At 39.7% G+C, this 142,283-nt stretch overlaps 10 protein-coding genes and 2 pseudogenes across 16 annotated transcripts in view; 4 read left to right on the top strand and 8 right to left on the bottom strand.

Moving 5' to 3' along the window:
• Positions 1-5,398, top strand: part of LOC124864971 (potassium channel subfamily T member 2-like) — a 102,337-nt gene extending 96,939 nt beyond the window's left edge. Inside the window, exons 34-37 of the mRNA XM_047359926.1 lie at positions 10-138; positions 4,450-4,795; positions 4,973-5,057; positions 5,173-5,398. Coding sequence (XP_047215882.1) covers positions 10-138; positions 4,450-4,795; positions 4,973-5,057; positions 5,173-5,215 — 603 coding nt within the window. The 3' untranslated portion in view covers positions 5,216-5,398. The remainder of the gene's footprint in view (positions 1-9; positions 139-4,449; positions 4,796-4,972; positions 5,058-5,172) is intronic.
• Positions 5,399-12,278: 6,880 nt separating this feature from the next.
• On the bottom strand, positions 12,279-21,272 carry LOC124864080 (E3 ubiquitin-protein ligase TRIM39-like). Its single transcript, XM_047358703.1, has 6 exons — positions 20,448-21,272; positions 20,182-20,277; positions 18,668-18,898; positions 18,554-18,576; positions 18,341-18,459; positions 12,279-13,973 (listed from the first exon to the last, which is right to left on the bottom strand). The coding sequence occupies exons 1-6, from the start codon at positions 20,991-20,993 to the stop codon at positions 13,414-13,416; spliced, it is 1,575 nt and encodes a 524-aa protein (XP_047214659.1). The 5' UTR covers positions 20,994-21,272; the 3' UTR covers positions 12,279-13,413.
• A 3,121-nt stretch (positions 21,273-24,393) lies between these two features.
• Positions 24,394-29,067, bottom strand: LOC124864446 (PDZ domain-containing protein GIPC1-like). Of its 2 annotated transcripts, none has more exons than XM_047359227.1 (7): positions 28,831-29,067; positions 27,912-28,410; positions 27,653-27,838; positions 27,338-27,518; positions 26,031-26,143; positions 25,864-25,945; positions 24,394-25,780 (listed from the first exon to the last, which is right to left on the bottom strand). In XM_047359227.1, exons 2-7 carry the CDS (start codon positions 28,203-28,205, stop codon positions 25,629-25,631), a joined length of 1,008 nt encoding a protein of 335 aa, XP_047215183.1. In that variant the 5' UTR covers positions 28,206-28,410; positions 28,831-29,067; the 3' UTR covers positions 24,394-25,628. The 2 variants fall into 2 exon arrangements, with proteins under 2 accessions (XP_047215183.1, XP_047215184.1); XM_047359228.1 differs by having other exon boundaries at positions 28,910-29,067.
• A 2,484-nt stretch (positions 29,068-31,551) lies between these two features.
• Positions 31,552-36,080, bottom strand: dnajb1a (DnaJ heat shock protein family (Hsp40) member B1a). Its single transcript, XM_047358225.1, has 3 exons — positions 35,629-36,080; positions 32,913-33,475; positions 31,552-32,819 (listed from the first exon to the last, which is right to left on the bottom strand). Exons 1-3 carry the CDS (start codon positions 35,837-35,839, stop codon positions 32,589-32,591), a joined length of 1,005 nt encoding a protein of 334 aa, XP_047214181.1. The 5' UTR covers positions 35,840-36,080; the 3' UTR covers positions 31,552-32,588.
• A 5,445-nt stretch (positions 36,081-41,525) lies between these two features.
• Positions 41,526-49,084, top strand: LOC124864986 (very-long-chain enoyl-CoA reductase-like). 2 transcript variants are annotated; one of them, XR_007037414.1, is made up of 12 exons: positions 41,527-42,346; positions 42,742-42,793; positions 42,906-42,950; positions 43,059-43,162; positions 44,996-45,111; positions 45,263-45,368; positions 46,412-46,484; positions 46,569-46,612; positions 46,704-46,761; positions 46,864-46,952; positions 47,319-47,551; positions 47,676-49,084. XR_007037414.1 is itself a non-coding variant. In XM_047359958.1 (11 exons), exons 1-11 carry the CDS (start codon positions 42,179-42,181, stop codon positions 47,490-47,492), a joined length of 1,029 nt encoding a protein of 342 aa, XP_047215914.1. In that variant the 5' UTR covers positions 41,526-42,178; the 3' UTR covers positions 47,493-49,084. The 2 variants fall into 2 exon arrangements, 1 of the variants encoding a protein (XP_047215914.1); XM_047359958.1 differs by having other exon boundaries at positions 41,526-42,346; positions 47,319-49,084.
• Positions 49,085-56,611, bottom strand: LOC124864985 (sterile alpha motif domain-containing protein 1-like). The gene is made up of 7 exons (XM_047359957.1): positions 56,087-56,611; positions 54,356-54,710; positions 53,848-53,984; positions 53,691-53,751; positions 52,751-52,826; positions 50,413-50,527; positions 49,085-50,275 (listed from the first exon to the last, which is right to left on the bottom strand). The coding sequence occupies exons 1-7, from the start codon at positions 56,447-56,449 to the stop codon at positions 50,129-50,131; spliced, it is 1,254 nt and encodes a 417-aa protein (XP_047215913.1). The 5' UTR covers positions 56,450-56,611; the 3' UTR covers positions 49,085-50,128.
• Positions 56,612-59,924: 3,313 nt separating this feature from the next.
• Positions 59,925-82,708, bottom strand: LOC124864749 (cAMP-dependent protein kinase catalytic subunit alpha). 3 transcript variants are annotated; one of them, XM_047359654.1, is made up of 10 exons: positions 81,922-82,708; positions 67,767-67,828; positions 67,100-67,228; positions 66,757-66,855; positions 66,583-66,665; positions 66,369-66,495; positions 66,164-66,259; positions 65,920-66,042; positions 65,116-65,280; positions 59,925-62,666 (listed from the first exon to the last, which is right to left on the bottom strand). In XM_047359654.1, the coding sequence occupies exons 1-10, from the start codon at positions 81,965-81,967 to the stop codon at positions 62,541-62,543; spliced, it is 1,056 nt and encodes a 351-aa protein (XP_047215610.1). In that variant the 5' UTR covers positions 81,968-82,708; the 3' UTR covers positions 59,925-62,540. The 3 variants fall into 3 exon arrangements, with proteins under 3 accessions (XP_047215610.1, XP_047215609.1, XP_047215608.1); XM_047359653.1 differs by lacking the exon at positions 81,922-82,708 and adding an exon at positions 79,919-80,206; XM_047359652.1 differs by lacking the exon at positions 81,922-82,708 and adding an exon at positions 69,596-69,900.
• A 491-nt stretch (positions 82,709-83,199) lies between these two features.
• On the bottom strand, positions 83,200-94,206 carry LOC124864500 (histone chaperone asf1b-B). 2 transcript variants are annotated; one of them, XM_047359305.1, is made up of 5 exons: positions 94,183-94,206; positions 93,960-94,093; positions 89,873-89,988; positions 89,620-89,796; positions 83,200-83,758 (listed from the first exon to the last, which is right to left on the bottom strand). In XM_047359305.1, exons 2-5 carry the CDS (start codon positions 94,066-94,068, stop codon positions 83,567-83,569), a joined length of 594 nt encoding a protein of 197 aa, XP_047215261.1. In that variant the 5' UTR covers positions 94,069-94,093; positions 94,183-94,206; the 3' UTR covers positions 83,200-83,566. The 2 variants fall into 2 exon arrangements, with proteins under 2 accessions (XP_047215261.1, XP_047215260.1); XM_047359304.1 differs by having other exon boundaries at positions 93,960-94,189.
• Positions 94,207-97,107: 2,901 nt separating this feature from the next.
• On the top strand, positions 97,108-102,889 carry LOC124864587 (protein crumbs homolog 3-like). 2 transcript variants are annotated; one of them, XM_047359423.1, is made up of 5 exons: positions 97,108-97,362; positions 97,555-97,651; positions 97,944-98,137; positions 101,034-101,080; positions 101,873-102,889. In XM_047359423.1, exons 3-5 carry the CDS (start codon positions 98,008-98,010, stop codon positions 102,080-102,082), a joined length of 387 nt encoding a protein of 128 aa, XP_047215379.1. In that variant the 5' UTR covers positions 97,108-97,362; positions 97,555-97,651; positions 97,944-98,007; the 3' UTR covers positions 102,083-102,889. The 2 variants fall into 2 exon arrangements, with proteins under 2 accessions (XP_047215379.1, XP_047215378.1); XM_047359422.1 differs by having other exon boundaries at positions 97,111-97,362; positions 97,555-97,645.
• A 5,238-nt stretch (positions 102,890-108,127) lies between these two features.
• On the bottom strand, positions 108,128-109,569 carry LOC124865016 (annotated as a pseudogene).
• A 5,296-nt stretch (positions 109,570-114,865) lies between these two features.
• LOC124865015 (zinc-binding protein A33) lies at positions 114,866-134,860 on the top strand. Its single transcript, XM_047360000.1, has 6 exons — positions 114,866-115,926; positions 116,073-116,168; positions 116,260-116,490; positions 132,449-132,471; positions 132,554-132,672; positions 132,770-134,860. Exons 1-6 carry the CDS (start codon positions 115,534-115,536, stop codon positions 133,306-133,308), a joined length of 1,401 nt encoding a protein of 466 aa, XP_047215956.1. The 5' UTR covers positions 114,866-115,533; the 3' UTR covers positions 133,309-134,860.
• A 1,042-nt stretch (positions 134,861-135,902) lies between these two features.
• LOC124864192 lies at positions 135,903-136,861 on the bottom strand (annotated as a pseudogene).
• Positions 136,862-142,283: the final 5,422 nt, after the last annotated feature.

Here is a 142,283-nt window from a genome sequence, read left to right as displayed (position 1 = left end):
TGTTTCCAGATGAAAATCACAGAGGACGATCTGTGGATTCGAACCTACAGGAGGCTCTTTCAGAAACTATGTTCCTCCACTGGAGACATTCCTATAGGCATCTACCGTACAGAGGCCCACAAGCTTCCAGTGTCTGAGGTAACCTGTTTTCATTTAGTAACTTTGCTGTTACACACATAAACAAACACCTGAAACACAGCTTCCCTTTAGGAATGTTTTTTGTTCAAAATATTCTCCACAATAATTTTGTGGACCGTAAAACATCCTGAGGTTCAGTCGCTCATCTGTTCAGGGTGAGTCCCTCCTTGTGGAGACACTAGTCAATCTAAAATTGATAGCATCAAAAAATATTTTATTTATTTAAAGGGAATAAGCTAACCTGGTCCCATGTGAAAAAGCTGCCACATTGGAGGGTTTTCAAGCATAAATGGCCAGGTCAAGGTCCTGCCACATCATTTCAAACTGATCTAAGTTTGGACTTTGACTAGATTGTTTCAAAACACTGTTTTAGAATAACACCAGCAAGTCCACCCATGCAATTGAGCCTAAGGTCATGAACTGATGGTCAGACATTCTCCTTCTGGACCTTTTGCTAGAGAGCAGAATTCATGGTTCTATCAATAACAGCAAGTCGACCAGGTCCTGAAGCAGCGAGACCATGCCAGCCTTAGACCATCACGCTACTACGTGTTATAGAACAGCAAAACTCTGCACACACATGGAATGAATTCACACAATTTCTTAAAATACAAGAATTTATTAACAAAAATAAGTCAACTCAAAGTCAAACATATTTCAATCAACAAACTCTTTACTATGCTAAAACAATCCAACTAAACTACCAAGCAGAATTAAAGAATAATGAAGATTAATGGGCTATGTACAATATAAACAGGTTGATTAAAGATGATTGAAATCATGACCAAAAGAGTGATGCAACATTACCATGCAATGTTTATGTTTGAGAACCAAGGATTATCTTGAAGAATCTGGAAATGAAGTTAAGTTAGTCTTGGAACTAACTTAGGCAATAATCAGCAACATTTAGACAACCATTCACAATGCAAGATCAGATAAAATATTATTTTAATAAAATAAAATTTTAAAGAATGATCTGCTGAATAAAACCAACCTTCAGGATGACCATTTCTCAATAGTGTTTAATTAGCTGCCTTTATTTATTAAAATAATATGTAAAGAAATATTATTTTGAATAAGAACCAAATCTTTGAGAAATGGGCTTAATTGTTCGTTCGTTCGTAGTCTTCCGCTTATCCAGGACCGGGTCGCGGGGGCAGCAGACTCAGCAGAGACGTCCAGACATCCCTCTCTCCAGACACCTCCTCCAGTTCCTCCAGCCCAAGGCGTTCCCAGGCCAGCCGAGAAACATAGTCCCTCCAGCGTGTCCTGGGCCGTCCCCTGGGCCTCCTCCCGGTGGGACGTGCCTGGAACACCTCCCGAGGAAGGCGTCCAGGAGGCATCCGATATAGATGCCCGAGCCACCTCAACTGGCTCCTCTCGATGTGGAGGAGCAGCGGCTCTACTCCGAGCCCCTCCCGGATGGCCGAACTCCTCACCCTATCTCTAAGGGAGTGCCCGGCCACCCTACGGAGGAAGCTCATTTCAGCCGCTTGTATCCGTGATCTCGGGCTTAATTGTGTTACTTAGTTATCAAGTTTAGTAAAAGAGTATTCAGGAAAATATTATTTTACTGGATTGAAAACTAACAACCTTTTTGGGTAAATGATCTTTAGCAGGCAAGCACGTGTTCTTAGCTGTTAGTGGTTAAAGCTAACAATAGAAGCTTAAACCTTATCATCCGAATCAAACACATACCTTTAAAATACCATTAAATGCATAAGAGTGGACGGAGCGTTATGGCCGATCTTCTGTGTTTAAAATCACCCTTCAAATAAAGTTTGTCTCATCTTTAAAAAAAACACAAACAGAGAACACATAAACTGAGCACATGTGCTGAGCAGATAATCTGCTAGCACTAAGATGGCTGAGTTTTCAACATAAACAAAACCAAACGTCATACAACAAAAAATGTTTAGATTATTTCATTCCAAACTACTTCTCTCTGCCCAAAACACAACCTCTTACGTGAACCGTGCTGAGGAAAAGTTGTCCGGGACGACAAAGTTGGAGGAAGCATCCACAGTGAACAAAGGGTTAACTTGCAGCTAACCTCCGTAGCTGTGGGGTGGGGTGGCTCGTTCTTTCGGCCGGCCGAACTGCACGTTACAGCTGTAACAACGGGGATACAGTCCCGTTGTCCTTCCTTCGGACCGGGAAAACTGCTCCACTCGGCGTTGTAGAGACAGGGTCTCTGCTGGGAATTCTCTGGAACACAGTTTGCTTCTGTAGACCTCAGAGAGAAAGGTCAAGCAACGCTTGTACTTTGATTATCCCGTTCATGAATGAATAACGGATATACAAATAGCAATTAATTCCTACTTAACTTAGTGCATATGATCGCGTGATCGTATGACACTCTTGGATCCAGTTAAAAAAGTTATGTCTGTTTGCCCACAAAGAGACATTAGCACGCTGCGTCCCTCCGTCCAGGTCCTCTGGGGACCCGTGTGGAAGAGGTCAGCTTGTTGCAAAAGCAGGGTTTTTATTCGGACAGTGACATCACGGAAGGTCCGCTGTTATTCCGTTTCTGGCTGTGCTGGAAGTAGGTTAATGTGATTTGTTTTGAAAGTTCCAGAAAAGCTCGTACTGGCCATTCATGTTGTCACCATGGCTGGGTCCCAACAGTTTGTTGGGAGCAGTGATGGTTATAAAGTCTAACAGCTGCTGGGAGGAAGGATCTGCGATAACACTCCATTGTGCACGAGGATGCAGTAGTCTGACACTGAAGGACCACTCCAGTTCTGCAACAGCTTCATAAAAGGGGAAGAGAAGTTGTCCACCAGTGTTGTTATTTTTGCTAGAGTCCTTCTTTCTCTCACCACCTACACTGGGTCGAGGGGGCATCCTAGGGCAGAGCTGGCCTTCCTAATGAACTAACCTCCTCCTCTCAGCTGTAGATAAGCTGCTGCTCCAACAAGCTACACCATAGAAGATGGATGTTGCCATCACAAAGTCAAAATAAGTCTCAAGTAGTGCCTCCTGCACTCCAAAGGATCTCAATCTCTTTAGTGGGTAGATTCTGGTTTAACCCTCCCTGTAAAGAGCATCAGTGTTGTGACTCCAGCCCAGTTTATTGTTCAGGTGTGCACCCAGGTGCTTATAAGAGAACATTATCTCAACATCAGTTCCCTGGATGTTCACCAGTGTCAGTGAGGTGGGCCTGCGGCTGTGGAGATCCACCACCAGCTTCTTAGTTTTCCTCATGTTGATCAGGAGGTGGTTCTGCTGGCACCAGTCTGTGAAATCCTCTGTCCACTATCTGTGTTAATAGTTGTCCTCACCTGTGATGAGCCCGAGTCATCAGAGAATTTTTGTCGATGGCAACCTAGGGAGTTGATGGAGAGGTCTGCAGTTTAGAGGGTGAATAGGAATGGCGCCAGCACAGTTCCTCGTACTGCAGACCAGCTTGTCAGAGATACATTCCCGTGTCCTCACATATTGCGGGTGGCCAGTGAGGTGGTCCAGTATCCACTTGGACTGATGGTGGTCCAATTCTGACAGCTCCAGCTTATCCCTTTGAAGTCCAGGCTGGATGGTATTAAAAGCACCTGGAGAAATCAAAGAACATGATCTTCACAGTGCTTTCAGGCTTCTCCAGGTGGGCCACACCTCAGTGCAGGAGGTCAATTATCATTTGGTCAAGCCTCTCCAGCACAACCACAGATATATTATGATCAACAAGTTCTTTAGTTTGATTAATGTGTTCAACAGCCTGTGAGATGCCTTTCCTAAGGTGGCAAGAGTTGTCATTGTCCCTGAGCTCCAAAGCTTCGATTTCCCTACTCAGCTGGTAATGGCAGTTGAAAACAAGCCTTTGTCGCTTGTTTTGACCTCCATAGTGATTGACCTCCATAGTGGGGTTTCCTCAAGAATCTAAGATATCTGTGGCATGGATCTTGACAGTAGGTGGTGCAATGCTGCAAACCTCGACCAAAGATAGGTTAAGAAGAGCTCCTCAGAAGAAATTGTTAAATAATGACTTAAAGCTCACTACGCTGCATGTCTCTCTGTTCATATTGCAAGCTTTTCAGCCCTGCACATTCATCAGTTGATGCGTGTAACTATTTTTCTTCTGTGAACATGTTTCTGCTTTGCTTATGTCTTTCCCAGTTATTCAACACTCATAAAAACAACATATAAAAGTAGAGTGTAATTTAAAAAAGGCTTCCAAATGCTTCTTAAAATGGGAGTATTTTCCCTGTAAAAGGTTATTTCTTTATATATATTTGAGTGTGAGATTATGCTATTGCAAAACAGATACATTTATTGAAAGGCTTTTTACACCAAACTTTTTTTTATGTTATTCAGTCCCAGGTATCCATCACAGTCGAAGACTACGAGGACACCAGAGAACCCAGAGAACTTCTCTTGTCCCGCACTGGCGCTCACCGTAACTCCACCTCCTCAGAGCCCATCTCCACCTCCTCCCACTCCTCTGACCACCCACTGCTCCGGAGGAAGAGCATGCAGTGGGCGAGGCGGCTGAGCAGGAAGGGAGGTCGGGGATTGAGTGGAGCCAAAGGTGGTCCAGGCAGTGCGGCAGAGAGGATCAGCCAGCAGAAACTGAATCTGTTCAGGCGCTCAGAAAGACAGGAGCTCAATTCACTGGTGCGAACGAGGATTAAACATTTGGGCCTTTCTCCAACTGGGTTTAGTAAGTTGTAGTTTGGAGCGTATTGTTTTTCTGTTATTGTTATTTTTGGACTTCAACTGGTGTCCATTTTTCTCAAAATTTACACTTCTGCTGTTTGAGCAGATGCAGCTTCTCCTGTTCTCTATCCTGTGCTGAGTTTATTTCCTGCTTCTTTAACCACTTTCCGTCCTGTGTCAGATGGGATGACAGACCAAGGCAACAGGCTGTCGTACATTCTCATCAACCCCTCTCCAGACACCAGGCTCGACCTGCATGACGTTGTGTGAGTGAGAAACTCCATTTATAAGTGATGGTGCTGTAATGTGAACCCAGCATGAAAGCCACAATTAGAACAGAATTCAATTCAATCAATTTCCCTGACTGTGTCCGATCCGCAGGTACCTGATAAGACCAGACCCCCTCTCTCTAGTGCCCAATTAAGGAAGCAGCAGAAAGTGCAGCGCTGGACTATCAGAGAGCCGCAGGTTTGATACACAGGATAGCACACACCTGTGAAGGAGATAAAAAGGACAAAACTCAGAACACTGCCAAGAGGACAGGACCAACATCAATACATTCATGAAGGAGAAATCCACAGAAGAAAGAGATGGCGCAGAGCCCCTGTATTTTAAGGATGGTTTTTGTGCCAGGCGTGCAAGGACCTTTTATGTACTGATAGGAAAGTTTTATTTATGCACCTTCCTATTTTCAGCTGAGAACTGCGGACACAGAAGTGCATTTAATGTAAAACTATATGTATTTATAACTGTTAATGCGCATGTTAAGTAATACATCATGTACTGTATCTGCAGTGTGTATATACAGGGCCAAAGGTTTTCACACCCCTTGAATTTTTTACTTACCCTGCCACATTACAACCATAAACATCAATGCATCGTATTGAGGAAGTGTTTTTTTTTTTTAAGTAATGTTCGGTTCACTTCCAGCCTTCAAAAGTCACCAAATAACAGCATTCACCTGTGTGTAGTTTAGTCTCAGTATAAATACAGCCTTTCGGTGAAAGCTTCAGATGTTCATTGGAGGATGTCAGGGAACAAACAGCAACAAGAGGACCAAGGAACATAGCAGAAAGGTCAGAGATGTTGTGTGAAAGTTGTGTGAAACCTGGAAATGAGGTTAGATTATAAAACAGTTTTCCAAGTTTTGAACATCTCATGGAGCACTGTTTAATCTATCATCTGAAAGTGGAAAGAATGTGGCTTAAACGCAGAGAAGAAGTCCGACAGCACATAGCAGCTATGGAGGAGCTACAGAGATTTATAGCTCAGGTAAGAGGATCAACATCTATTAATCCTGCTAACACAAATTTGGCCTTTATAGACTAGTGGCAAGAAGAACATGATTACTCAAAGAAAGCCGGTCTCATTTGTACTTCACTACAAGCCATGTAGGGGACCCAGCAAACATGTGGAAGAAGGTGTTCTAGTGAAAAAGGACCACAGACTGAACATAATGGCCTAAAATGTGCAAACGCAACATGTGGTGAAAAACTAGCAATGCAGATCACCCTTAACCCTCACTATTCCTACCTGAAACATGGTGGTGGAAGCATCATGCTATGGGGATGCTTTTCTTCAGCAAGAACGTGGAACCAGGTCAGAGTTGGCGGAGAGATGGATGGAGCTAAGTAGAAGGAAGTTGTTGAAGGGAATATTTTAGAGGCTGAAGTTATGTTTGCAAAAAATCTTCCACCCCCTTTATCTTTTCCCTTTATTATCCACTACTTTGTGCTGATCTGCCGGATAAAATCCCAATAAAATAAGAAAGTTTTTGGTGGTAATCTGAGAAAGTGTGGAGATTTTCATGGGATGTGAATTCCTTTGCAAGGCACTGTAAGTAGTGTGGCATGTAAAATTTTGGGAACAGACTTAAAATTTTTGTTTCTGTGAATAATTTCATGATGAGTTTTGATATCGGGTCTATAAGGACTAAGAGCAGATGATGGAAATTTCACATCTTTCTCAAAACTCCAGAATCTTTTCCTTTTGGCTTTAAAAGAAAGGTCAATAATTTCCAAAAAGAAGAAATATATCATTATCTTATTAGGATAACACCATCTGTGGTAATCGGGTTTTTTTTTCTATACTATTCTCAACTCTTCACAGTGACAAATTTCTACTTGAAGTGACCAGAATTTTGTGTATCATATGTATTTTATGTATGCTTAAGCGTGTGAATGAATATGTACATGTAGTCATAGAGCCTGAGAGAGACACTGCTGATTTTATGTGGACTGCCAAAGGAATCTGTTGCCAAATGAACATCAAGGAGATGTTTGTTGTGTCCTTTTTTGTGCTGTAGCTGTTTTGTCTTCCTTAGTGTCTTTTAGCATTTCCGAAAGTGACATCAAAGTCCAAAAGACCTCTGATTATTTTCTTTTCTCGTAAATGCTATTTGAGACTCTTTTAAACACGCAATCATTTAACGCTCACCAGCAGTGAGTGAATCCAAAGACCACCAGTCTCAGTTATGGAGAAGATTAGGCAAAGAGCTTCACTGTAGGACAGTTGTGTTAAAGTTCAGAATGTGTCTTTGCTTATACAAACTATCTGTCAGCAAGTCTGAGCTTCTCACTGACCTGTCACCAGCTTGTTTTTGTTGATGTGCAATGAACGGACTGAAGAACATGAACATACTTACACTGTAATATAAAAGCATTTATGCCAACAGCTCTGCAGTATATACCCCCTTTGTAAAGCTTTTGATGTATGTTAGAGATCATTTCAAAGGGGCATTCATGCAGCTTTCAGTTTAGAATTCTACATTTTGCAAATAAAGTTTTGATGTATTTATTGCTAAGGATTTCCACTTATATATTAAATTTTAGTTTTTTAATTTAGATTTTTTTTTAAATGTTAGAGTTGGTTTTCAGTCAGAAAGCCTTGTATTTCTCTGAAAAACAAAGAAAATTAACTATTGACAAGCCTCTCAGATCAAATGAATGCACAACTCAATCTATTTTGTCAAAGTAAATAACTTGTGAAGCTTTTTTGTTATTAAGGATGTTTGTGTTTGTGAAATGATACAGCAGTTTAGCAGGAATGCACACTGTCAACACAGCAACTGTAGATTCAATGCAATCATGAGAGAAAAAGTATGTAGATATTAAACACTTCATACTCGTGTGAATAAACTTATCTTTAACCTTTATGTAGTAACATTTTCAGTCTTAAAAGGAGCCAACAGTTTCTGCACATGTCATGTTTTCTGGGAATTTGTTCTAGACCTGAGGAGCATAGAAGCTAAATGCTGTCTCGACTTGTTTAGACCTGGTCTAGGGAACACAGAATAAGCCCGTCTTTGATGTCCTGATGGGTCTACATTGTTCATACTTGACCAGCAACTCTAACATACATTTAGGCCCCTCGCCATTTAGTGTCTTATAGACCAATAACAATATCTTACATAATATATTTTTACAAATACAAAGTCTGTGCAGTGATTAAAGGACTGTTGTGATATGGTCCAGTTCCCTGGTGTTGGACAGGACTCTGGCAGCAGCATTTTGGAGGACCTGGTTGATGTTTTTAAAGAGACCATGACAGCATTAAAATAATCTAACCTACTGAAAACAAAAGTCTGTCCTGGTTAATTGATTTAATCATAGACTTTCTGTGGATATTAGAATTTTGGTCGAATTCCATAAACACAACCAAGTTTCTCGCATTCTCTTCAGTTTTTAGGCTGATTCTAGTCAAGTACTAATTTCTAAACCTTCCATTGTTGGCCCAAAACCAATGATTTCTAAATTTTATGCATTAAGTGGGGAAGATTCAGATCCATCCATTCATTTGGACACACTGTCTGAGTGACTGGAAAAGACTGTTATTGTATGGTGAAACAGAAACTTAAATTGTGTGTCATCAGCACACCAATAGTAAGAGGCATTGTAATCTGTGGCAGCTTGTTGATAGGAGGCACTAGGGTGCCTCATGTGATCTCATGCTGGTCCATAATTGGTAACTTAAAGATTCTTCCCTAGGCACAACTTTTTGCTCCTGTGGCAAATCAGCACTTTTTGTGTCATTCGTCATCCAATATGACTAATTCATGATACCTGCTAATTAATGTACTTCTCCTGGCAGCTTAGAGGTCGCTCAAACATACGGACGTAAATCGAAGAGTCAGACAACAATGACAAGACAGGAGACAATTTTGGCAGCCAAACGATAATTTTATCCTTTATTAAATAATAATTTCAATACGTTTTCGCTGGAGGGAAAAGGAATCTGGACCTGATGGACCAGACTTAAAAATCCAGCAGTAGGCATGTGACATGTTCAAGTAGTTTATTGTTGTGTTGTAATTCCCAAACTCTAGTGTGCCACATCAAATTTTTTTTACCACCAGCCATCACTGATTGTAATGCCTTACAATCTGACTGTTGGGGTCATCCATTTTGGTCGCACATTTTGACACACGCAGCTCAACAGACATTGCAGCTCTGACGTCACTGGGAGTATAAACCGGCTGAGATGCAAAGTTTTGTTGCCATTTCCCGCCTGTCTCAAAGGACAGCGCAATGGAGGCGCATATCTAGAGAGACAAAAGCTTGCAGGCGAACTTTTGCTCCACAAGGCCATTCCCGGAAGAGCTTGAAAGCTGGAAATATGGCTGATACGAGAAGATCGGGAGATTTGTTTACTGATCGAAGGGCCACGCCGACACCCGGAGCAGGTGGAAACCCCTCCTGAGAAATTACCGTTTTTTCTTTAATTTGATCACGGATGCGTGATCCCCCCCTCCTCCTCCATTTTTCTTCAAACCTGATACCTCCTCAACCGGTGGAGAGCAGAAATCAACCTCAAAGAAATTTCGTTCTTTTCATATTAAAGCGGATAGGTGCATTTAGAAGTCTGGGCAGGATGAGGCAGTTAAGGTGATGTAGGATCATCAGTAGTTAATCTCAGGTATTAACTTGTTGCATGCAATACTGATTGAATTATGTTATGCTGAGCTGTTTTGATTTGCTGTGCAAGCGCTGCTGAATCGTGCTGGTTAATGTTTGTCCGGCTGATCTCAAATCAGCCAGGAGTTAGAAGTTGGACTTTTAAAAGTTTTTCATTCAAAGCAACTGTGGTCTGGGCCTTGCCCAACCACTCTTTGTTCCAGTTTTATTGCTGGAGATTTTCCACTGAGTTCCCACCTCAGAGTTTTATGACTCTTTATCGAGATTTGGAGCGATCAGCTGGTTGTGGCTAAAGGGGCGTGGCTCCACTGTTTTATCAGCTGATCGCTGCAATCGAGACATCAGCACCAGGAGGGTTTCTCTTTCCATTTAACCCAAATTACACATTTTATCCATAAAACTGCTGGTTTGATCTTCATACACACTAAATGCGCATATATGTTTTTCTTTTATTATCATGGTTAGGTAGTCATTTTTATTCCCTTTGTGTAGAATGGTGCTTGTTAGTTAGGTGATGGTTTTGGACCAGAATAATGGTACATCAGGATTATTTGGCTTCAATAAATCTTCATATATATTATGAAGAGAAGCGTTTGTGTTTATTTCGTGCAAGAGTGATTTATCTGTCAAAACCAGGTCTAAGTTCACCCATCTTCGGTGAAGTGGTTGGATAAACAGTGGCATTTTGTGGTTTGGTTAATAATTTGTAATTATTAAAGAGCTTTGAGCCCATAATCACAACACCAGAGGACATCTCTGATTTATATTCGTAAGTAATGATTTTTGGTTAAAAAATTTAAAACAAAATCAAATTATTATTTTAAATTATAATTCTTGATGAATATTAATTAATCAATAATCATAATCCTTACATAATGTAGGAAGAGCATATACAGTAGATATTGAATGAAAGTGGTCTCAGAATGGAGCCTTGAGGAACCCCGCATCTGATCTTTCTTGAAATGTTATGAGTCAGCAAAGGCCTTGAGATGGAGGAAACTGTCTGCAAGAAAAGCTGTAGCTAACCCACTGGAGTTAAACTTACCATCCAGCTCTTTTGTGTTGACACACACAAACCTCAGGTGGAATGGGTCCTTCAGCTTTGTGATGTTCAGTGAAAAACCATTTGTCCCATACCTGATTTCTTATATTCTCTCTTTCTGTGACGATTAAATGATTCAGATTATCATGCAAGTCTTTAGATCAGACAAATATAATCTGAGTAAATACAAAACACAGTTTTAAATGATGGTTTCATTTATGAAGGGGGTGTCTACGTTACTGTAGAGGAATTTTCTTTGCAGAATTCTGCCACTGTGAAGGGTTTTTGAGAATTAACGGTGTGTTAAAGGGCATGCTACAACATCTTAATTGCATTTAGGTCTGTACTTTGACTAGGCCACTCTAAAACCTTAATTGTTTTTGTTTTGAGCCATTCAAGGTGGACTTGCTGGTGTGCATCAGATCATTGTCCAGCTGCATAACATAGCGTGTTAGAGTTTAAGACCAGAAATTGTCCTTAAAGATTTTCTGCTAGAGAGCAAAACTGTCAGCTCCATGAATTGCCTCAAATCATGTAAGTCCTGAATCAGCAAAGAAAGACAAGACCATGACACCGTCACCACCATGTTCGACTTTCAGTATGGTGTTCTTTTTCTGAAATGCTGGCTTTCAACGCCTTTCCACACTAATGTCAATGACTTTGTTTCTCATCTGTTCTTAAATTTTGTTAGAGTGGGCATAAGTTCTTTTAACCTCCTTCATGTTCTCAGATAGGTTATTTTAACATGGTTTGTTGATTCTACAGGTCTGACAATAACCAGGCATGGGCATGACTAGTGAAACTGACCTAAGATTTATCTGGTCATTACAGTACATTAATAATTAACAAGGGAATCAATTACATTTTCATAAAGGACAAGGTTGGTTCCTTTTATAAGTTTCATAAGTGAAAACAGCTTTTTTCTATTTACTCAAGTTATTGTTGCCCAATATTAAAAAAGTGTTTGATGATCTGAAACATTTAAGTGTGAAAAAACAGAAGACATCTGTAAGGGGGGGAAACACTGTTCACAGAACCGTCTACATGTAATGTCTGCCTCTGCCTGCTGCGGATGCTCCTGCCTTTGTCAGACAGGTCTGACCTTTGTAGCATGAATAAATGCACTGCAGGAGGGCTCTCCTGTGAGGCCAGATGGTCTCAACTTGATAAACAATGCAGACTTTCTAGTCAAAAGGACTCACTACCAGTTCTGATGACACACAGGAAACAATGACGCAGGTATGCCATCAAGGAACAGGGTGGTATTAAAACACAGAACATTAATGTAACTTTAAATTCTTATTTCCTTTTATTGGCAAGTGACAACTTTCTAGGACCAGCTAAGTCTTCGAACATAATCCTTAATTGTTCTGTCCCTGGTCTTATTTCTTGTTTAAAATGACTGCATAATGAAAGCTCTACTCCCCTCCTGGCTTTGCCCAGTGGCAGGGGTGGAAACAAGGTTAGTGGAAAACTTTCTGCTGTCCTTCAGAATGAGTTCTTCTAAAAAGAAAAAAACGGATGCAATAAAACAATGTAGAGGAAACAGTTTATTCACTGACAAGCATATTGGACCCATCAAGATTTCACAGTTGAGTGAATTCTAGTGAAAGGAAATAAACTGTTATTGTTCTAAGTATTGTTTGGTCTTGAAAAACTGCAATTAAAAAAATGTCTAAAAACAAAGTAGAGCCTAAAATTATAAATACCCCTGACAGATTAAGGTTTAAGGTAATCTTTAAATTTGACCAACATGTTTCTTCTGTCCAGATGAAACATGATGAAAATACAGATGAAAATGTAACAAAAAGAAAAAGTAATTTGTTTTTTTAATCAAAATGGATACTCAAATTACTTGATCCTCCACCAGAAAGGTATCGACATAAACACTGCAATAACCTTTATGTTGTTTTATTATCTTTAAGAGATGTCTTGCTTATAAGAAACAAACGCCTTGGTTAAGTTTAATTCTAAATCTACCTGGGGTGTAAATAATTTTGGACTTAACTGTAGGTTTTATTTACATAGAAATAATTTGATTAACCTTTTTTCAGTTTCTACATTATAGTGTTTAGAATGTTAGCCCAAACAATGAACAGGCCAGTGAGGAAAAATATGCATACAAACAAAAACAATTAAAATTTAGCTACATTTTGTGACATTTTGATTTCACATTTTATTTAATTTTATATTTTTGATTTTTCATTAAATGTTAGTGATCTTCTCTTAGACAAAATGTGAGCATCTTTGTTATCTCCTCCTTCTGCTTTATGGGCCTGGCTGCTCTTATAAAATAGCTTTTTTGTCTTAAAGAAATGCATTTCAGTGACTGGGATCACATGTAACACATAGAAATGTTGATGTGATATAAGTAACCTCTCCTTCATTTAGGGGAATTGTAAAGTTAAAAGTTAAAAGTTAAATTGGTTGTAAAGTGAGGTATAAATCAAATAGGTGTGTTTTCACCACCGGAGCGGGATGATGCTCACCGTGCTGCTCCTCATGAAGAAGTAGAAAGGGTTAGCAGGGGAGTGTCTGGTTTCGTGAAACTGCTTTATTGTATTTTCTTTGTATCATTGCTCCATAGCTCCATTCACACCTTCACAAAACATCATCAAACCTGTGCAATATAAAACATGTCAGTGCTTTATGTGACGTAATCTCAGATCACCAGGTCGCACTGTTCCACACAGCCACCTTGGCAGGGCAGATTTTGAGAGGTTTGGGGTTGCTTCCGTTAATGTTGACACTGGGGCAGAAAAAGGGGTACATCTTTTCAGTGAAACAGTCAGGGAAGGTGTAGACCGGCTTCATGGTCACAGGGTTGGAGAAAGTAACCTCCCCAGCCTCACAGTCAAGCTGCACCCTGACCCGAGTCAGATCGCCCTCCAAGTGGAGCGGAGTGCTGGGCCTCGTCATTGCTGAGTACTTGCCCTCAGAGTACGATATCATCCAGAAGCCCCCCTCCGGACACCCAGAAATGTGCCCTTTCCTGTCAATGGACTCCTTGACCACACCGATCATCCAGTCCACCTTTCTGCCCACCTCCACCTCCCAGGCGTGGCGGCCTGAAGTGAAGCCTTCTGATCCCAGCACGAACACAAAGCGACCGAAACGCTCCGGATTGTCTGGGAGCTTTTGCAGGGATCCAGTGTTGGCCACGCTGGTCAAGTCTGCGGAAAGGGACAGCCAAGGGTAGGCAGTGTTGGGGTCCAGGGTTATGGGTGCTAAAATGGGCAGGAAAAATAGTCATTTAACAAAAAAACAAATAAGAATTCAAAGTACGTTCCTTTGTGTTAGAGCAAAACCTGTTGATAGAAAGAAGCCCAAAGATCCCTCACTGAAAATAGTACAAATGAAAGCAGAATGTATATTTGCAGTCATAATCTTAAATTCACAACATCATGATCACGAATATCATATTAATCTGGTGCTTTTATTCTTTTATTTAAATTAGTCTTTTTCTAGGATAGAGCAGCAGCAGTTTTCAAGCATAGTGGTGGTACCATCATGTTGTGGGGCTGTTTCGTTGCCAAAATAGATAGAAAAATAAAAAATAGGTCTACTATGTTGACAATGATGAGGGTGCTCACTAAAACAGAGGCTCCTGGTCTAAAATCAAATTTCAGCTGCACATGTGGAGAAGCCAAATGTCTTCAGAAGACATGTTTTATGGTTTGACAATACAAATACTGAGGTATTTGGCCACAATGACATAAAGTAAGTTACGAGGTTTTAAGGTAAGTCTTTCAAATGCAAGTATAACACTGGTAACACTGTACCAACTCTTAAGCATGATGATGGTTGCATCATGCTGTGGGACTGCCAGTAATACTGCTGCATTGCACAAAAAGGATTTAATACTGAAAATGGAGGAGAAATACCTCCAAAATGTGATCCCAATATTAGGTGTGCATAAGTTCCTTAAAAAAGCTCCAACCTCAGCATTATTGAAAGTTTGCAGACTATGTCTTAAAGGTGGATCCACATTGGGAAATCAACCAACTTCTACAAATTGTAATAAAAGTGATCAAATATCCAGCCAGAATTAGGCCAGAGGCTTGTTGGTGTATACAAAAAGTGGATGGTTGACGTGAAACTTTATAGGGTAAGGTAAGTTCATTTATATAGTGCTTTTCAGTAACGAGACACTCAAAGCGCTGTACATACAATTACAATACAATCACAAACCAAATAAACACAGATACCGACACAGAAAAACAAATCAAATGATAAAATCAAATAACAGAGGTAATTAAAAAAAGTAAAATAAAATAAAGAGAATAGAATGATGGGCAAGAAAATGAAAGGAAAATTGGACTGAAAACGCAACTAATCTTGCCTAGATGGCCCAGTCAAAGGCCACTCTAAACAAATAAGTTTTTAATCTTGATTTAAAGCAACTTAGGGTTTCGGCGCTTTTACAGTTTTCTGGCAGTTTATTCCAGATTAGTGGAGCATAAGAACTAAAGGCTGCTTCTCCATGTTTGGTTCTGGTTCTGGGTATGCAGAGTAGATTTGAGCCAGAAGACCTGAGAGGTCTGGGTGGTTGATCCACTGACAACAAGTCTGTAATGTATTTTGGTGCTAAGCCATTCAGTGATTTATAGACTAACAGAAGTATTTTAAAGTCTATTCTCTGAGCTACAGGGAACCAGTGTAGGGACTTTAGAACCGGGGTGATGTGCTCCACTTTCTTAGTTCTAGTGAGGACGCGGGCAGCAGCGTTCTGGATCAACTGCAGCTGTCTGATCAACTTTTTAGGCAGACCTGTGAAGACACCGTTGCAGTAATCAATTCTACTAAAGATGAACGCATTAATTAGTTTTTCAAGGTCCTGCTGAGACATTAGTGCTTTAATCCTGGAGATGTTCTTTGGGTGTTAGAAGGCCGACCTTGTTACTGTCTTTATGTGCCTCTGAAGGTTCATGTCTGAGTCCATCACTACACCCAGGTTTCGAGCCTGACTGGTGGTTTCTAGCTGTATTAACTGAAGCTGCGTGCTAACTTTTAAACGCTCTTCCTTTGGTCCAAAGATTATTACTTCAGTTTTGTTTTGATTCAGCTGAAGAAAATGTTGGCACATCCATGGATTGATTTTTTTCTAAGCATTTACCTAGCGCTTGAATGGGTTCATGGTCACCTGGTGACATTGTAACGTATAGCTGTGTGTCGTCTGCATAGTTATGATAACTGACGTTGTTGTTTATTAAAATCTGAGTTAGGGGGAGCATGTAGATATTGAATAGGAGGGGCCCTAAGATGGACCCTTGGGGAACACCACGTGATTTGTGTGCTCTCTGATGTAAAGTTACCTACTGACACAAAAACGTCCCTGTCCTTCAAGTAGGATTTAAACCAGTTGAGTGATGTACCAGAAAAGCCGACCCAGTTTTCCAGGCGCTCTAATAAAATGGAGTGATCAACAGTGTTGAATGTTGCACTAAGGTCCAATAATACCAGCACTATGGTTCTTTCACAGTCTGCATTTATATGGATGTCATTGAACACCTTGACAAGAGCAGTCTCTGTACTGTGGTGAGGAGGAAGCCTGACTGGAAGACATCGAAGTGGTTCGTCGTTATTAGGAAGTTGTTTAACTGCTGAAACACAGCTTTTTCAGTAATCTTACTAATGAAGGGGAGGTTTGATATAGGCCTGTAGTTCTGTAGTAGCTGCTTGTCCAAGTTGCTCTTTTTCGATGGAGGTTTGATAATTGCTGTTTTCAGGGCCTGGAGGAAAACACCTGACAAAAGGGACGTCTTTATTATTTGTGTTAAATCAGATGTTATTACAGACAAAGCTTTCTTAAGGAAAGCTGTGGGTAAAACATCGGGACAGCAGGAAGATGAGATTAGTTGCTGTACGATTCCTTCTAAGATTTTGTAGTTTATTTGGTGAAATTGGGAAATTTTGTCAAAATCAGTTCTAGTTGGAGACAACATTGGTACTGGAGTTGATGTGGATGTGCTGACTGCCTCTCTGATCTTTTGGGTTTTTTCAGTAAAGAATTTAGCAAATTCATTGCAGGCCCTGGTAGAGTGGAGTTCAGATGCTACAGTTACAGGAGGGTTTGTTAACCTGTCGACCGTGGCAAATAATGCACGAGCATTGTTAATGTTTTTGCTGATGATCTCAGAAAAGAAGGATTCCCCTGCATTTTTCAGTTGTAGGTTATATCTGTATAGTCTCTCTTTATAGATGATATAGTGAACCTGGAGTCAAGTCTTTCTCCACCTGCGTTCAGCTTTTCGACACTCTTTTTTTTTCACTTCTGACTGGTGGAGCACTTCTCCATGGAGACATTTTCTTCCCAGAAACAACTTTCACTTTAATTGGAGCAACTGAATCAATGATGTCTGAGATTTTAGAATGAAAGTTTTCTACCAGCTCATCTACAGTGTTAGAGGGCAAAGTGGAGGTAGAAGAGTAAATCTGGTTAAAGGTTTCAGCAGCACCGTCCTTAAAGATGCATTTTCTTATCATGTCTCTTTGGCAAACTGAGTCATTGCAGATGATGCTTTCAAAAATAACAGAAAAGTGGTCAGATAGGGCAACATCAGTTACAGACACCTTGGAAATGTTTAGACCCTTAGTGATGATCAAGTCCAAAATATGTCCCTGTTTGTGCGTTTGCTGCTTAACATGTTGAGTCAAACTAAAATTTCTAAGAGTGTCACATAGATCTATTGCACATCTGTCATCAGGATTGTCCATGTGAATGTTGAAGTCTCCCACAATAATTAAACAGTCATAATCAACACATATCACAGATAAAAACTCATTAAAATCACTGAAAAAGTTTGTTTTGGACTTAGGAGGCCTGTAAATATTCAAGAACATGGTTCAGACAGGGCTCTTTACCTGGAGAGCCAAATATTCAACAGTCAAATTTGCCCAGAAATACTTTTTTACACTCTAATAAATCTTTAAACAAAGTGGCCACCCCTCCACCTTTTCTTTGCTGTCTGCTCACACAAAGAAAATTGTAGTTCGGAGGCATCGACTCTATCAGAATGGGAGCTTCATTAAATTCATGTATCCATGTTTCTGTTAAAAACATAACATCAAGATCGTGGTCAGTAATGAAGTTATTGATTAAAAATGATTTTCCTGACAGAGATCTAATGTTCAGTAAAGCCAGTTTATATGACTTAGTTGTTGATATTAACTCTGTGTCTGGTTGTACCTGACAGTTTATGGCTTCTGTTGATTGTTTATTACTGTCTCATATCCTTTTGGCTTTGTTCTTTTTGTCATGTATAAGCACAGAGATTTTACAACTATCTCCTATTAGGGCGGTTTAATCAAATATCACTGGGCTTGTAGGATATATTTTAGCATGTATGTATAGTTCTGACTCCGTGCAGATAAGAGAAAGTCCTGCAAGCATTTTGTTTTTTATTATTGAAGCTATTTTTATTATTAAAAGCCCAAATTTAACATGGCATCCATCCTCATAAATATAAGTATCTATACCACATCTGGCCTCCAAGAACATATTGTTTAAAGCTCATCCCAAAACAACTAAACTGAGCTGGTATACAAATTGTCTGCAACATGCAGCCCATTCAAAGTCCAAACAGGTACTTACTGTACTGAACCAGTTCCATCATCTTTGCCCACACTTGGTATTTAAGGGAGCTCAGATGCTTGGCCACACCTATAAGGGCACCTGACAGTTTTTCCAGATCTTTCTGGGGTAGATGTGCTCTGTGATGACATGTAACAATAATTAATCAGTACTAAAACAAGCAGAAGTATTAATTCGATCTAATACTGCAGGGAATAAAAAAAGAAATTCTACCTTTTCTTTGTGTTGGTGTAATTCTGAAAAGATACCACAGACAATTAGGATACTTTGTGTTCTGCATGGAGCAAGACAAGTATTTTATTTATTTCTAGAAGAAAATCTACTCACCTGAAGGAACTGAGCATCACTGGACGCAATCTCATTCTCAATGGCGATGACAGCATGAGAGAAAGTGAGGATGTCTCTGGTTATGGTTTCGGACCTCTTCCTCACCAACTCCCTTTTCTCCTCATCCTCCTTTTGCAGGACGGCCAGTCTTGCATCTTCTTCCTGCTTGAGAAACCCCCGAAGCTCCTCAAACTCCTGCCTTATCTGCTTTTCTGTGGCCTGTGTCTGGCTCTACCACACATGAGAATATAGATCATCACTTGTTCTTAATGTTGCTATGCCATAACTAAATATTTAGGCTAAGCAACTATTATTTAAAGTGTGTGTTAAGGCTACGAAATTAAGACTAATATTAACTGCACAGTTTAATTGTCTCCATTAGACACTATAGTTGTGTCCGTGCACCCTGTTGAGCACTGAGAGAAACGGTGAACGTGGAACAAGTTAAGTGAGCATAGCTTTTGCTTGTCTGAAAGAAATGTATTTAAGTGTCTTTTCCAGAGAGGAGACTTTTAGTTTGAAATTTAGGGGAAATTACATGACTTTAATTCTAGTTCAGAGCTACAGAAGCAGCACTGTTTTCCTTCAAATTCACTAAATGATAGGTGGAAGTTTGTCCACCCAGCCTACATATGTTTAGGCCCTCTGACCACCAGAGAAAAGCCATGTTGTCTACTTCATTAGCCTAACTTAACTTGGCATACCAGAGCCTGAGACTTTTGTCTCAGACTTTGTTTGGCTAGCAGGAGGTTTACAACTGGATTAGAACATTGCTGTCATTTTTTTGTAACCGACCAAATAATGGACTTTGATCTGGCCTGAGGCATAAGCAAAGTAAGTGGCCGCTTGCGTTGGATTTGCAAACAATTAGGCAAGGTCTTCCCAATTCAAATTCTGGCTAGGCCCCCATTCAACCTTGGTCTGACCCCTTTAGTTTAAGATGTGTGGACTCTGCTGAATTTAAGAAAACAACAACTCAAAACTCATTTTTTTCATCATTTTTGATTAACAATTTGGATGTAGTTTTGCTGATGTACGGCACTTTGTAATCTATGTCTTGAAAGGTGCTATACAAGCAAAGCTGAACTTACTTTTCCAGCCTGCCATGGTGAACAGGGAGCTAAATACAAAGGTCAAGTTGTACATTTACAGTGAGTTTTAAATGTGTTCATGCCTCAATGTAAATACGCAAAGTAATCCATATTTATTTATAAGTGCAAAAAAAAGAGAAAAAAAAAGATGGAAAATTTAGATTTTTTTTTGTTTGTTTTGATTTAATTTTTAGTTTACAACTCCGGCCCAACCCATCCGTAGATGTTTTATAGATAAATCTGAGACAATGAATTACCCACCTACTGAGAACTTCAAAGCATTCCAAAAATCTAAAGTACTGTGTTTCTCCAACACTGCGGCTGGGGTGTTTACACGCCAACACTGCATGACTCAGCCTGCGTCAAAATTACATCCGCCCTCCCGTAGGTTGTCTAGTGTTTCTTGGATCTGTTTATTGATACCTTGATGTGCACAGTTGTGTCATCACACTCCTGCTTGGCTTCATACAGGTGGCGCAAGTTTTTCTTTAGGGGGATCAGCTCCTTCTTCAGTTCTGTCTGAGGGTAGAAAAACACCAGAAATCAGAGGAATTCCAGCCAATATATCTCCATCTGTAGAATCATTAAACAAATTACACTTTTTCCAGGATCTCAGTATTTCAGTGCAGTTAAAACAGGTATTTAAGCTTTAAAATGACAGATTATTAACTTTGAAGAGTCATTTTCACCTTCAGATCCTGAGCTCCTTCATCTAGAGGGCACATTTTATGTCCCTGGTGCTTCTTGGAAGTGTGACAGACACAGCACAAGACTTCAAAGTCATCCATACAAAAGAGTTTGAGAACCTCCCCATGTGTTTCACACTTTTCCTCCAGCACCACTGCATCCTCCCTTGCCACGCTGACCCCTGTCCCCAGTCTGGCTGTGGCCCCCCTCTTCCCTTGCTCCCTCAGGAAGGTGTCAGCCACATTCTTCAGGGCCAGGCTGACCGTCGGCTCCGTTAGAGAGCACTTCCTCCTGCAGATGGGACACTCTCGCTTAGCCTTCTTCTTACTCCAGAACTGCTGCAGGCAGACCCTGCAGAAGCTGTGGCTGCACTTGAGCACGACTGGCTCCTTGAAGATCTCACAGCAGATGGGACAAGACAACTCGTTCTCCAGCATGGAGCAAGAGCGATTGGAAACAGCTCGTGGACGAAGGGATGAGGTTCCCTTGATAATCTGAGGCAGGGAAAGTTTTCCTGGCTGGGAGGAAGCTCGGGGCCGCGAAGCCATGATACGTTCCTAAAGTGTGGGGAGAGTTCTGCTCTTACAGCTGCTGTTGTTGTATGCACAAAGAGGAAGAGCTCCAAGGTGGGTCCAAAGAGTAATCTGGGCAGACTTTAACAGCAACCTGAGTTATAGATCAACACAGACTTGCAGAACTGGTTTACATCACTCCTAGTAAATAATGTAAAGGTCACCACCCCTCATTTAGCAGCCACATTAACCTCTTCCTATAAAAAAGGATGGCTTTGTGTGATCATCTTGAAAACACATTTCAGAAAGTATTATTCTGTTTTACCCTGGGTGTCCAGTGGGTGAAATAATTATTTGACCCTCTGCCGATTCTGAGTTTTTTTATGCATTCCTTTAATATAGTTTAATATAGAGAGACAGAAGATGGACTAGAAACCCAAAACACGTAGAAGCTAAAAATCCATGTCATTAAATTAAAAAACTGTTCTGCCAAGAAGCCAGAACTCTGGTTCCCGCAAATTTGTTGTGCAGCAAAAAGATCACTCATTCTATAACAGAAACCTCTCCGCTTTATTGTGTGTATAAAGTAAATCTGTTCACAGCTTTAATTCTAGCCCTGCCTTCCCACCACCATGAGAAAGACCAAACAGTGTTCAAAGAATGTCAGTGACAAGATAGTTGATCTCCACAAGGCTGGATTGGGCTCCTAAAATATTAGTTGAAGATGTTTACAAAAGAGCAAATATAAAATGACCGTCATTGCTCCCAGTCTGGAGTTTAATGTAGAATCTCACCATATGATGTTAGGACGATCAAGTAAAATTATCTTTTGGCTGGTCTGAAGGCAGCTGGGATCACAGACAACATGCAATATGTAATAGCTTGCTGGCCCCTGCTATAGAAGGCATGTGAACAGGCTGTCCTAATTTTGCCAGTGATTCAGAGAAGGCTTGGGAAAAGGTGTTGAAATGCCAAAACTGAGCTCTATGGCATTCAGAGCCCGAAGGACCGAACCGTATTGCAAATTCTTGGGTGAGAACCTTCTTCTCTCTCCAGAACAAAGATTGGTTGTGGCTGGATCTTCCAGAACGACAAAATCACACTAAAGATGGCAAATTCATTAAAGAAACACATTTTAGGCCATGAAGTGACCTAACTAATATCCATAGCTGATTATGTGGAGCACGAACATTCAATATGGACATTCGTGCGCCGCAGATTTAGCGGGTTCTTCCTCCAGTTTGACCCGATGGAAGGAGTCTGATTGCGGGCTGTTGCTCTCTGCCTGCTTCCTCCTCCTGCAGACGGTGGTTTGCTTAAGGACCGGCAATACATTTTTGAACCAAACATTCTATTTCACGGTGGTGCTTTGTATGTTTCGGGGAAGTGTTTGTGTGTCTGAACAGATGATTATGTGTGATCAGCTGATTTAGGATGTTGTTAAACAAAGCGCCCTACCTGAGAAAGCTGATGTGTCCTTTTTTTCTTGAAGCTTTCAGGAATTGTTTATTTTTTGTAAATAGTAAATTATATTTCAATTTGCCCCGCTCCGGCCATTGTGGTCCTTAATATTATTGTAGTCATTCCGGAGTTTTATTAACTTTTCCCTACACTATTACTCTGAAAACCTCATTTCTCCTGGTCCCGTGGCCAATCAGTGAACGGCAGTCTGTTCATGTCACATGGAGTCCCTATTTAGTCCCGGTCGGACCTGCTCAGGAGCAGGGACCAAAAAAGTAGGTACGGAGAAAACGGCACACTCTCCATTTCTGCTACTTGTATGACCCCTTCTCTTTTCCAATGGTTATGGTCAATCTGACAGAGAGAGGTATCCCAATCGTGGTTTTTAGTATAACAACGACCATCAGTGGGCTCTAGATGGACAAGCTCTACTTTTAAGGCTAGGCTTAAAACTTTCCTTTTTGATAAAGCTTATAGTTAGAGTGGCTTAGGTTATCCTGAGCTATCTCTGTAGTTATGCTGCTATAGGCTTAGCCTTCTGGAGGACATAAAGACACTTTCACCCTCTTCGCTACATTCTCACACTACTCTCCAATTTTGCATTATTTGCTGTTATTTCAGCTTTTAACTTTGTTCTCCCTCTTTTCTCTTCCTAGAAGCTACACCTGGCCTGACTCTGTGTCTACCTGTGACACCTTTCTGGAGCGGGGCATCATCCAAGCTTCTGCTGTTAACAACTTAATGCTCACCCTCTACCGATGACCCACATAGCCCTGTCTTTCAGTGTTTAACCCTTTCTCTCTCCTAGACATAGCTACTGACTGAGCTTTTACTGTAACTAATTATATGTGCTCTCGTTCAGACTCTAACCTTGAAAACTGGCTCAAAGTTGATCTGTTCTTTATTTCTAGGTGAAACGACTAAAGGAGCTACATCCATTAACATTTACTTTTCCTTCCCATAGAAAGTACTCCTGGATCAGTGCTTCTTTGTTCTTTTTGTGTCTCTGCTCTGTTCTCTCAAACCCCCAGTCGGTCGTGGCAGATGGCCGCTCACACTGGTTCTGGTTCTGCTGGAGGTTTCTTCCTGTTAAAAGGGAGTTTTTCCTCTCCACTGTCGCTACATGCATGCTCAGTATGAGGGATTGCTGCAAAGTCAACGCCAGTGACTGTCCACTGTCTCTACATGCTCATCCGGGAGGAGGGAATGCTGCACGTCACTGACTGGATGCAATCTGTTCGGTTTCTTAAGACAGAAAAACATTTTATCCAATTTGAATAAATAACTGAATCTGACTGTACTGTTCAATGATTAGTATTAATTGGAATGTATGAACCTGACTTGTGAAGTCCCTTGAGACAACATGTGTTGTGAATTGGCGCTATATAAATAAAACTGAATTGAATTAATGGAAACGCTCACAAAGCGGGCCGAGTGGAGTAGAGCCAGGCTAAACAGAGCCAGCGAAAAAGGGGCAAATGTGTCTTAATGCTTTGCTTGCAAACAAACGTTCCTCCTCCAAGTTCCAGCGCATATTTAAGTGAGGGATTCGATTCATTTTTAACTTGTATGCAACTAATTTTTTTTCTGGACTCCTAATCATTTTCTAAAAAAAATTAATAGGAAACAAATTCAGCAGCGGGATTAAATGCCTATTCCCTCCACTATAACTCTCCAATTTACCACCTTCCTGACAAAGTCCTGTAAATGACCTCAATCAGTCTGACCAGCACTATCACGAGAGCCGAGGTCCATCTGATTACATCAGCCGACAGCCTGCTGACAGAGATTTCACAGTCTGAATAAACATCATGTATTTTTCAGAAGGACAAAGGAGGGGGAAGAGATACAAACCTGAGGCAGTTTCTGTGAAAGCTCGAAAAACATTTAAGATACTGAAGTGGGTAAAAGTGTTATCTGGTGTAATTTAAACCCTTTTAAAAGACGAAACAGTGCAGTGAAAGACTAAACAGAACATGCTTTGTAGGTGTTATTGCATTATATTTGAACATGGACAGTGTAACACAAAGCCATCAAAATAATTATTAGTGTCCAAGCATGAGTTAATTACATCACCCCTAAAGATTTATCATCAACTATGAGGATTGATACAAGACTACAAAACAACTTCATCACATTTGGATCATCTGGAAATGTTAGAACACCAAAAGCCTCTTTTTTCTTTTAAATCTGGTGTTTTGCAGGATGGATATATTGACAGGTTCTTTAACACCATGCATCTTAAAGTCTTCAAATATGACCGTTATCTAAAAATAAAATAAAAAAAAAAGGTGAAATGCAGATTTTGTTTTTTGCACAGGTACTCCGAACCATCACAGTTTCTTTAATAGTGCTCTCTCAATAATAAAGATGCACGACATGGTGAAAATTGTCTTTTTACACAATTCTTTTTAAAATAGACATCACATCACCTCATATAAAAACAGCTAGCTATAAAAAAATAAGCCGACACGGTCCACAAACCAACCTGCTGCCCGACCCTCAGTAACAGGACTTTAACACTGATTTTCTCTTGACACTGTAGTCTAGAAAAAACAGGTTCCTTCTCCTGTCTCCTTCGCTAGTAGTAAGCCATTTATCTTTTTAGTGTAATCTACGGTTTACCATCAACTCTTTGTAACCAGAGGTTTTATTTATAACATAAAACCACCAGCTGCTATGAAGAAATGTAAAAAAAAAAAAAATTGTAACAGCACATGCGTGTAAAACTGATCCATCACAGTAACATCAAGTGGTTCAGAACAGCGCTGTAATTCAGGGGAGACCTTGTGCTGTGCAATATCTAACAAGGTGAGGTAACGTGCAGCTCATCTTCTCCTCTGCTGTTGCAGAAAGAATCTGATTTTTTTTGTTAAAAGATCTTGTTTCTCCCATATCAGTAAACGGAGTCGGTGCTCATTCCACTACATTCAACTACAACATAAACATGCGGGAGGTCACGTGATGCGCTCAATGATGTCATTTCTGGAAAAACGCTGGAAGACAAAGTAAAGTACTGCAGTCACGTTCCTTTCCATGTAACTGGACGTTCTGCTCTGGCTCCCGAAGGGAATGGAAATGCACAAAAATACAAGGAGTGCTGCACGCTGGAATAAAAATAAACTCATGATGGTGGTGTTGTGGTTTTTTGTTAGTAGTGTTGAGTGCTGTGGGTGTTAATAAGGCGTTCTGCTCCACTTGCTCCTGCAGTTACACGCGTCCAACCTTTGCGTCTCCGATGGCGCCCCAGACGTCAAAAACAAACTCGTCGGGGAAAGCGAAATCTCCCAGAGTTTCATCTAAAGCTTCGGCAAACTCGTCTGGGTTCTTCTTGTCTTTGCCCAGCTCCACCATTGTGGCCGCTGAGGACAAACATGAGGTCATTTAAATCAACAAGAAACACAGAGTTGGACCACAAAAGTCTACGGAGACAAAATATTCTTACCAAGTTCGCTGTCTCTGATACCCATGTAGCTCTCTAGCAAATCATCCACCTTCTCAATCGCCTTTTCCTCAAATGCAGAAGGCTGAAAGAACAAAATGAAATGTGTATGAGCAGGCTAATAAACACAGATTGATTTAACAGCCCAAAGCCTTTTGTTATCAGCTCACCAGTTCCTCCACTGTGGCAGGACCTTTAGAGCGCAGACGAAGGGTCCCTCTGCCCGTCCCGAGCTGGACCCCCGATGCTGACCTGGAGCCTGAGGACCTCTGGCCGATCATATCTACGTAAACATTTGATATATTTAGTGTTAACTAGAGATGCACTGGGAAATAAACTGGACTCCCCCAATAAGCCTGTTTTCAGTTTGTTTGGCCAGTCCAAAACCCAAAAAGTCCGATTTTTTTTTTTTAAATCAGTAAATGCATATTCACCAGACACTAACGGGTCCCATTAAAAACACTGACTGTACAAGTGGTTAGTAAAGGACTTAATGTTAATTATTTTCAATACCAAAGACATGTTTGAAGATTAGAGGAAGAACAACTTTCAAGAACCTTCAAAAAAGGAAACTGTTTCTACAGCTGTTCAGTCAAGGTGTGCTACACCTCAGGAGATAAGGAAGGCTGTACATATTACAGAAAATTTGATTTTTTTATTTGAATCCCTTTGAGCTTTCAACCTCTGGATTTGGAAATGTTGCCAGCCTTTTGGAAATCCCTCAGTTAAGGGTAAGATCACACAGAGACCGATTGCTCTGGATTAAAAATGCTAACCATGCTAATCTAGTTAACTACGGTAATCACTAATATAACAATCTGAAGAAAGGCAACCTTGTTATTGTTTTCAAATAATCGTGAAATCTGGTTTTACTGAAGCGACGGGGCGGATGGCGTAGTAGTGGACCGGGGGCCTCCTATACGGAGGCTACTGGACCTCGACGAAGCAACATTGGGTCCTTTGGTTCCTGCCTTTCATCGTTTTATTTTATAATTGACCCTTTACTTGAATACAGTGACATTTTAAGCCACTACAGACAAAAGGAAAAAATGTGTTGAACGCATAATTATAAAAAGTAGAAATTCAACGCTTCACAAACTGCCTAACCTTTGAATCCCTAATATAAACCTTTTACACTAAACTCCAATTATAAAACCTTTCATCTCTGACAGTGGGAGACATCATCACCTACATCTAACAATTATCTCAGCTCCAGGACTGTAGCTTCGGTTATTTTGGTCTTATGTTTGCCTATTAGGATCATTTCATGAATGTTCTGTAACAATTTTATTAACTCGGGCTTTTGATGCATTTTATTTTGTAACAGGATGCTGAATATTAAACCAAAAGCCACTCAGTATTAGACATAAGGTCTATGCAGTATTGTTTGTTGCAGCTGATATCTTAAAGTAAATTCAGTACAGATCAAGAAATATGACAAGGAAGCTTGTTAGGATCACTGTTCTCTCTAACCTACCAAAAGCTTTGAGGGGCTCCACAAGCTTGATGGTGAACATTTTCCCCTTAGGAAGCTCCTTCAGCATTTTGGCAACTTCATAATGTCTACAGCCAATGAGGCGATGGCCATTAATGGACTCAATCATGTCACCTACGTTAATGACCTGAATTTGGTGGATGATGCTCCCCTCCCGGATCCTCTGCAAAGCGGCAAAAGTCAAAACATGTCACATTAAAAACAATCCAGCAGATAATTCTGCCATTATTGCATTAATAATTACACCCGATAGTCCGGGATCAGGCCTTTCACTGTAAATACAGGAGCTTTGCTCACCTTAATGAAAGCATAACCGGCTCCATTATCAGTGATTGTCAATCCTAAAGCATCTTCTCCTTTGAAGATTTCTATTTCCTTCTTCTGGCCTTTAATGTGGGCAAAAATGAAGTCCTCCAGCCCGATCTGTCCCCCTAAAAGTTTATCCATGTCCACTTTGTGAGTGTTCAGTGTGCAAAACATAACCTGTGCAGGGAAACATTTAAATTTAACCTTTATCCCAATCAAAAATGTCTAATGTATTCAAAGTCTGACTGACCTCAGATGCTGGGATGCCGAAGGCCTCTCCAATCTTGGCATAGAGCTCTCGCACATTGCTGAAGCCCTCAATGCGGCCTGTGGGGCTGCCATGAGCCAGTTGGGTGTGGAAGATCAGCCGGGGTCTCATGTTGTTTGGTGGGGGAGGAAGGCCGTCAGAGCCTACACCTTCCCCAACGACCCCTCCATCCAATCCCTCCATACCCGACACGTTGAGACAACCACGAATGGGCTCAGCTTCCTCATTCTCCACCAAAGGGGATGCCTTCTTCCTTCTTCCCAGTCCCAGAGGCATTGTGGACGCTGCTATAGGAAGTTACCCCACAATCCAGAGCAACATAAACTTCTGGTGCTGACTCAGCCGCAGATCAATCAGGGTTTACGTAAAAGTCCTCCAGACCAGTTTGAAAGCTGTATCAGCCAGGCACTGAATGGATGTGGGAGCACACACATTAGAGCAGCAGCTCACATAGCTGCAGGCTAAAGTTGAAGGTGATCAGCTGGAAAAGAGAAACAAAAACTTCAGTTATTTTCATACATTTAAAGAACCAGGGAGAACCTCAGGTACAATATACTGTAAAAGCTTCAATATCATGAGCTGCTCCACAAACAGGCAGTAAACTCAGTGTTAAATCTAAAGAAATGCGTTACATAAATTAAAGTTACTACTTATCTAGCACCACACTGCAGCTTGGACAATCAATACATGAGACAAGGCTAACATTAGCTGCTAACTGGCTTCCAGTTAAAGCAAAACACTTGACAGCCACCCAGCTACAGAACCAAGACCAAAATAACACAAATTAAACAGGTGCCTGTGACTCCTTGCCATATGGTTACTGAGAAGTGTTGAGGTTAATTAGCACGATCGTTAAACATAAACCGTGAAGCCGAAACATGGCAGGGCTCCTCATTCTCACCCAAACAAGACTTTTAGCTCTTCCTGTTAGCTGAGCAGCCTGCTAAACGCCTATCTGCTGTTTCTCGTCAGAAAATAACCTTATTCTAATGAAGCTAGATATCCTCGCTGCTCCGCGTCTTGCTGTGATGTTAGGCTATCCCGATCAGGTTGGTCGGAAATGACAGCGTGTGTTAGCCGCGGTGTGTTGTTGTACAATTAGCTTGGAGACAGCCAAGCTGGGTGGAACAATGCCGCCTTCACGTAGCCTCGTAAATAACAAGTTCTCGTCCAAGCCGGAGTGAATTATGTGAAATAACAATTTGGAGATAAAAAGAGATAAAACTATTGTTCTTTTATTAATAGGTATAGCAGGCAGGGATACGATTCACACACGTGTTAATTTGATTAACATTTAAATGATTAAGGCCTTTTTATGTGGTCACTAAAGGAGAGGAAAGGAGCATAAAGGTGAACAAATTAACACAAACTAACTAATTAACTAAATATATAAATTAAATAAACAAATAAAACTAGTTTTACCAACCCTGCTTATTTCCAATGTCTGCTTTTTTAAAACACATCCTGTTACATTTCTCCTTTCACAATGTAACTCTTTTCTGCCCTCTAGCGGTTACTAACTGGAATCGCCACCAGTCACACTAAAGTCTGAGTCCCTCCTCTAGCATTGACTACTGAGAGCTCATTAATTTAAAATGTTTATTTTATCTCTATATGTATTTATTATTATATAGATATTTAATTCCCAAGCTCTATTTACTGGACCCCCTGCAGTTTGCCTACAGAGCCAACAGGTCTGTAGATGATGCAGTCAACCTAGACCTTCACTTCATCCTCCGGCACCTGGACTCCACAGGAACCTATGCCAGGATCCTGTTTGTGGATTTCAGCTCTGCCTTCAACACCATCGTCCCAGTTCTGCTACAGGAGAAGCTCTCCCAGCTGAGTGTGCCCGACTCCACCTGCAGGTGGATCACTGACTTCCTGTCTGACAGGAAGCAGCGTGTGAGGCTGGGGAAGCATGTCTCTGACTCCCTGACCATCAGCACCGGTTCCCCCCAAGGCTGTGTTCTCTCTCCTCTGCTCTTCTCCCTGTACACCAACAGCTGCACCTCCAGTCACCAGTCTGTCAAGCTTCTGAAGTTTGCGGACGACACCACCCTGATCGGACTCATCTCTGATGGTGACGAGTCCGCGTACAGATGGGAGGTGGACCATCTGTTGGACTGGTGCAGCCAGAACAACCTTGAGTTCAACGCTGTAAAGACAGTGGAGATGGTTGTGAACTTCAGGCAGAACCCAGCCCCACCTGCCCCCATCACCCTCTGTGACTCCACAATTGACACTGTGGAATCTTTCCGCTTCCTGGGAACCATCATCTCCCAGGATCTCAAGTGGGAGCCAAACATCAGCTCCCTCATCAAGAAAGCCCAGCAGAGGATGTTCTTCCTGCGGCAGCTGAAGAAATTCAACCTGCCAAAGACTATGATGGTGCACTTCTACACAGCCATCATTGAGTCCATCCTCACCTCCTCCATCACCATCTGGTACGCCGCTGCTACAGCCAAGGATAAGGGCAGGCTGCAGCGTGTCATTCGGTCTGCTGAGAAGGTGATTGGCTGCAGTCTACTGTCGCTCCAGGAACTGTACACCTCCAGGACCCTGAAGCGGGCAGGGAAGATTCTGGCTGATCCCTCCCACCCCGGTCACAGACTCTTTGAGACTCTCCTCTCTGGCAGGAGGCTGCGGTCCATCCGGACCAAAACCTCACGCCACAAGCCACCAGCCACCAGCCCGGAAACCACCCTGACACCCCAAACCCCCCCCCCCCCCCCCTTATTTTTTTTACATTAACGCTCAGCTTGGACTCCTGCTTTACTTGCACAATGATCACCTGCACTGTTGTATTGCTCTTGCATCTTATACTGCTCTATATTTACTCTCACTCATTTAAAACTGTGCACATATATTTATATTATATTGTAGATATGTTTATACAGTTTAATTTGTATTGTATTGCACCGACTACGCCAAAACAAATTCCTTGTATGTCCAAAAACGTACTTGGCAATAAAGCTTTTCTGATTCTGATCATTAGGTCTAGTTTCTAAGTACTTCCTCTTGAGAATGCTATTGCCACAATATTGAGGTTATCCCATATCTTTTTCAACCGCACCTTTTCCTTTAACTCAACTTTCTATAAATATGCTTGGGCACAACACTGTCAACAGTTTTTTTATGAAATGAGAAGCATTAATCACAATTGTATTTTCAGAAAACATGTAAAAACCCTCCAATGTGATTTATTTTTCCTAACATTTTTGGGGAACGGATGCTGGGAACTTGTAATACTACTTTTAATCTCATGCTCATGCATTTGTCATATTTCTTTATGTGTGTTTCAACGGTGCTGTAGCTCACAGTTAAATAATTGTCATAGAAACGTTTTGTAAATGTTATAACACACAAATAAACAAGTATTAGTCGTGCTGCTATTAAGAAATGAAAAAAATCAGATGAAGGGGCTCCATCCTCTGAAGCAAACCTTCATCTCTGTAGGATCCTAAAAATAAAAAAAACATAGTCACAGATGATGTCATCAAGGGGTGCTTCTCAATTTCTTTAATGTGAAATCGAAAAGGATAAAAATATCCTGCGATAAAAGCATTCTTGTTAAAACCAAAGGACTTTGAAGCCCCAGCCACAGAAAGCACAGCATACACAACATTTTAATGCTCTTTATTTCCCTCTAAGAGAAACAAACAGGCTTTTTACATACAAAAAAACACCACAGAGATGAGACATCTCTTAGTTTAAATCATCTGTCTGTGTCTAAAACCTAACACTCAGAGTAACACTCCAGGAAAAGCAGAAAAAGCAGGAGGTAACATAAACACTGAAACGTCCAACAATCTCCCAGCGATCACTCGGACCTGAGGAACGACTCATTTCCAGGAAGTAGGCAGTCAGTGTGTTGAAGAGAAATTAAACCAAAAATGATTATACTGCAGTTTTTCAGATCAAGAACACAAATGTTTCTCACAGGTAAAAAAAGAAAACATGTAATAAATTTGTTTTATATTGTTTAACAGGATTAATTAAAGTAATCATCTATTAAGATATGACAGCAGGATTCAAACCTTTAGATGCACATGTAATTTAATTACACAGAGACCGCTGTTTGGCACAAACAATGTGCATAAGGAGTAATGTGTTTAAACAGCTTAAACATCTTTAACTTTTCATGATCAGACTTATCGATCTGGTAGAAATTTATTTTTCTCTCCAAAATTTCCTTCCGAGGCAGGAATCTGTTACTCCCCAGATTCATTTGCACGGGTTACATTTATAGCCTTCAGAAGACGTTCAGTGTATTTTCCTCTGCAGTTTGTGACATCGCGGGATTACAATCAAATGGCGACGTCTTGTGATTCGCTGAACTTTTTATTACAACGAAAAATAGGAAATACACACGAGCATGCATCGGTGCCCCTGAGGTTTGGTTAAGTAGCTGGCTGCACGCTACACACGTCTGCTCAGAAGCAAAATCCTCTGCCACAAAATTCACTTAGCCGTGCAAACTTTTCACACTTTTCACACTATGCTTGATTTTTCTTCCTTCACATGAAACCAGGTTTGGTTCTGAAACCCAACAGGAATAAAAACCCAAGCCTAAATCGTTTAGGCTGCAACATGGCGCTGAACAGCAGGGCGCCACTGGAAATGTTAGCTGGTTAAAATGTGGTGAAGGGACTTCGGTCACATGGGGAGAATCTCCTCGAGTGCATCTCGCGTGTTTTCGCCCAGTTTGTCGGGAAATTTAACGGAGAAGTCCAAGATCATGTCGCCTCTTTTTTCAGGATACTTGGACAGAGGAAGTCCCTCTCCGGTGATGCGCTTCTTCATCCCGGGTTTCACTACTTCCCTGGAAGTAACAGTGATTGTCCGGCCGTCCAGAGTGGGCGCCTTGACTGTGCATCCGCATAATGCCTGGAGACAAACACCAAAGGAAAATAATAGCAATTTATTTTAATTTGCAAGACTTTTATTTTTAAGTTGACGCAAAGACATCTGATTTTTTACCTCTCGAAGTGAGATTTTTGCAGGATAAACTATATCTGATCCATCTCTCCTGAACAAAGGGTGGGGTTTGTCCTTAACCACAAAAACCACGTCGGCAGGAATGTTGGTTGGAGTTTCATCGCCCTCCCTGGGAAAAGTGATTTTCGTGCCCTCTTTCCACCCACGTTTGATATTTACTGTTAAAATCTTGTCCTCTTTGCGCAGTGTGCAGCCATCAGGGTTCAGTCTCTTGCGGGAAATCTTCATCTTTTTCGTGCACCCGGTGAAAACCTCCTCGAGGCTCACCTTCAGCTCGTGCACCACAGGCGGATCCTGCCTCTTCTCGTGTGCCCTGTGGATGCCACCTGGGTGGACTTTAAAGGACCTGTGAAACCCGCCGATTCCTCCAATGCCGAACGCCGAGAAGGGATCGTCAATGTCGCCGTCGAAGGACGATGGGAAGAAGTGATCGAAAGGGCTGCGGCCGCCAAAGAACTCAGCAAATATGGCATGAGGGTCTCCGTTGAAGGTGTAGTTGAAAGTGGGGCCACAGTGTTCCCTGCCGTCACCCGAACCCTTTAATCCTGTTCAGCAAGAAGGCAACAAAGATCATGTTGAACCTTTAGCATCAATGGGAAGAACAAATGATGAAAAATGATTCTCCCTCATAATAATCTAAAGGTTTTCATGCAGCCCTCATTTTACTACTTGGATAATTTTCTCCAGGTTTTCTAAAAGCTATTTCAACCTCTTCTTTAAACATTTTGACAAACTAAGAAACTATTGAGTAAAAAATGTTATCAAATGAGGGTTGGATCAAAACTTTAGAGCAGTACTTTAGCTTTAAAAGAAACATTTGGCAGCTACTTACATGAAAATGAAAGCATTGACCAAAGTCTGCCCAAGATTTTATGGCAGAATTTGATTTGGCTCCCATTTAAGCCCATCACTCCCGTTACCACAGCAACACTAATTGGGGCCTGCCCAAGCATTGCATAGGAGAGCAGTGCATTGCGAAACACTTTTCACCCAGTGTTGTGTCTTTATTATTATATTTTCAAAAATAAAGGATGAATATTAATGTTCCCCTGTCCGTTCTGATAAAAACGGTCCAAGAATGACATCGATCGCCCCTACGGTTTCAGAGTTATGGCCAGTTGTTCGGGAGCATGCGCCTCCATGTTATAAAGCCTAGACCAGGGGAGACAGAGAGAGAGGTGCTGCGTGAGTGAGAAACAGCAGGTGTCAAGTTACACTGACGCTCTTTGCTGATTGGCTGATTCATTCCTCACTGTTCTATTTATAGCTCTGTGTATCTCCTACTGTATATGTCTGGATGGGATTCTGTCTTTCTTTCTGCCTCTCTGTGTCTCACACTGGGACACACACCCACACACACACAGACACACAGACACACACACACCCACACAGACACACACAGACACACACACTCACACACAGACACACACCCACACACACACACAGACACACACACACACACACACAGACACACACCCACACACACACAGACACACACCCACACACACACACAGACACACACACACCCACACACAGACACACACACCCACACACAGACACACACAGACACACACACTCACACACAGACACACACCCACACACACACAGACACACACCCACACACACACTCACACACTCACACACACCCACACACATACATGCATGGATTACTATCTTTCTGAGGACTTTGCATTGACTTTCATTGATATTCATTCATTTCTATGGCTTAAACCTGACCTGACACCTAACCCTTTGACCAGCTTCATAGGAGGCAACTACATGGCGGCCATGTTGTGTGGGGAACTTAAACAGCATGTACTGCTGTTCCAACACCCAGACAACAGTGATTGACCCTAAAGGTCAATTTCTTTCATACACCCTCCATGCTTATTAATGATTATTAAAAGCTGATAATGGCATACACAATGGTTTTAGAATAGCAAGCATGTTCTATATAACTAATAGAAATAACCCAGACCTGAAAGGACAACCATGCTTGATTTTCAAAATAAGACAAAATCTGCTCTATAAAATAAAAGCCTTTAAACAATAGATGATTGCAGGAGTGGGCTTCACACTACTGTTGGAGCTCCCCCAGTATTGGAAATAGGACCATGTTGGCCTTTTAAAATAAAGCCTACTGAAACTTTCAAAATAAAAGCCTCAAGCCCCCCATAGTTACTATGGATTTTGTGAGCTCACAAGAGCATAGAAAAGGATTTTGAAATAGCAAGCGGGTTCTATTTAACCAATGCAACTAACCCAGACCTGAAAGGACACCCATACTAGGTTTTCAAAATAAGACAAAACATGCTCTACAAAATAAAAGCCTTTACACTTTAAACAATAGATCATTGCAGAACTGGGCATTACACTACTGTTGGAGTTCACCCAGTGTTGGAAATGGGACTATGCTGCTCCTTTGAAATATGTGTTACTGAAACTTTCAAAATAAAAGCCTCAACCCCCCATAGTTACTATGGATTTGGAGAGCTGAAAAGAGCATAGAAAACGATTTTGAAATAGCAAACAGGTTCTGTATAACTAATAGAAATAACCCAGACCTGAAGGGACAACCATGCTGGACTTTCAAAATAAGACAAAACATGCTCTACAAAATAAAAGCCTTTGCATTTTAAACAATAGATCTTTTCACGACTGGGCTTCACACTATGTTGGAGTTACAGTGTTTGGGTACCTTCTTCTCCATAGCGATCGTAAATGTCTCTTTTCTTGATGTCACTGAGGACATCATAAGCTTCGGCGACCTCCTTGAATTTGTCTTCAGCTCCGGATGACTTGTTTTTGTCCGGATGGAAGCGCAGAGCCTGCTTTCTGTACGCCTTTTTGACCTCGTCGTCGGAAGCACCTCTGGCTATTCCCAGCACATTGTAATAATCTTTACCCATCACAATGACCGGTCAGGTCCGTTTTCCCGACCTCTGTTATGAAAGCACGGTCAGCGCGGACGTCCAGGTTGGGATGTTGTGCGGCTCAACTTGCATTGCCCACGCCGCAGCTGGTGTCACCTCCGCGGACAAAAACTGCCAAGGCGGTCTGAGGAAAACTTTCTGCTATGAGCGCAAAAGTCGTGGAAAAAGGTTCTGTTTGTTTAGTTAGTTTTTTTTTTAAATAAAAGAGTAAGGAACAAAGTGTACTTAGTGATGAGTTGCCGCTATGCGGATAGAAGCCGGGGCACAGAAACTTCTGGAAGAAGCTGACGAATGTAGGTCGAGAGGATTCCCTCCATACAACTTCCGGTTTCACCTGACCTACTTAAAGGTGCGTCATTGAACTTCGGTGTTTCTAAACCGAACCGAACAACCAGACGAACTCCCATCAATTAAACTAGTATTTTATACATTGAAACATAGTGATGAAACCATATCTTGTTTTGTCTTTATTATAAATTCAGAAAATACTTGCTGTGTCCACTGAAGAGGAAGGGTTCCGCTTTTATGCCCTTCAAAATAAATCAACCCGGTTTGCATAACTAAAAATATACTTTATTGTTGCTCAGTGGGGAAAGTCATGTTATAATTACACGGGCCTTTTTTCTGTTGTAGCTCCTAAACTGTGGAACCAGCTCCCCCTTCTTATCTGTCTTGTTGTTTCCAAGTCTCTTCCGGCGCTATGTTGCTGGCGCCGGCCGGAATAGTATTACCGTAACTCCATGCAAGTTCGCTCAATCTGAAAAATTACAGCGCTGACAGAGAGCTGAGAATCACTGCTTCCTGTCAATATATAACCTTGGGTGTATATTACGGTGATGTGAACACTACCGCGAAAACAGCAGCTTTGAAAAAAGACGAGAGAAAGACGTATGGAGTAAGCTAGCATTAGATAGCGTTATATAGTAGGGTTTCTGAGTGTTTCTGGTTGGGTCTACATTTTATAAGACACACGTATAATGTATGGAAGACCGGAAAGGACTATAAAACGGCTGCTACGGTTCATAGAGGAGAGTGATGTGGAGGATTCCTCTTCTGAACTGAAGTATGTTGTTTTTAGCAGAAATTGTTTGTAAGATTTAGAACAAATTTGTGTTTAGCTCAATTTTGTCGTTATAATTATTTGCCAGAGTGTTTATGTAACATAATGTGAGACACATCTATTATTTGTACATATTACAATGATAGAAATCATTGTGTTTGCTGCTACTGTAAAAATGAAAGATTTTCATTTGTTATCCATTTTACTTTCAGCACTTACCCCACTAATGAAGAGTCCTCCAGTGACAGGTACTGACATTGTGCATTGTATATAATTATTTATTTCTCATTATGTGTAAAATGAGGAAAAATGAAACACTTTTAATTGAAAAAAACAAAACAAAAAAACCTTTTCAGTTTGGAGAAATTCAAGCTACACTGCAAATGATTTTGAGTGTGGGACTTGACAATTTTTCCAATTTTCTTCCATCAGTGTTCTCTCTTCTGATGAGCAGCCATCCTGCAGTGGTCCCAGCCATGGTGACTACATCTCACCACAAGGCAGAGGGAGATGCAGGGTGATGCTCTCGTCCCATCCCACCAGTCACCCACCACTAACCTGACCCCACAAGCAGTGGAAATCCAGCTTCCCAGCGTTCGACCAAGGGACGGCGTATTTGCAAACTTTGCAAAAGGTGCACCAGCTGGATGTGCAAACTTTGTAATGCACCACTGTGTCTGCATATAGTTCCATATTGAACTACCAGCTGTGTAGATAGTAGCAATAGTACAAAGTTCTGTTGTTATAAATAAAGTATTGTTATATTGTTGTTTTTATTTTGACTTATGAATGTTAAAAATTCACTTTTTTCTCAGTGTGTGTATATAGTTATCTTTTGCACTGTTTTTTGCTCACATGTAAAGGTTCATATTTCAAGTTTCAAATCAAAAGTTCATGTGCAATATTAATATATGACTTGAGAATGTTCATAACACATTTTATATACCTTTTTAATGTAATTTGGCCTAATGTATATTGTTATGTTTTGCACAGCTTTTTGCACACCCAGAGTCCTAGACTCAAAAAATGACTTGTGATTGTTCAGAACATGTGTAGGCTCACATTTCAAATGCCAAATCAAAACTTCATTTACAATCAGAAAATTTATTCTATTTAAAGCCTTAAAAAACATTCGATTTTGCATTTTTCTTCTTTTAAAGAGCTGACAATGCTTTATAATATGCAATAGTCATTAACCAGGTGTTGGAAAGTCAAGTTCAAGTACCCCTGGCAGGAGGGGCCAAAGTTCTTAGACTTGGGGCATTCCCTGGCCATTTTACAACCATAATAGAAAAATATGTCAAAATCGACATTTTAACCTTGGTTCTTAAAGGGTTAAAACGCACTTCTATTCACTGGCTTTAAAAATAGAGGTGACTTTCAGTTTTATTTTGTAATATATATATATATATTTTTTTTTACTTTGAACTATTGCTGTACTTTGTTGTTTTGGTGTGCAGCACTTTGGCAAATGTCAGTTGTTTTTATATGTGCTATATAAATTCATTTTTATTTGATTTGATTTATAGACATTTATTCCCCAAATGCAAGAGTTGTAACTTCCAATATTTCTTCTTCAAAAAACATCCAAGAAACATTCACTAAAATAACCTTTAACGATGTAACTCAAATTATATCCTAAAGGTTAGATTTGCAGTGCACTGAAAAACATCTTTTTCTCTACATATTTCTTTGGTTTTATCTTTGGTGTAACATTTAAATATTTCAGATCCTCAAATATATTATCGGACAAAGATAGCTCGAGTAAATATAAAATATAACATATTCAATTCAAAACAAACGTGTCCCTATGTGAAAAAATAATTGCTCCCTTGTTAAATCATTAATTGACTATGATTAACCAAGTTTTTTGAAAGCAGAGTTAATTTTTACAAGCAGCACCAAGGTCCATTTACTGCCAAATCTTTAGAATCAAGAAATTACTTAAACAGAACCTATCTCACAATATAAAGGCTTAAAGATCTCAAAAAGCAACATAGCATCCTACGATCTAAAGATATTTAAGAACAGATGCCATCCACATCTATGAGTGAAAGGTTACTAAATAATTTTCAACCCATTGGCACTGAGAACCATCCTCTACAAGTTGAGAAACAAGGAACAGTGATAAACCTTTCCAGGAGGGGCTGGTGTACCAAAAAAGCTTCAAGAGCAATCAAGGAGTCATCCAGGAGGTCACAAAAAAGGCCATAACATCTAAAGCATCACCTCACTCACCTCAGTTCAGGCTGACAGAATGGCCTTTCTCACATCTGCCAAAAACTCTTGATGACCCGAAGACTTTTGGGAAAAGTGGTGATAATGCTAAAGTGGGATTTTTGGAAGGTGTATGTCTTGTTAAATCTAGCATCAAGCTAACAAAACATTTCAGAACAAAGAACCTCATATCTACAGTCAAACATGGTGGTGATGGTGTGATGATCTGGGACTGCTTTACTTCTTTGAAATTTGAAAAACATCCTGTAATGGAAAACCAACAAATCCTGAAGGAGAGTGTCAGGCCATCAGTTTGTGGCCTAAAGCTCAAGCGCACATAGGTTATGCAGCAGGACAATGATCCAGAGAACACCAGCAAGTCTACCGCTAAATGCCTCAAAAACAGTGACCAAGTGAAGGTGTTGGAGTGGCCTAGTCAAATAACACAGGGAAGGTGCATTATGACCTAAAACAGGCTATGCATGCTCAGAAATACTCCAATGTATCTGAATAAAACAATTCTGTTTCTTCCGCAACAATGTTAAAGGTCCATTGTCAGTTTCCTAAAACACTTGCTACTACCAAGGCTGGCACAAGCAGTTGTTGTGTTTACTGCTTCTTTTTCACAAAGGATCAGGTTGATTTTGATAGTTAATTAATGAAGTTAACATCTGAAAAATAAGTTTTTAATTTACTCAGGTTATCGCTGATATTAAAATTTCTTTAGTGATTTGAAACATCTAAGTGTGACAAAAACAGAAAAACAAAAGACCTCACAGTAGTAGAAAAAAGGAAGCTCAATTGCTTTCAATTCAACATTTATTTGAACTCAAACACTGAAATGTATTTTTAAATGTATGAAAACACAGATTACCCACTGTTATGATTTATAAAACAAAGGTGAACCCAAATGGAAGAAGGTGAAGCTAAATGTAAAAAAAAAGAAGAGTCTACAACCTTGCTGCTTTCATAGAATTCAAGAGGGAAAGTATTTGCCAGTGCTGCCAACCAAATGCATTTGTTAGATTGAATATAAGGAAGCGTGACCACCTTGAACAGGAGTGTTGGCAGCTTGGTGGTCTGGATCATCCATCTGGGGTGAGTGTTAACACAATGCCAAGAACAAAATACATCACCAATGACCTTACTGAAGCAATTGTCGCTGCCCATCAATCTGGGAAGGGTTGTCAGGCCCTTTCCAAACAATCTGAGGGACATCATTCCACAGTGATTATGCAAAACATTTAAGACAGTTGTTGGTGTTCCCTGGAATGAATGTCCCAGCAGTTTCACCCCATGATCAAACTATGCAATGCTCAGGGAAACTGCAATAAAGCCAACACTTCTAACAGACCTCAATTAGTGTAAAAATTAATGTTTCAGTAAAACTAGATAGAGCCTTACAACAGATTCAACATCCCTGACATCAAACAACTTCACATTGTTGTGTCACCACAACTACTGTCCCTTGAAGTCCCTCAGTGAGTGTACCCATAATATCAGGGGGTGGATGGGCCATTTTATTTAGCTTAATGCAGAAATACCAATATGCATTGTTTTTGGTTCCTTGTTTCTTGCTCAGTACCCAACTGCACTCAGCTGTGCTGTAGTGCATGCCAGAAACGTAGAACCACATAAAGTCTAAAAAAGAATCAGCTTACTAATGTCTTTAAAAAAAACATTGCCGGATTTCAGATTCCTGTCTAACGAGGACTCTGACAACTGCTTTTATTTTGCTTTAACTTGTAGTAGACACTCAGGGTTACTTTTATTTTGAAAACAACCTAAGGCTCTTTTTTGCCTGAACACTGAAAGCAAAAACGATTTTTAAAAAGTAACATAGTCGTGAATTTTTGCAAAAAAAAAAAGTCCTATATCTGGTGCTCTGCATTTTCAACTTTCTATTAGCAATTCTAAAAAAAATGCTTGAGACACACAATATTACATATGATAATGAATATTATTGGGATACCAACCAAAAAATAATTATAAAATGTAGCTTGCATCAAGTAGGTTTAGCTTTATTGTGATTGCTGCAAGAAGAGTGCTCTCATTATGTTCTTTGTTTTTATGCTACTTTTGAGATCAATGCACTAAAATGAATCACCTTAATCTGACATTTAGATTTATCATTCCTTTATGCGTTTCCTCATCATTAAGCGTGACACAGGAACGTCTTTAATCAGAGATTCAAAGTGAACCCATGGTACAACTGTTTACTGCCTGGTTGAACGACTCGAACCTGTTATAAATAGAGCGCAGAATACAGATATGCAGCTGGCTATGTGAGCTGATGCCCTGACCCTGTGTGATGAAAGGTATCTCGGATCTCCTCCCAATCAGCATTTTCTCCACTCTCCTCCCACCACAAAGCTTTCAGAGATGATTTAACACAGAGGTCCTGAGATGAACATGTTGTCTTTGAAAAAGAAGAGAATACCAGCTCAGCGGGTGGTCTCAGGGTGGGGGGTTACACACCAAGTGTTGGCATGTGGACATTTTTATTTTTTTTACCTGATGGATTAGCCTTTTAGTAGAGACTGTGATTGTGCAACCGAGTGTGCAGGAAAACAGACAGGATACGTGTTTTACAGCTCTGATGAGCTTCATGAGGTTACCAAGCTTTTGCTGAGCGAATCAGGCGACTTATATTTAGCCTCGCAAATGGTGAACTATGGATCATGTCTTGGTGTTCTCCAGTTTCGTCTTCAGTGCATTTTGTTGATTGCAAGAAGGGCTGCAGATGTCCATGAGGCTGCTTCATGGTCTCAGACCACCTCTCCTTTGACTTAAACTCCTTTTCCTTTCTACTGAACTCCATTCGCACACTCGTATACCCCTCCATCTCTGGATAAGACTTTTTTCGTCCAATCGTCTGTCTTCTCAGCTTTGAGATATCTTTAGTTTGTATCCAAAGGTTTTTCGAGCCAAACTGTACCTGTAGCTCAGTAGGTGTCTGCTGGTAGATTCTACTCATACCAACTTGGACACCACAGATTACTTCACCAGACTTTTGAAGTTTTTAATCAAACAGCGTCATGGATATTCTAGCCTTGGAGGCAAAGAGCCAAAATGGAGCAGAAGCTGAAAAGAAGCCTACACCAAAGCCAAAGCCAAAAGCGCCCAAGAAGGCTAAAAGGATAGTTTACTTTGAGGTGGAGATTTTGGACTTGAAGACTAAGGAGAAGCTGCTGTTGTTGGACAAGGTGAGTGTCATGTTTTGTGCTGTAGATAAGGATAGTGGTAATCTTTTTTAAGTTAAATTTTTGAATAGAAATGACAAAGTTTGAGCACATGTGTCATTTTACAAATAAATCCCCAATAATCCACTCATTACCTGACCGTGTCATTATCAGTTACATGTCTATTGAGCGAGCATTGCATTCAAGAGGTGAGAATTCCCGTTTTATCCCTGAAGAAGGATTTGTTCCAGCTACATGCCAGTGCAGCATGTCATGGAGATAGATGGACATGATAAGATGCTGCATAAACATGCAGTGGTGTACTGAAAACAAACTCCCACATAAATAAATATGCTGTAAATGCATGGTGAGGCAGCAATATTATATGAACATGCTTTATCTCCACAATTTGGTTCTAGGTGGAGCCAACTGCCACCGTTTTGGATATTAAAGCCTTGTTTCACAAATCATGTAAGTTTATTATTCAGACAATCTTGGTTATAGAAATTGTGGTTTTGGATAAATAAATCTATTTAATATTTAGAAGGTCAAGAGTGAAGCTCCCGGTGTATCTTTTTCTCAGATCCAAAGTGGCATCCAGCCAGGCAGTCTCTGCGTTTGGATCCAAGTACATCTGCATGCATCTCATCTTCTTCTCTCATTTATTCAGACCCACTGGTTGGATAATTTTAGCATAGTATAATAAGACATTGTCTGATTGTCATGTTTTTTTTAGAGGGCAAGAGTCTCAGGGATGAGGAAGTTCTCCAAACACTACCTGTGGGAACTACAGCCAGCTTTTATTTCAGTGACCTGGGACCCCAGCTCACATGGGGAACAGTGAGTCCACACAGTAACACTAAATGTCTTTGCCCATTTAGTAGGAAAATGTTCAATTTAGCCACCCTATGTTAAGCCATGTGGTTAAAAATTTTAACTTTCGACTGAAATATTTCTTCTTCACTTAATTTGATTGATTATTACTTTACTTTTCCATTTTTCAAGATCTTCATATCTGATACTCAATTAATAATAAAAAAATATATATTAAAAAAATAATAATTTATAGCTTTTTTCAAGTTGATGTCTACCTGTTAAGCTCTCACACATATCTAAAGGTCTAAACCCTAAATAGACTGATTTTCACCTAATTTTCTAAAGCGTCTAAACCGCTTCTGTAGTCCTCTAACATTCATGTGTTTTAAATATAATCCAACACCCTCAGTGCCTCCTGAACATAAATATCAGTCTGCAGTGACAGATAGGGATGATTTGCTGTCGTTCACTCCACCCCCACCTCCTGCACTGTGTGTCCTCTCCAGCAGGACATATAATCCCATGGCCCCATTTCTGCCGAAGGTGTTTATCCCTATGACCTCTCACTTGTCTTTTACTGTGCCTCATTATTCACCCTCATCCACACCGCCCATCCATCCAGCATCCTCACTAACGCGAACACAACCTCCCGGCACCTTCATAGGTGACAGTGTGGGTGGAGAACCATGACGTGTCCCAGCAGAGACCACCAGGAGCTACATGTCAGGCAACCTGAGCCGAGGCTTTCCTGGAGGTGCTGACTCAGGAATCTGTTTCACTGTCAGTTGAGATGCTCCACTTGATCATACAAGTGTTACAAGTTGTGTGGTTTGCTCTGTAGATGTATAATTTTGCATTAAATGTCATGGCTCAGAGAAAGTAGGGCAACTGTTCTTGCACTGAGGTGCCAAGGTAAAACGAGCTGTTGGAGAAGCCAGGGCCTTTACTGGTGTCAGTTACATGTTAGATCTTCTTTTAGCAGATATTTTACACTGCCAACGTTCCCTTCAGATATCCAGTATTAAAATTTTACTGGAAGATAGGTTTTATACAGTGCCATGCAGGTTTTCTGTAGGAGTTTGGGGACAGAGATGTCTATAAAATGAGGTTGAATTTTGTATGAACCATTGTGTTGATTCTGTCTGAGGTTTTGGATCCTTTTCCTTTAAAAATATCTTAAAATGACTTATTTTCATTTTAGTTTCAGAGTTCACAGTATTTTGTATTTACAAGTCCTGCTATTTCAAAATGCTTGATTTGATTTCAAAAAGTCTTGATTTGATTTAGTTGACTCAACAAGACTCCCAGTGCTTTTGGAAGAGAAACAGGCCCACAGCATCACAGATTTTCTACTATTTTTACCGGGGCAAAAAGGTGCTATTTCACATATTCATCCCGTTTTTGCTCGAAACCCAATGGACTGTGTATGATTGAATCTCCATCTTACTCTCATCTGACTTAAAAATTGGTCCAGTTGAAGTCCTTGTAGCATTTAGCAAACAGCAACTTAGGTTTTTGATGATAGGACAGATTTTTTTTTTTCTGTTATTCCTAATTAAAATTGTAAATCCACAAATTTAAAAACAAGCATTTCCTAGCAGGGGCTTTTTTCGCCTCTGAACAAATGTGCTAAAATTTAGGGTTTGTTTTTTTCAAATTTGTTTTTGTTAGATTATGCTCTTGCAAAAACATATGATTTATTTTGTCAGTATCTACACATTTTTTTCATTAGCACCGTGTGATAACGTGGCTGTAATTTATTGTCTTTTATGCTTTTTGTCTAACCCTTTGCACATTTTAACATCCCTTTCTACAAGTAGCAGAAAATAAAGTGTATCTCCTATTTTCTGATTTCAGGTGTTTTTAGCAGAATGTGTTGGGCCGCTGATTCTTTATTTAATGTTCTACTTCCGCCTTCCCTTCATTTACTCTCCAAAATATGACTTCACCACCAGCAAGCACTGGGTTGTACAGTAAGTTTCTTGTCTTATAGGTTCTTAAACACGGCACAAACATGACAAGCACTGACTCAGGTGCCAGTGTAATAGACCGGATCATTGAAATGTGAAAATCATGACTAAATATGCATCAGTGCATTATGTGTGTCTGTGTGTTCTGTTGCAGCTTGGCCTGCATGTGTCACTCCTTTCACTACATCAAGAGGATTTTGGAGACGCTGTTTGTTCATCGTATCTCCCATGGGACCATGCCTCTCAGAAACATATTTAAGGTGACTTCACGACTGTTTTTTGCTCTGCCCTGCTTGAAGCTTGATTGTTTTTACTTGTTTTTTGTCCTGCTTTCCCACAACCAGAGTTACGTTTTAAATTTGATCATTTCTGTAAGACTTGATATTACTTCTGACTGCATCCTTAAGTCTGGTGTTTCAGACCATTTGTTTTGCATTTTTTTAGTATCAATGTGGGGATCAAGCAGTTACCCAGTCAGAAATGTGTGACTGTTCTGAAACAGCCACTGAGTAAACCAGCTCTATGATAAAAACATTTTAAAAACACGTTTTATTCAGATTATTAAATTTTTATCTCTGTGTTTAGTATTAAAAGACACTGTTCTTCACTGGCTGTCTTCTGGTCTTACCTTTAGAAATGTTTCAGATTCTTCTGGTAATTTTGAATCTAATAAATTAAGCATTGCTTATGCAGTTCCTCAAGGATCAATTAACTGGTCCTCCATTTTGCTCCCACTTGGCTCGACAGTGCAGTATGTTTTCCTCATAATACACAGTTATACATGCCTGTTTCTGCTTACAACATTAACCTTTTGAATAACCTTACCAGTTTTCTGATCTCAAATGCTGGTCATCCTGTAACTTCCCACAGCTGAATTAAGACAAAACAGAGATTCTTCGTTTAGGTTCTTATAACCTGAAACATCTTATTTACCCTCTGTTAAGTCCGCTGCTGGACGGATCCTGTGAGCATATCAAAAAGCTATGCATGACTTTAGATTGTGATCTCAGTTTTTAGAAGCACATGCAGCACATATCACTGACCTTTATGGCATTCAGGTAAAGGACTTCGCCTCATACCTGGAATCAACTCAGCTTATGGTTCTTTCACTCATTATAATCCTGCTCTCTGGAACACTTATTACTGTGTCTTGCTTTAAAAGCAACCATCCATTTTCCCTAATTTTAGCTAGACTTGTGTATTTTATTTGAATATATTTAATTTCTGTTTTATTCTTGGGTTTATGCATTTGATGTCTTTGTTTTTAATGTGCTCTATAAATAACGTTGAATTTCTCTTCCAGAACTGTGGCTATTACTGTTGCACTGCAGCCTGGATGGCATATTACATCAACCATCCTCTCTACACTCCGCCCTGTAAGAGCTGATTACTGCAATACTCACTTTTCCACATTAAGTAGAGTTGATATCTTTGGTCATTTCTCTTTAAAACATTTCCAGATTACGGGCTGCAGCAGGTGAACACCGGGCTTTACATTTTCTTGGTAGGTTTTACATTTTATATCTTACAAATCCGAAACCAACTGAACTGAAGCTTTATTTTATTCTCATCGTTGGATTCTTTTATTCCAAAAGTTCTGCCAAGTAGGAAATTTTTCAATCCACATTGCACTGCGTAATCTAAAATCATCAGGTGAGTATTTTGTTTCAAGGCAAATATTTGTGAATACCCCCTTTTCTATTCTATTACTTTTGTTTTTTTCAAATTAACTAAAGGTTTTACTTATTATTTCAGGCTCAAAAGTCAAGAAAATACCTTACCCAACAAAAAATCCCTTCACGTGGATATTTTGGCTAGTCTCCTGTCCAAACTACACATATGAGGTAAGGATCTGCATGTATCTATAGTTTTACATTGTTTCTTTAAAAAATATGCATAGTAAATATATTTCTAATTAGTATCTAAATTATAGGGGAAAGCTTCAAAATGTAGTTGAATTTAAAGATGTGGTAAACCATTTTAAGAACAATTTGCTGCTCACCAAATACTTTTTTATTAAGATTTCAAATCTGGTAATTTGCACCATTTTAATAATAAAAGGAATAATGCAAAATGATGTACTTTATGTACAATGTGCTTTAAAAATGTGCAAACGAGCTAATCTGCGCTTTTGGTGCCACCTACTGGTAAAGTGCATATCATGCGCTGTAAGTAATGGTCCTTTTTGTGGTTGAACGTCATGCCCACAGCTGGGCTCCTGGATTGGCTTCACGGTGATGACACAATGTGTGCCTGTGGCGTTCTTCACCCTTGTGGCCTTCGTCCAGATGGCTGTGTGGGCTAAAGGCAAACATCGCAGCTACTTAAAGGAATTCAGAGATTATCCCACCCTCCGTTCATCCATACTGCCCTTCATCCTGTAGCAGAGTCTGGAAAGGAGAACAGTCATTCCTGCTCACATCCATGTGTGCTGAGGCTACAGGTGCATCTCCGTAAAATACAATACCATCAAAGTGCTCATGTATTTCAGTAATTCAACTTAAATAATGAAACTCATGTAATATTTCATTTCATGCTGTGCTGACTTTGGACTGTTTGAAAAACAGCGGACCAACACCAGCAGATGACAAATCATCACCAACTGTAGAAACTGCAAAGTGGACCTCAAGCAGCTTGGATTCTGTACATCTCCACTCTTCCTCTAAACTCTGGGACCCTTGATTTCCAAATGAAATGCAAAAGTTACTTTCATCTAAATAGAGGACTTTAGACGACTGAGCTACTGACCAGTTCTTTTTCTCCTTAACCCAAGTAAGACGCTTCTGACATTTCTTCTGGTTCAGGAGTTGCCCGTGTCTCATATACGTCTGTGTGTGGCGGTTCTGGCAGCTTTGACTCCAGCTGCAGCCCACACCTTGTAAATCTTCCCCATACTCTTAAATGGCCCAGAGTTTGGCCTCTCAAAGCTGTTGCTAATACTGTTCCTTGGGCACCTTTTGCCACCACACTTTTTCCTTCCACCCAACTTTCTAATCATATGCGTGGATACAGCACTATGTGAACAGTCAGCTACTTTTGCAATTATCTTGCAAGGCTCACCATCATTGTGCCAACAAATCGCCATATTCTAATTTTCTGAGGAAGTGAATTTTGGATTTTCAAACAAAACAAATGCCAAAATTATCAAAATTACCACTTGAAATCTCTCTCTCTATATATATATATATATACCAGTCAAAGGTTTGGACAGACCTTTGTTTCTTTATTTTTATTACTTCCTGCTTTGTAGGTACCTACTGAAGAGATCAAAACTTTCACCTTAGATTGTTCAAAATAACCCCCCTTTGCTTTGATTAACGGTTTGTACACTTTTGCACACCCTTCTTTCAATGAGCTTCATAAGGTAGTCACCTGAACTGGTTTTCCAACAGTCTTGAAGGAGTTCCCAGAGGTAGTAACGAAAACAAACAAAAAAACACTAAATGAGAAGGGTTTACCCAAACTTTTAAATAACTGTTCGATGATATTCTAATTTATTGAGATGCACTTATAAATGTATTTTAAACATTTTTGTCTGACTGTTGGACTGCCACAGGCAAATAACGACAGTAACTTGCTATAGTCTTACTATAATGTGTGTAATTTTGTGAAATGTGTCATTTTGTATTTTGCTACTTAAGTTTTAAGATATCCAATAAATCTTGCTCCAAAGATATATCTATATATACATTAGTCTAATCAGACACTTACTTCTAAGGTGGGAAATGAAGTGGCTTATTTGGTTTAACCCAGGACAGCCTGGAGCTGTTAACGCTGCTGTCATATGACTAATGGTGTTAAGCAGATATCATCCTGATGTGAGCATTACAAGATTGTTGGAAGAAACATGATAAGAAATATACTTCTCAGCGAAAGGTTTGTTTACAAAGTGCATTATATTTTCCCCATTGGTGCAATGGAATTCTGCTTTTTTTTCTGAGAGATTTTAAGCCAATAAAAATCCAAAAACAACTAATTGAGAGAGATGAGCTTTATTTTCCAACTCTGGAAGAATTGTTCATATTACAGATAAAAAGGGGAGAGGGTACACTTGAGATGAAGACTACATTATATGGAATGTAACACAGTTCAACTGGCAATCAAAACACAACGCCAGAACAGAGCAATTGTAAACAATCAACATAAAATATTGCATTTAATAAAGTTATCCGTAAACAGTTGCTTTGCAGCTGTGTTGAATTTCAAACTACATTTCTAGCAAGGGTAGCATTCCTTCCAACAATATTACTTTATTTTTCTTATATGTAAGAACACATTTGATTGGGCTGCATATTTTCTGGGAATTGTTTCCCAAATGAAACTGTATTGTTGGACCACAATCATTTATAAGTAAGACTGCACAGATGGATAGAAAAACACATGAAGGGTTATATCTCAGTGTAGCAAAGACACCGAGGCCATAATCCACAGGAGCAGCTACCGGTGGGATGATAGATCAGGAACGTGACTACATTTTGACGCAGATACATTGACTTTGACGCTTAAATCTCATCATATAGCAAAAAAGGAAGCACACTCGATGCGCTTAATGTTCTTTGTGATCTTCAGTTTTAAATCTTACAGAGAGTTGACGGGACGACACCCAACCCGTGGCTACAATGCCCCACTAATCAGTCGTGTCCATAGTGGTCCACTTGCAGGGCTCAGTTCTGTTTACTGACTTCACTACCCAAAGTTTCACTTATGCAGAAAGGTCAGCGCTGCTCCGCTTGAAAAGATTTTGCCTGCAGCTGTCTTTTGTCTCTGCAAAGGGACCACAGGGGTCAAATAAAAACCATTTGAAAAATCAAAGACCACAATGAGAGGTAGGATGACTGTCTATCAGTTTCTGGTCGATCTCACAGTGAAAGCGATCTCCACTGCAGCCTTTCCCACTGCAGCCATTCCCACTCCACGCACCCTCTAAGTATATGTATATATATGAAGGTGGGTGGAAGGATCCAGATGGTAGAGGGGCTGCATGCATGTTTGAATTCGTACAGCATTGCCGATCATCTCTTCAGATATCTTCACATTCCAGGAAGTGGGTCCTTTGCAGCACTTTAACGTGACGCTCGTAGATTTTGAGGGCAGGACCAAGTCGGATAGACAAGCCCGTCAGGACATCACTGCGCTGCATCAGGAGAAGAGACTTCCCATCAATTTCCTGTTGAGGAGAGAAAATTATTTACTGTAGCAGTTGATGAGAAGCTCAGTGCATTAAAATAGTCTTCCTCAATTGTACCAGATGATGGGAAGTTAATTTGGCTTTGGAATGTCTAAAAAGCACTGAACTCAGCTAACCTGTGTTCGAAAAGCCACAGCCTGCTCTGGAAATCCTGCTGCTGAAAAGTAACTGGCCACATCTGCCACAGTCCACTGCAACAAGTTATGGTTCATCTTCTCCATCTTCACTGAGCTGGAGAGAGATGGTACACAAAGAGTTAGAACCAAAGTTTCAAACAAATCTCTCTTCATGAGGTAACGCGTCACTTTGAGCTGCAATTTCAAGGTTCTTTTTTTGTTTGTGCAGATGACAAAGATAATTATTTAAAGTTATGAAAAAAAAACCTGAAAGTCTGAAGAATCTGTCAAAACCCAGAGTTGCAGGTGGAGTGAAAACAATGGGTCTTTAGGGGCTTAATTCTCATTAACACAAAGTTTCTATGTAGGGTGATGTCAGTGGGAGTAACCTGGGGTTCAATGTCTTGTCAAAAGATACATTAACACATGAAGGGGGCTGTGTGGAAAACTGTGTCCCCATTACTGGGAAACTAGCTTTACAGCATGAGGCACAGCCACTCATGACACCTGCAAAGCTGAATAAGCTTGAATATGTCCTCGTGTTCTCAGGTGGTAACTAAAATACCAAAACGGTGATGGCTAAAGCTTTAAACTCAAAGCCTTGTATGTCAGATAAAGCAAAACGTAAGATTATGGTTACTTTTCCCATTTTTCTAATACAGAGCTTAACAGAAGTATTCATACTTCTTCAACTTTTTAACATTTTGCCACAATAGAAGTACACACTATTGTATCGTGTTTTGTCAGGAATTCATGTAAAAGAGCAACACAAATTAGTACATAACTGGGATATATGCAAGGAAAATGATACATGGTTTTCCATTTTTTCACTAATTAAAAACTGTGGCATGCATTTGTATTCAGTATCCTTTTCTTCTTATATCCCCAAACAAACTCCCGTGCTACTTATTGCCCCAGAATGTGTGCCGTAATATGTTTATACATACTGCTCTGTGAAGGCCTCAAAGGTTTATTAGAGAACATACAGCATCATGAAAACCAAGGAACACAGCACATGCATTAGGGATAGAGCTGTAAAGAACTTCCCAGCAGGGTTGGGTAACAAAGCAAAATCCAAAGATTTGGAGATCTCCTGGAGCTCTGTTCAATCCAACTGAAAATAGCAGCAAAGAGGCCCATGGTAACTCAGGAGGATCTGCAAAGATCCACAGCTCAGGTGGGAGAATCTGTTTACATGACAACTAATATTTGTGCACTCAACAAATGGGGCCTTTACAGTAGAGTGGCAGGAAGAAAACCACTGTTGAAAATAGACCTCGTATGACGTCTGGTTTGCACCACAAGCCATGTAGAGATGATACAGAAACCTGTGGAAGAACAGGCACCTGTCAGATGAGACCAGACTTCAACTTTTTGGCACACATGCAAAATGTTAAGCGTGATGGAAAACTAACACCGCGCATTTGTCTAAACACACCATCCTATGGTGGTGGCAGCATCATGCTGTGGGTTGTATGTCTTTACCAAAAACTGGTCAAAGTGTATGGGAAGAGGAAAGGAGGTAAATACAGGGCAAATCTATGGGAAAACCTGTTAAGAGGCTGAAAAACACTAGATACTGAAGTGGAGATTCACCTTCCTGCAGGAGAACAACCTTACAGCCAAAACAGCTATGGCACTATTGAGATCAAAGCATATTCTTGTTGCTAGAATGGCCTTATCAAAGTTTTCACTTAAATCCCATAGAGTATCTGTGGTTAGATTTGACGATCCCACACACTTTCCAACTAATCTGAACCTATTTTATGAACAACAGGCAAAATGTTCAGTCTCTAGATGTGCAAAGCTGGTAGAGACACACCCTAGAAGACTTGCAGCTATAATTGCAGTGAAAAGAAGTTTAACAAAGCGCTGACTCATAGGGCTGAATAACAATACATGTCAAACTTTATGACTTTTTTTTTGTGAAGAACTGTGGTTAAACATGAACCATTTCATTCCACTTAACAACTATGCAATACTTGGTGTTGGTGTGTTACAAAAACTCTTTAATGTTTTTGGTAGTAACAAATGTGGAAAAGCCCCAAGGAAAATGAATACCTTTCCAAGGCACCGTATAATTAAAACCCACTCTCCATGTTTGAGCAACTTATTTTTGGAAATGTGGGTTTAATCTTTTAAATGCCAGAAGAGGAAATAGTGCAACACAAAGGCCTTTCCATATTCTGCTATTATTTTCCCTACTTATCCAAGCGTGGAAAATACTAAAAGTGAATTCCATACTTTTCCAGACAATTAGAGGCTGTATAGGAAGCCAGCTTATACTGAGACACTGAATAATGTATCTAAAGATTTAGATTAACAGCAAAGTACTCACACTTCATCACCCGCACTGCCATTAAGGAGACCGCCTTCAGCTGCTGTGAAGGGTGTATTGATCTTCTTAAATGTACCTGTGAATAAAAGCAAGCTTCATTATTTTAAGAAATAATAACTGCTTTGTCATTTTTTATGCATATATTTGCCTGTTTACTCACCTTAATACAAAGCATTTTGATAAGATATGAATATTTCCCAGGAGTCAGAAACTTTACAATATGTAAACATAGTTATTTGTGTGATGAAATATTTTTCTTGTATCCAGTTTTCTGCACAGAGGATTCTGCTGTCATGGTGTGATTTGTTTAGTCCTATTAGAGATGGTTCACGGTTCAGTACAGAGAGTGCTCGGTGAATGATGCAGCCTCTAACTAGACTTGTCTGCATTCAAACAAAACTAGCATGCTGTTTGGCATGCATGAAACACATGACAGGGACATAAGAACCTGTCAGAGGGATGTTCCTCCTGGGTAGAGAGCACCCAGGGCCACCAGAAGTATAGTACTCAGAGGTATGGTGTCTGGCGTGGCAAAACGGATTGGGTGTTTTGTATTTCTACTATGTCCTTCTTGCACAAATGTTCCAAACAACCCTAGTGAAAAGACTCACTGGCTTTGAATGATAAACAGACAACATTTCTTTACCAAAAAAATCTAAATAGCTATGCACTTGGCAGTACAGAAATGGTAGAGAAGAGAAAAATAACTTTGTCTAAATAGAAACCATCTGGACAAGCTCAAACAATCTTGAGAGCAAGCCTTCAGGAAAACAATAGCCAAATGACAACCAGAGACGGCTATTTCATGCAGACTATTATAAGTTAAATAAAAAAATTTGACCATATTTATTATGAAATCACTTTCCAAGTTAGAGAGCAGTTTAGGGATCATCCTCTTCTGTTGAAAACACATGCAGCAAAAGATGAAACTACTACTCACAGTTCTCAGGTGGCAAAGACACCTTGAGTAATCTTCCATCAGAGACATTCCTGACTTCATCCTGTTGGTTGAAATAAAAATTAATTCATCACGAATCTGTCAATTGACAACCCATAGTGATTCAAGAAGCTGCAGGCATGCAGATGCTGTTAGTTACCGGTCGTGCTATAGAGTCTGGTACCAACTGGTCAGGCGAGAGGCTGCTGTCCTCCACCCTGCTTTCAGCTTCTTTCTTTCCGATGGTTGAAGCACAGGGGCTTGTTGCTCCAGAGTGGTCTACTGGCTTCGATTCCACTGCAAACACAGGGTCAGCCAATTAGAAAACAACTGTTCACAATACAATCTATACTGACCAGCTCAGACTACAGTCCTGCTCAAATGTAGTCTAACAAGGACCACATTTACCCCGATTACCTGTAACATAAAGCAATCCTACCATAAGAGCACATTAAATGAAATCAGGAAAATATCACAAATGCATCCCTTTCTCCTGCAGCTTTGCATCTGCCTTTACTCCATTTCTGCTGTAAATATCCAACAATTAATCATCTAGCTGCTTGAAAGCTCCCATCACAGCTTTGAATCCACTGCAAAGCTTAGCATAAGCTCACACATAAAACAATATTAGAGTGCCCAATAATGCCGGCAGCACACATTATGGATACCTTTGTCCCTCTGCATTCCTGGGTGCTGGCTCTCCACTGGGCTGATAGCTGAATCATAAGCCAATTCATTGTGTGTAAGGGCCCTGGGGCTGGAGGGGGGCAAGGAGTTGGGCTTCTCGTCCGCCTTCTGGGAAGCGGCACAGTCCAGAACAGAGCCAGAGCTGCAGTTGGGGCCTGAGCTAGGCCGAGAGCCAGAAGGGGAGCAGGGTGCAGAGACAGCCTGTACAGGGGCACACTGCACAGTGGCATCTTCACATGCGGGGCTGGGAGATGGTCTGTCCTGCCCATCCCGGCTCTCCTCTGCCCCCTCCTCATCAGGGTTGCTGTCTGTGTCCATAGCCATTGAGGTGTCACCCTGCAACACACAATCAGGGGCACACAGTATAAGATTTCCCAATTCCATGTATTTAGAAACCTCAATTGTTAAATTAGTTATAGAATTATTCACACTAAACATGCAAACATGTTTGAAACCTAACCACTTCTTAAAACATGCAAGGTTACAAGACAGTTAAGTGGGCCTGGCTGCAGGCTGAAGGTGTCACATAAGCTCATACTGATGTTGGAATCTGGCAGGCTGTGAGGAAAAAATGCCTCTGAATGCTTCCATAGTGCTGTGTTCAACTGCGTCCTGCCGTTAGAAACAAGTTAAACGCGATTACATCGCTGTCTGGTGGAATATAACTAGTTTTTAACCATCTGGGCTCATCACTTGTACTCGGGCAAGGGGAGGTGTTCTCGACGGCGACCTGGGAGGAAATAAACTACCTTGTTGTGCGACTGCGTGTCCTATACCCAGCAGTCGTGCACAAGAGCGCATTAAAGTCCGCCCCGCTCCTGTAGGAAAGAGCCGCTTCTGTGGAATTCACCCACAGGACCGCATTTTGCACAACTTTCACTCAGAAGCACTGACAAAAGCGTCATGTTTTCGGGATCTGAACCGAGATCTTTTACACAAATCAGGCAGTTCGCTCGTCTGTAGCTAGTGTCTGAACTCGTTTCCAGACAGAATAAAAATCAACGACCAAATGTCCCGTCGTCCCCGATCAGGCTCCTTCATTCGCGGTGTTCGCCACTTTTTCCCCCACCTTTACCCACTCCCATATGATAAGCCCCAGACAATAAAAACAAGCTTTTCCCGCAGAAATATTTTTAAAATAAAAGCGTAATTAAAGAGAGCCCGTTGAAATGCTATTATTTTGAAGGCTATATCACTCTACTTCCGGTCTAACTGTCCTGCTTCTCCCCCTTTCGCTCAACGCCGAGTTTGTGGCTTGAAAAGCGCTTTTCTTCCCCCCCCCCCCACCGCCTGCTGTAAATGGAGGCTGGGGTTGTTGCGGGCGGACCGAACCGGAGAACTTTATGATTGTTATGCGTTTTTAAAACGTCTGCGCAGTTGTTTAAACGTGCTCTAACAACCGGCGCATCGTGAAATGTGGCACGCTCGCACAAGCTACACGCGCACCTTTTCTTCTCCACCTCGGCAGCGCTCGAGCGAGCTCCAACCGCCGCTCCCCGTCTGCGGCACTTTTTGGGTGCACTTGCAAATCACTCCCCTCACCACTCCCCTTCTACAAACAAAAAGAGGAGCTTTTTTCCACCATTTTTTCCATCCCCCAACTGCACAATGTGAGCTTTAACTTCCACCTGTACGTTTAGTGTGATGTGACATGACAATGACATGGAAACACGTTAACCGTAGCTTCCTCCTGCATCGGGTCTCTGCATTACCTCCAAATCCTCCTCGTCCTGGTCCACGGCACCGAAAGCGCTATCCCCGTTGCTCAGGTCGGAATGACTGGCTTCTTCCATCGCGCTCCGTCTCGCAGCCGTGGCTAACGAAACGTCGTCTTTCTTTCTGCTCCGCCGCTGAACCTTGGCGGCGTTCCGGTAGGAGATGGACCCCTTGTAGTTAACTTTGAGCACGGTTTGCTCTTGGATCAGTTTCTCCAGTTCCGCGCAGGTTCGTTCGGGCTCGGACCCGTGTCGCCTCCGGACCATTCGGCAAATCCTCTCCAAGTCTGGCCGGGCTTTTCGAGACCGCAGCGAGTCGATAGTATCCAAAATCCATTCGCGGTACTTGGATTCGGACATCTTTTTTCCTGGCTTTTTTTTTTCTCTTCTACCTAAGTGCGTCAAGCTTGAACGTTACACACGGTGATTTTCGTGAGCCGCGGTCCGAGCCCCACTGAGAAGCGGAAACCTCGCTCTACGCCTCCTGCGTTTGCGCTTAAGGTGGACTGACGGAGTTGGAGCGAAAAGTTTCACTCTAGAGGCCGCTTTTAAGGTGGAATTTGCTGTCCTGGACGGGAGCGAGCGCCCGCGCCAGGTTTCACACGCTCCTTTTCAGAGTGCTTAAGGAGACATTTTGTGTACAAGTAAAAAAATAATAATAAAAGCAGAGGTTGCTGTCGAATTTTTTTGTTAAACCAATATATTTAAACAAACAACAGGGGAAAAAACATTTGAAATAAGTCTACTCAGAGTCAGTTAGTTTGCGTTTACATGAATTGTGACTCCTGCAGACACAAGCAGCAGATTAAACATATGTTAATATACCTGTTAAGCTACATTTTTCTGCATGAATACAACTAGTAGCCCTACATTTGTCAGTTCATTTGAATAGTAAATAAATTTCCATTTAAATTCGTTTAAATGTAAATACAGATTTGACGTTTTGGGATGTAAATTTCTTCTGGACCCGTGCTAGCCCAGGGGCCATAAGCAGAAGTTTAATTCCCATTTCTCTTGGGCCAGAGCAAGTCTAATGAGGTTCCAGATTATGCAAACACGATATAACTGCCTATAAAGCTTTCTTATATATGTTAATAGATGTGATAACTACAGCTTTCACAAAGGCAATGTAAATCATTGTTTGATACCTGCCCTAGTTTTATGTCTATACCTTCAGTTCAATGCTTACCCCTCAGGCACATTTTGTGCTTATGAACAAATACTTTCCTCTTCTATTCAGGTTTTGTTCTTTTACTTCATTATTACCTTTAGGGCATGCTACTTGATTGTTCAACGGATTAAAATATTTGGACACCTTACAAAGTGCTGAAAAAATGTACTTTCCCTACAGATTTCCTTTGTTTTTGTCACAAATGTTTCTGATCATCAATGACCCACAACTCTGCAAAGAATCGTGGGCCATCAAACAGAAGGGGACAAATACTGTTTTCATGACACAGCCCACCGTAGTTCTCTTTCCTGCTTTTCCTTGAATGTGACCCCCCCTTTATGGTTCTCTTTACTGTTCAGGATGTTGTTATCTCATTTAAGATCCACTCACAGCTTTGTGTTTACCCAAGAAACATCTGCTACTATGTTCAGGGAGCAAACTAGTTTTAATAATGAAGATGTTGTATTGCTTAACTTAGTTGTTAAATGAAATGCTGCTTTAAGACTTTAATGTAGCAGGCATAACATTCCTTTAATAAAGAAGCTTCAATAACAAAATAATGATGAAAATGTCAAGTAGTCAAATGGAGGAGGCTACATCGGTGATTGATTTAGGAACCTGATGACAGCAAGATGTCAATTCATTTACCTGAGGTGTTGTTAGGATCCTGATCCTTTGGAAGCTTGGCTCCAACCAGGAGACCTTAATTTTCCTAAAAGGTTTATAATTTTTAAGCAAATTCATGTTAAAGTTTAACAAAACATGGGGTAGTAGTCCATGGCATATAGCCTGAATTTTCACATGAAAGTGAGTTAAATAAAACATGTACAATTCTTGAACTGCTTGTTTTTTTATTATCGTTAGCAGCCAGAGTAACCATCAATGTAGTTTTATCACCAGACTGAAACAGCACTGGTGAAAGTTACTGATCTTCTTGAAGCTTTAGATAATGGACCTGTGTCAGTACTTGTCCTGTTAGACCTCAGTGCTGTGTTTGAAAGTCAGTCCCAGTATTCTCTTACAAAGGCTTGAATATGGTGTAGGTATAAAGTAACAAGGTTTGTTTAGAACAGATTCCAGTTTGTTTATGCCAATGTTAAGTCTTTTTCACAGATCAGTGTTACTTGTTGTGTACTCCAGGGTTCACTGCTTGGGCCAGTTGTCTATTACAATGCTTCCAGACAGTATGAGGTAAATTTCCATTGTTATGCTGATGATACTCCACTGTATTTATTAATTAATCCCAATGGATTGAATCTATCTGGACTTTTTGTCTGCTTTTAAATCCAGACAATACAGCAGTTGTTTTGCACCTGAAAATTGGAAAAACAAATGTCCTAGTCCATACATGCAAATGCATCAGAAGTACTGTACACTCAATCCAAAGCAAACTATAAAGAAAAATAAATTAAATTTGCAATGATTCCAAAAAAATTAAGGCTTTAACAAACATTTACTGAACACAATGAAAGGGGCTAATGGTTTAGCTTTGCTGTGAAATACTTTGTTGTATAACTGTTTCTGCGAACTGCTTCCCATCTAAGATGCATAGAGTTGACAAGGGTCTTTTAACTGCAAACAGGTATTCCAGCCCAGGATGATTGGACCACATTCCATTGCTCCAGCTGCCTTTCTTGCTTTTGACTCAAACTGCATCATTGATGTTACCTTACAAGTTTCCAAATGGAAGAAAGTCCAGGGATTGTTGTCCACTTCATAGTTAATCTAGTTTCTATACATGAGCTCACACCATGATGCCTTAGCAACTATGTTTCAACATGACCTGTGGATTGAATTCAATGTCTAGAGTCCAAACGAGCAATCTCGCTTTCATCACACAATAAAACATTGTGGCATTTTTCTCTAGGCCAGTGAATGAGTTTTTTGGCAAATGTCTTTTTTTGCTTGGCATTATCCCAGGTTCTTTAATTGTTACAACACTCTCAGATAAGTATAGACCTCCTTTGATCACCCTGGAGCAGATGATTGGTTGAATCTTTGTTGGCAATTCTTCAATTTGTTTGAATTTTCTTCCATGTCTTCCTGGATTTAGTTTCTGAGCATTGGACATTTTTTATGCTGAGCTGCCTGTCGTTTGTGTTTTACTTCTCTTCAATCAACTATTTAATCAAATAACGCTGTTCTTCTGAACAGGGTAACAACCCATTTTACCAAGATTTTCAGAATGCACTACATTTGCTGCTCTCGTGCAACTGTCAAACACGTTTTTACACAGAATGACCTCACTGGTTTAACCCCAAGGCAGATTAAAGATTCAATTAAAGTCAACAGCAAGCATTTCACGACCGTAGAGTCTGTTGGGTTTTCTTTCACTATACATTTACAGGTAAATTATATGCGAAGAAAATGATTACCACCCAAAACCAGTGATGATTGGAGATGTTGGGCTTTGTAGCAGTTATGGGCCAGTCACCCAGGATGGCATTAAAAAAAGGGGGCACACGAGCTCCTGAAAATAAAATCTAACTCATCTCTCAGTTGCCCTGAGCAGGTTTTCTATTGCTTTATGCATGTGCATTGCAGTATACATCCCCTGCTGGCTGCTGATAATAGGCAAGCTAGGTTACATTCTCTCTGTGCAAAAAAAGTAAAATCACAACCTTTAATTTGTAAAATAGCACTGAATAAAGTGAAAGCAACCAACACGTTTAGTCTTAACAAGTAAAACTTTATTGGAATGATACATTTTGCAAAATATTACTTTATATATATTTTTAAACATACTCATTGTGTTCTAAGGGTATCTGTCAAGTTCTCCAGAGGGTAAGATAGTTAAGACTGTCAAAGGCAAAGATATACAGTATTGTTTCCCAAAAAGGTACAATAGACTACACAAGCACTGTACCCAGGTAATGAGAAAAAAAAAAAGATTGATGTTTTGTTTTTTTTCCCCCTTGTTTTTCTGAAAATACAATTAGAAAATATGAACGCAAAACTGCTCAGATGTAAAAAGTGTTATGTGTGGAAATAGAAGGCAAACAGGAGACAAAATTAATGGAGCACAGAGCAGTCAGTAGTGTCAAGCTGGGAGAAAAGAATGAGACAGCTGACAAAGTTTGAGTGAGAAAAAGTGTAACGAAAAGAAGTTTAATGTCTTTAATGTCTGGAGTGGACCAGGTCGATTAGCCTTCTATAACTCTGATTTTGCTGTTTGTCAGGAAAAAGATGAAACACTATTACATGTTCTTTCCTTAAAATACAAAAGGTATACAGAATAAGCACAAATTATTGAAACAGATTAGAAAACACGTGGCATGTGGTTCATTATCCAGACAAATCATGTTGATACGCGGCCTAATTTAGAGAAATGTCCAAAAAAAAAGGAATAAATAGGCTGTTAGAAACAATGATTTTTCTCAGAGATGTCTCAGGTCCAGGGAAGGTCTTGCCATCATCCTGCTTTATAACATGCAGGAGAAACCAAGCTCACCAAAGAAACGTGTTATAAAAAAAAATATATATACACATCAGGTTTCCAAACAGCACAGAAACAACTCCTTACCAAGACATTCAAAAGGTATCCTGTGTTTGATCTCAATTACATTAAGACACTGCCAAACAATTACTCTTGCCTACTTAAATCATGTAGTCATAAACATTCTAAAAATTTAATGTTACAAGACTCAGACAAATAGATCAATGCACATCAAACAACTCAAAGAAGCGTTTGCAGTGAGATGGACAAAGTCTAGCACCTCGGGCCTATGAAGGGTAGATTGGTGAAAGCTTACATCCTTCAAATCACAGCAATGAGTTCAGTCAACAAACCAGCACTAAGATTTGGTCTGCGATTGTCTTGCATCCACAGAAATAAACTTGGCAAAAAGGGGTAGTGCTCCAGATTTGCATCCCAAGTTAAATTTGTAACAAAGAAACCAAACAAGAACCTCAAAAGCCCCCCAAATTTGGCTGGGCATTAAAACCATGCGACAAGGTTGAAGGAAAAAAGCAGACAAAAAAAAAAAAAGTCATCATAAGGATATTAACATCAGTGACAATAATCTGCAAACGTCCGCCTTACGAGTGAAAGCTGAGCAAGGAGGCTGACACACCTAACTCTTCCATGTTCAATAAATCATTAAGCGTTCATTTTAATATTAAACATCTTATCCACAATATCAGGTACCTTAGCTCAGATAAAACCTCTGTTGTCTCTCTTTGAAAGTGATATTGTACAAAAATACCATGCACGCCTTGTTAAAAAGTTTTGCTACTTTGTTTTTGCGTATTTATATCCACCATCAGAGTTACAAGTAGACAACTGCAATCTACAGTTAACAAAAAATTGTATTTTATAATCGCCTTTACAGGTGTGTGAGACAATGTTGAAAAGATGGATTTTTCTAATAAAAATAAATCATCATCAGGAGTGTGACCACAATGTTAGCAGCTGCTAAACCACGGCTTGTTAACCCACCCTCGAGCACTAAATAACACACAAGCACAGAGATTGACATAAAAAAAAAAAAAAAGGACAAAATGATCACCAATAGTAGTTGTAAAATGCTCTAATAATTTCATCAAAGAGAAAGACAAACTGAATTGCAGACCTCATGTTTACTTCTCTCAGGTCCCCAGAGGATTAAGACGTAGATGAAGTTTACTGTGATAAATAATTTTCACTCTGATCAAAGAGGTCCCAACTGCTTCAAATGGAAGCAGCTGAGTGCATCATCCACCCAATAACCAAGCCACATTGAGCAGACAAAGGCAGGTGCAGACAGCTTTCAAGCTTTCAATCAAATGGCCACGAGGGTCGACATAACCATAGCCAAAACTAGAGAGTTTTTCCAAGCAGTTGGCATTATGATAGGCACATCTGTTGGACTTGGTATTGCTTGGACAGATTCAGGTTGAAGAGATGGATGGAAACTGGCTGACAGGATACAACAATCACTCTACGGTTGTTAGAGGCTGCTTGTAGAGGGGGCCCATTCAAAAAGGAGCTGAACAGACTTAGTACCTTACAAGGTACATTGTAGCTGAACGGCAACAGATCCAGATCCTGTCCCAAACACAGGAGGGAGAAATCAATGAATAGCAAACCATGAGAAACAATCAGAAAAGGCAAAACTGCTGGTTCTGTAGATCTTTCTCCACTTTACCTATCTTACTAATTGTTTTTTTTTGGGGGGGGGGTTACATTATTTTTCTCATTACAAATGAGCAAGTTGTCAGTCCAACCGAGTGTTTCCTGTATTCAGATCCCCTTTTATTCTCTAAATCTCTGTCCCTCACTTTGCTACTCGTGGTTGGAATCTAAAACTCTGCAAACTCTTTTGCACACTTCTCCGTGATGGAAACTCTGATTTCCTCTTCTTCGTAGTCATCGAAGTTGCTTGTGTCACCGGGGCCTTTGCACTTTGGGATGAAAGGAGCTTCCACCTGCAACACAAAAGGTGGCAAATATTACTATATTAATCCAATGCGGTCATACGATAAGGTATTCACCCTAACAGCTGAATCAAACTGGATAATTACTGAATTTACGTTAAATTCACAAACTTCATGTGTGACAGACCAACATGAGGCAGAAGAAAATAGACACATGGTTTTACAAATAAAAATCTTAAAAGTGTGGCCTGCATTTGTAATCAGCCCCTGTGAGTAAACACTTACCAGAAGCACCCTTTGCTATTGTGACTGCTGCAAGTTTTTTTGGGGTATGTTTCTACCAGCTTGGTAGTTTATAAGTTTATTTTTAAGGAAAATAGGATAACAGAAATAAATGAACATGAGTATGTGAAAGTCAGTAAGTTTCTAACAGACTTTCGTCCAGGATTGCCCTGAATTTAGCTCCGTCCATCTTCTCCTCAACTCTTTCCCTGCTAAAAAAAAAAATAGTCCTCTGACAGCATGATGCTACTACCAGCACAATTTACAATAGGGTTAGTGTGTTCAGGGTCATATACGGTGCCATTTTTCTGCCATACAGTGTTTTGCATATAGGTCAAAAGTGTAATACATCCAACCAGGGCAGCCGTTTCATATGTTTGCTGTGTCCCCTACATGTTTTCAACCCTGGTCCTCAAGGCAAACTGTCCTGCATATTTTAGATGTTTCCCTGCTTTAAACTACACCCCGATTCAGATGACTGCAGTTCACTAAAAGCCTGTTAAATCAGGTTGGTGCGTCTTCAGCAACGCGGCTGAAAAACACAACCCCTTCATTGCTTCTAAAAAACTTGAAAATGGGACTTATTATCAGTGCGTTCTTCCTACAACTCTTCCACAAAACACCAGCTTTGTGGAGTGCACAACTAATGGTTGTTCTGCCAACAGATTCTGCCACCTGAGCTGTGGATCTCTGCAGCTCTTCCCGAGTTACCACAGGCCTTTTGGCTGCTTCTCTGATCAATACCTGATTCATACCTTTGAAAAGTATTCATATCTATTGGACTTTCTCACATTTTGGAACAAACCTCAATGCATTTTAAATGATATACCATGAAGTAGTACATAAAAGGGAAGTGGAGGGAAAAATGCATGATTTTCAACATTTTCTAAACAAATCTAAAAACAGCTGCAACACTTTTATTGGGGTATCTTTGGTGCAAGTATGGCTTGACGTTTGAGCATCAACTAGGCTATTTTCACAGTGGACTAAGCAATAATTAGGTGACTTCTGAAAGCAATTGTTTACAACAGCTTTAATTTAGGGGCATCAGGATAGAGGAGGTTGAATACCAATTCACAACACTTTTAAGGTGTTAATTTGTACTTAAAGTTCTCCTTGTACAGATGATACACTTGGACCTGTCTTTCATGCTTAAGCACGTTTCTCTTGTAGATATAGCTACTGGCTGAGCTTTTACTGTAACTAACTGTATGTGCTCTCTTTCATGAAAACTGGCTCAGAGTTCATCTGCTTAGCTGTCTTTCTCTCCTAGATGAAGCCACTAAAGGAGCTACAACATTAATGTTTTATTTTTCCTTCCCATAGAAAGTACTCCTGGATCAGTGCTTCTTTGTTCTCTTTGTGTCTCTGCTCTGTTCTCTCAAACCTCCAGTTGGTCGTGGCAGATGGCTGCTCACACTGAGCCCGGTTCTGGTTCTGCTGGAGGTTTCTTCCTGTTAAAAGGGAGTTTTTCCTCTCCACTGTCGCTACATGCTCAGTATGAGGGATTGCTGCAAAGTCAACACCAGTGACTGTCCACTGACTGAATGCTGCAAGTCACTGACTGGATGCAATCTGCTGGGTTTCCTTAGAAAAAAAAACCTTTTAACCAATTTGAATAATAAACTTCATTGACTGCACTGTTTGAGACGACGTGTCGTGAAGCGGCCAACATAAATACATTGAATTGAATTGAAAATGTTTTGAAAGAAGTTTGAATCCCTTTCCATCTGCTTTACAATTATGCACTACTTACACTGGTCTGTTACGAAAAATCGCAGTAAACTCCAGTGAGGTTTTGGCTGTAACATGATGAAATGTGAAAAGGTTTACGTGGAATAATTCTAAAAACTAAGAACAATTCTCTGTATTGCTTTGCAACCAGTGTAGGCTGGGAAGTAATATTAATAAACACTAACAAGCTCAAGATGAGGAGATATGGTTTTCTTTATATTAGTCATGTTTAATTGGTATTTGTTTTGTCAGTGTGGCAATCACCACAACTTTTCTGATATTTCTAAGATGATATAAAGCTATTTCTTTGTAATTTCTTCATCGTTTAGTAATTCACAAATTCCAATTAAAAAGTACAGGCAGAAATATTTCCACTAATCAAAGCTTAATTTAAACCCATCTTGTTTGGTTTGAAAGCTTTTTCTGTCCCTGTAAGACGACACCTTTGCCACACAATGTTAGAATAAGAAAAAATTGGCCCCACCTTTCTCTGGTAGATGGCAATCCAATCTGTGGTGGCAAACCACTTGTGACCCTTGATATCATTGACTCCATTCCTGAGGTTGCCGAACCGCTTGGTCAGGTCCACCTGCAGCAAATTTCTCAACAGATCCTTCAGGTCTGAGCTGAAGTGGGAAGGGAAACGAACCTACAAACAGTAAAAGCAACATTCATGAAGAGGGTATTCCCAAACCCCAAGGGTTTATGCCTCCAATTTATGTTGAGTGGACTAAATCGTTTCTGAATGTGTGCCACAGCAGCATTTTCGGTTGTCTGGGTATTACATTTAAAGAAACAATTATGTAAAGAACAAAATCTGGATACTTTGCTAATTTTTCAGAATGCTAATTTAAATGCAAGTGATAGATTTTACCCAAGACAAGTCCTGTCCATAAACCAACACTGAAACGAGTAAATCATGAATGGGTGAAGAAGAAGTGGACCACAGTAGTGAAAATAACCTTATAGGAAACAACATCCAACCACTGCGATGAAAAAAGGAAGACTTTGCCACCCGGTAAACTGTTTTTGGGAAGTTTAAAAAAAACTTCCCAAAAGCGTTGATTGTAAAACAATCAACATAGAACAAGAACAAATGAAACAGAAAATTGCTTAGTCGGGGTTATTTCTGCCAAAACAATGGTGAAAATTAATTTAATTAAGAATTATGTGATGATGTGTAGCTGAAATATTTGCTCCTAACCAGTGAGAATTTTAATAATTCAAAACAAATGTTTACTGTCAAAAACAAGAAAGTGTGATCAGTGTGACTTTCCCTAAAACTCACCTTCCCCGATACAATCTTTTCATAAATCTGGATCGGCTGGTCTGCAAAGAAGGGAGGATAACCAGCAGCCATCTCGTATATCAGAACGCCCAGAGCCCACCAGTCCACTGCCTTATTGTAACCCTGAAAACAGGAAAAGACGGAGCATAACTTACACATTTAACAAACCTCAACGTAGAATACGATAGAGAAAAACTGCTGCTGAAGCTGCAGGACTATGAGATGGTCTGAGCTCAACGCTTACTTTACTGAGGATAATCTCTGGTGCCAGATACTCTGGAGTCCCACAAAGCGTCCAGGTTCGGCCTTTCACTCTTTTTGCAAATCCGAAATCTGTTACCTAAAGAGAGTACAGAGCAGACAGGTCAAAGCACTGACCACATGCTTTATAAAGACAAGATGGAAATTGGTATTGATCTTGGAAAAAAAAGCAATTGTGAAAATCTCACCTGTATGTAACCTTGCTGATCAATCAGGAGGTTCTCTGGCTTTAGGTCTCGATAGATGAGATCCAAGGAGTGAAGGTATTCAAAGGTCAGTACAATCTGGGCTGCGTAGAAGCGGGCGTGTGGTTCACTGTAAAACATACCAACCTCAATATTTACAATCAAACAAAGTGTGCATTAAACTACTTAGCCTGTGCGGATTCAGAAGTCAGCTTACCTAAATCTACCAATCCTCCTTAAATGTGAGAACATTTCCCCCCCAGGCACATACTCCATCACCATATACAGATTACTGTTATCCTGCAGCAAGACAACAAAAGTGTTACATTGGTGCAGAAAATGGTGCATATATACTTTAACAGACACAGAGACAAACGTTTAAAAGGCACACCTTAAACGAGTGTTCCAGTCGCACCAGAAAGGGAAAATTGACAGCTTGCAGGATACGTTTCTCGTTCAGTGTGTGTTCTATCTGCTTCAGTTTCACTACCTAGAAAAAAAATTCAGGTTTTAAGTGAAAGAGATGCATTGTCAAAGCAGATATTCATCTAAAAAGTTGCCATTTATTGGTGCAACAATCCAAGCTAGTTTATATTACTAGGAAAAGTACAATTTCTATAAAGAGGCATCACCTTCTTGAGAAACACAGCCTGATCCCGGCTAGTCAAACCAAGCCGTCATGTTTAATTAACACAATTTTATCTCTTGTAAGGTGTGCATCAAGCTCAATCTACCTTTTGTTTGTCAAGTATCTTCATGGCAAAATGCTGGCCTGTCTCTTTGTGTTTAACCAACATGACGCGGCCAAATGAGCCAGTGCCTAGGGTCTTTAAACGCTCAAAGTGATCCAACGCTGCAGTTTGCTGGAAGGGCAGAAGAAGATATCAATAAGAAAACACCTAGACAAAACGTGATAGATAAATAAGACGTATCATAAAAAGCATGGTTATTTAAATAAATATCAGTACACTGTGCTGTTTTTTTTTTATTATGGAAGCCCATTTCCCTCACTCTGATGAAAAAAGAAACAAAAATTGTATCTCATAATTATGAGATATAAATATGAGATGCTATCTCATAATAATAAGATAGCATCCCATTATCATAAGATAGCTAAGTCATAATTATGAGATACAAGAGTACAAGAATTTACGTGTTATTTCACAATTGTCCAGCAGAGGGCATCCTGCTCTTGTGAAATAAAAAGCCACCTAACTGACCAACAACAAAAGAATAAGTAAATCTTAACTCAAAAGCAAATAATGATTAAACATGTTTTTTGTTTTTTTTAAGCGTATTTAAGTAACATTTTCTGTGTAATATTATCCTGACTGTTAAAAAGAGAAAACATAGTGTAGACATTAACAGGAGACATCTAAAGGTAATCATTTACTCACTAACCTGTGCTGGATTCTCCCATTTTTTCAGGAAATCTTCTTTGGCTTTGGCAAGAAACTCCTTCACTGCAATCAGAAACAAAGTGCGTGTTAGGAGATTTTGAACCAATAAACACCCAGAGAAATAGCCCAGAGAAGAATACTTCAGTCCCTGCTATAAAGTCAGAGAGACAGTGCAAAGACTGAGAAAACATAAAAATAAAGCACACAAATGTAAATAATTTACAGAATCCAACTCAACCTGTGACTAACTAATGCTCAGCAAACCATTCGACTTAAATAAGACATCTGAAAGTCACTTCAGCAGGAAAACATTGTGCATGGTCATAGTCCACAGCCTGACATCAACCAATATGCAACGCCAGGCTGCAGAAGATGAGCTAGATGTCAGAGTAGGAAAAACAGGACTGGTAAGGCCTTGTTCCCATTTTCACCCCACGTCTGATTATTTACAGCTCCGCATGCCTTGAGTAGTTTTGCATAGCACTGCAATCCAAATGCAACAGTGTGTAACGTTTGGGGTCAGTTTCTGAGAAAGTTGGTTTTCAAGAGTTCTGAGTAACACCACCAGAAAAGAAAAAGGGGGATTAACTTAAGCCGGACCATTGAGATGCCATCACTGCGTGCTGATAAACAAACATACACTAAATAAGTAAATGAGGGCTAAGAATGTGTCGTTTAAGGAGGATGAGTACTCATGCCCTTTCTTGACTTTGTAGGTCAGTGGAAAGTAAACATGAAACAAAATTATTATCCGACAGTCATCTGGCGGTGGACATTTTAATTATGACTTGGCACACATGCTGTCATATGGAGAAGTTAATTTCTTTGGCCCTTATCTTTATGGGGCTTCTTACAGTGCTCTGTGGGAACATGCAGACAACTAGCCCTTCCTCATTCCTCCCCACCATGTGTGCACTGGCTACAGTAACTGAGGGAATACTGTCATTTCTGCCGTCAGACTTGGACATACACAGAAGAAAGTTAGTAACAAACATCTGCCGTCAGAAAAAGGACTATAAATTTCAGCTTATTTTGCTGCTAAATTACTTTAGCAAAAACAGGAAAATTGCAATTCTTTCAGAGGCTGACATTTGTGCACTTAACTGAACACATTTAAAAATAACAACAGAAAAGAATGATCACAGTATCATAAAACCAGCAGAACGATAACCCTGGTTAAACCTTTCATGATTATGCAAATTTTCTATCTAGCTAATCAATGCCAAACAGCTGCCTGGGGCACTTTAGATAAAGCCAGCCAGTGGTCAATAGAGTGCAAGTTGAGTTAGAGTGCTATAGAGGGCTATAAATGTTAACATAAATTATGTTTGAATTAGAAAACTTAAATTATGACAAAACCTTCTCAAATGAATCTATTGACATAAATTACTCAGGGTATTTAGACAAATACAAAATCTACATCCTTACTAAAGTCCGATTTCCTGCAAACTCTCTAAAGTTCAGCTCCAACAGTAGGATGGGTGAAGGCCAGCAAAAATGGCAAAGACTAAAGTTCACGTAAACATGTCAGGACGGTTGTGGCTCCCACAGAGAGCAATGAAAGCAGACCGGAGAAAACATTTTCCAAGAAAGTGGCTCAACTTCCACTTCCAAGCAGAAAGAGCCAAAAATGGAACAATCACTAGAATATGGTTGAGTGCTGAGGAGGAAAAACAGGGATATAGTGGATGTAGGATCAGCAGCTGTCCTAAAAGCTGCTGGCCTTCATCTAGTCAGCTTTTCTGTTAGATTTAGGAGCTTTTCCTGTCATGGCTACTCCGGAGCTGCAAGTGAACAAAACGCCTCACCATATACTCTAAAATTCCTTACCATCTGGGGGGACTATGGGTACCTCTGGTGCTGCAGCCTCTGCTGAGCGCGACCCAGATTCGCTTGAGCGCGAGGACGACTCCCTCTTGCTTGCATGCTTTCTGGAGCTCTTCCTGTCACACATTAGCCTTGCAAAGTCTCCCCTGTACTTCTTCCTTTGCCTCTTCCTCACAGCCACAGACTCATGACCTGTCCTCCCCCTTGAAGAGCTATCTGGCCAGACCAGCGACTAAAACCTTGACACAAACCAATTGGGTGTCCTTGGCAGCAGACAGTATTCAAGCTTTCCAAAGAATGTAACTTTGCCGGAGACCAGGTTTAAAAAGTTGCATCCACCTCCACCGTGCAGCAGTGCTCCCGTTAAAACTCCTACAGATCAATTGGACCCTTGCTTGGTTTGTATCAATATTTATTCTGTACATAAAGTGCTCTCTGCCGTTCCCTCTCATGTTAAACACACACAAACACATGACACACACCGACGCTATATATTGATCTAAACAGGGGCACAATCACCAGGAGGAGGGGCATAAAACACTAGCTGGTATAATAAACCAGCCCAGAGATGAAGTCCTATGGAAAACTAGGCCTAAGTAAAGGCCCCTGAGATGAAGCAGACACTAATAGATGCAGGGCAAACTTTCCCTAAATAGCCGAACCAATCAGATTTCACATCTTTGATGACAAACCTTTAGAGATGATCTGGGTGTTTTCCGAAAAACATAAAAAGTGGCACTCCAGGGAGAGGAGCAAAACAGTAACGGTCTGCCACACAAACCTTTTTTCTAAGCCTAAATGTACCAGAGCCTGCATAGTGCCAGTGCTGAATTGATCCTCCAAAAATCAATCCGACATCTCTCCCCTGGGCCTCGCTGGCCCACTCTGACGCAGAAACAGAAGGGTTATTTTAGGGCAGGCCGACCGACATTACACTGTAAAAGTGTGAATAATCAGGTCTTAGTTTACAGCCAGTCTTGTTCAGATGGACAATGTGGTGCAAAATAAAATGGTTAAGGAGGCAAACACAGTAGCATTTAGGCTAGAAATGTGCTTGCCAGTCTGCAAAGTTGAAAAATCAATTTCTGACATAAGCTGCCTATAGCCAGGGGGCACTTACTCAGAAACCCACCAATGGAAACTTGTTTTATAATCTAATGCCCTGAAACACAGTGGCCAGACAATTTACTAACAGTTCAGAAACACAGGAGCTCAAGAATTTCTCATCCATCTTCTGCTGGTTTCATAGAGTTTTCACTTAAATTCAGCCATGTGAGGACAGCCTTAGAGTTTCAGTCCAGAAAATATGTTTTTGTTAGAAAATGAATCTCACTTTGCTGTTTTTGTATAGCTGTGGATCATATAAACAGATCTATAGCTTGCCACAAACACAACCAAGCCTTTGCATGATAGTAAAACAGGCACAGCAATAAGCCATAGCTCTAACTGCTGTAAACACGGCTGTAGCAACAACACATTCATAGTTGTCTTTTTTTATTTCCTAAACTTTACAAAAATTACAGGTTTTTTCCTCCATAATGCTATGTGTAAAACAAGCCTCCGGATGCAGTATTCAGGGGTACTTCATACATCAGTCGGGTTTGTTTGGTTCCGTCTGAACTACAGTGTCAAATGATGACTAAAGCGTCTGCTTCATTGTCAAATGAGCCGGGTTAGAAAGGTTCTACAAAGTTCTCAAAGGCCAAAAAGGTCCAGATTATGAGAGTACTTCAAGTCAGGTAGCAATAAACAGGGGTTTGGTCACGAGCTTCATTTTAAACCACAACAACACAAGCAAAATACATGATGACTGTTAATATGCAGACTTTGTACAGCTGACCAAATAAATGTTAGCTCCTCCCTTATTATAAACCATACACAACACATACAGTAATTACATACAAGTAAGGTTGTCGTGATAATATATCAAACTCAATACTGATACTACTGATAATAAAAACACCCATTACCATTTTAGATAGTACAGGCATTTTTTTAAGACTTTCTTTTAACTGAATATCAGAAACATATAATCAAATAATCTAAATATTGAAATCACACTTTAACAGTGGAGATGGCAGTTACTAGAGTGTAGAAAGAGGGGATTTTTTAAGGAAAAATGATATTTAACTGGCCCTCACGGCCACAGATGTCGCTCTAAAGTCACAATTTTTGGTCAGATTGTAGAGCCGGGCCTCTGCTTTCACACGATAACTTCAAAATTGTTCCAAGTCTCATAGTTTTCTGTCAAACACCCCTTGATCGCCAAGAGTCAGTAGATTTCTGTAGGCCTTCTCCCATGTATTTTCAATGAGAGCTTGACCTGTAATCCACGAGTGACACTATTTATTTCCATAATCATATTTTATACTGTGAATGACATAGAGCTATGAAAATATCCATGATTGGGGACGAGGGACAGCTGTCGCCCACAGTTTAAAAAATTTTCAAATACCATGTACAGATTCCGAGATATTAGACTTTGTTCGGGAGCATATTCAGGCATTTTTGCCTTTTTCTCCATTTTCCCTCTTTTTTCACCCAGTGTTATGTCTATATTATTATATTTTCAACAAAAGTGTGTTAATATTCTCGATCCCCTGTCCGTTCTGATAAAAACGGTCCAAGAATGACATCGATCGCCCCTACGGTTTCAGAGTTATGGCCAGTTGTTCGGGAGCATGCGCCTCCATGTTATAAAGCCTAGACCAGGGGAGACAGAGAGAGAGGTGCTGCGTGACTGAGAAACAGCAGGTGTCAAGTTACACTGACGCTCTTTGCTGATTGGCTGATTCATTCCTCACTGTTCTATTTATAGCTCTGTGTATCTCCTACTGTATATGTCTGGATGTGATTCTGTCTTTCTTTCTGCCTCTCTGTGTCTCACACTGGGACACACACCCACACACACACACTCACACACACACTCACACACACCAACACAGACACACACACCCACACACAGACACACACACCCACACACACACACACACACCCACACACTCACACACTCACACACAGACACACACACACACACACACCCACACACTCACACACAGACACACACACACACACACACCCACACACTCACACACTCACACACAGACACACACCCACACACATACATGCATGGATTACTATCTTTCTGAGGACTTTGCATTGACTTTCATTGATATTCATTCATTTCTATGGCTTAAACCTGACCTGACACCTAACCCTTTCACCATCTTCATAGGAGGCAACTACATGGCGGCCATGTTGTGTGGGGAACTTAAACAGCATGTACTGCTGTTCCAACACCCAGACAACAGTGATTGACCCTAAAGGTCAATTTCTTTCATCAGCCCTCCATGCTTATTAATGATTATTTAAAGCTTATAAAAACATACACAATGGTTTTACAATAGCAAGCATGTTCTATATAACTATTAGAAATAACCCAGACCTGAAAGGACAACCATGCTTGATTTTCAAAATAAGACAAAACCTGCTCTACAAAATAAAAGCCTTTAAACAATAGATGATTGCAGGAGTGGGCTTCACACTACTGTTGGAGCTCCCCCAGTGATGGGAATGGGACTATGCTGGTCCTTTGAAACAGGCTTACTGAAACTTTCAAAATAAAAGCACACACCTTCCATACTTACTAATGATTTTTTAAAGCTGATAATGGCATACACAATGGTTTTAGAAGAGCAAGCAGATTCTATGTAACTAATGGAAGTAACCCAGACCTGAAAGGACACCCATACTAGGTTTTCAGAATAAGACAAAACATGCTCTACAAAATAAAAGCCTTTAAACAATAGATGATTGTAGGAGTGGGCTTCACACTACTGTTGGAGTTCACCCAGTGTTGGAAATAGGACTATGCTGCTCCTTTGAAATATGGGTTACAGAAACTTTCAAAATAAAAGCCTCAACCCCCCATAGTTACTATGGATTTTGAGAGCTGAAAAGAGTATAGAAAATGATTTTGAAATAGCAAACAGGTTCTGTATAACTAATGGAACTAACCCAGACCTGAAGGGACAACCATGCTGGACTTTCAAAATAAGACAAAACATGCTCTACAAAATAAAAGCCTTTGCATTTTAAACAATAGATCTTTTCAGGACTGGGCTTCACACTATGTTGGAGCTCACCCAGTGTTGGCCTTTTAAAATAAAGCCTACTGAAAATTTCAAAATAAAAGCATCAGTCTTCCAGAGTTACTAGTCATATTTTAAGTTGATAATAGCATAGAATATAGCATAGACAATAAAAAAATAGCAAGCTCTGGTCGGAGCAAAACGCACCAAGAGGCAGGCCCCGTCTAAATTTCTTCCGAAATTTTCTAGTTGGGGCCTGCCCAAGCATTGCATAGGAGAGCAGTGCATTGCGAAGCAATGCACTGCTCTCCTATGCAATGCTTGGGCAGGCACCTATTACTATTCACCTCTAAACTGGACTCTTTATTTATTTATTTTTCTTCCGTCAAAATTAATGCGGCCCGAACCGCTGCGTGCACCCCCACAATATATACATCAAAACGACCGGCTCGGTCCCGTGAGGTGTGCTATTACTTTTATTGGCGTTTCGAGTTACTATGGCGACGTAATTAACGAAAAACCGAGCCCAAAAATCCCATAGGAATGAATGGAGTCAGGGGCGAAGAAATCCTCAAAATTCACTGTTTTTGAGGCTCTACTGTATCGCCATACTTTCACCTAGAAAAACAGTTTGACTTTCAGTTTGTAGGAAAATCCGCCGGCTCTTCAGAAGTGAAAACGGTTTGTTGATAACTGCTACGGTTTCTCTAAAATTAGACTCCAAGCGACACAAAGTTTGCCAGAAAATCACACTCTTAACAGTGGAGATGGCAGTTACTAGAGTGTAAAAAGAGGGGATTTTTTTCAGGAAAAATGAGTTTCAACTGGCCCTCACGGCCACAAATTTCGCTCTACAGCCACAATTTTCGGTCAGATTGTAGGGCCGGGCCTCTGCTTTCACACAATAATTTCAAAATTGTTCTAAGTATCATAGATTTCTGTCAAACACCCCTCGATCGCCAAGAGTCAGTAGATTTCTGTAGGCCTTCTCCCATGTATTTTCAATGAGAGCTTGACCTGTAATCCATGAGTGACACCATTTCTTTCCATAATCATATTTTATACTGTGAATGACATAGAGCTATGAAAATATCCATGATTGGGGACGAGGGATAGCTGTCGCCCACAGTTTAAAAAAATTTCAAATACCATGTACGGATTCCCAGATATTAGACTTTGTTCGGGAGCATGTTCAGGCATTTTTGCCTTTTTCTCCATTTTCCCTTACTTTTCACCCAGTGTTGTGTCTTTATTATTATATTTTCACTAATAAAGGATGAATATTAATGTTCCCCTGTCCGTTCTGATAAAAACGGTCCAAGAATGACATCGATCGCCCCTACGGTTTCAGAGTTATAGCCGATTGTTCGGGAGCATGCGCCTCCATGTTATAAAGCCTAGACCAGGGGAGACAGAGAGAGAGGTGCTGCGTGAGTGAGAAACAGCAGGTGTCAAGTTACACTGACGCTCTTTGCTGATTGGCTGATTCATTCCTCACTGTTCTATTTATAGCTCTGTGTATCTCCTACTGTATATGTCTGGATGTGATTCTGTCTTTCTTTCTGCCTCTCTGTGTCTCACACTAAGACACACACCCACACACAGACACACCCACACACACACACACCCACACACACACCCACACACAGACACACCCACACACAGACACACCCACACACACACACACCCACACACACACATTCACACATGCATGGATTACTGTCTTTCTGAGGACTTTGCATTGACTTTCATTGATATTCATTCATTTCTATGGCTTAACCCTGACATGACACCTAACCCTTTGACCATCTTCATAGAAGGCAACTACATGGCGGCCATGTTGTGTGGGGAACTTAAACAGCATGTTCTGCTGTTCCAACACCCAGACAACAGTGATTGACCCTAAAGGTCAATTTCTTTCATCAGCCCTCCATGCTTATTAATGATTATTTAAAGCTTATAATAACATACACAATGGTTTTACAATAGCAAGCATGTTCTATATAACTATTAGAAATAACCCAGACCTGAAAGGACAACCATGCTTGATTTTCAAAATAAGACAAAACCTGCTCTACAAAATAAAAGCCTTAAAACAATAGATGATTGCAGGAGTGGGTTTCACACTACTGTTGGAGCTCCCCCAGTGATGGGAATGGGACTATGCTGGTCCTTTGAAACAGGCTTACTGAAACTTTCAAAATAAAAGCCTCAACCTTCCATACTTACTAATGATTTTTGAAACCTGATAATGGCATACACAATGGTTTTAGAAGAGCAAGCAGGTTCTATGTAACTAATGTAAGTAACCCAGACCTGAAAGGACACCCATACTAGGTTTTCAGAATAAGACAAAACATGCTCTACAAAATAAAAGCCTTTACACTTTAAACAATAGATCATTGCATAACTGGGCATTACACTACTGTTGGACTTCACCCAGTGTTGGAAATGGGACTATGCTGCTCCTTTGAAATATGGGTTACTGAAACTTTCAAAATAAAAGCCCACACCTTCCATAGTTACTATGGATTTTGAGAGCTGAAAAGAGAATAGAAAATGATTTTTAAATAGCAAACAGGTTCTATATAACTAATGGAACTAACCCAGACCTGAAGTGACAACCATGCTGGACTTTCAAAATAAGACAAAACATGCTCTACAAAATAAAAGCCTTTAAACAATAGATGATTGCAGGAGTGGGCTTCACACTACTCTTGGAGCTCACCCAGTATTGGAAATAGGACCATGTTGGCCTTTTAAAATAAAGCCTACTGAAAATTTCAAAATAAAAGCCTCAATCCCCCATAGTTACTATGGATTTTTTAAGGTGATTACTGCATACATAATGATTTTTAAATAGCTAAACCCAACGGCCAGAGAAACTTTGTGGTCCCAGAAGCACGCACCAAGAGGCAGGCCCCGTCTAAATTTCTTCCGAAATTTTCTAGTTTATCTTATACTCTGAGTTCCAGTGAAGGGATAGAGTTTAGAGAAGTAAATCACAAGCAGAAGCTCCAACAATTTATTAATGTTTCTTTAAACAACGCACAATGTTTGTGACTGGTTTACATTCCCGACCAGCTGATCTTTGATGAGTAATATGGTGGGAAAACAAAATATAAACAGTGTTTGGAACAGGATTTGTTAACAACATCTTCTGATATTAAAAGACACATGCTGCTGAAGTGGTTATAAGATATCATAATCAAAGTGTGGGTAAATTAGAGACAGTGAGCTCACGTTATTCCATCTCAAACCTGACATTTTATTAATGCTAAAGTTTTTCGCTTCATTTCGGTCTTGAATTAGGCAGAAAAAAAATATAAAATCCAACTCTGGAGTCTGAAACATGTTTTTGATTGGTTGTTGGTCTCCCTGGCACAACTCAAAGTTGGTACTGAGGTAGCACCAGTTTATTGGTGCCACAGCTTGCAGTGCTGAAAACACAACATTCTACCTATGGTGTAAATACCAATGGTACATGGTAAAAACAGTCGGAATTTTATTCTAACAATTTGCTGGCTTTCCTTTTTAGCTTCCTGCACCAACATGAATACATCTCCTTTTTTTTTTGACAAGCAACATTGTAACAGAAATTTCATAGTGACTTGCAAATAAGTGCATAAATACAGATTTAGTGCCATTAGATTTCATCTGAGGGAGCCACTGTTATAGCTCTCAGATTGAAAATGCTCTCCTCCAGTTTGTCCTTGATGCATAAAATTCAGGGCTCGGCATCTGTTAGTGTGAATGCATCTGCAGAGTGACAGCTTATTTTAAAATGCCTGTTATAGATGCATAAAGACACTAACAAATTTGGAGTTTTATGTCTTTAAAATGCTCTGCATCTGCAGTTTAGTTGAAAACACAGTCACTTTTAGGCAACTGGCTGAAAGAAGGCTACTAAACTTTTCCCTTGTTCAGAAAACAAAGTCGGTTGTTTGGACATATTTTTAGAGGAAAAAAAAAGGTACTTGTAGTGTAGAAACTCAAGAACCGTCACTCATCCGTCTTATTAAGGTAACCATTTTAAAACTAAAACCGGCACACTATGTGATGTCTTCTAACCAGCCAACTGTAGGCTCCACCTGAGCAGCTAGCCCAACTAACAGTGCTTTTACACCAACCTCTGGAACGCTTTTTACCGTGCTGGAGGCTGGTTTCTGGAATGGATGCCGCAGATATAAACCCATCCCGGACCCTAAAACGGGCCAGAGAACCATAACCTGGCACGGTTACAACTGCTGGTCTCAGTGCGGTTCATTCAGACCCTGGAGCAGTTTGCTTGACGGAAGAGATGATGTGTCACAAGAGCAAAGCATTTGAGTAGAAGAAGTAGTAGAGGGAAAACTACGTAAGAATGCGAATTAGAAGATGAAAGAGTTTGAAAATGTCTCGTGGGGCTACACAGAGAGGTCAAGAAGTGCAGGCACACAACTACATTTGAACACCAAAGTAGCAAAAGAAACCCTAACTAGACCCCTACTTTTTCTCAATCAGCTCAATACTGCCCCCAAACAATCTGTTGCAACTGCATGGCTTTGTTTGGTCCGATCTAAAAAACAAGAAATCTGTGTTTGTCAAAGAGAACGGGGCCAAAGATTATTAACTGAAGGTGTGAATTTTCTCATGTTTAGTGATCCATGGACTGGACCAACAGTGTGAATGTGCTTTAAGTGAACTGCTAATCAGTTTGTTATAATCCCAGCGAGATCTGCACTGTAGATTGCACCTATAGTTCACTATAATATAGTTCAACTGTTGGATTTAGTCTGATTCTGGTAGATGTACACAGCTGACACAGATGAAGGAACCCAAGACGCTAAACATATCAGTGAGTGTTGAAAGCATTGTAATAACAGATATGAAAACAAGGAGAGGAGAATTTGACAATCCTGTCATCACAATGAATAATACCCACATCCCAAAATGTTCTAATATCGTCCAACCTTACTCCAGGTTTTACTTTGAAACAAGGCAGACCGTCAAAAAATTATTTTCTGAGTAAGCCTTTAAAAATGATTAAATTCAAATGTTTTTTTTGTGTCAAAATCAAATTAGATTGTGTACAGTTTCGTGAGAATCTCACATAGGAACCTCATACTGACCTCTATCTAATCACCTGTCAAAGGAAGCGCCAAGTCTAACAGCCTAATAAATGTATTAATAGGTTCAAGGGTAAAATTACTGCCCTCCCCGCCCTGTCCTATCTCTTATGCTGCCATCTAAAGCTCGGACAGCAAGAATCAGAATAAACCAGAGAAGAATAATGCGGGTTAGCTGCAGGAGGAGCAAAACGGGTCACTCCCAGCATGCAACTGAATCCATAGTGGATTTTCTAGAACTTTTCTACAAGATCTTCAGCTTGACTGTGCATGCTCCTGGCTTGACTGCACCGCAGTATAATGATTACCTCCGTCACTTCACAGTAAGTTGAGTAATTTACTGGCTACAGAATCCGTACAGAAAATGAATGGATATAACGTGTTAAGCTTTGGGTCAGCTACCAAAGTTGCCATTGTCTGTTCTCCACGATGCCCGAAACAACTGACTGGCATATCAACACCATGTTCTGCTGCTAATCAGTGTAGGCTTATAACAAAGCACCTTTATGTAGAGACAGGAAGTGATGAGGGTGATCCAAACACAAACATGGCTGCTACACAAACCAGCTGTGTGCAGAGAAGAGGAAGGACATGAACAATGCAGATATTTATAGAAAGAAAGTTGCACTTTGACTGAGCGCCACCTTACTACATAATAAAACTGTGAAATCATGACTCAATGTATGACATAACTTGTACCAATGCTGCTCAAGTTATGCAGGACATAATTTTAACTAGTCCTAATATTACTACAGTGTGGAAGTACAACTTAATTTTGATGGCAATCAGAAATTTTGCAGTACAATGACACAAATTAGAAATATGTATGATTATAGCTTCAATGTAACACTGCTTTACAAAGAAACATGCGCAAACTTGCAGAAACCTGTCATAAATAATACACCAAGAGCAACTAATGTTTCCCAGAAAGGTCACTCCAAAGCCACTAAACACCCAACACTCCATTTAATGGATTTAGTAGCAAATCGTATTAAGAAAAAAAAACACAGAGGTTATGTATCAAACAAATGCTTTTCTGTTGTGACTGGCTAAACAAGTGGGACATGGCATGAACAACAGCTCCACCCATAACCCGTGCTCTGTCCAGCTCCAGCAAGACGACTCACCCGAGCTGCAGGCCTCTAGCTCCTCCTGTGGTCGGTGATGTGTGCCTTCGCCACTGCTCATGTCCCCCAGACACGGTCCAGTTCGGTGAAACAACCTTCCTGCCATCATGTGAATAACAGACATCCTATGAGGCTACAGAAGGCAAGCTACCAGCCTTTGTAGCTTTCAAGACTCAGCAGTATGTCCAGATCTTACACGAAACCAGAAATCCACAAAACGTGGAGTGTGTGCAGTCTACAGAACAGGAGAGGAGATGGCCGACTGTGAAAAGCCTGGGCAGGACCTTCGGTGCTCTTTCACTTCCTGCCACAGCTCACAGTCTGTCTGCCCTGCTTCTTCCTGTGAGCCAGAAATGAGCCCTTTACCAGCGCTGGAGCTCTCTACCTCTGTTCTCCTGTCTGCAACGACAGAGGCCGTGCACCTGAAACAGTCCCCCACAAACGCTTTCCTTTTTCGTAGAAACCAAAATGCCCTGCCATGTTATGTATCATCTCTGGCTGCTCTGTGGAAAAAATGACGCCTCTGGGTGTGGGGCTCTGAAATCCCTGATCTGCACCTGTCTCTGGAGATCAGGGTGGACCAACAGCGAACAGAATGACAAGAATGGGAAGCTTGAGACATGGTCAAACCTGACAGTAGAACTTTCTCCATCCCTTAATTCATTTATTCTATTTCTACAAAATAATGCATTTTTATTCTTCTCTAAAGCATTAAAAAAAACACCTTACAAACCATCCTATATGAAAGTTACAGAGACTGGGGTTCACACCTACCCTCTACCAGTAACAAGGAGCTGATGATGATTTCACAGTTCCATGTTCAGACTTTGCACACTTGGGCATTATTTATAGTGTTTTAAGTAAATACATAAAACATTGCCCTCCTGAGTATCCTGTAAGGCTGCTGAGATTGACTAAGAGGAAAGAAAAAGTCAGAAAACTTCCAAACAAAGTAGATATTTTAGATCACTCAGTTGTTAAAAACAAAGCGCATGTGGAAGACTTGCCATTTTTGAGGACTTGTAATAGCACAAAAACTAACACAAAACTAGTCCAGATCAGAGGAGACAATGTGCACTCACAAAAACTTTGCCACACATACAAATGCCCTTGTTCAAAACCTTGCTCATCACATGGCATTCAAGAGACTGTTCAACTCCCAACTTTCTGCCTGGAGTAGATCATCCTCATGTATCATATGACCACCCTGGTATCTTTATTTCTTTCTGCTGATAACAACAAGCTCAATTCTTCATTTTCTCTAAAATGCCACTCATTAAATGCAAACTACCTCTGAACACCAAGAGGGTTCTTGCCCTTGTGTACTTACATTTTGAAAATTAAATTGGGGCGAGATGGGTAGAAGGGTGGGCTTTAGACAAAGACTTGCAAATCTGTAAATTAAAAAAAAAAAACAAAAAAACTGCTAACCATAAGCCACAAGAAAACCAATGACTGTTTTAAAAGACCTTGCTGTTGTTGTAACGACTGGTCCTGCTGAATATAACCCTGGGCTTAGGATCACGAGCTTTCCCATAGGATGAGACTGAACAGCCGCTTCTGCTGACCATGATCCAACAGATTGGCTTGACATTTTGTGTATAAGTGAATGAAAACGTTTAACTAATTTGAAACGCTGCATTTAAAGGGTGGATAATTAGCTCTCTTGAAACACTGGAGAGATGATAGATTGCTGCCACAGTGGGAAGGTACAGCAGTAAATGGTTACACCCAAAACAGTCTATACTTATTTGAAGTTAGATACTGAGCTGCTGTATGTGATTGCATGTTTTGCTTTTGTAGCAGAAATTGAAACATACTTGTGTATACTTCCTCAAAAACACATCAACAGAAAATATTACCTTGGCCAACCCAATGAAAACAAAGCTAATCGAGTTATGTTTGGTCATTACAACGGATATTTTGTAATTTAGAGGAATTGTTTTATTTATTTACATGTTACATATACGGGAAGGAGCTGCTCTCAATACGGGGGTACTCACCACTTTCCATTTCATTGCCCTTCTTCGCGGTGGGCGTGTTGCCCATGATTGCAGCCTGATGGTAGTTTCTCTTGGCTCCGAATGACTTTTTCTTAGAAGTCGCTTAGTTATGCTACACAGATAACTTGGGCGTTGGACTCAATGAAGTTGACAGCTAGCTACTAACTGACAGCTATCATTATTAGAAAACGAATGTGATGAAATTTCATCCAACAGTTGTTCGTTGAATTGTGAGTTAGTGAAAACTCCAGCCAAGAGAACGTCTCCAAGCCTGCAGCTTAATCTGACTGCCGAGGTTAGCTATGCTAGCGCGTTAGCTCGCACAGATAGCCAGCGGATATCAGCTAACTGACGTTAGCTAACAAATTTCCAACAGCGCACCGACGAATCCTGCTGGTGTCACTCAGTTTCTCCTTTATTCCAGAGGTCGCTCACTTTTCTCCAATATCCGGTCCCGATGCAATTCGTCGAAGGGTGTTGTGTGTTTTTAACTAGCGAGGTAACGTTAGCACGTAGCGTTCCTTGCAGTCAGACCCTGGCCCGAACAAGCCAGGTGTTGTCTCAGGCCTTGTCAGTTGATATTTGGGTGACAGAATTTGTATCTGCTTGACCCGTATTCCCCGCGGTCGGTTATTTAATCTGATATGTTTCCATTCGTTCCTCGACCAGCCGTGAAGTGCAACAAAATCCGGGAATCGACCACCTGATAGTCGGTTCTTCAGATCAACAGACCTCTTCCATTAATCTTCAGACAGCAAGGGAAACTCCAGTCATCCATCCACCTGGTCCCGCCTCTTCTCGTATCTGATTGGCTTGGTGCTCAAACACTTACATGACGTTTCACACAGGAAGCTCGTATTGGATGAATAGTAATATACCTAAACATTGCATTGATGCGATTCGTCTGTTCAACACCACATCCCGCCTTCCAGACCTGTTAGTACCCAATGCGCGTGGACGTGCATTTTGTGGCTTCATAACATATTAGCGTTTATATTAATAAATTTAGTAAAGTACAGACATTCTACAATCTTCATCTCATTGACAGTTCAATTTTTTTCATTTATGCATACAGCTCGGCCCGTTTACCCGGCCAGTGTGTGACTGGGCGTGACGTTAACTCGGGCTATTTTTAGTAAAATGTGAAAATAGGAAGGGAAACAGCTGGCACTTTAGCTTAAATCAGTGGGAAATGGTACCTGTCAGGAAGGAATCCTGAATACAAAAAATAACTGTGCTTTCCAAACAACAATGAGGAAAACAGCCACGCACAAAAAATATAACAATGTTTCTTTATTTGTAACAAAACAGCAATCAGGACAAAAAAAAAAAAATAACTAGGACAAGTTTAAGTGCAATTTAACAAATATTAGATTATCAAACTCCTTAATACATATTGCTGTTTATGTCTAATACTTCAGTGCTGTAATGTCAAAAACAATTATAAATCCACTCCGCAACCAAAAAATGTGGGCAACTCAGAGAGCAGCATACAGTTAAATTTTGTTTAGTTGTATTGTTTTATAGCTGCTGTAGAAGTAGTAAGGCTGAGAGATCTGTAAATAATTTTACCCACACTAGAATGTCCATAGGCATCCTTTAAAAAGAAGGTAATTTGCTGTCAACCATCACCTTTTGGGTATCTCTATAAGCAATCCATAGAGTTATCTGGTGGTATGCCCACAGGTGGGGCCTTGCCTGGCAGACAGGACGGGGGCAGCATAGAGTTTGATGAAGGATCCACGTTTTCAGAGTCTTCCATTCTCTCTGCGCAGCCTTCCCAGTTTATGTGGAATCTTGTAACACGTGGGTTTGATGCTAGAATATTTCTCTGAAGCTAAAAAGAGAACATAAAGCAATGACTTAGTATGGTAGAACAGTAAGGTTTATCGTATAAATGACTAGGTTAAATGTGTAACCCTGACAGACATTTGAAATATTACAAATTTGAAATATTACAAATATTTTAAAGAGAAGAGAGGTACTGGAATGTTTAACTGAGGATGTTTAGACTGCCATTAACTGCTGATGTCACGTTAATTAAAACTGTGTCAAATAACTGGTAATTTACTGTTCTTACACCAGAACTTACTTTTGCAGTTTCAAAACAAAAAGAAAACATTTTATTGAGAAATTTAAAAACTTTATAATCCTTGACATGACAAGACATTTTAATATTAAACAAGCAAGTACATGAAGTGACCACTTTGCAATTTTAACCATCGGTTAGGTTTTATTTTGTACGTCCTATTGCCTAATTTGATTTTGACACAAAAATGAACAAAACATTTGAATCGAGTAATTTTTAAAGGTTTGCACCTTCAAGAAATTCTTTCTAGAATTGCGCCATTCAAGGTGGCAGCAGGTTGGAGTAGCTCTGTTACTTTTGATTCTGATTTATTCTTTTTTGGGAACTATTCCTCTTGTGGTGGATACAGTGGAATTTTTTTGGACTACTGTCCACTCCGGTGTTGGATGCTGTGCAGCTTGGAGGATTTTTCTTGATACTTTCTATTTTTGGACATTTGTTATGATGCATTGCCCTGGCAACGGGGTTGTTTCTTACAACCGAGAGCAGCTGATTAATATCTCAAAAGTTCAAATAATACTTCAACTACAACCCCAAATCCCTGATGAGTTGAAAAGGAGACGCCGTGGATGCAGAGCAGGAGCTAAGAGAAGAGAGAGGAGGAAGTTAAAACCATCTCTTCTATCTATTTTGATGGGCAATGTGAGATCGTTGGGAAACAAGTTGGATGAACTCCAAGCCCTACAAAGTACCCAGCCAGAGTACCGGGCATGCAGTATCATGTGTTTTACTGAGACATGGCTGCAGGATTATATCCCCGACTCCAGCGTCTCTCTGCCGGGCTTTCTAACCATACGAGCAGATAGAGATTTAAAGAGGAGCAGCAAATGTAAAGGAGGTGGACTGGCAGTACTTGTGAACAACAGATGGTGTAATCCAGGACATGTTACTGTGAAGTGTCATCTCTGCAGTCCAGATATTGAACTGTTGGCAGTAAGTTTTCGTCCATATTATTTACCCAGAGAGTTCACCAGTGTTATTTTGGTAACAGTTTACGTTCCACCTTCCGCTTTTGCTGACACTGCATGTGATGCCATCAGCTCAGTTGTTGCTAAGCTACAGACAAAAACCCCAATGCTTTTGTGGCAATTTCTGGTGATTTTAACCACACTTCACTCTCTGCTACACTTCCAATGTTTCAAGTTTGTCAGCTGCTCTACCAGAGAAAACAAAACATTGGATTTGTTTTATGCAAATGTCAAGGACTCATACATCTCTACAGCACAACCTCCTCTAGGCAAATCAGATCACAATCTTGTTTTTCTCTGCTCGAAATATAAGCCCCTTGTTCAGAGACAACCTGTAATAAAGAGGACTGTGAGAAAATGGTCACAGGAAGCTGAAGAAGCTCTGCAAGGTTGCTTTGAGGCTACAGACTGGGACGCACTGTGCCAGCCACATGGAGAAGACATCAATGCCATGACTGAGTGTGTAACCGACTATATAAACTTCTGTGTGGATAACATCATCCCCACCAGAACCGTGAGATGCTTCCCCAATAACAAACCTTGGATCACCAGTGACCTGAAGGACCTGCTTAACAAGAAAAAAAGAGCCTTCAGAGAGGGAGACAGAGAATTATTGAGGATTATACAGAAGCAACTTAAAGTCAAGATAAGAGACAGCAAGGAGGTGTACAAGAAGAAGCTGGAGAGCAAGCTCCAGCAAAACAATATCAGAGATGTGTGGACAGGGATGAAGAAGATCACAGGCTTCAAGCAGAAGGATGATCAGACCGATGAAGGTCTGGACAGAGCCAATGAACTGAACACATTCTTCAATAGGTTCAGTTCAGAAAGAAGCTCAGCATCCTCCTCTCCTGCTCACAGCCAAACAGACATCCCACCCTCCTTTGGCCCACAGGACCCACAGCTGTCCAGTAACACCTCACATTTTTTATCTTCCACCTCAGCCCTAGACCCTTCTGCTTCTACATGTTTGCCTTCAACCATATCAGAAGATGCTGATGCTTCCTTTGCTTCCCCCTTCCACCTGTATGTCTCAAGAAGTCAGGTGAAGAGACAACTGGAGAAACTGAATAGGAATAAGGCTGCAGGTCCAGATCATGTCAGCCCTAGAGTCCTGAAGGCCTGTGCAGAGCAGCTCTGTGGGATTCTGCAGCACCTCTTCAACCTTAGCCTGGTCCAGAAGAAGGTTCCGGTGTTGTGGAAGACCTCCTGTCTTGTTCCGGTACCAAAGAAAACTCACCCATCAGTCCTCAATGACTATAGACCTGTTGCCCTGACATCTCACATCATGAAAGTCCTAGAGAGACTCCTGTTGGCCCACCTGAGTAAGCAAACAGTAAACCATCAGGACCCCCTTCAGTTTGCTTATCGATGTGGAGTTGGAGTTGAAGATGCCATCATACACCTGCTTCAACAAACCCACTGTCATCTGGACAAAGCCAGTAGCACTGTGAGGATCATGTTCTTTGATTTCTCCAGTGCATTTAATACAATCCAACCTGATTTGCTTTGTCAGAAACTCCAGAAGACTCAGGTGGAGGCCTCAACAATCTCCTGGATCAAAGACTCCCTGACAAACAGACCACAGTTTGTGAGACTGAAGGGTTGTGAGTCTAACCAGGTAGTCAGCAGCACAGGAGCACCACAGGGGACTGTACTCTCACCATTCCTTTTCACTCTGTACACCTCAGACTTCCAGTACAAGACAGACTCCTGTCATCTGCAGAAATACTCGGATGATTCTGCAGTAGTGGGGTGGATCAGAGATGGACAAGAAGCTGAGTACAGGAAGGTGGTGGACCGCTTTGTGGCAAGGTGTGGAAACAATCATCTCATTTTGAACGTAACTAAAACAAAGGAGATGATTGTAGATTTTAAGAGAAACAGGAATAAGTCAAAAACTATTTCTTTCATGGGAGAAGAAGTGGAGGTGGTGGAGGAGTATAAATGTGGTGTTCACCTGGACAAAAGACTAAAGTGGAGATGCAACTGTGAAGCCATCTACAAGAAGGGACAGAGCAGACTGTACTTCTTGAGGAAGCTTAGGTCCTTTGGTGTTTGCAGCAAGATGCTGCATATCTTCTATAAGTCTGTTGTGGAAAGTGTGATCTCTTCTACCATCATCTGCTGAGGAAGCAGCATCAGAACCAGGGACTTAAAAAAGCTCAACAAGCTGATAAAGAAGGCTGGCTCTGTTCTGGGGACTCCTCTGGAACCTCTGGAGATCATTGTGGAAAGAAGGATTCTTCATAAAATGAAGAACATTATAGAGAAACCTGAGCATCCTCTTCATGAGACTGTCCTACAACAACAGAGTGTCTTCAGTCAGAGGCTTCTTCAGATCTGCTGTAAGACGGAGCGCTACAGGAGATCCTTCCTGCTCACAGCCATCAGCATCTACAACGGCTCTTTGAAGAAACCCTCATAATATGAGCTACAACATTTAATTTCCCTTTGGGATTAATAAAGTATTTTTGAATTGAATTGAAAACCATTTTGTTCCACATGTGAAATGTCATAAAAAATGTGACACCTACAATCGAAATCCTTTTCATTACAGCAAATCTCACAGCAAGTCACTACTGAAGCTACCCTCTGAATGCAGAATGGAAAAAAACAAATCTCACTAAGTAAATTACATGAGGAATAGGTTAATCAACATTTAGGCAAATACAGAAGATTTGTTACTATTGTTTACCCGAGGTATTTTTAAATAAACTTTGTGGTCTGAAAGAAAAAGCTCCAACACTTAAATGACTCCAGTTAATTCCAGTTGCCTAACACTGATGTTTAAATACGATCTACAGGTTTTCACCAAACAGATTTCTTCTATTTTTGCATTTGTTGTTCCATTTGCTTCAGATTATTAAACAAATGTTAACACCAGTCAAAGCTAACCTGAATAAAAACAAAATGCAGTTTCCAAATAATGGCTTTAATAAGAGAAGAAAAGCTATCCAGACCAACCTGACCCTATTTTAAGTAGCTGTGATGCACAACCAGTGTAAAAGAGTGCTTTCTTTGGCACCGTTTGTGCCACCCCTGCAGGACAACTACCACCATGTGTTTGGGGTAGCTGGTGATGAGTCTTTTATATCACAGTGGTGGAATTTTGGCCCAGTCCTCTTTGCAGAATTGATTTCATTCAGCCACACTGCAGAGTTCTCAAGCATGAATGGACTGTTTTAGGTCAAGCCACAGCACTACCAATTGTATTGAAGTTCTTACATTGAGTAGGTTACCCCAAAACCTTCGATTTTGTTTTTGGAGATATTGAGAAGTGGACTTGCTGCTGTGCTTTGCAATATTCCCCTGTTGCAAAACCCAAAGGAGCTTGAGGCCACAAACTGTTGGCCAGGCATTCTCCTGGATTTTCTGGTAGAAACCAGGATTCCTGGTTCTAATAATTACAGCAAGTTCTCCAGGTCCTGAAGGATCAAAGCGGGCCCAAACCATCACAAAACCACCACGCCATGTTTGACTCTTAGTATGATATTCATTTTCTGGAATGCTATTAGTTTTACACCAGATGTAACATGACGCACATTCTCCAAAAATGTTACCTTTGTCTCGTCAGTCCACAGTATGTTTTCCTACACGTTTGGGGGATTATTAGGATTGTTGTGTTCATTTTGGACAGCATGGGTTTTCACCCTGGAACTCTTTATGGGTCCCAGTTTTGGCCAGTCTCTTTTGTTATTGTTTAATTATGAACACCGACTTTACCTGACAAAAGTGAAACCTGCAATGCTTTAACGTTCTAAGTTCTTTTGTGACCTGCTGGATAAATCATCAATCGACTCTTGACCTAATTTTGGTAGGTTGCCCACTCCTGGGAAGGTTCACCACTTTTCCATGTCTTCCATCATTTGTGGATAATGGCTCTCACTTGCATTCACCGGCGTGCCAAAGTTTTAGAAATGGCTTTGTAAGCCTTCCAGACTGACAGATGTCAATGACATTGTTTGCTAAGTGTCTTCCAGGCTAACACATTGCTTTTTACAATCTTTTTGCCTACTTCATGTCTTCAGACAGGTTCTCTGGAAGTGATTTCTTGATTCTACTGGTCTGTCGGTTATTGAGCATCAGCAGGGCTTGTGAAATTGAACTCAGCTTTCCAAACACTTTGGGTTTATCACAGTTAATTCTTGATTTATCAAAAGGTGGACAGGTGCCATTTTATTTTTAGTCAGGGCTGAGTAGGTTTGGGTAGCATTTTTCCCATTATAAAAGAAGTGAATTTAAAAACTACATTCTATTTTTTCTTCAGGTTACCTTTGTCTGATATTAATTATATTTGTTTGATGACTTGAGTGTGACAAAAAAGTAAAAAACACAAGAAATCTGTTAGGAGACTTTTTAAGAGCATTCTGCATTGTTGGAGTGATGATAGGGAACCTTTACTTGTGAATTTAATAAACTTTACACTTGATATTTTATAAAAATGAAATACTTCATGTCATTAACATTTTTCCCCCCAATCACTTCTTTACTTTTATTTCTATCTAAAACCAAATAAAGAATTTTAATACCCACTATTCCCCTAAAGCGAATATTTCAAAATTGCTTTAAAACTCACAAAAGTTATTTTAAACATTATAAGACTGAACATTTATGTGATCATAAATCAGCCAGTCTGACCTGTGTGTAGTCCGGCTTGATTGGAGGATTTTCACGAAGCTCTGGGTCTGTGTATTCGTTGTTCACGTAGTAACCGATGCGTATAAACTCTTGGCCACGATAAGTGCATGTAATTAGAACTACGGTTACGCCAACAGCATCACTTTCAGGAATCAAACCAGTGTTTGGGGCATCAGCCTGTCAAAAGAAATGACTAACACATTAAAACTTGAAGCTGCATAGCAGTAGACAGTAACATTAAAACCAAACCCACCTGAAAAACAAACATGTGTCTCCCAGCAGGTACAGGACCAACCAAAACAGAGTCCAAGATTTGGTCATACTCCTCACTCTCTGCTGAACCAACATAGATGATCTTCCATTCTAGGTCTAATAAAAAATAAAATACTATGAATACACAGTTACAATGGAGGACTATTGTAACTTTCTTTAAACATTTTAAGTCCTTCTGGAAGTCTTATTTTTTTCAACTGAACAACTTTGAAGGTTGTTTCAGTTGTTCAGATTTAGGCATTCCAGAATTAGGAGTCCCAAAAATTACATCCACAGACTGATTGTAGGAGCATGAGGCGTAATTTCCACTGGCCACCAGAGATACCCGACCCTAACCTCGTGGAGATTCTCTGAGATGCTGAAGAACATTTAAGTTTTCTAAAAATCACAGCAACTCTGGGTGGAAATAAATGTTGAGTGAGCTTATTGAAACAAAGATTAATGATGAACGATGAATGAAAACCATAATTAAAGACAAATGTGGTCCAACCATAAATAAGCATATCACTTTATTTAGGCCTTTCTTAATTTAATTTTAGCTGTAAATATTTAGCAGAAAAGCTCAATTATTGTACTTGACCTGACTGCTGCTGCTTTCATAGTGCTAGATCATGCAGAGATCTCATCATAGTTGGAACACTGTGTAGTTATCGAAGGAACCGTTGATCTGTGGTGTAGGTCTTTATTCGACAGGTGCTTCTCAGTCTATGCAGCAAGGCTTACATGTGGAGTTTCTCAAGGTAATCAAAGAAAAAAACTAACAATTTTCTCTGTGCAATCACTTGTTGTACTACACAATCAGACGCATTTAGAATATCCAAATATTATTCGCTAGTATTTGATAAAACCAGTTTTGTTAAAAACGTTGGTGAAACTCAAAACAAGTCAGCTCAGTTGTTTTTTTTATTATCAAAGTAAACTCTTAATCCTCTTCAAAGCCTTTTACGAGGTTTTTCATATTTTTATAACATGTTTAGATCAGTGTAAATCACCATATGATGGTATTAATCTGTCATGTTTTTAATCCTCAAATGTGGTTCAGAATGCTTCAGCTTTACCACCCCACCAGCTTTTCTGTCTGTTAAAAGAAGTATTTTTTTAATAGTTTGGAGAAATCCTATTTAAAGATCCTTTATTTACATAATTATATGCAATCAGGAATGCTGCTGTCAAGCAACGAGGTGCTCTAAGATTTTCCAGAGTCCAAACAGAAAAGTACTGGTGATTGTGTCTGTGGAGCTGCTGAACCTAAGTTATGACATACTTTACTGATCCCTTTTTCGGGTATTGCGTTTTACGTAATGATTTTAACAGTCCGCATTTTGTTTGTATTGTGGAATAAGAGTTCAGGTTTAGTTTCTCCAGAAGGTTGTGTGAGATTTTAGCCAGTGCGTGATGTTTCCTTTGGAAGAGAAGAATTTTGTCTTGTATCCCTACTCATCAGAAGACATGAGTAGGAACACATACAGAAGATGTCGTCACAGCATGTAGAACCCAACCAGCACTTGTTGGAAATTCCTGCAGCTTTTTCGGTGTTGCAGTCAACATCCTGGCAGCATCCCAAGAGGATGACTCTTTCCAAACCCCTCTGCTGATGTTTTATGGTACTGATCTTCAGAATATTTAATGGATTGTATAATTACTGTTTTTACATTTGTTGTCAATGTACAGGTCCTTCTCAAAATATTAGCAAATTGTGATAAAGTTCATTATTTTCTATAATGTCATGATGAAAATTTAACATTCATATATTTTAGATTCATTGCACACTAACTGAAATATTTCAGGTCTTTTATTGTCTTAATACGGATGATTGTGGCATACAGCTCATGAAAACCCAAAATTCCTATCTCACAAAATTAGCATATTTCATCCGACCAATAAAAGAAAAGTGTTTTTAATACAAAAAACATCAACCTTCAAATAATCATGTACAGTTAAGCACTCAATACTTGGTCGGGAATCCTTTGGCAGAAATTACTGCTTCTGTGCGGCGTGGCATGGAGGCAATCAGCCTGTGGCACTGCTGAGGTCTTATGGAGGCCCAGGATGCTTTGATAGCGGCCTTTAGCTCATCCAGAGTGTTGGGTCTTGAGTCTCTCAACGTTCTCTTCACAATATCCCACAGATTCTCTATGGGGTTCAGGTCAGGAGAGTTGGCAGGCCAATTGAGCACAGTGATACCATGGTCAGTAAACCATTTACCAGTGGTTTTGGCACTGTGAGCAGGTGCCAGGTCATGCTGAAAAATTAAATCTTTATCTCCATAAAGCTTTTCAGCAGATGGAGGAATGAAGTGCTCCAAAATCTCCTGATAGCTAGCTGCATTGACCCTGCCCTTGATAAAACACAGTGGACCAACACCAGCAGCTGACACGTCACCCCAGACCATCACTGACTGTGGGTACTTGACACTGGACTTCTGGCATTTTGGCATTTCCTTCTCCCCAGTCTTCCTCCAGACTCTGGCACCTTGATTTCCGAATGACATGCAGAATTTGCTTTCATCCAAAAAAGTACTTTGGACCACTGAGCAACAGTCCAGTGCTGCTTCTCTGTAGCCCAGGTCAGGCGCTTCTGCCGCTGTTTCTGGTTCAAAAGTGGCTTGACCTGGGGAATGCGGCACCTGTAGCCCATTTCCTGCACACGCCTGTGCACAGTGGCTCTGGATGTTTCTACTCCAGACTCAGTCCACTGCTTCCGCAGGTCCCCCAAGGTCTGGAATCGGCCCTTCTCCACAATCTTCCTCAGGGTCCGGTCACCTCTTCTCGTTGTGCAGCATTTTCTGCCACACTTTTTCCTTCCCACAGACTTCCCACTGAGGTGCCTTGATACAGCACTCTGGGAACAGCCTATTCGTTCAGAAATTTCTTTCTGTGTCTTACCCTCTTGCTTGAGGGTGTCAATAGTGGCCTTCTGGACAGCAGTCAGGTTGGCAGTCTTACCCATGATTGGGGTTTTGAGTGATGAACCAGGCTGGGAGTTTTAAAGGCCTCAGGAATCTTTTGCAGGTGTTTAGAGTTAACTCATTGATTCAGATGATTAGGTTCATAGCTCGTTTAGAGACCCTTTTAATGATATGCTAATTTTGTGAGATAGGAATTTTGGGTTTTCATGAGCTGTATGCCAAAATCATCCGTATTAAGACAATAAAAGACCTGAAATATTTCAGTTAGTGTGCAATGAATCTAAAATATATGAATGTTAAATTTTCATCATGACATTATGGAAAATAATTAACTTTATCACAATATGATAATATTTTGAGAAGGACCTGTATGTAACAGGTCTCTCTTGTAAATGAGACCATGGGTCTTAAGAGACTCTCCTGTATAAATAAATAAAATACAAAAAAAACTTGACCAGATTAGGTTTCATCTTTTCATCAGCGGTTGGTGACTGTATAACGATCTCGCTAAAAGGCTTTGGAAAATATCTTCTAACCTTTTTCTGACTGATGTCTTTCTACAAATAAATATTTTTTGCTGCAAATGATCGGTTAATCAGATTCAATATTATTGATGGCAAGTGTGAAAGGATTTCAACAAGATGCGCACTATAGAAAAAGGTTATTTGTGCTTTTTTTTTTTACATAATGAGGGTTTTTATCTTCTTGTAAAATCAGCTTGTTTCTCTCATTAATTGTACATGATAAATGTCATTATTTGTGAGAAAGTTTGGAAATAACCCGTCAAAGTCAGCATTTTGTTTTTACATAGCAAGAACTTGACATTTCAGAAGTTGTACTACACTTTTAAGAAATGCTGTGATTTAACAGGATTGACATTGAAAGACATTTGTCCATATCCGTTTGTAGCCAAATCGAGATTGAACTCACAAAGATTTTGTTAAAACAAAACAGTTTGAGGTAAATTATCTTAATAGCGTGAAGCATTGTCTATCGTGAGGAATACTTAAGTCAAGCTGTATTGTTACATTAACACAGAGTTTGTGTACAGTTACCTCTGTCAACTTTATCGAACTGGTAGCAGTTAGCCTCGAACCAACAGTCTTTTGTTAGCTTCACACAAGCAGTTATACGAGAGATTTTCTTCGATGGTACCTACCTTCAGGGAGGTCTTCCATACACTCAAACGTGATTTCAAACTGAAAAGGGTTTCCAAAAGGACTCGGGTTGTCCAAGACGGCCACATTCAACACTTGTACCTTTGCCATTGTTGCTGGAGCGCTAAACTCGGGGCTAATAAAAAACAAACGTCCAGTTTCCCGGGGAAAGCTTTAACAGCCGCGCACTCACACGAATATTAGTAGCAGATCTACTAGTCACACCTCTGCGTTTACCGAGCGTGTACCTTAATCACACGACTGATATTTCACTACTCACAATGTCAAAGCTAAAAAAGAGAATGTATCTAAAAATCTGGCGATAAACTGCCGCCCTCCCGCCGCTTTGACCGTCCTACCCAGACGTCACCGCGAGTATGGCAAGTCGTAAGTACGTGAGCGGTTCGCCTGTTTGAAAACAGAGGCGGACTGTTTTTACTGACCCCTAGCGGTGAAAATACACAACATCAGCTGTGACAAAATCGGTGATTCAGACATTTATTTTAGCTAGTCCAAACAAAAGCCAACACATTAGTGAAATTCAATAAATTAATAATAAAAAGAAATAACAACCTAGAGCAATATTAGCCAAACTTATGGGGCTTGGCATATGCTCCTTTCGCAACTCTGAAAGCCTGCTTTCTCATTTCTTAACCAATTAAAAAGGCAATTTAAATGCTACAAACATTGGAGACTTAAACAAAATCGCCAACGTTTTATGTCACTTCTACTGCAATAATCAGAATATTCTTAAAGGGAATTTCACATTGTTGTTTTGTGCATAGGGCCAAAAAATGAATAATTTTGTATAGGTGCTATCTGTTTTTGACTGCAACCATTCACAAACTGTGTTCCAAAGAGATGTAACAATATTAAATGAATGGAAAAGATGTTCTTGAGTTTTTGTTTTGTTTTTTGACTAAATAGACATGCATAATAATTCAAATTAAGTCTTGGTCTCTGAATGATAAAATAACATTCATTGTTTTAAATTAACCTTTTTAATTTTAGGTTCAAAGAAAAACATAAATATCTGGTTTTGATGTTGATATTCCACACCTCTTTTAATTTTTCACAACTGGGCTAAGAAATATATTTGTACTTACTGATCTTACGTATTTTTAGGTTACAGTTTGTGCCCAAAAATTTACGTCAGCTGTACAGGAAACAGGAAAAACAGGTCTCGTGAAATATTACATAAATATCCCTGCAATAAATTTGTTAAGGCATGGCTTTAACAACTGAATTTCTTATTATAAACAATATATGTTAAATTACTATTTGAAATTAACACAATTTGGGATACATTCTTTATTGTTCATTGAATTAACTATGGACTAAATTCTGTTTTTAATCCACATTTTGTAAAATATGGATTTCCTCTCATGCAAAATAAATTTGTATTACCAAATTATAGTAATATCAGCAATTTTCAACATAATCTGACAACATAAAGGATACCTATATGGGCTTAACTGGAAACTGTTTAGTTAAGATTTTATTAAGTTCTTCTAGATGATCAGTTGAAAAACGTTCTCGTATGTCCAATTCTTCCTCTGAGATATTCAGGGTCCGATTAAATGAAAAACCCAAAAGGAAAACTGTCTTTGTTGTTTTTTAGTTTGTGCTGCATTGAGCACTAGTAGAAGAACTGAATGGCTCTGGAGGCCATTTTTTCACCTCTAAGACAACCCCCTCCCTCTGAACACTGAATCTCCATGGACTACTTTTAATGGCTATTTGAGATCAGCCAGTTCATGTCTTTTTTTTACCCCAGAAAACATTTTGAATTAGACATTCCTTTTACCCATAGATGTTAAATGTTTGTCTTAGCCTGTGTTATCAAATTCAGCTACCTTCAAATAACAATTTGACATTGAAAAGACCCTTGAGGCATTCCCCTATAAAACAAAACCCCTGCTATACACCTTTTTTATGATTGCTATGATTGTTGAAGTAAATCCCGTTTAAGCAATAGACTACACGGATCTCTACAGGGTAACTGAAAGACAGAGATCAGAAACTTCTGCCAGTAAAACTAAACGTTTACTGACCAACATGTAACAGATATTAATCCTTTCATTTTGTACCTGATACTAAAAATTTGCTCCTTTAAAGATTTACATATAAATATTATGTATCAAAATATTCACAGTTTTAAAAAGGCAGTTATTAACTTCAGTCTCCACCATCCACAAAAAAAACTATTTGTACATTTTGTACATTTTAAACCCCTTAAATGCAATTATTAACTATGAAAGTGTTTGAGTTTTTATTTGTTGAATTCTTTTAAAATAAACTTCACCATCTGTGACAGAAAATATACTCCCATAGAAATATGTAGGTATCATCATATTTCAGTCACTCTTTTATGTGTCAAAATCTCTTTCTTTTCACATAAGGGAATACAAATTTTAATTAAAAATCAAACTGCTACGGTCTTGCATTCAAAAAATATATATTTTAATGGGAGTCTACAGCACAAAAGATTCCTCTGTTTGGTTTAAAATGCAGGTGAAATTGTTTAAGAAAACATAATCAATGACATTTAAAGTTTACCCTCAAAATACACACCTTGCTCACATTTTATGCCCTTTGTGTCTACACAGCTAAAGTTATACAAAAAATAAAATTTAAAAACATGTTAAATGTTAAAGTTGGTTAAGATATGTGTTTTCCAGTCTCCAAACCCAGGAATACACCATGTTTCATGAGCTAAGCAGCGATACTAAGGACAAACACTTGTTGATTTCATAGACATATCTGAAAGTTGGCTTTCACTATTTTCATCCTCTAATATTTTCTAGTATATTAAATTATTTATAATCAAATTTAGTAAAAACACAAATCAATGCACTGGGAGCCTCCACTGGATGTTATTTCAAACAGAAGGAATTTTGCTTTTTTTTTAAAGTCCTCATTAAGAGTTCACCTAGATTCAGACCTGCAGAGATCAGGAATGAAGCAGGCAGCATTTTCTTTGCCCCCCACCCCTGAGTCTGAGAAGTGGAGATTACTGAAGGATTAGAGCCCACTGGACCAGCTGGCCTCCCAAATTCATCCTTAAAAAATATCCCAGGAATGCTGATATCCCTTCTCATGATGGGAACCTTTGAACCTGATGGAGGCGCTGTTTAAAGCCACCTCCTTGAGCAGGTTGCTAGGTAAGAGCTGGACAGGGAGTGTAGTTAAACATTGTTCTTGTGCAGACAGGGGCAAGTGACAGAAACCAGGCTTATTCACATCAGACTATAAGACATAACTTGGATTTAAGAGGCAGTTAAACCGATTGGGAGATTTTCTATTTTTTCCCTTCAGGGCTACAAGTGGAAGGAGCTGTTCTGCTTCACTAAACTACCTTTCTCCGACTTTGGTACAAAGGAGGATCTGTCCGCCTTGCTACAGGTAGATAACTGTGCGCAGGTAGTGTAACACGAAACTAAAGCATTTGACCAATGGGAATTTTTGGGAAAAACTGCTTTGCATAAAATATCTACGGAAAGAGCAGCCTTGGATTTAGTCTGGTGGTAAAGAACACTTTGACTCGATTTTAGGAGTTTTTCAACACTTTGTTTTCTTTTCGGCTATTTTATCCAGGTGATTATTTATGCGCGGAAGTGAGGCGGAAGGAGAAGAATCAAGCTGGTAAATGTTTACCGATTTGCTTCGACCATCCGGATCAAAGCAGGTAACTGTATGTTGATTTATTTATTCCAATCAACAGATCTTACTATAATAAGACTATAAAGCAAACATTTTTAAAGTTATTTTTACGTTATATTCTGATTGCAACATTATCTATTAATAGCTTTTTTTTCAAGCAGCCTGAGCAGGTTTGATGGTGATTCAACAACAGCATGAATGTGACTCAGTAGTTGTGGTATCAGCTGTCTGACTCAACCACACAATACATAGTGTCTAAGCGAACACACAAGGACATTTCCTCCACTTTAATAACAACAACAATAATAATACTGTCTTTACAGCAGTTAAAAGGAGGCCCGAAGTTCTACCAGTGAGTAGTGAAAGCAGTGAAATGGAACAGAGCTGATGCACAGTTACCCCAGCCTGCCCTCAGTTGGCCCCGCAGAGATGGCAGCCTGTCCAGAGGTGCTGCCCTTACCTGAAGCTGTGGTTGGGAGCGTTTTACTGCTGGTGCTGAGCAGTAATCTCGTGTGGGGTGAGTAAGCAACCATTCTCAACACTCCCATACAAATGAGCTACGTCACACCACACCTATACACACAATCGCACCTTTAAATCTTTCCAGAATAATTCCTTGGAAACAAAATCTGATACATGTAAAGGCTTGTCAGCGTTTTCTAAAAACATTAGGTTTAAAGAGACAGGTGTTTTTTTAAAAGCAAGATGCCTAAAGGGTATGCAGACCCACTTCAGTCCTATATACAGAAAAAGTGTGTTTTGCAGTCTGCCCTCTCTGGCCTCTGGTTGTTATCAAGTTGTACTTTCGTCCTTGAAAATCTCTCTTTCCCATTTAGTGAATGATTGACTTGGGATACCTTAGGTACAAGTCTCAGTTTTCAAAACAAGACTTTCTCTTTAACGTGACTCTTAGAATGCCCAACACAAACAAAATGGGCAAATTGATGTTTTGCCCCTTTTATTGTTCAAACCTGTGTGGCGTGTTGACTCTGCATTCCTATGTTTCTCATCTTGGCACTTATTTGCTCTACTGGTCAGGAAGTTACAATGAAGCTTCATAAGTAAATGAGCGGTCACATGGCTGGACGGGGATCAAATGGCTGATAAGCAGCACCTGACTGGAGGAGTATCTGGGAGGCTAGTTGCTTGAAAGTGTGCAGTGGTTAAAAAATAGCTTTTGCTGAGCTGCAGATTCTCAGTTTCATTGTCTCAATCTGGGAACTAGTTGCAAACATATAATTGTTAAATGAACTCAATTCAATTCAACTTTATTGTTGTTTTTAATTTTAGGTTTTTGAAAAAGACCAATTTATCAAGGAAGTACACTAGTGGTCAAATGTTTTAGAACCCCTTTCTCATTTAATGGCTGTCTTTATGTTTATGACTATTTACATTGTACATAGATTCTCACTGAAGGCATCAAAACTATGAATTGACACATTTGGAATTATGTAGCAACAAACATTGTAAAATAACTTTAATTATGTTTTATATTTTAGATTCCATAAAGTATCCTTCCTTTGCTGTGATGACTCAAATATTAACCTTTGGCTGTCTCTCAATGAACCTCTGGGAAGTTCTTTCAAGACTCTTTGGAAAACCATTTCAGGTGACCACCTCATGAAGCTCATGGAGAACATGGCAAGAGAGCAAAGCAGCCACCAAACCAAAGGGTGGCTATTTTGAAGAATCAAAAATATAAAAATGAGTTATTTTGCACATTTTGTTTACAATATAATTCCATTTGTGTTCTTTCATAGTTTTGATGCCTTTGGTAAGAATCTACAATGTAAACAGTCCTGAAAATAAAGAGACCCATTAAGTGAGAAAGTAGTGTAGTGTATATAATAGTGTATTGTAACAGGAACATCAAGTTAAGCTTCCATTAAGGAAAATCCAGTTTTTTGTCAACTTATAGATCTTACAACTACAGCTTTTATGTTTCATAAAATGTTTAAATCAAACTTCGCTTTTTATAGAAGCTGCAACACAAAATAGTTTATAGATTAAAAACAAAATAGACCCACATGACCTGCTAAAGTAAATGAAAAATATTTTTATTTAATAACAGAAACATAGCTGCTGAGGAGGAAACACTGTCTTTGCTATATGGGGAAACACTGATGAATAAAACGGATAGATTTGTGTGTTATGGTAAAAAGTAAAATAACATAAATTAGAAAATGTAATAAATAATCAAATCATTCAACTACAAGTATGGATTGAGTAGAAATTCAATAAAATGACAGGGTTACAAAGTTATATTACTCTTATGCCTTAGCTAAAATTAAAATAAAAGCACTATAGAAATTCAGCAAGACAAAAAATTTAAAATAAGTTAAGATAAAAGATCTTTGTACAAGCCACACTTATCAGGTTTTATGAGTCCTGCTAATGTAGGGTTACCTATGTAAATTATAGTTTCGGTTTTTGGTTTTTAGCTGAAAGGAGTGGCACAAGGTTTGGTCTTCTGCCCATCTGCTTGAAGGTTGGACATGTTGTCCATTCAGAGATGGTATTTCATGTATCTTGGCGACAACAAGTAGTAATTGGAGCTACTGCGGCCTTTCTATCTTCTCAAAGTAGTCTGCCCATAGTGCTTCCACCATAGGCGTAATTTGTGGAGGGGATAGGGGGGTTATGACCCCCCCCAATAGTCTGATCCAATCACTATATCCTCCCCAATGTTGGACCCAAAGTTACGTCCTTGGCTTCCGCTCACTGAATATTTTCTTGCTTTTGGACCATTCTCTGTAAACTCGAAAGATTGTCTTTTTTAATTGTCCTAGTACAGTAGTTTAGCAGTTTCTAAAGTGCTTTAAATATCCTTTCTTCCTCTTTCTCATGCTCAGTTTGAACTTGAGCGAGTCATCTTAACCACATTGCCTAAATGCATTGAGCTGATGCAATGTATTAGGCCAAATTATTCTTTGTGTTAGCAAGTATGTCAACAAGTATACTCAATAAAGGGGCTAGTGGGCATAATTTGACATTTTTACAGAATCTTGTTTTTTTCATTGTAGCGGATTGACAAATAAAAGTACACTGAACATTGAAACTGAACTAAAATGATAAACTTAACTTTGTCACATTGATCATTTACTGGACTTTTTATCCACAATGTCTTTGTCCTGTGAAAAATGGTCTTATCAATAGTAATTATATTGAACTCACAGGTGAAACTGTATCTTTAAACACATTACTCATTTAAGCAGATTACTAAACAAGAGAGCCTTAATAGACACAACTAGTTAACCCATCTTGTTCATTTGTTGGCTGAGTTTTTTGCTTAAATATGGAGGCTAGCTGCAGATTGAAAGATTGTGTGGGGGAAAAAAAAAATGTTTGACGATAATTTTGAATCTATTCCACAGAGACTGCCATAATGTTTTGGTTTGTATTTTCTTTTACAGGAAATTCCACAGCCGCTCCACCTGTAACCAGTAATAACAACAATACGGTAAGTGCAAATTTTAAAAAAGTTCTCCACAATTAATTTAATCCAAGGTAAAGAAAAACCCTAACATAAATACATTTTTTTTATTGCAGCAGGGTGATTTCAAGCAGAAATATTTAGCAAAATGCAACATATAATTGAGAAAGTTTAATCTGTGGGGACAAAAAGTAGAATTAAGACGTACGTTTTTGGTGTCACAGCTTGGGTTAGCACAAATGCAAATGCAACAGAAGTATTTGTTAAATGTATTATTTACTTTTATTAAGTTGTAAGGGAGTCTATGAACTTCCCATAAGTAATCGATGACTTCCTGTTTCCCTGGCTTATAAATATTATACACAGAGACCTTCAGTAAAAATACCAAAATGTCACGGTACTGACATAAATATTTCAAACAAAATGTTATAATATAGTCCAATCGGTTCAGTTTAAGAAAGCTAGGCTACCAGCTCCTCGTTTTATAAGAGTTACTTTAAGAAAACTGATGGATTCTCCTTTAGTTTCCAGACCCTGACTGTCAGACCAGCTAAATTTGTCTTTTCTGTAAGGATGACACAATAAAGTGGCCTTTCTTCAGCCAGCTATAGTGGACAGCAGCAAGTGGAGGATGGTTATTGCAGCTCACTCTATGCTTCATACAGCCAGGGAAAACTGCTAAAACCAGTTTATCGCAAGAGTTTTCAAACAGCTTTTCCAGGGTGCCATAAGTGTGGAGTGTGCTGTATCTTTAAGAAGTGTTAGTCACTTATGTTATTTATTAGCTACTGGTAACACTTTAACCTCATCTACTTTCAGGGACCAAACATTGCAGCTATCGTGGCCCCAACAGTCACCCTGGGCGTTCTGCTCATAGTTCTGGGTATTCTCGGCTGGTTGTTCTTCGTGGTGAAGAAGAAACGACAGACTGAAGGAACCTACAGACCCAGCGCTGAGGAACAATCTGGCACTCATAGCGTGGCTGCACCAGATGCCTTAAAGCTACCAAAGGAGGAAAGACTCATTTGAGACTTGTGCAAAATACCCAAAAGGGACAAAAAGCTGCAAACACTTATGTCAGTGTTGCTGAGTGACATGGCTTCAAGCAGATAAACTGAGGATGAACATCAGGTTCAAGAGAGGACAGGGAGTGAGTTTTTAAACTCCACTACATGATGCATGAACGTACTGCTTCGTTTTTAAACAAGCACCAAGTTGTCCCTGCCCAGCACACCGCATAGAAGTGCCTGACAATTTTATGGGGGGAATACAGAACAATTAAACATTTCAATAAACTCTGAATGTTAAATAAGCACATTTGATACTGCAGTATTTTATAGGCACTAATAATTGTAGTCTAGAGATGTTTTCTTTATTTCCCTTCGTATCTGAATCACAATGTAGCCTAACTTTATTTCAATTGATTCAGCCCATTATGAAATCATTTGTTCATCAATGCTGATCTATAACCTCAAACTCATTTTTTCCAGTTCATTTAATTTGAAAAGGACAAGGAAGTCTCCTTTTATTTGATGAATGCTATCAAATATAATTTCATGATAACGTGAACCTTCTGTGTAAATACAAAACAGTTTTGCCTTTTTCAAATCAACAGCATAAAGCTATCAGTTGTTTACATTTCAAAGTATTCTTTGAGCAATCGCTATTTAAAGTGGCCCGGTTTAAACATTTAATCGGATCAATTCATTATAACTGAGCAGAGATGTTTTAAAGTGCCTGTACATGTTTATTTAAGCTTTTACCAATTAAATGGTGAAATATTTGTATGGTATTTGTAATATTGAATGTTTCATTAAAGCCTTGAAGATAATGGAACATGTGGCTGGGGAAACAGATGTCTTAACTAATAATTAAATATCAAAAAGAACTGAACTCGTTAGAAATATCCTCATAGACAGGACGACAGAGGGAGAGACCATTTCGATGTATTTGTACAAAAAGTCTCAGAATGATAAAATAGCTATGTAGATAAGCCTTATCTGTTGAAAAACTAGCAGAAATAAGTGCTGTTCCTCTCTGCCATCCAGTATCGTAATTAAAAGGAAATAGACAGACTGAACTTTTATTGTTCCAGGCTTCAGATCACACCATGGACTTTTTGTGACTGATTGATAATTCAGACTGATTAAAGGCCATTACTGATAGCTCCAAGTAATTGTCAGCTTAGGTTTTAAAATATAAACAACAGTGTTGGCTTTAAATCTACAAAATGTTAATTGATGTATTGATTATTAATATCTTTTTCTTTTTACCTGCTCAAATTCTGGATGGCTTGGTTTATCAGTTAAAATATGTAAACAACATTGGACTGCGTAAGTAAGTAATGAGGTAATACAACCACTTTTTCACCTTTTTAGGAGAAAAGTGGGTTAGTCGTGGCAAATGTTTGCTCTATACAATATTTTCATGAGTCTGCACCAACCTACATATTTCTTTGCTGTGTCTAATGAATTTAAATTGAATTTAGTCTAAATTTGCATCTGGGTCATAGTTCTGCCATAAAAGAATTTGCCTCCCCCCTTTTTTATATAAATAATCAGAGTTTACATACAAGAAGCAGTTTTCACATGATGGTTTGATTTATTAAGGAAAACTATCCAAACCAAAACCTTGCCATTGGTCAAGAGGCAAAAGTCACCCTTATTAAATCATCAATTAACTATGATTAAGCCCATTTCTTTGCTTCAGATTCATTAGCTACATCCAGGCCTGATTACTGTCTGACCTAGAGAATCAGAAATGACCTAAATAGAACCTGTCTGACAACATGAAGTGGACACTTTATGCCAAGATTTAAAGATATTCAAAGACAGATGAGAAACAAGTCATTTACATCTGAAAGGGTTACAAAGGGCAAACAATAATGAGAATGTTTGTTTATCCATAAATTCAGAAAACCTGGAACAGTGGTGAACCTTTTCAGGCTGTTGGGACCCACAGCCATGGATTTCAACATTAAACTCCGGTACGAACTCTTCTGGAACTTTTCAAAATAAATTGCATTTAACTGACTTCCAGCAACTGAGGAAAGTGGGGTAGCAGCAGACTTCCCATGATGCCTCTGTCTGAATAAGAGCACCCCCTCTCCAACAAGCCGACCTCTTCCACACTGGTGTTCATCGGGATAGGAGGGGGACACAGAGCGCTAATGTCTTTTGCTGGCAAAAAGACAAAACTTTTCAAACTGGATCCAAGAGTGTCATACGATCATCGATCATATGCACAAGTTAAGAAAGAGTGAAGTACTGTTTGTGTACCCCGTGATTTCATTCATAAAGAGGGGAAATTAAGGTATAAGCATTGCTGACTTTCTCTCCGAGCCCTGCAGAAGCAAACAATGTTTGAGAGAAGCCCCTGAAAAGATGCGGTCTCCCAGTCTGGAAGGAAGACACTAGAGACCGCATCACTGTGTTAACCCGTGTGGTCAGCGGACAGGACGGGCCGCCCAGCTACAGCTCCGGAGCTAACGCTTTTGTTCACAGAGCGAACGCACCTTCAACCCCCCGCGAAGCCACCGAGCTAACCGCTTGTTGACTGGACGTTTCTTCAAACTTTACCCCTTGGACAACATTTCCTCACCATGGTCAGAGGTTAGGTTTGGGCAGATTAACAGTTAGGATGAAATGATCTGAACGTTTTCATTTTATGAAGTTTGGTTTTGTTTGTGTGAAACTCTGCTATCTTAATGCTAGCAGGCTATCTGCAGCACACGTGCCCTGTTTGTGTTCTGTTTTTAAAGTTAAGTCAAACTTTACTTGAAGGGTGATTTTAAACACAAAAGATGGCTCATAACGCGCCGTCCGCGCTTATGCATTTTAACTCTTTTATTAACGGTATTTTTAAAGGTGTGCGTTTGTTTCTGGTGCTAATCTATCCGCTTCTTTTGTTAGCTCAACGCTAACCGCTAAGAACACGTGCTTGCTGCTACAGAATATTTAACAGAAAGGTTGTTAGTTTCAAGCTAGTGAATAATAGTCCCTAAACATCATTTTACTAAATGTGATAACTAAGTAAACACCATTAAGCCCCATTTCTCCAGAAAGGTTTGGCTCTTTCCAAAATATTCCTTTAATATTTCTTCAAATATTATTTCAATAAATAAAGGCAGTTAATTAGACACCGTTGAGAATTAGTCATCCAGAAGGTTGGTTTCATTCAGCAGATCATTATTTAAAACATTATTTTATTAAAATAATATTTTATCTGATCTTGCATTGTGAAGAGTTGTCTAAATGTTTGCTGATTATTTTCTAAGTTAGTTCCAAAACTAACTTCACTTCACTTCCAGATTCTTCAAGATAATCCTTGGTTCTCAAACATAAACATTGCATGGTAATGTTGCATCACTCTTTCGGTCATGATTTCAATCATCTTTGATCAACTTGTTTATATTGTATATAGTCCATTAGTCTTCCTTATTCTTAATTCTGCTTGGTAGTTTAGTTGGATTGTTTTAGCATAGTAAAGAGTTTGTTGATTGAAATATGTTTGACTTTGAGTTGACTTATTTTTGTTAATAAATTCTTGTATTTTAAGAAATTGTGTGAATTCATTCCATATGTGTGCAGAGTTTATGCTGTTCAATAATGTCAGAGCACGTCTCACACCTTTCTATTTTCTCCTAATACCATCGTCTTACTGGGCTGGTATTCACAGGACAACCCTTAACAGACCGAAATATTATTTGATAAAATATTAAAATATTAATATTAAATAATATTCTCAGATTAATAATCACAACAAGGCTTATCAAAACATTAGCGTGCTGACAACTTATTCAGGAGTTCTGGGTGAAAACATGAACGGGAATGTTTTAAGGCCAAACCCCCTGCTGACAAGAAATTAAAGAAAGGCCTGTCTCACATTTCTAGAAAAATATCTTGATGATCCCATAGACCTTTGGGGAAATTATTCTGTGGACTGATGAGTAAAAAGTGCAACTTTTTGGATGCTGTGGGTCCTGTTACATCTGGCGTAAAACTAACAGTCTTTTAGAAAGCAAATCACAATGACAGTCTGAGGTGGTATTAGTGTGACAATATGGGCTGGTTCAGGACGTAGGTGACTTACCTTCACTGATGGGACCATGAATTTTGCTCTGTACTAGATTACCCTGAAGGAGAATGTCCAGCTGTAGGTTTGTGGTCGTGACCTCAGACAGGAAATCCATGCTGTTGTTGAATTTAAAACAATTCTGGGTAAGAGTGGGTTAAAGTTCCTCCACAGGTATTCCGGTTATTGCACAGTGCTTTTGAATCAGAGTGACTAATTACCCACTGTTATTGCAGTAACTATAAACATATTTGGAAAACTGAAAGAAGGCTTTACAAACTAATGAATAATCTTCATCGGTAAGTGACATACTTTTCAGTGCAATATTTTTTAGAGGTGCAATACTGCAGACGAAGACTTCTTGTGTAAAGCACAGAAAGGCAAGATTAACTAAGCAAACTGTCTGTTCTCAAGGACAGAGATAAATCAGAGCCAAGAAGGGAGGATTTATTATTCAAACTTGTAAAATTAGTGTTAGACTGAAAATGGATTTGACGGAACCGACATTCATCTGAATTTATAGTAATAACTTTATACCCAGATACTGTATTAATCAGACATGACATGTCTGACGGATTGTTGGGTGATTTGATTCAATGATTAACTAAGTCAAACCAAAATCTTGAGGTTACATTTACTTTATCAGGAGCAGAGGAATTCAAAGTTATACTTGTCAAATTAATTAAAGTATGAAAACTAAAAGCAGCATCTTTTTCATTTTGTGGTTGGTGGTGGTGTTGTTTATGCTGACACTGAACCTGTATACTGTGAAGTGACTGAGTTAACTAAGGTATTAATGTATAATTGTCAAATGTGTCCGTTTTTATGACTCAAACCAGCTCATCTACAGGAAAATAATCCAAAACACACAAGCACATCTACAACAGAACAGCTGAAGAAGAAAGAATCCATGGTGTTGCTATGCGCTGGTCAAAGTCCAGACTTAAACCCAAATTAAATGCTGTAGTGGGATAATAAGAGCTGTGAATAACTTAATTTACTTCTTAATACACAGCTTTACCACTTTGTTTTTTACCTTTGTTCACTAAATATTGATATTCTGGCATCAGCTGTTTTTGTGCCCTTGAGGTTAGATTTAAATAAATTTATAATCTGGTAAAGAGCAGGTAATTTTCTTATGTCCGCTAAGTAAAACCTTCCAATTAAAAGACGGTGTGATTTTTTTTTTTTTTACCTTGACTCTATGTCAATAAGGATCTTTAATAGGTTTTGCACATGCCATAGATGATTATGCAAAGGCTGGTGCTTATATACTAATTGTATCTACATTGTGTTTATTTTTTACACACCATATATATTAGATAGTACAGAAAAAAAGCTTTAGTTTTTTCTTCAGATTACATCATTTCAATAAGCTAGTTTTATTTAGTACATCACCTATCGAGTAAAAATGAATTGTAAGTGGATTTTAAATCCCATTCTATCGATCATCCTGAGTCATAGACTGATCAGATTTTAATATTTGACAACAAACAAATCTTTTCTAAATTGCGCTTATGTTTTTAATGGATTTCATTTCATATAAAGTACTCTGAAATATCTAAATAGTACTAAAATATCAAGTAGATCTTAATAATTGTCTATTGACTCCTTCTACAATTAACACTGACGGTCATGTAGAGGTGTGAGATTACACCCAATGAACTCAGAGGCATAAAACAGGCCTTTTAATGTGATTTTATTCAATTCTCCATTTTTGAGGCTTCACAGTTGAAATCACTTGCTTTTAGACATGGACGGCAATGACAGGACAAATGTATGGAGCTCAATAGTCCAGTGCTTTCACAATGTACAAAACATTGTAAACCAATCACATCACTAGTACCAGTTAACATCAACGACTAACACTCGAGCAACAACAATTTAGTTTGTTCAAAGTGAAGAACCTTTCCATTTCAGAAGAGAAGGGGTAACGAGGAAAAGGGTTGGGGGATGGGGTGCGTGAAATGAGGTATGGCAGCTGTATTCAATGAGGTTATTTTATGCGACTTCCTCCTCTCCCTCCTCCTCGAACTCGCCCTCCTCCTCGGTGGCGTCCTGGTACTGCTGGTATTCGGACACCAGATCGTTCATGTTGCTCTTGGCCTCTGTGAACTCCATTTCATCCATCCACTCATCCGGTGTACCAGTGGAGGAACGCCTTGCGGCGAAACATGGCGGTGAATTGCTCTGAGACGCGTTTGAACAGCTCCTGGATGGCGTTGCTGTTACCGATGAAAGTGGCGGCCATTTTAAGACCACGCGGTGGGATGTCACAGACAGCGGTCTTCACATTGTTGGGGATCCACTCCACGAAGTAGCTGCTGTTCTTGCTCTGCACGTTCAACATCTGCTCATCCACCTCCTTCATGGACATGCGGCCCCTGAAGACGGCGGCGACGGTGAGGTAGCGGCCGTGACGCGGGTCGCAGGCGGCCATCATATTCTTGGCATCAAACATCTGCTGGGTGAGCTCAGGCACTGACAGCGAACGGTACTGCTGGCTGCCCCTGCTGGTGAGGGGGGCAAACCCTGGCATGAAGAAGTGCAAACGAGGGAATGGCACCATGTTGACAGCAAGTTTACGGAGATCAGCATTGAGCTGGCCAGGGAAACGCAGGCAGGTGGTCACCCCGCTCATTGTGGCTGACACCAAGTAGTTGAGATCTCCGTAGGTAGGAGTGGTGAGTTTAAGTGTGCGGAAGCAGATGTCATATAGGGCTTGATTGTCAATGCAATATGTCTCATCTGTGTTCTCTACCAGCTGGTGGACGGAGAGAGTGGCGTTCTAGGGCTCCACCACCATGTCGGACATTTTGGGAGAAGGCGCCACGCTGAAGGTGTTCATGATGCGATCGTGGTACTCCTCACGAATCTTGCTGATGAGCAGGGTGCCCATCCCAGATCCAGTACCTCCACCCAGCGAGTGAGTGAGCTGGAAGCCCTGGAGGCAATCGCAGCTCTCTGCCTCTTTCCGAACCACATCCAGGACCGAATCCACCAGCTCGGCTCCCTCTGTGTAGTGACCCTTAGCCCAGTTGTTCCCAGCTCCACTTTGACCTGTAGGTCATAACGTTCCAGTTTATTAATGATCCACAAAGAAGATGAAAAACAGCTGATTCACATCAAATTAATGAAACATACCAAAAACGAAGTTGTCAGGCCTCAAGATTTGACCAAATGGACCAGATCTGACTGAATCCATTGTACCGGGCTCCAGATCCCCCAGGATGGCGCGGGGCACATATTTTCCACCTGAAAAGAGGCAAAAATGACTAAAACCCTGAAGTTGTTATAATATATCATTGTTGCAACTGGATCTGTAGCCTACCTGTTGCCTCATTGTAGTAAACGCTGATCCTGTCTAGCTGCAGGTCGCTGTCTCCATGGTAGGAACCAGTGGGATCAATGCCGTGCTCATCGCTGATCACCTCCCAGAACTGTTGAAAAAAACAGGTAGGGTGAGTCAATTCTGAGGTAAAAACAACAAGTAGACTTTATTTCAGACTTTTACCTATTGGTATGAAAAGTATACATAAACAAATATGTATTTGCAGAAATATAGGTTTATGAAAAGCACCTAAATTAGTAAAAACAGGTCAAAAGAGCAAAGCTTCACTCTGAAACGCTTTCTCATTAGTAAACAAGCAGATGGGAGCGACCTGATAAGAAACAGTTGCAGTGCATATTATATAAAAGAAATCCAATATATATTTAATCTAATGTTTAGACTTACAAAAGTCTGATTATAATTGGTCAAGCAGAAGACATTGGACAGAAATTGTTTTGATGAGAATAGGCCAGAGAAGAGGGGGGAGGGGAGGGTGCTCCTTCATCGACAATAAGGTCTCACTACCACACACGTATGGAAGCAAATCGTTACCATATTTCAAATGAAAAAACATTTTCAGAAATGCTTTTTCATTTTAAGAATGTGGCTGCATTGTTTGACTCATAAAGGAAATTAGTAATCAATAATCCTATTTGCATTTTAATTTTCTTCTTCAAGACTGCTCATTCTTTCACTTAATTAAAATCAAAAAGACATTTGAGATTTATTTTTCAAAATGTACCCCAGCAAATAGATACCAAAATTCAACTTGAAATGTAAAATTTGAAAATGAAAAAGCATTTCCAGAAAGAATGTGGCTGCATTATTTGACCCATAAATAAAATTAGTAATCAATCATCCTATTTGCATTTTTTTCTTCACAACTGCACATTTTATACCATAATCAAAAAGAAAACAAAGCAGACATTGCTTTTTCGTTTTCGTGGTCTGCCCGCAAAGTAGTGCCCAGAACTCAAAAACGAAAAAGCATTCCGAGCGGCGGGCGCAGCAGAGTGACGTCAGCAGCCGCTCTTCCTCAGCTCCCTGCTGACCGAGCTACCCATCTTGTTCGGTAGGAGGCGCTGTGCACGTCTGCATTGCATTACATTGCAAACGTACCGAGAAATTGATTGAATTGCAGCAGAGCCGAGCTCAATTTGTGGCAGTGGCAGACAGAACTGGTAGTTCCGCCACAGCTTGCCACCGGAACTGCCACAGTCTGCTGCAGGGTGGCACGGGATTCCGTGAGGATGCCAGAAGGTGCCAGACTGGCCGTAAAAGCTTGCCAATGCGGTTGCCGCTGTTTTTGTGGAAGCTGATGCTGATTATCGGCAAATGGGTTGTCATTGTTGTTATAGCCTGTTACCTTTAAATAATGATTTCATTATTGATTATTATTTAATAAACAGCTTTAGACCCATAACATAAGGTGATTGTATTTACTTGACATGGAAAATAAATAGCACTATGTGTTTGTGTTACGTGTTGAAAGGATGACGAAGATTTCTTGCACAAACAGCCGGTTTATTATAGAGCACGAGCGGCTATTCTGAATTGTCACTCACAGAAAATTATAAATAAATGCTTAAAAACACGCTGGAAGTTCCAGGCCATAAGGCTGCCACGAGGATGCCACAGCCTGCTACCGGAACTACCAGTTCTGCCTGCCACTGCCACAAATTGAGCTCGGCCCTGCTGCAATTCAATCAATTTCTCGGCACGTTTGCAATGTAATGCAATGCAGACGTGCACAGCGCCCCCTATCGAACAAGATGGGTAGCTCGGTCAGCAGAGAGCTGAGGAAGAGCGGCTGCTGACGTCACTCTTCTGCGCCCGCCGCTCAGAATGCTTTTTCGTTTTCAAGTTCTGGGCAGGACTTTGCGGGCAGACCACAAAAACGAAAAAGCAATGTCTGCTTTGTTTTCTTTTTGATTATGGCATAAAATGTGCAGTCATGAAGAAGAAAATGCAAATGCAAATAGGATGATTGATTACTAATTTTATTTATGGGTCAAATAACGCAGCCACATTCTTAAAATGAAAAAGCATTTCTGGAAATGCTTTTTCATTTTCAAATTTTACATTTCAAGTTGAATTTTGGTATCTATTTGCTGGGGCATATTTTAAAAAATAAATCTCAAATGTCTTTTTCTTTTTCATTTTAATTAAGTGAAAGAATGAGCAGTCTTGAAGAAGAAAATTAAAATGCAAATAGGATTATTGATAACTAATTTTATTTATGAGTCAAACAATGCAGCCACATTCTTAAAATGAAAAAGCATTCCTGAAAATGCTTTTTCATTTGAAATATGGTAACGATTTGCTTCCATACTACTGGCCTGAAACAGTGGTGCAACCTAACGTCATCGCCATGGCAACCAAAGACTGGAGGAGACACGGGGGGAGGAGCTAAAACCCCGTGGAAATGGCGGATACCATACGAGGAGCTGCATCACTCCTCTCTGTTAGATTCTCTCACGGCCCGGCTGACCCCATACCGGCGACACACAGACATGCACACACTGGGCATGCGCTGAGACTGTGGGAGTCATGATCGGCTACTCGTACTTGGCATGAAATGAGACAAAATGGGTAAACATAATTAAAACATGCATTTTTAACAGCATTGTTATTTCAAAGCATCAAGAGTTTCTTGGTGACATACAGGGTGCAACTTTGGCATGTTGATGTGCAACCACAGGAACCCATTCATCAGATGATATTGATGCAGAACATTTTCCTGTTGGTTCCCTTTCAGTCAGATCAAAACTACACTTTAATTGCTTTTAATTGCTTATTTTGCTTAGCAACTCAGTTACCAGATGACACAGAAAATATTTGACATTTGACTTGCACAAAAATTAAAGAAATGTTGCCTAAACAAGTTGATATGAGTATGACAATGATGCATTATGCTCAAAAGTACTTAAGAAGCTGTTGAAGTACCACACATGTGTTGTGTATATGGTTTTCAGGCCTGACAATTAGGCTGTCATGGTCTGGTACAAGAATTTTAATTATTATTAGGAAATTAGATGTTACACTCATGGCATTTAACACTAATTCAAGATACTGAATTTGGATTCAAAATTTAGCACCAGCCTATAAATTAACTCACTCTAAAATAAAACACAAAATTACTGAAAATGCATCCTCACTTCTAACAAACAGTTTCAAACTGAATGCTCAATGTCTTTAATCTATTTCTGGCTTCCACCAACCTTTCTTGAGTTGCAGTCTTAAAAAAGACTAAAGAAGGATCACCTAAAAAAAAAAAAGAACATCAGGACCAAGACTCCGACAAATGGTATCATTAAAATAAAATCTGCAATATAGTGGATCTCAAAAGTACATATTCTTGTTAAAATTCATAGCTTTTGTGATGTAAAAAAATAGATCACATAATTTGAAATCCTTTTCCACCTTTAATTTGAAGAAGAGATTCAAAGAAAACAATCAGGCTTGGCAAAAATATTCAAAAACTTTGTGGGGGAATATCTTATGGTCTGATGAAATTACACTTACATTTCTAGGCCACAATTCTAAAATTGTTTGCTTGATATGAAAACAGCAAATCAGCAAAACAACACCATATTGTGTAGTAAAACATAGTTTGAATTTGCTTTAGATGGAACTTTTTGTCATGGTAAATGAAAATATGCATCAATCTACATTCCAAAGAGCTGAAAAGAAGAAGATGGAAATCATTTCTCAGTTAAAGTTATGCCAAGTATACTTCCATATTCACAATATGTTTGGTCTTATCTTAAGAAAATTAAAATGGGGAAAATCAGGCCGGTTTCATATAAAATTGGCTTTACCACAGTTACATTCCAGATATCTGAAATTGATTTATAACTAGGCATATTAGGTAATTAAGATATTTCTAATTATATTTTGATGGCCAAATACCATTTTGAGATATCTCTAATTTCATTCTGACTAGTATAAATGACATCAAACTTAGCATGACATTTTATGCAGGCTCCAATTCAAGATATCTGCAATAGATTACTATCTGAGATGTATATTTCAGATATCAACACTTAAATTATGACGAGTCAAGTAGTCATAAGTCAAGTAAATATGAGTTATCTCACTTTATGTTCTGACTAGTCATAATTCCAATAAGGAATATCTTAAATGACCTCATTATTCAAGATATCTTAAATGTATTTTTAGATATCTGAAACTCAGATTCGACTAGTGCAAATTAAATTATCTTGAAAGCAAATAATGACTCTGCAAAACTAAGAGATATCCACAACTGTTTTTTTAACTAGTCAAAATTTCTTTGAAAATGTGGAGATATCTTGAACATTTTTTGTCTAGATGGCCTTTGTATTTTAGATTTCTTAAACTATCATATTACTTGAATATCTTGAATAATTACTCTGTCTAGTCAAAATGTCCCAGATTTACTTGTCATTTTGGTAGCAAGTTTATAAGACATTTTATAAGACAATGATTTTTAGTGCTGCAGCTGTTTGTTTTATTTTAACAGAACATGCAGGTTTTAACAGCAAAAGATACCTCAGTAAATAGACATTTCGTACATGTGAGTTATCTTTAAAGGCTGACTTTAAGATTTCATGGCCATTTTTTATCACCGCCAACTCCTCTAAAACATTAATAGTGTAACTTTTGGCATAACATCCTCTTTAAGGACATGTTCCTGTATGAAAAAGCTACAGTACCTCCTTCACTCGCAGTATACTGTAGTGACAGAAAGATATAATGTGTCTTCAAGTAGACAAAGTTCGTGTACTTCGCATATTGTCCCATATTTTTGGACATTTTTTTCCGAAACAGCCAGCGCCATTGCAACCATCTAAAATTCTGCAGGCAATAGTTTGGACAGCTGAGTGGCAGCACAAGGGATCTTACCCGTAATTCAGATGTCTAAAAACGTCACTTTGACTATTCATAATTAAGTATAAAATATCTTTAATTGTAATTATGGCTTTTTGACCCTTCAAATGATGAATCCACTCCATACCATTTTGGAATATCTTAAAAGGCATTTTGACCTGTCAAAATGTGATCGAAGATATCTTGAAATATTCCTACTAGTAAATGCAGATATCTTCAATTGGCATTCCATATGGTCAAAATGTACATGTGACTCGTCAAACCCCTTTTTTTTTAGATATCCTGAATGTAATTGCAGATAGTCAGACGGAGCCAAATTTTATGCTACAACAGCCTGCCATAGTTGACAAGACGTCCTCCCCTTTGATAGATTTGGAGAACCTTTCGACAAAACATGTTACACTGCTATAATCAAAAGCTGCTTCAAAATTCTATTTATTTTATGTTGTTTATTTAATATCAATGGTTTCCCCAAAATAAATAACTTTACTTTAAGTTGAATTATATAGGATATATTTTAAATTAAAGGTGGGAGACGTTTTATTTGTGGTTTCATTTTTTACATCACAAAAACCTGGGGTTTTACCAAGGGGTTGTACACTTTTGAGAGCCACTGTGTATCTTCGTGTTGTCAAGATTTCAAATTTCAGTTAGTTTCTGAGTTCACCTGCTAAATGAATGAGGCCACAGTCTGGGCCTGAGAGGGAGTTTGACAGCAATGCTACAGTCACTAAATTCACTGATACATTAAAATACTTGTGCTATTTATATCTCTCCCTGTCAAAGTAAATTATTAAGACTCTAGTTTTTTAAAGACACTTGTTGTTGTGCAGCTTTGAGCTGTCAACACAGCACCAATGAAATATTCTTGAAAGATGTCTTGAAAGATCACATTCCAGCCTCGTGGAGAGTCACCAACCAGTTTTAAGTTCCTTCCCAAGTGACCAATGAGGCTTTATTTCCTGTTTGTCAGCTATGCTACATTCGGGGCTTTTCTAGCACTGCTGCATGACTGATGTTACACCCACAGAAGCCATGCATAGGAAACTCAGGAGCATTTGCCTCTTCTCATTATGAACAATGGATCAGCTTGCAGTTACTGCACCCTGAGACTTTAACAGGAGATGTGTTGTTACCACTGACAGAGGAACCCACGCAGGAAGACTTTTCTTTTATGATCTGAGCGTTTATCATATACAAGGTAATGATCATGTCTCTCCCAGAGGAGGATCTGACATGTCCAGTGTGCTGTGACATCTTCAGGGACCCTGTTCTGCTGTCATGCAGCCACAGCTTCTGCAGGAGCTGTCTGAAGCAATGCTGGGACACTAGGATACGGGAATGTCCGGTTTGCAGAAGGAAAGGATCTAAATCCCCTCCTCCATCCAATTTGGCACTGAAAAATCTCTGTGAGGCTCTCCAGCAGGTGAGGAGGCTAAATTCCCTGGAGGAACAGGTGAGGTGCAACTTGCATGGGGAGAAGTTGAAGCTCTTTTGTCTGGCTGATGAACAGCCCATCTGTGTGGTGTGCCAGGCTTCCAAACTCCACAAAAACCACGACTGTTCCCCTGTTGAAGAGGCACTTCTTTATTGCAAGGTAAGAAAAGTAAACACCCTCTTTGAGAACCGAAGATGGCATGCGGTTCTACTAGTCAGTCTTGATTTTCAGCTATAGTGTCAGAGAAAGCGATGAGAGCGAAAACACCTCATAATTTCTACTGATTAGATATGTTTGACTTCTAGAAAAAACTTGAGTTTGCACTGAAAAGTTTGCAAAGCAAAATGGAAAACCTCAAAGGAATGTACAGAACCTCTGGTGACATGTTCACACACATTAAGGTAATGCATGGTACAACAGAAGCAATAATTATTGCTATAGAGAAGAAGAAAAAAAAACCATTAAAACATGTTTCTGATAATCTCCTGACAGAGTCAGTCACTGGAAACTCAAAGACGGATCAAAAGCCAGTTTGAACTGCTACATCGAGCCCTCTGTGATGAAGAATCTGCCAGAACTGAAGCTGTGAAGAAGGAGGAAGAAGAGAAGGTTGTAGCAATCAAAGAAACAATGAATAAACTTTCAACAGAAATGCTTTCTGTCACTGAAACCATGTCTGCCATTGAGACACAGCTAAAAGAAGATGACATAATTCTATTAAAGGTGCGAGCTGTAAGAGAGAATTTAAGTACACCCTTTCATCAAACTTTTTGACAGGTGGGTGGGACTTCCGGTGAGGGCGGGATTTCCGGTGGGGGCCATATGGGCGCCATGTGGGCAGGAGGTCACGTGGTCAAGCAGGTGGTGTGTCCAAGGGGGCGTAACAGTGGATGCTGATTGGTTGTCGTCATTAGGGGCAATACCTTAAATGAGTCAATTAAAACACAGGGGTGTGTTTGTTATAAATAGAACAAGACAAATATGGTATTATCGGAAACTGTTTGGCATCAGCACCAATTAAAAATAGAGGGGGTGTGTTTGTAAGCATCGTTAAACCTTGAATAACCCAATGAAAACAATAGGGCGTGCCTTAGTGTTTACTTTAAATACAGAGATAAAACTCTGCACTTTACATGCAGCATTCGTTGGAAAAAAAAGAACACCCGTTCAACAATGGCTAGAGTTAAGAGAGTTTATCGTCAAGCGGAGGAGAAACGCAACGCGTGCCAAGATGATGATGATGAACAAGCAACTGCATCATATACTTCCTCAACGGAGATACCTATCGGAATTCCCGTCGTGACATACTCTACCGATGATGAGGATCCAAAATCAACTTCAACAACCATGGTTGAAAATCAGACCTCGGTTCGGCCAAGAGGTATGTCAGTTCTGTGCGAAACCCCAGTGACCGTCTACCAGTATTCATCCCGTGAATTGAATGCTCCTAAGAAATCAACATACTACATCTGCAGGGTACAAAGACCCCCGTTCAAGACTCTGCAGGAAGAATGGTCTTTGGAGCCATATGGCCTGGTTGGCAGCTGGGGTTATATTTTCATGTATGAAATAGGAGAGCTTTGCCTGTATCAATTGGATCAAGATGAGGTATTTAATGGATCACTGGCTCTGTGTACACTCACCCACAGCGACTGGGCTGTGTTAAAGCTTGCAATCCCGCACCTTAATGATAGCCCTGAAACAGTCTCAAGGCAGGAGAGGGAGGAAGAAGAAGAAAATGAACTGTCTCCTCGACCTGTAAAACGGGCGAGAATGTTTCATATACCATCCGATGTTGAAATAGTTGAGAGAGAACCTCTCTTTAGCGCAGTGTGGGGGTCAAAAACCACAGCAAATGGCCGCTGGTCTTTTCGGGCAAGCAGACGCAGGAACAACCGGACGAGTCCCTCAGATCTGTTTGTGTTGGAGGCTTTCAATCAAGACTGCGGCGTATTCAAGACAATGCTGGCTCTGCCGTTTGAAGCTTGGGCAGAGAAGATGAGTGAAATTGGACATCGTCTTTCCGACCTTTTCCAAAAGTCACGAAGTTGGATCGATGTCATGTCAGTGAAAAAAACGCTGACGTTTCCTGTTTTACGTTTAGAACGAACCCTCTTCTGAGGACACGCCCCTTCCTATGATATATATACGGGGGGATAACTGCAAGCTCACAGACACTGAGAATCGTATCATGAGAATGAGTGGACCGACACCATACAGGGATCTCTACAACCACCGAGCAGAGATCCACTTCTCTCCTGAGCACGATGAAAGCTTCAACATTGGACCATACCATCCGCCTTCCCCTGACCTCTTCTCACCATCCACCTCAACATCCTCATTCTCAGAGAACCACTACAGTCCTGCATCACCTACAGGATACAACATGAAATATCTACCGCTTTCTCCAGACCTCTGCTCACCATCACCGCTATTCATGGCTGAGTCTGTAGACGCGAATGTCCTGCCTGAAGACATGAAGGTGGTCGTGGAGGAGGAGGTAGCCACCGGCTACTCACCCTCTACCGAAGCCCCTACACAAACCCTGGAACCGATGGAGGACCCTCAGCTTTCAGCAGAGGATGAGAGTAACCAGGAGGACGAAATTGACGGTTGGTTCTCAACCACCCTCATCAATACGGTGAAAACAGCGATACTTCATTTATTCAACATAACCTCTTTGAACTATCTCAGAGAAACCTGCTATGGATGTATAACGAACCACCCAAGCCAGCGTCAACACCATTGCCTGGAGGTACTGGGGGAGGATTATTACCAAGTCAACTTTCAACGCATCGTACGACGACTCGTAACCCCCAAACTCATTCCTGCTATTCAGAATCTTCTGGTACTTCGAAGCATACAAGCGGATGACTTCAGAGTGAAGACGATTGCCAAGACGGTTTTATATGAACTGAAATCGGTACAAGGCATCCACAGTGCAATAGCGCACGTTTATGATCGCATGGTCGATGAGAAACATCTCAAACAACTTAACTCTGTTTCAGAGTGCTATGGACTGACAAACTGATCTCACATGTTTGATGACTTGTTGTTGTATCATTTTTTTTTTTAGTATTCCAGTACTTTAGTTAATCTGCATTATATAATTTTTCTTCTTTTTTCTTTTTACTATTAAATACAATTAAAGTAGGAACATAGTAACCTTTCCCAAAAGTGTTGTTTAAAAAGCTAGTAGTGTTTGAATTCATCTGCATTTTATCTGATTTTGTTTTCTGGTTGTTTTTTGTTTATATTAAATAAATAAAATAAAAAAAAAAAAAAAAAAAAGGATAAATCTACCCTCCTGTGTGTTTTTTCTCATTATTTAACAAGTAATCGGCAGAGTGAGCATAAGGCAGAGATGGCAGGAAGACGGCTGATGAAGAAAGTATATTATAGCCCTTCAAATCCGGGAAGTTTTGGGGGTGTAGATAGGCTGAGGAGGGTTATGCAAGGTGAAACGGGAAAGAAGGTTGCGGTTGAAAAAGTTAAATATTTTTTATCAGGAGAAGACACCTATACTCTACATAAACCTGCAAGAATAAAGTTCCCGAGAAACAGAGTTTTTGTCACCAGACCATTGAGGCAGTTCCAGGCTGATCTCTGTGACATGCAAGCTCTGGCCATGGAAAATGATGGTTATAATTATTTATTAACAGTCATTGACATCTTTTCAAAAAGGGCGTATGTACGAGTTTTGAAGAGGAAAACAGCCGCTGAGGTGGTAAAGGCATTTGAATCAGTTTTTACAGAAAGTCAGATCCCCAAAAAACTTCAGACTGATGCCGGTAAATAATTTTTTAACAAGAAATTTAAAGTTTTAATGGAGAAACACGGTATTGAACATTTTGCCACAGCGAGTGAAGCAAAAGCTTCAGTGGTCGAGAGATTTAACCGCACATTAAAAACAAGGATGTGGAGATATTTTACAGCTAACAATACCCGGCGGTACGTCGATGTACTGCAAAACCTAGCTAGAAGCTACAACCATTCCTACCACTCCAGCATTAAAATGAGCCCTATGGAAGTGACCCCAGAAAATGCCTTTCAAGTGTTTCAGAATCTGTATGATGTCAAGTCCAACAGATATTGCAAGGACTCAGTGACAACGTTTAAACAAGGGGATCTTGTCAGAATATCCAAGGTCCGTGGAGTGTTTGACAAAAAATACGAACAGAGTTTTACGGATGAAGTGTTTACAGTCTATGACCGGATACCCCGATCTCCTCCTGTATACAAACTCAAAGATTTGGATGGAGAACCTATCGAGGGTTCCTTTTACCCTGAGGAACTTCAAAAAGTAAAAATATTTAACGACAAGATGTATCAAGTGGAAAAAATATTAAAACGACGTACGGTCAAGGGAGTCAAACAGGTTTTTGTAAGCTGGAAAAACTGGCCTGAGAAATTCAACAGTTGGATCAAGTTTGATGAACTTCGAAATGTATAAAAAAGGTTTGCACTAAACCTCACAGTTGACACAGCATCATGAACCGTCAGGTAGAGGATGATGGCTTTTACGTTACTCTTCCATCTAATGCTAGCATGGAAGTGTTTAAAAATAATACCAGTTCAAGTTTCCGTGTAAATTTAGCTCAACATATTGATTTAGAAGGCCAATGGATGGTTGCATTAGCCGAGATTTCATACCCTCATACATGGCATAATTTACCGGATTATGATGCCTACTTTGAATGGAGGAAGGTTGGTGATGTGGAGATCAATACGCAAAGGATCAGAAGTGGCTACTATAACAGCGTTGTTCAACTCGAGACAGAGATGGAAATGTTTTTCAAAAAATTGAAATCGGGTTTACGCATTAAATTCAGCAAAGTTCAAAAGAGATTTGCATTTCAAGCAAATAGTCCGTATGAAATACGCTTCTTCAGCACTCTAGCTTATATGATGGGCGTGAAACCAGGGGAATGGATTCATGTTTCTGAACCAAAACTGGCTCCTTTTCCGGCGGATATAAAGGCTGGTTTCTATCACCTATACTGTTACAGCGACGTGGTCAGCCCACAAATAGTAGGCGACACTTTTGCACCTTTACTGCGGACCGTCAAAGTACAAGGCACATTCAGTGATATGATTACTCAGACGTTTAACCCCGCCCACTACCTTCCAGTCTCCAGAAGACATATTGAAAATATCAATATAGAAATTAAATCGGACCAAAACGTTCCTGTAAATTTCGTGTATGGAAAGACCATCATAAGACTACACTTCAGACCGGTGATATCACAACGTAGCCTGAGATAAATTTTATTTGTATAAACTATTCCAGAGATATGTATATAACCTCTAAGATTGATTGGTTATCATTCATATTACGCTGGTCATTCAACACTGCATCAAGCAGGCAAGAGAGAACATGGCACATCTAAGTCTGAGACGTGATCCAAATCGCTTTGTAAATTACTATGTAAGTCAATCAGGCGGTAATCTGCCAGGGTTTTATGGGGCCCCGGTCATATACGGACGTGGAATTGGATCATTATTTTCAAAATTATTCCGCTTCGTATCCCCTCTGGTTAAAAAAGGATTTGCAATTGCAAAACCCCATCTTAAAACGGCTGCATCAAATATCGCTTCGGATGTCATCGGTAGAGCCGTGAGTAAAATGAGTGGTTCCACACACACCGACGGTCAAGAAGGTTCAGGAATTATGGTTTTATCCAAAAGACCCAGAACAAGACCCCCTGGTGATCGTTTAAGGACGGTTAAAAAACAACGACAAACCCGAAAAAGGAGATCAGTCGCAGCTGACAAACGAAGAGGAAGGAAGTCATCCGCAAGTTTTGATATATTTAAATAATGGCTCTTTTACATAACAAATCATCAGAGTGCACGCTGGCAGAGTTGGACTTATTTTCTGCCCCGATGCTATCGATCGAAGATAAAATTTACACCGAGATCCAGCCTTTATCAGCAATCACTGATGGAGGGCCGATCGAGTTTTTCATTCCGGGAGACGGAGAAAAGTATCTGGATCTCAACGATACGCTGTTGCATCTCAGAGTGAAAATTACTAACGAGAATGGAACAAACCTGCCAGATGATGCACCTGTAGGGCTCATCAACTACCCGTTAAACACCATCTTCAGTCAGTGTGACGTCACTCTCGGAGATCGAATGATTTCACAATCCAGCGCTACACATCCATATAGAGCCATGATTGAGACATTGTTAAACTTTTCTCAGGATTCTTTATAAACCCAGTTTAGCTCCGGTCTTTTTTATAAAGACACTGCAGGTGCTCTGAACTCTATTGTTACAACTAACGGCCCTAACCAAGGTCTTAACAGCAGAGCAGGCTTTACGGCAAATTCCAGGGAGGTACATCTCCTAGGCCCCCTGCATGCAGACATATTTTTCTGCGAGAGACTTCTTTTAAACTCTGTTGACCTTAAAATTAAACTTACAAGAGCCAACGATGCCTTTTGTCTCATGGCCGCAAGAGACTCCACTTACAAACTCAGGATATTAGGAGCATCTCTTTTTATCAAAAAAGTTACTGTCTCTCCAGCTGTACGACTGGGGCACGCTTCAGCTTTAATGAAGGCAAATGCTCTGTATCCACTTTCACGTGTGAATGTAAAAACATATTCCATCCCTGAAAATTCAAGGGTATGCAACCAAGAGAATCTTTTCTTAGGCATCTTTCCCAAGTATGTGGTGATTGCCTTACTGGATCATGACGCTTTTACAGGAACACGCAATCTCAATCCGTTTGACTTTAATCATTTTGATATGGAATATTTAGCTTTGTGTAAGGATGGCAGACAAATTCCTGCTAAAGCCTTCCAGCCAAATTTTAACCAAGGTCATTCAGTGAGAGAGTATTACAACTTGTTTACGGCTACAGGACGACATCTAAAAGATCTTCCACTGAGTATAACACGTCAGGAATTTAATCAAGGATACTCTCTATTCACATTTAATCTTAACCCGGGTGAGGACACAGATGCTCTATCTCCAGTTTCCAGTGGGAATTTAAGATTGGAAATGCGCTTCAGAAACCCGTTGCCATATACCACCACGCTGATCATCTACGCTTGTTATGACTCTATTTTAGAGATTGATTCAAAGAGGCGTGTGCTGGTGGATTATTATTAATCTAATCAGGCATGAATTATCATGAAATTGAGAGCCTGATGCGTCATCTGCTGGGAGATTTGTTTTGCGGTGTGTGGCCGTGCGACCAGCTGCCGCTGCTAGCTGACAAATTCCCAGGGCCGGCCTACTTTATCGTGAATACACATCCTTCACACATGCCTGGAGAACACTGGCTAGCTCTGACTTTGGATGAGAATGGTCAATCCAGCTTTTTTGACTCTTATGGATTCTCTCCGGATTTCGAGTTCTACCCGTCAAGCATCGTAACATTTTTAGAAGACAGATCCTCAAAAATATTGTATCATAATAATCAGCTTCAAAACACTCTGTCCACTGTGTGCGGTCACCATTGCATTTTTTATCTATGTCATAGAGCGTGCGGATTATCAATGCAGCAAGTGTTGTCGAAATACACCGGAGATGTGATTAAGAATGATTTAATGGTATCTAACTTTGTGAAAAAATATCAGAAATGTGTCATTAATCAAAGTTGTACATTTTATACTCACGGAACATGCTCTTTGGAGATGTTTCTGGATTGTTATGGAATTTAAAATGTCTTATTTTTTTTTTCATTGTTTGTTTTTTTTTTTTTTTCTTCTTATGATTTAATATTTGTGTAATAATATCATATGTTAGTGTGTGAAGTAGAGAACGAAGTTAGACTTGAAAAATATAATCAATAAATATTTTATTGAATAAAAGAAATAGACTACATGTTTCATTTTTCTTATAACGGTTTATGGTGAAAATGTAATCCATCGGGGTGGTAGTGTCGTCTTACGAAGAGACCTTTTTGATCTCCCATCAGCATGTTTTGGATCTTCCAGCTCAGATCTCGACCAGTAGGGAGAATGAGTTATCTGCCTTCTTCTTCTTTTTCTTTGCTTAATGCTGGGGGGTGTATCCCCATTTTCAATCGATGTACCCTCTGTTTTGAAACGTCTATATTCTTCACGAGCATAAGGGTTAATGACTGAAGATATAGGTATGTTTACTTCTGACATGGAGTGTAGAAAATCAGACCATCCTCGGGTTTGTGATGCTCCAGATTTTTTAAACGGAAGCATGAGATTTTTCAACAAATCAATCATGTGGGACCCTTTTATAACATTTCCTTTAAATACAAATTCACCTCGCGAAGTCCAACTCTCACTTCTTTCGGATAATTTCTTCAAAATGTTCTCGTCATTTTTACGATTGTGTTTAGGAAGGCTTTTCAGTACTTCCGTAAGAACCTGATCCTTAGGGGCCTCGTCCTGCCCTGGGCCTTGTTTTTCTTGGGACCGCTCATGTTCAGGAACCTCTGTGTCACGCTGCAGTGTTAAACTGACCCGCTGTTTTTCTTCTTTGACACCTTGCTTAAGTAAAGTCAGATACCACTGGAGAAGAGCATCGTATCTCTTGATTTTTTCATAAGAAGTCAAACCCGGCTCGTTTAATATCGCTCTCATTTCAGCATCCAAATTCTCCTCCGCCGTCTGTCTGATGGACGTGTCTGACTGGGTCAGACGCTTGAATTGATGAGGTGAAATGAGAAACATCTTCTGCGATGTTCTGAGAGACATTATCTCCTGATGATTCCACCCACTAGATCACCGATCAAGGGTGCAAGAGCCGTTAAGATGGGCAGAATAAAACCACCTCGTTGCTTTTTGAGAGCCAACTGTTTAGTTTTTATCCCGGTTCTTTTATCACCCAACAATCTGATGATATTTCTTTGTTTCTTCAATTGTCGGTGTTGAGAGGGTGATAGTTTAATGTTACCTTTTAGGATATTCAGTGCAATCTCGCACAGAGCCTGAATAAAGCCGGGAGAGCAGTGTGCGAGAATATCTTTACGTTTCTGTGGACAGGCCTGGTACAAAGCTCTGAATAATGGTAAATTCCTTTTTATACGCGCTGACATGATGACTTACTTTGTTCTGGGTACGTACACAGCAGGCCACTGCTGAGGAAGTATCCCCGTTCTCAGTCTGAAATGTTCTGGGCAGGTAGGCGTAAAATCGATGATTAAATATCCATGAGCTTCTCTCGTTGTGTCTTCAAAACTCTCCAAGAAGAGACCCTTTTGAGATGGAAACATTTGGCGGGCCAGTATATTCAGCTGCAGCTTATCTCTCGGGTTCTTAAACAACACCATATAATTACAGTTCAAACTAATAGTGCGACTGAACTTCCCCTGATGAAAAACATTCTGAGTCAACATCATAACACTCATATTACGATGGTGACGAAACTGGGTAAAGACCTTCATCACGTTTTCATCATCTGAGGCTTGAGCAATAACATCGTCTAGAATAATCAGATGATTCTGATCAGGAGGAAACAGGTTTTCATCTTCAAAAGAATGAGGCAATCCTTCCACAAAGGTAATATTTTTATTCATCTTCTGCAATTCAGCATACATGGGTTGAAAAGATGTGTAAATCCATACAATATTTTCTGGAACAATATCCATGACATGATTACAGTTTTGTAAAATACTTTTTACAAAGAAAGTTTTCCCGCAGCCGCTGGGTCCAACTATCATACATGAGAAAGGGACTCTAAATCTAGGATCAAAATCAATCTCCTGTAAATCCATGTGACTTTTTATTTTATTTCTTCTTCAACTCTAATAACCGAAAGGCAGAGTTGTCCCGTCAGAAAAAAGACGTCTCTTATCATACACCAGTCGAAACTTTTTAAGAAATGTCGCGTTTGTCAAACGGAATCTCTTTTTATCCCTCCTGATCGTGTGCTGGGGGATTTCAATGACACCCTCACTTGACCCCTGTAAGTAGCCCTCGACCAGCCCTTTGATGCTGTCAAAATTGACCCTCTCGCTGCATTCATGCGTCTGAGTGATGCCTTTAGCACGTATCATTACATTTTTACAGTTTTTGGTCTGGTATGCATAACTCTTGGGTCCTGTCAATGCAAACTCCGAAATGCTGTCACCATCTAACTCGTCAGTAAGATCACCCAGATAATTCCCCAATTCCAGAGGAGTTTCACCACTTTTTGTCACATAAATCAAACTGTCCGTGTCAATATAAATCAATCTGTCCTGTAACTTCTCCATGCTGCTGAGAAGTTTTAAACGTGCATAAGCGGTGGTGAATGCTGCTATAAACACATTATTTGTCTTACTTGGTGGATATATGACACGTTTGCTGTAGTTCCACTGCACTACACACATTTCAGGGTTGAAAAAATGAAAATAGTTAACCCTGTATTTACTCGAGAACATGAAGCTGAAAAAGTCTTCAGGATTAGTGATGACTGTGGTCTGAGACAGATCACTTATTTGCGCAAATTTCCCCCAAAAACTGTTTAAACACAATTTTGCAACCTGCCTTTTGGCAGGATTCATCTCGATTTTCTCAGGGTCTAATTGGATGCCCTGATGCAGTTTGTAGTCGCTTATATACTTTGACTTACTCTCCTGATCCACTGCTTCAGACAGATAGCCTGAAGCCTCCTGCTTACCCTTTAAAAAGCAATGAATGTAACCTTTAAAGATTGTATCACTTCTCTTTTCAAAATGCCACACCTCTGTGATTTTAGCAAGACGATAACTACACTCCAACGCTTTACAGAGTTCTACACTCGTCCAAACTCCCGTCAGAGCTCTGTACTGATCATTATGCATGCAGGGACCTGACTGGTAATTTAATTCAGCGCATGTGCGGCAGAGAGTGAACACAAGTTTACCTTGGGATGTTCTGTAAGGTAAAACAGGGAACAACAGGTTACGTGGTGGGTAGACCACAGCTTTGATTATACCGAAGTAGCTGCTGGGGTCATCAAAATCTTTGTAAATGATGGTGGGGTGTCCGAGGGGGAAAACGCAGTTGGCGTTTACATAAGGGTACAGAGATGTGTAATCCACATAGTGTACAGTTTCATCCGGTTCCGCTGTGTACCTCAACTTCATAGGACAGGTGCGTCCACCATACAGCGCATCCCGGGGGGATAGCGGTTCGGGTGCATTAACTTTCTCAAGAAAGCTGATCACCCCTGGGTCTGATTTTTTCATTTCAATCCACTCATGCTCCCATATGACTTCGAGACGAAGGCCGTACATAGTTTGTAACACCTTGCTTCTCTCAACAGTGGCTGCGTAAAACTGTTCAAATGCGACCCCTCTCAACGGACACTTGTCATGAGGCATGTAACACTTTTTACAGCCGTGGAAAAAACAGCCGTGAAATTCAAACGCAACTTTGACACCGTTAATCTCTGCATACCCATCCACTGAATATGGCCCGATTTTCTTTTCACCCCTATTTAATGCATGCTCGATAAATATGGCTCTGCTGTCTGCAATCCAGCCGAGCCATTGAATGGACGCGCTGGAGAACGTTTTACTGCTACGTCTGTAGTCCAGAGGTGATGGAATGGCTAAGGTTTGAGGAGGAAGGAAATTGGTTACAAAAACCTTCATGCAGGCTGATGCTATTGTGATACTTTTAAACGGATCCACACTTGTCTCCTTAAAGAACTCGTCTCTGAATTTTAAGCATCCTTGAAAAAGAATTTCAACGTCATTTTTACAATAACGAATAGCTTCTTTCTTAAAGTCAAAGACCTCTTTGCTTGCTTCTCTGTACCAGCTGCTAAACACCTGTTGTTCTTGAAGACTCATGCGTTCTACAGCGTAGCAGGATGGAGGAGGAAAAGCCCCTACATACTGGAGATGTTGTTCAGAGGAAAATAGGTGGGGAAAAAAACCCTTGCTTTGATCGGTAAAGCCTAACGCTTTCGGCATGGCACTAAGCTTCATGCACATGAAGGACAGGCTATCAATGTATTTTAACCTGTAATCAGGGTCGGTTAAACAGAGAAGTTTACTCCCTACCATGACGATATGTGGTTTAATCCCTAACTGCAGCATTGCTGTGAGAATCAGGTAACCATCGTACCCCCGCGCATTGTGCGCTATTAAGGTGTAACCTTTGTACATTGGCCTCCTGAAATGCAGGAGAAATTTTTGGGTGCAATTCAGTCCATAAGCGTACCATTCATCACCTTTCAACGTTTTAGCACAGACCAGAAAGGGGGTATGCACGCCGCTCTCATTGACGAGGCATTCGAAATCATAAAAAATCAGTTTATCATCAAGCTGATTAATTGCACTGCAAGGCAGAATGTAACACTTATGATCATCGCATGTAATGTCTAGGCTGGGGGGTACATTTTCACCGCAAATACTGCATTTTACATTACACACGTGTGGTTTATTCGGTTTACTGATTGGAATAACGTATATCCGTTTGCATACTTTACACAGTTTTACCAACTCACAGTCACTCATAGGCCTTTCAGCACTATTTCTGATGCGCGGTTCCCTGTGTCTGCTGAAACATGAAGAATTACGACAGATTCTTTGACAGCCTGCACAGCTTACAGGATTGCTAATCTCTTGCATACATTTATATGTTTGACACACTGGACAATAACCTTCACAATGGTGTGTATTTGCATTCTGATAGCTGGCGTAACAGTAATTACAAATATATCTGCACCCCATAAAACCTTTGAGATTTTTTATCCCGTAGTAATGACCTTGAAATAACAGCAAAAACAGAGGGTTTGAACGATCAGGGAAACTGGTCTCAAATTTACACAGAGCAGTAGAGCCTGTGGTTCTGTGAAACACTACAATTTTTCTCTTCAGAATGGTTTCAAATTTACCAATATCACTAAAAGTAACTGCTGTTTGCTCGTCAAGGCCTGCCTGATGCTGCCATCTCCTCCCCAGTTCTACAGCACGGTGATCCGTGAGCTCAGGATCAGAGACGTGTGCGAGGCTGATTGCAAAACATAACTGATTACCGGTATTGTTTATAATATACAAATGACGCATTTTCTTATTAAACAGTTCACAGTCTAACGTTCCTGCAGCTTTACGCTTAGAACCTCCTGCTGGGTCATTAACAACCTGAAGAACAAATTCCATGTTATTATCTACAGGCATATTTGCATTCGATTGTACTAAATCGTCGAGGAAGTTTTCGAAAGCAGGCAGGATCATATTTCCATCATCTGTAACAGTAAATGTGATGTGACGATTGAGATTTTCACCCACTAATTCCAGCTGCACAACGTCGTTACGTCTGGTTAACGATCTCGCAGCGTGGGCTAATTCAATGATAATACGCATGATGTCTGTATAGAATGCTGCTAAATCTGGAACGTTACTTGGACAGGGCGGCGGTATGGTAAAAGGTCTCCTTCTTTCATGGTTATTAAAATGTTCACGTTCAACCACAGCTGGAGGATCTCGCTCTATTTGATCAGAACTAACTGCTACGTCCGTATTGAAATTACCCCCGTGATGATCTGCGGAGTGTGACGTAGAAGGATTCTGATGACTGTCAGGTGGATCATTTTCCTCAATGCTGCTGTGTGGAGACGGTGCGCTGTTCAAAACGGAAAGAGCCTGATTGATTACGTTTAAAACGTCACCGTGCTGATGTTCATTTATTAAATTTTCACTGTTAGCAGGAGATGCATTTAAAACGATGTTATCTGTTACTTCTGCATTAACGGGGATTTTGTTAAGTTCATTAACTAAATTTCTTATTTCATCCAGGGCAAGTCTGATTATTTGATCAGAACTAACTGCTACGTCCGTATTGAAATGACCCCCGTGATGATCTGCGGAGTGTGACGTAGAAGTATTCTGATGAGTGTCAGGTGGATCATTTTCCTCAATGCTGCTGTGTGGAGACGGTTCGCTGTTTAAATCGGAAAGAGCCTGATTGATTACGTTTAAAACGTCACCGTGCTGATGTTCATTTATTACATTTTCACTGTTAGCAGGAGATGCATTTAAAACGATGTTATCTGTTACTTCTGCATTAACGGGGATTTCGTTAAGTTCATTAACTAAATTTCTTATTTCATCCAGGGCAAGTCTGATTCGGTTATCCATTTCTATGAACATAAGAAACAAAATAAAATAAAACTAACCTACAGAAAAAAACAAAAAACAAAAAAAAAAAACACAGTGATCTGTTCAGTTTAAAATCACCTTGATGTCACCAAAATGCTTCTTTAACAGAATCTGACATGCTGCCAGAAGCGTTAACGATGAGGCCTTATTACGAAGATGCCGTGAGGCTGTAGAGAGTGTCTTCCTGCGCTGTCCGTTTCTGTGGCCAATCTGTTCAACCATCAACGTTACCTCTGTAAGGAGAATGAACAAAAAATAAATAAATAGATAATAAATATATATATATATATTGAAATAATCACATTAAAGCTGGAAAAAAGACAAAGGAATTCAAATTAATTCAGTATGTATGTATGAATTAAAACGTACCGTTCATTAATCCACTCACTAGCGTTGCTCTGCTTTGTAGCGCAGAGAGTCGCTGTCTTTTGGCCGGGGTTAAATATTCTGTAAAAACAGAAGACAATAAAAGTTATCTTACGCTGCGCAGCACAGCGTTCATAAATAAAACGAAAAATAGTTTTTAAAATACACAAGTTATTTTTTTAATCTTACTCCGATTCTTTGCGGTAAAACCTCCAGATTTCACTTCTTGTTGGACTGAAACTGTGCCGTTCTGCTGAAAGCTGTCTTGATCTTTGAAAAGCGACCTTCTGGTGGGCGGATTCAATGTGGCATCTTTGGATGTATCTGTAAACAGGTTTATATGACATTTTATTGAACTATGCTTAAAATACATATATATTGTTTTTATTTAATTTTTATTTATTTTTTCTACCCTGCTGCTGCTGCTGCTCGACAGCTGTGTCTTCCACAGAGCTCTCAGTCGAATCTGTAAACAGTTTTTTATCTGAGGTTTAAAATACATTCACTCTCAAAGAAAAAATAGATAGTTCTTAGGACTTACTTACTTTCTGGTGGTGCTGGTAACTTATCCGGTGTGTCTTCAGGGGAAATGATGATAATTGACGGGGGGGTATTCAAAGAATCAGTTTTAATTTCTGTGTTAAAAGAAAGTTCAGTTGTTGTTGGGGGTTTCTCTTGTTTGGAAATAATTCGCCTTCTTAATTTTGACTGTCGATTCCAGCCACTGAACCTTCCAACTTGATCATTCGGGTTTACCTCTCTCATCAAATCTATAAATTGAAACATTGTCAAGGGTTAACTATAATATATATATATATATATATTTTATTGCATTTAACATTTACTTACCATAATCTGATTGTGTCAAGATGAAATCATCAAGGTCATCAGCGGTGGGTTCTATGACAAAGAAACAAATATATATATATATATAAACAATATATATAAACAAAATCTGAGAACATTCCCATGCATTTAATGATTTCTTAAAAATGAATACTTACTTACTTACTTACGTTTTAAGATGTCATTGTGCTTTTGTGAATTATCAGAAGTAGAAGCCACAATTTCCGGATTTCCTGAAATATTTACCGACATTTTTTCTTGTCAGTACTGGTATTTTCAATGTAACAAGTGTTATGGTTCAAAGACATTCAGCATTTGAAGACCCTGACACTGAGGTTAACCAATGAAACAGAGCCCCAACATTTACACACAGTATTTATACCAGAACATGACAGTGTTATCTCAACTGCAAAGACTATGTTTTTAAGACCAAAACCCTTCTTGAGTTCAAAGGTGATATGTTATCTAATGAACAGACGTAACTGCCCCTTCCTGACATCGCCCCTAACAGTTGTAACCCTGTAACTCTAAGATGAAAAAGTAAATGTTTTAGAAAAGCTACAGGTAACTAAAATTATCATTCCTTTTTCCTAAAATGGAGTCTCTCATGATTCAAAAACAAACACATCATTGCTAGAGTCAATTTGTAACTTGGAAACAGTATACTGATGTTCTTTTTTTTTTTCTGTTAATCTGATATTCGTCTTACCTATTTTCAGCTGCTTTTCCAGTATGTTGACGCAGAAGCTGAAGGTTTTTCTCGTTCCATCGATGTAGTGAAGCACAATTTTTTTATTTACTTTTTTAGGTCTTTTCTATTTTGAATGGATTTAGACTGGCTCATATATTCAACAAATAGGTCCTGCTATAAAGCAAAATTAACTTACAATTCTGTCAGGTTACACAGTTCCTTTATTAGGATTTCATGTGATAGGTCAACATTAAGTTGATTATACCTTTAAAATATAAAAGGATGCATCTCTTTTTTTTTTTGTTTTTTAGATGTATTAACGCCTGAAAAAACATACAGATTATTAATAACACCCTTAAACACACCCCTGTGTTTTTTAATTAGCTCATTTAAGGCCTTCCCCGTAACACCCTTAAACACACCCCTGTGTTTTAATTGACTCATTTAAGGTATCGCCCCTAATGACAACAACCAATCAACATCCACTGTTACGCCCCTTGGACACACCCCCCTGCTTGACCACGTGACTTCCTGCCCACATGGCGCCCACATGGCCCCCAACGGAAGTCCCGCCCTCACCGGAAGTCCCGCCCACCTGTCAAAATGTTTGATGAAAGGGTGCACTTAAATTCTCTGCTGTACAATTCAACAGTACCATTGAGGATTAAAAACGGACCTAACCTTAATGCTGTTTTCTTTCTTTCTTTCAGAATTTTAAAGCCAATCAGGACAGGTAGCTTGGTAATATTTTAAAGCTGGTCTGATCCATTCATTTGACACATTATATTGTAATTAATACTCTGTTTTAATCACAGGGATAGAGACATACTGGATGGTTTAGATGACATGTCCGGCTCACTGATAGATGTGACGAAACACCTCTCCAACCTGAAATACAGAGTCTGGGAGAAAATATTGGACAATGTTGACTACAGTAAGTATATTTAATAACTGTATCATAGAAGAATTATCCACCCCAAACCACAATTTATTAATCATTATCACTCTTTGGCAAATTTTATGCTTTTTAGCTTCTGTAACTTTAGACCCAAGCACAGCACACCCATGCCTCGTCCTATCTGATGACCTCACTTCCCTCCACTACTCAAAGCAGCCCAGTTGTTGCCCTGACAACCCAGAGCGCTTCCATGTGAGCGCAGAGGTGGTAGGCATGACCTCGCTCGGCTCAGGAAGCCACCATTGGGTTGTGGAAACGGGAAGTAATCAAGACTGGCTCTTGGGTGTGGCCTCATTGTCTGTGTCGAGGAACGCTGAGGTTTCAGCTCGGCCCGAAAATGGCTTCTGGACTTTGTGCGTCCGGGACGGAGAGCTCAGGGCCATGAGCTCACCACCCACCCTGCTGACAGTTTCAAGTAAGCCTGAACGGGTCAAAGTCCATCTGGATTACAACAAGGGAACAGTATCCTTTTTTGACCCTGTGGACAACTTGCTCCTGTATGCCTTTTCACAGACATTCACAGAGCCTTTATTACCATATTTTTATACACAGAACAGTCACCCTCTGAGAATACTGCCAGAGAAGGTACTTATCACAGTGCTGCAGCAATAATGGAGTTTTTTTGTTTTGTTTTTCTGATCTGCCAAAACAAAATTCCTGCCAAAAGTCTGCCTTCATGTTCCAAAAGTCTGAACACCATTCTGGGGCATTTAAGCACAAGACATCTAGCTTTTGGATCAAACCCAATAAGATCTTAAATCCAAAGAATCTTAATATAAAAACAAACTTTGCCATTAGGCATCGCATAAAAGTCCTCCTCCCAAATCAAATACAAGCAGCACTTTGCAAAAGTATTTATACTTCTTCAGCTTTGTCCACATCTCCCCATTAGTGTATTTTACTGGGATTTCAAATGGTGCATATTTGTAAAGTGGAAGGAAAAGGAGATGTTTTTAAAAGATTTAATTGATTAATAAAATCTGAATAGTGTGGCATGCATTTATACTTAGTCCCCCAGAGTCATTGCTTTGTGGAACCACCTGTCCCTGCAGTTACAGCTGCTGTAGATCAAACCTTCACCTCAAACAGATTTCTGATCCCTGCTGAAGAAAATCATTCCCACAGCATGGTGCTGCCGCCATGTTTTACTGTGAGCATTGTGTGGTCAGAGTCACGTGCAGTGTTATCTTTCTGCCACATGTAGCCAGACTACCTCTTTCTACAGGTTTGTTGTGGCCCCTGTGGAATTGGTTTTGGACAGGTTTTTTAACCGGAGGATTTCAGAGTAAATTCGGCTGAATACAAATCCACAATATACTTTTTAAATTTTATTTCCAAAAAAAAAAAAGAAAAAATGAAAGCAGCACTGAGTATCAAGATTTTTCTTTCACTTCACAAAGTATGCACTACTCTGTGTTGGTCTGTCACAAAGTGAAGGTGGTCACAGGACCTTCTCAACAGCAGCCCCAAGGCTGTGGAACTCTTTCCCTATAATCTAGGCCCGTAGACTCTGTTGAGCTGCCTAAATAGCAACTAAAAACTCATATTTTTACAACTGCTTCAAAAGCACTTTGTGATCTATGTTTTGAAAGGTGCTACATAAACAAAGTTTTACTTACTTCACTTTCATAAAATCCAATAAAATCCAAAGAAACATTTTTTTTGACGGTTCAAACAGGTATGTTAGCAGTTTACATTTTTCTTGTACCATCTCACTATCTGTGTTCAAGCTGTTCTGACTGTGGTAAACAACACAGAGTGCTAATTTGGTCGAAATGAACACTGAAATTACTGAATAAAGAGATTTGTGTGTTTAGTTCAGGGGTCCAAGACCTGCACCTCCAGAGCTGCAAGTTGATCTTTTGATTTAAAAGGAGATAACTGTAAAAAAGACTAAGCAATATTTTATTTTTAATAGAATATTTTTGGCTGTTTTTCTGTGTTTTCATGCAACAATTGAATAGACTTTCTAGAACTGAATGACACTAAAAGTACAAGACTTGTTTTGTTATCAATTTGCAAAATAATCAGGTTTTAACATCATTTGACGCTTCAATAAAGAAAATGTATTCATTGTCTCTGTAAATGTTTGATGTTTTTTCGTTATTTTAAAACATGACAATAAAATAAAATGGTGGTTCTTTAATTAAAAATTCCAAACAAATCTTTTTTTGAAGCATCATGAACAGGCTCCTGATCTAGTTTTAAGCAGGAGCACAAGCTGAACCAAGTGTTAAAATATGTATGTAGTGTTAGTTTTTGTTATGTTTTTTAGAAGATTGGGTAGTAGTTTAGATTTTCTTTTTGCCCATAAGCCAGTAATAGAAAATACTGTGACGCCTATTTGCCCCTCCATATAATTTTGTTGCCGTCTCGTTGTCTTTGTCACCAGTTTTAAAGGTGCTGTGTGAAGATTTTGACTGATTTGTTCTTTTATTTTCCCCTGGGTTGTACATGATTGGAAGAAACACTGTGAATATGATAAAAATGAAGCCAATGGAAACACATAAAGACCAAGTTATTCACAAACATGACACATTTCTGAAAAAAATATTTAAAACATTTATCTTTGAATTTCGCTTTTGTAAAGATGCTGATTTAATTTGCCTTTTGTCATTTTAGATTTGCTCCTTTTGTTCAGTTCAATCTTCGTATTTGCGCTTTATTTTTTGTTTTTGGGGCCACTGCAGCAAACAAGTTAACTTTCTGAAAGAGCGATTTCCTGTAGAATACTGAACTTGTAAATATGTTCCTTTGTTGTTTTCATATTTTTTTTTTCTTGACAACTTGTCATAGCTTTAGCTCAGCTTTAATGAATGCTTAAATTCTTAAAACAAATGTATTTTTAATGTAAAGTTCTATATTATAGGGGCAGATGTAGGAAACCTCACTCATTCACTTAAATAATCCGTTTTATTGGCGTCAACTCAAGAATTTTCTTTGTTTTTTGCTTATAATGTATTGTTTGTACACAAGATGGCGCCAAACTCAAGCAATTGACTAAATGGTGAACGTCATCACATGAAAATACATTTTATTATGAAGTTGTTACAATATGGTTAAACTTCATTATCATAAATTTTTTTTTTTTACAAATGTTCTCAAAATTGGTTTACATTTTTGGGAAGAAAAAAAGAAAAGCATGACCAATCGTTTTCATTGCATTATGTTCTGTTTTCATAATGTAATAAGGTAATCTTATACATCTAAGCAGATGGTTTTTGTGCTGAGACATTTTGACTGTTTTCTGTGGTGACGCAGAAAGTAAGTTTTTTAAGACAAGCATCTGGGAGGAAAGGAACCTTCTCCAGACGGCACAAGTATACAAGTGGTTGGATAGTGCTGCTAATGTTTAGAAAAGCAAAGCCCACAGGTTGCACATAGCAACGAAACACATCAGGAGTGTAATGGTCTTCAAATGGGAACAGTGCAACAAGGAGCAAATAGTTGAACACAATGATACAGAGGATGGAGAGCACCATCTTGAAGGCTTTCTTCTTCACGGGGTGCATGTCATCTTTCCCCGCACCACGTGGTTTCTTCAGGACCCATAAGATGTTTGCATTACACACCACCATCCAGGAAAAAACTGCAAGGACCTCGAAAGTGAATACCTTTTCAAAGTTGGGGAGACCACCCACCATCTTGGCTGTAGGGTAGGCAAGGGTTCGGCAGATTACCAGCAGTGTGAGGCTTAACCTGTACTTGATGGGTTTCAGCTGCCCAAACGTGATCGGAAAGAGCACCGCCACAAATCGGTCTAGGCAGATACAAGAGAGAAACAACTGGAGTCTTTTACACCAAAGGAAAACTTAATAGCTGACCACACCTCTTTGCTATGCCAGAGGTATAGATTTAAGAAGCTTAGGGGGGTCATGCTGCCAAAGTAGGCATCCATGAAGGCCAAGCAGCCCAGGAACAGGTCCGAAGTAGACGGTTCTTTGCGATTATGGATAAGAATTGCAATAACCAGCAAGTTGGCAGGTATCCCTACAATTACATTGATTGTCTGTATGGTAAGGTCAAACAGAATTGCCTCGATGTACCTCTCACATCCATCAAACACGCTGAAAGGTTTGACAGTGGAGTTGGTATAAACTGTGGTGTTGAGAGAGAGTTGTGCAGCAACAGATGTTGTGTTTAGTGGAAAGAAGTATCTGTCCATGTTCACCATGAAAAACAAGAACTCTAAAAGGAAGAAAGGGAAAAAAGTCATATTGTTATCCAACTTATACAGTAACAGAGGTAAGCAATGCTGTTTCCATTGAAGCCCAGAGTTATCTTGATGATTTGCTTCATTTTATAAGCCTTTTCCAGCAGAGCACAACTCTAAACTGACATCAGACATGCTGTTCTTTATTAGTCCCCTTGGGTTGTGATCTCTGAGAAGTTGAATCTCAGCAGGAACAAAGTGGCTGCAGAGGCAGCTGTCAAACAGTAAAAACATGTTACAAACACCAACAGGACCTCTCCTCAGGCTGTTATCTTGTTATTGTGTCTGTGCGGGCTCTCCTCCGGGAAACGTGACTCCCTGAACGAGGGGATGTCTAAGATACTTAAGAGACTGCTTCTACAGTCACCACCCTTTACCAGGAGAATAAAAGAGCATACGCTCTTGGATTTAAATAGCAAAGATCATTCTTTGTGCATAGACAATTGATGGTCTTAGATGATTCTCAGTATCTTTTCCCACTATTAGGACCACAAGCTTCTTTGGACATTTTCTTTAAAGCTTTATAGCTGTTTGCTGCAGCTCTGGGTAATGCTTTGCACACAATCTAAAACTGAAAGACTCTCTCAAAGTCATTATACCTGAGCTGCCTCCAGCCATGGACTATTGAGACTAGAGCCAGGGGGTCTATTCTGGTTTATTGTGGACCTTTTTTTAGCTTTGGTCCCTCTGCGAATAGTGTTTCTAAGGTCCCTCTGCTACAGGCCTCACCTCAGGCTGGTCACAATCCTATGGGTTTAATCCTAGTGACAAAGGAGTGAAACGTTTAATCATTAAGCTTTTCCTTAGAGATTACACACACAGTGAGTTGTTGTTCTTTCTTCAAGCACATCTTTTTATATTATATTAAAAAAAGTACAATCTATTAATAATAGTAATTTTGGGGATTTAATTGGATATTTGTTAGTATGAGTTCACTTGTAATTCTAAAGTTGTCAAAAAAGTGACTTGCGTCATCTGCATATAGTTTAATCGTTTGTGTGCCTGATTAATAAGAGATTGGTTTTGTGCTATCAAGCTGTGAAAGTAAGCATTTGTAGCATTTCCGATGTTTGTAACGGAAATGTTTTCTCTTCTAAAAACAATTTTTCAAATTGTATTTGGTAATTACACAGTGATACATAGCTAAAAATGTTTCAACTTCATTGGAATATGCTAAATTATTGTGATTACATTTACATATTTTGTAATATACTGAGAATCACAGTGAAAATCTATTTCATACACCAGCCACTTTGCTTTGGTATTGAAATAATCTCTTACATGGCTTCAGAAGGTGAATGAAAAGTGGAAAAAAGGATTTAGTTTCCTTCTGTAAGAAAAAACAGCTATCATTATTCATCTTTCCTTTCCCCAGCAGCTACTGAAAATTAATTTACTTGATTCTAGTAAAATAAAGTGAAACTTAAATTTAACAACTAGAATTAATCAGTTTCCTGGCCGTAACACACTCAGTTTTGGTGCAATATTTATGACACTTTTTTGAATTTTTTTGATACAACCATTCAACAAATACATATGTACTTAGTTCTTAGATTTTAAAGTTTATACGCACCGGTTCGTTATGTTCTTCTGTCTTGAGTACTGAGATTGATGCAGCGTGTTGTTTAAGGTGTTCATATATTTGTTGTCTGGAGTGTCATCAGTTTGACGCCAACCAAGGAGGGAGGAACTTGTAGATATCAAGAGAAAATATTGACTTTTTCAGTTGAGTGCTCTTTATTTTTCAATGTTAGAAGGCTCTTTGTGTGTTTGTCTGAAAGTAGGCTGAGACATAATAATTGTTACACTTTTGCAACAAATTCATAAACAGAGCAGATGTTGCTGGTGTTTGCTGTGCAATGGTTATGCATATGTTTGCATAACTTCTGCATCATCCCTTCTATGTCTTTCAACATTTAGCAGTAGGACTTTGGGAAAATCAAATCTCCAGATTTCACAGAATAGAATCTGTTTCCTATACCATGTTTTATTTTTTTTCATTTATCACTAGACATTTACTTCAAAGGCACATGTGATTTCAGAACATCTCCATGTCCCAGTCATGCACCCAAAATAGGACACAGTGCCTTAAAAACAAGGTCACAAAGGGCATCTCTGCAGTGTCCATTAAGAGAAGGAAAAAAAAAGGAATTGAAGATTTGTGTGTCAGTGAGTATTAGAAGTGATGGTTTCAGAGAGTGGTTAATTACATTTGATGCGCTGCGTAGGTAAGCAGGACCCAATGTTCTGCTACCATGTGGAGAGATAAGACAAAACCCATGATGATTGTTGCACTAATGTGCACATCATACCAGAGAGATGTGCAGAAACCAGTGTGAACTGGTTGCATTGGCTCTTTTGTGCCTGAGGGGGCAGTGGCGTACTGTATTTATATGCATTTTGTGACAGATAAATCTCCTTTAAAAGCACACTTTTAAATTGTGACATATGATGTATAATATGTAAAAATTAGTTGTTTTAGATGAAGAATCTGTGATCTGGATCTTGTTAGGTATCCTTTTTTATTAGAAAATATGGGAAGCAATGCAATGAAACATAAACATATAGTTCAACTGTCAAACAGATTACCATATTCTTGTCAAATCTTGTCAAATTAGGCACTTTTTCTTCTTTCTGTCCTCTTATTTCTATTCTGCAATAAGTGTATTTTAAAATCATTTCCTCAACTTTCCTTCTGCTTAGTTTACATCCATCTGTCACTTTCACAGTCATACGTTATACAAATAAAAAGTCTCATGTTTGTCTTACCCTTGTCTCAGATGTATAAATGTTTTCATTAATTTTGCAGAGGGTGCAGCAGACATTATACGGCATAAAACAGGCTTAGACTTTTGCACGTATTTCTCTGCTGACAGTCCAGATGCCAAAACTGAAATTATATCACAAGTTGTTAGTGACAGTGTGCAGAAACCACCAGCGCACAGCAGAAAGCCACACAGAAACCTCTTTGGATCATATGAGAAACCTAAGGCTAATTTAATCTATTTTAATGTGTCTAAAGAGCACCAAAAAGTTGCACACATGTTTGAATGTGTGCAAGCTGTGCATTTTCATTGCCATTTTGATGACTGATTGTATATTAGCTTGTCTACTGTGGGAACACATGGGAAAAAACACTTGAGACAGTTTGCAGCAGAAATCAGCCCCCAGGCTTGTCAGGATGAAAGACACAAAGCTTCAACCACCCACACCTGTGTTTGCATTAAGATGTGCACATTCACACTACTGGCAATACATGAGAACAAAACCTGGCATTAGAGTGAAAGCCTTATTTTTTTTGCTTTACAACATATGCATGTAAGATGGCTTTTGTGCTTGTATTTGTAAATAAAATAGATTTATGTTTCTCCTTTTTTAGGATTAATTTGTCTGCTGACTGCTTTTCTGTTCATCTATGGAGCATCCATGGGGTGTTGACAAATGCTAATTGAGATCACATGGGGAGAGAAATGAAAACCAATGGAACTAAAAGAGAGAAGTGGAGGATACATAATCTCATATGGTGAGCTATAAACACATTACAACAATGAACTCTCCCATGGCTTTTGACTTCGAAGTTCAGTAGGTTTTGGCTTATGTGCAAAACAGCAGGTTGGTAGAAAGGTGGCTAGGATCGGAAAAGGAAAAGCCCAAACTCTTCTGTCCACCTGGTTTAACCATCATCAGATCAAATAACCCTGCCTATGCAGAAAAGCAGAAAACACAAGAGGAAGGAGAGAACTAGAGGGGGGAAATGACATCATTAGTCTCTGTTGTGTTCATGACATTTGATGACACACTATGGCTTCAGGGAAACACTTATCAATTTGTATTTGCATCACATTTTCTCAATAGCTTTGCAGGATTTGTTTATGTTGCGCTATTGGTTCAAAAGTCATCAATTTAAAAGAAAAGAATGTTGTAAGATGTGCAACAATAAAAGCAGCTGAAAGTAAGCAAATGCTTCCCTGTAAAATGAAAGAAAATGGGGCATGGGTTGAGCTACACTTCGCTAATTATTACAATTATGCCATTTCAAGTGTGTGGTAATCACCATAATTATGGCTCGCCTGTCTTGGGGCGATTAAACAAACAAGTTTCAATTAGCATTTGCTTCTTCATGAAGTTAATTATGCCATGAAGCAACATGATGCCATGAAGCATTTTTGTGTTTTTAAGTGCATGCAAGCCACAGAGTCAGGATGAGTCTCTATATTTGATCTGGCATTGGAATGTGTAAGCACTTTGAGAGAGTAGAAAAACAAACTCAAACTACCCGAATTATGATAGTGATGTATGAAGAGGCACAACTTCATAAAAAAATAACACAAACTATGTTTTCATTCAGCTCTGCCTCAGGACTGTTTGCTTTATGCTGCCTGTAGCTTGCAGGTTATTTGCAGAAAATTATTATGAAAAAAAAAAAAACCTTGTATCTCATTATTATAACTTAGCTATCTCATAATTATGAGATAGTATTTCATAATTATGAAATAGATACCTCATTATTTTTAAATATTTAAGTCATAATAATGAAATACAAGTTTTTTTTTTATCGGAGTGGCAGAAACGAGCTTCCATAGATTTCTGATAATACTTGGTATCTTTGTTTCAACTTAATTTAGGAAATGTGATATTTATTGTAACCCCATTGTCTTCTATTTCCTCTCAATGACAGTACTGAACAGTCAAGGGAACATTAAAAAAATCTTTTAAATTCCAGTTTATTTAGGCTTATAAAAATCATTGTTCTGCTTTTAACCTTCTTAGTCATCGACTCCCTTAGGTGTCAAAAATGGAAAACCATCACTAGAGTTGGGCAGATTTCAGTCAATCAGTTTTATTGTTGTTGTCACTAAAACTGTCTCTCTTTAACTCCAATTATTTTAAGGTCATTCAAGGAGTGAAGTTTTACGGTGGGGTTTTAAAGCACATCAAAGAAATGCTTTATTTAAAAGTTTTAAATAAACTACTTTTGCAACGTTGGCCATTTTAGACCTTTTAGACATCAGAGTTGTTATTGTCATGGTAGCTCACATTATTCAATGTCTTTGATTTGAGAGACAGAAATAAGACAGTGAGACTGGGCTCCATTCTCTGATTCACATATTCCTTTGTTTATATGGTCTGTTCCGTTTCATAACAGAAAATAAAGGCGCTGTGTTTCATCACATGTGCAGATGATGCACAGGTTGGCGTTACATGAGCGGAAGGATGAGTGGGGTGTCAGGAGTTCCTTTAAGTATACTAGAGCATTGCCATGAATGCGCTGGATTATGTAGCTAATGGGAAGCCAGTGAAGGTCCACTCTGCAAACATTCATGAGGATTCTAGCAACACAGTTCTGGATGTATTACAGCTTCTAAATGTTCTT

Source organism: Girardinichthys multiradiatus, chromosome Y, assembly GCF_021462225.1.
Source record: "Girardinichthys multiradiatus isolate DD_20200921_A chromosome Y, DD_fGirMul_XY1, whole genome shotgun sequence".
In the NCBI taxonomy this organism is placed as follows: Eukaryota; Metazoa; Chordata; class Actinopteri; order Cyprinodontiformes; family Goodeidae; genus Girardinichthys; species Girardinichthys multiradiatus.
This window is presented reverse-complemented; position numbering and strand designations above follow the sequence as displayed.

Coding starts and splice junctions, on each gene's coding strand:
- LOC124864080 (XM_047358703.1), bottom strand. CDS start 20,993: ATGGCTTCGCGGCCCCGAGCTTCCTCCCAGCCAGGAAAACTTTCCCTG. Junction 18,899..20,181: donor ACACAACTGTGCACATCAAG/GTATCAATAAAC, acceptor CATGTGTGGTAG/AGCCAGACACAGGCCACAGA. Junction 18,460..18,553: donor TACACCAACACAAAGAAAAG/GTAGAATTTCTT, acceptor ATGTCATCACAG/AGCACATCTACCCCAGAAAG.
- LOC124865015 (XM_047360000.1), top strand. CDS start 115,534: ATGATCATGTCTCTCCCAGAGGAGGATCTGACATGTCCAGTGTGCTGT. Junction 132,472..132,553: donor TTTAAAGCCAATCAGGACAG/GTAGCTTGGTAA, acceptor TTTTAATCACAG/GGATAGAGACATACTGGATG. Junction 132,673..132,769: donor ATTGGACAATGTTGACTACA/GTAAGTATATTT, acceptor TATGCTTTTTAG/CTTCTGTAACTTTAGACCCA.
- LOC124864446 (XM_047359227.1), bottom strand. CDS start 28,205: ATGCCTCTGGGACTGGGAAGAAGGAAGAAGGCATCCCCTTTGGTGGAG. Junction 25,946..26,030: donor CTGCCACAGTGGAGGAACTG/GTGAGCTGATAA, acceptor TTGTTCTTTCAG/CCTTCTGCATTTGAGGAAAA. Junction 25,781..25,863: donor TATCAGAGACAGCGAACTTG/GTAAGAATATTT, acceptor GTTTGTCCTCAG/CGGCCACAATGGTGGAGCTG.
- dnajb1a (XM_047358225.1), bottom strand. CDS start 35,839: ATGGGTAAAGATTATTACAATGTGCTGGGAATAGCCAGAGGTGCTTCC. Junction 33,476..35,628: donor CGATCGCTATGGAGAAGAAG/GTACCCAAACAC, acceptor CTTGCTGAACAG/GATTAAAGGGTTCGGGTGAC. Junction 32,820..32,912: donor CAAAAATCTCACTTCGAGAG/GTAAAAAATCAG, acceptor GTTTGTCTCCAG/GCATTATGCGGATGCACAGT.
- LOC124864986 (XM_047359958.1), top strand. CDS start 42,179: ATGGATATTCTAGCCTTGGAGGCAAAGAGCCAAAATGGAGCAGAAGCT. Junction 42,347..42,741: donor AGCTGCTGTTGTTGGACAAG/GTGAGTGTCATG, acceptor ATTTGGTTCTAG/GTGGAGCCAACTGCCACCGT. Junction 42,951..43,058: donor GTCTCTGCGTTTGGATCCAA/GTACATCTGCAT, acceptor TGTTTTTTTTAG/AGGGCAAGAGTCTCAGGGAT.
- LOC124864985 (XM_047359957.1), bottom strand. CDS start 56,449: ATGTCCGAATCCAAGTACCGCGAATGGATTTTGGATACTATCGACTCG. Junction 53,752..53,847: donor CAGACTCTATAGCACGACCG/GTAACTAACAGC, acceptor TTCAACCAACAG/GATGAAGTCAGGAATGTCTC. Junction 50,276..50,412: donor CTGTGGCTTTTCGAACACAG/GTTAGCTGAGTT, acceptor TCTCCTCAACAG/GAAATTGATGGGAAGTCTCT.
- LOC124864587 (XM_047359423.1), top strand. CDS start 98,008: ATGCACAGTTACCCCAGCCTGCCCTCAGTTGGCCCCGCAGAGATGGCA. Junction 98,138..101,033: donor GAGCAGTAATCTCGTGTGGG/GTGAGTAAGCAA, acceptor TTTCTTTTACAG/GAAATTCCACAGCCGCTCCA. Junction 101,081..101,872: donor CCAGTAATAACAACAATACG/GTAAGTGCAAAT, acceptor ATCTACTTTCAG/GGACCAAACATTGCAGCTAT.
- LOC124864500 (XM_047359305.1), bottom strand. CDS start 94,068: ATGGCAAAGGTACAAGTGTTGAATGTGGCCGTCTTGGACAACCCGAGT. Junction 89,989..93,959: donor TATGGAAGACCTCCCTGAAG/GTAGGTACCATC, acceptor ATTTTTTATTAG/ACCTAGAATGGAAGATCATC. Junction 83,759..89,619: donor TCAAGCCGGACTACACACAG/GTCAGACTGGCT, acceptor TTCTCTTTTTAG/CTTCAGAGAAATATTCTAGC.
- LOC124864749 (XM_047359653.1), bottom strand. CDS start 80,042: ATGTCTGTTATTCACATGATGGCAGGAAGGTTGTTTCACCGAACTGGA. Junction 66,496..66,582: donor AGGAGGATTGGTAGATTTAG/GTAAGCTGACTT, acceptor TATGTTTTACAG/TGAACCACACGCCCGCTTCT. Junction 62,667..65,115: donor TTGCCATCTACCAGAGAAAG/GTGGGGCCAATT, acceptor TTTGTGTTGCAG/GTGGAAGCTCCTTTCATCCC.